Source organism: Lytechinus pictus, chromosome 4, assembly GCF_037042905.1.
Source record: "Lytechinus pictus isolate F3 Inbred chromosome 4, Lp3.0, whole genome shotgun sequence".
NCBI lineage: Eukaryota > Metazoa > Echinodermata > Echinoidea > Temnopleuroida > Toxopneustidae > Lytechinus > Lytechinus pictus.
The window spans coordinates 24,349,706-24,493,884 of NC_087248.1; the positions used below are offsets into that span (position 1 = coordinate 24,349,706).

The window sequence follows — 144,179 nt, forward strand, 5'->3', positions numbered from 1 at the left end:
TAGGTAAGGCGTATTTTTTTTATTACATCATGTGCTTTTGTTCTTGGAATGGCCCTTCAGTCCAAACAAAAAAATATACCTCTATATATAGCCAAGAACTGAAAGAAAGTAAGAAATCAAGTTGAGGAAAAAAAGGATAGCACTTAAAATCGCAACACAAGCTTATATTTACATCTTTAAAAAAAAATGGGAGGCTCTTGATTCCGAATTTATTTATTTAGGCCTATATAAATGCTTGGGAGTTTATGGGGCTTGATATGTAAATGAAGTTCACCAATTATGTTTGTATTTCACTGCTGTTTTTAAATGTCACCGAAAGAATCAATAGAAATGATTTAAAACAAACAAACAAAATTTATTGGCCTGCCCATGGCCTATAATCTAGAGATTTTAGGTCATTCTCTTCATGATTAAAATGGGTGCGTGGCGATATTTCCCCCCCCCCCGAATGTTTTGATGGACCATCCCCCCAAAAAAGAGAAAAGAAAAAGAAGAGGGCGCAATATCGGAATCCGCAAATTATGATTATGCATGGCGCACGTTTGAAGAGTAGTCGGAGCTGAGGCGGCATTAGCTGGAACTTGGAGTCGGTAAGCCCTGTAAGTTTATTAAAATGTCATAGATATAGTATAACATTGACTTGATGAATAATGAGATATGGTTATATAAGGAATCATTTCCATTTTGAGGTAGAGGACATGCTTTATAATATAGTAATCCTGTCCTGTATCTGTAATCAAGATGAAAATGCGTGTGAAATGGCACTGAGACTGATACCCTTTTTACACACGCTAAAATTTCCTTAACCCCGTACTATAGGTGGGGCTAAATGGCAATTTAGCCCCACCTATAGTACGGGGTTAAGCTTAGCCCACTTTCTTTTTACACAGCATTTTCGCAAAGTGGGCTAACCCCACCTTTAGTACGGGATTATTCGGCCCTGCAAAAAAGCAGGGTTATCCCAGCAATTGCGGTGCTAAGAGCGATAGTACGGGGTTAAGATCGCTAGTGTAAAACGAAAGTGGGCTAGGCTTAACCCCGTACTATAGGTGGGGCTAAATGGAAATTTGGCCCCACCTATAGTACGGGGTTAAGGAAATTGTAGCGTGTGTAAAAAGGTACGAGTGAAGTACTTGTACTACGAATGATCGACAAAAACCACTAGTCCGGGGTTAGCGAGTTTCGTGTGTGAAAAGCAAGCATTCCTTATCCGGGGTTAGCAATAACAATTTGGCATGTGTAAAAAGGAAAAAAAAATAGTACGGGGTTAAGGATAGTACGGGGTTAGCGATAGTCCGGGGCTAAGAAAATCCTGTGTAAAAAGGGTATGAGTGACACTCTACTCCAGTGCAGTGACACAGACAGCATCGCGCATCACCCATCCGAGCCTGCACCCGGCCCAGTCCATTTGAGCAGGTTGAGTAGGCTGGTAGGATGGGGGGTCGGGTGTCCGGACACTTTATATTTTTGAAGCCTTCTTTTTGTCTTTGGATTACACTAAAAATATGAATTCAATAGTTGTAATCATCTTCTATTTTGTTCTCTATAATATTTCCTAACATTTTGTACTAAAAATTGATAAAACTTCGCTTGTAAATTTTTCCAAATGACTTTCTAAAATTGATCGTCCGGACACACAACCTGTCCGGACACACAACAACTGGGTATACTGTAGCGCTATATGCCCGGCGGGATAGCCAGGAGGCTAGTCCTAGAGAGTAAAAATAATTAACTAATGTATGATTTTAGTTACCTTGGAAGTAGGGCCTAGGCATAAAGTTATACACAACCATGACAACTAACGTATGCTTACCCTCCACGGAGCCAGGGATTCCATCCCATTCATCAATCATGTTCATCTGCGTCAGCTCAGCCTCAGTGCGTGTACCACCAAAAAACCTGAAACTTTCGCCCCCGAGATTTCTACTTCTAAAAGATCTAGCCCTAAATTATGTATGATGGGGTGTCCAAATTTTGTGGACTTTTCAAAAGTATATATCAGACTTAAATTTGTTCACAAAATATTCACAATTTATACAAAACCAATTCAAGAAATAGTTACCAAATTGACAGGAAGATCGTAAACTACAAAATCATTGACGAAAATGTGAAGTAGGCCAAGGGGTTTCGCCAGCGCCAGTATCACGATCTCAAAATTCTATTCCGATCCACGAATGCGCGCTGTGCTGGAAAAGCTTTCTGAAAAAGTGTGACCTAACTTTGTGGACCAAACTTTTTGTGGAGATTTAAACAAAAACTCAAGCTCAAAAGGTGAGATATTGATATCAGATTGACAACCAAATGCTATAGAATGAACCAGTACCACATTGAACTCACATTTTTGATGATGTCGTGATGCTTGTTGAGAACATCAGATTTCTTCGGAACGGCGCTAACGGTGACAAATTTGCAGATCTTTTGTCAATATTTTCATGAATACTGAACTCATCCTAAAGAAACTTACGTCTAAGGGTAATTTTAGGTCGCTTTTCATGTTGATGATGTCAGATTTTAAGGATATTGGCACTCATTCAAATGAACAAGGTTATGATATAACCTTGTTCTCAGTTATATCTCCATGTGTGGCAAAATAAGGGTGGCAATGTTTGGCTTATTTTCTCTTTTCCTTTGGGACAAATGCTTAATTTTTTTACACTGACAGTTTCCATTACACCTATTCGTCATACAACTTGGCTTTTAAGTAAATTTGATTCTTTAAATTATTTTTTTCTTAATTAAAAATAGAGATAAAAAAATGAAAATTTTCTTGCCATATTACTTTCCACCAATAGAGGGCGTACACAAAAATATGCCCAAAATTCAAGTTTTTGAGCGCTCTAGTGAATACAAAAATTATTCCCAAGTCACTAATGAAAAATAAATTACAACTGTATGGAAATTAGTAATTTTTGTCTCAAAAGTGATATTTTAATGATTTTTTAAAGTGTGTGCTCTGTACAACATTTGCATGCCATAGTCCCCCACAGGCAGGATGGTTACAGTCAATACAGTGAGCTAGTGGATATTGGCTATTTTTTTAAAATAATGACCGTCCGCGAAGTATGGACACGCGAAGTTTGGACTCACTGCCATAATGGGATACCATGGATACAACTTCATTTCCGACATTTCTACGCTATCAATTTCATTTTTAAACAAGAATTCATAAAAAAATGAGAAAAATATTATGAAAAGACGGGGGTGACTTGCCTGATGTTTACGCTGCCATCTTGTTTCTCTTTGTTCTTCGCCAACGTTACGGACATGTGCCTTTGATAAACTTGACTCTTTTAGAATTACCCTCCCCCTGCCCCCAAAAGAAAAGAAATTGGTATAGCATGAATCTTGAATCTGTACCAGAAAATCTGAACTGCTAAGTCCCACCTGTGTCTGTGATATGTTATAAAAGTGAAGCCCAGGAGAAAAAAATGTGCCTGAAAAATCTTTTTTTAAGTGCTTCAAAATTTGATAAAGTGACTGGAAATATGAAGCTTAAATTAATGTCATCACATACAGTACACTATGTAATCTCAGTAAATTGAGTAAATGTTAATATTTTTTAGTCAAAGATATCTTGAAAAGTGCATGAATTTTTTTTCCTAGGTTGTATCTTTCATCCATATGAACAGTATTAAATTCAACATGAATCAAAGTCCAGTAATTTTTTTAATAAGATCTTTGTAATATAAGCCTATGCCTTTAAAGGGATGGTCCGGGCTGAAAATATTTATATCTAAATAAATTAAATAGAGTAAAATTCACTGAGCAAAATGCTAAAAAATTTCATCAAAATCGGACTACAAATACTGAAGTTATTGAATTTTAAAGTTTATCAATATTTTGTGAAAACAGATATGCACATCATCATGAATATTCATTAGATGGGCCGATGATGTCATATCCCCACTTTCCCTTTTCTTTTGTTATTACATGAAATCATATTTGATTCATTTTTTCATACATGTGGAAATGATGTGTCTCCATTATGATGAAATAAGTTGCGGCAATAAATAACTGATCCACTTTTATAATCAGTTGTCAACCAAATTGTTTTAATTCTTGGTAGAAAATTTTGAATAAACCTAATTTCATATAATAAAATACAAAAGAAAAAGTGGGGATATGGCATCATCAGCTCACCTAATGAATATTAATGAAAACATGCTTAGAACGGTTTCACCGGAATATTGCAAATCTTTATTAAAATTTCAATAACTTTGTTATTCGTTATCCGATTTTGATCAAATTTTCAGCATTTTGCTTTGTGAATTTTACTCTATTTATTGAAATATAAACATCTCCAGCCTGGACCATGAAGCCTATCTACATGTATTCTAACTGCAACATGTATCACTTGTTCTTGTAGTTTCACTACAGATGCGCACCCAGCCGTGTCATGATATTTTGAGTCTTACAGAGCTTTGGAAGAGATCACAATGTGGCCTGTTAACCAATGGCAAGGCCATGGGCAATGGGGCATGCAAGCCCAGCAGCAATACCAAGCAAATGCGGGTAAGTTTTTTTTCAGAGGATTATTTTTCATTTTATGTTTTACTCAAGGGTAGTGGTTCATGAAAAAAATGATTGATTTTCAGAATTTCAGTTTTTACTGACTAAAATGTTAAAAGTAGGGACATTTGTTTCTGTTTACCGGTAATTCAAAACAGAAAATAAATTTTTAAATCTTTACTTTTACTTGTGAAAAATTCATCGTGAGTTTACCTTTGCGATATAGAATCCATATTTTATTGCTGTGTATACTTTCTAAGACATTCGTGCGTTATCATCAGGGGTGTGAGAGTTCAGATTTTTAGCTGATTTCAGATTTTTTGTTTTGATTTTCAGCTTATTTTTTGGCTTTTTTCTATACAAAAAGTATGGGAGCTCTCTATTTCAGACTTTTTCAACACTCTTCAGCTTTTTTCAGATATTTTTATTTGCGACCACTCATACCCCTTTTCTTATTCAGGTGGGCTTAGATGTAAGCCTGGGTTCGATTCCCAGCCACTGCATCTATGCCGCAAGTAAGGCATGTACCGATAAATTAATCGTCCTCTTTTATCCTACATTCAAATACATTATGGTAAAGCAATCTTGGTAACAGTGTGTTTTATATTTGTAAAAAAAAAAGTTTAAGAGAATAAAAAACGAAATTGCTGTATTTTAATGTCCATTGTCTCTTTCAGTTCTAGTATACATTGTTTCGCTCTAGTCATTCATGCGATTTTACTCCGATGAGTGCATGTCGATAAGCTTCACTATGTCAGTTTTGAAGGCTATTTTATGATTTTGTGGTAGCAAACACTTATTTATTTTTTGTTTGTTCAATCCATGTGACCAGCCACTGACTGGGCAGCTTTGGCACAAGAATGGATCCGACAGAAAGAATCATCAGGACCTCCAACATCTCATCCCCCTGCTGAAGTGGAGCACCCTCCCTTACCCACGCAGGTGTGTACCAAAACATAATGATGATCATGATGGTGATGGTGATGATAGTAGTGATGCTGATGATGTTTGCGATGATGGGTATGATGATGGTGATGATGATGATGAAGATGATGATAATGATGGTTGTGATTATGATGATGATGGTGATAATGATGGTAATTATGATGACGATGGTGATGATGATGACAACGGTGATGGTGATGACGGTGATGGTGATGATGATGGTGGTGATGATGAAGATGATGATGGTGATGATGGTGATGATGGTGATGTTGATGATGAAGATGATGGTGATGATGATGATTGTGATTATGATGATGATGGTGATGGCAATAATGATAATGATGGTGATGATGATGAAAGTCATGATGATGATGATGATGATGGTTGTGATTATGATGATGATGACGACAGTGATGGTGATGATGATGGTGACGGTGATGATGATGATGGTGGTGATGATGGTGATGATGAAGATGATGATGGTGATGATGGTGATGATGGTGATGTTGATGAAGATGATGGTGATGATGATGATTGTGATTATGATGATGATGGTAATGGCAATAATGATAATGATGGTGATGATGATGAAAGTCATGATGATGATGATGATGATGGTTGTGATTATGATGATGATGACGACGGTGATGGTGATGATGATGGTGATGGTGATGATGATGGTGATGATGAAGATGATGATGGTGATGATATTGATGATGAAGATGATGGTGATGATGATTGTGATTATGATGATGATGATGGTGATGGCGATGATGATGATGGTGATGATGATTATGTTGATGATGGTCATGAAGATGATGATTATGAGGATGATAATGATGATGATAATGATAATAATAATGATTATAATAATAATGATACTACTACTATTATTAGTAATTCCAGGACATTGCTCCTGCGACATTTGCTTTGCTATAACTTCCACGCACTATAAATCAAATAGGGGGTCTTGAGTTTGAATCCCAGTTATGATGTAATTTCCTTCAGCAAGAAATTAATCCATATTATGCTGCACTTAAGTGAATGGGTACCAGGCAAGATGAAATAAATAAATAAATAAATAAATAAATGATTCCTTCCTTGCACCAAGCACCTTTATGTAACTTCAGCTGGGGTCAAATATAGTGCGCCATTGAATGAGCAACTACATGTAGATAACCAAACATGATGTGAATCACCTTGTAGTGTAGAAGGTATTATTTTTGTATATCAACCAGGGCCCCATCTTACAAAGAGTTATGATTGATCCAATCAATCGTAACTCTTTTGAAAATCCATCATTGTCATAATTTTTTATACAGGAAATTTGCAAAATGTCCTTTGTAAACAAAGGAGAACACACCAAATTGTCAAGAAATCAATGAATTAATATGGATATACATTCATATCTAGAATTTTTTTGAACAAACATTTTATATATGTAGACTTTGCTGTAAGATGGGCCCCAGATACCCAACCCTAGAATCTCAATGCAGTGTAAACTATTAAACAAGGTATTATTTTTTCTATACTAACCAGGTCCCTCCATCATTACCAGCCCCACCTCCTCTGGATGATGTCGGCAACAAAGAAGGTAAGACTTTTAATCTGAGGATATCAACTAAATCCTCCCAACATCTTCCCTAAAAGTTCTTGGCCTTGTCAGAATATGACCTTCTCTCACATGCTCTCTTTGATCTGAGTAGTCAAACATCAACTAATCTTTCCAGAAAACAGTACGAGGGAGACATTTCGTGGATAAGTATGTGAAATGTGAATTTTCTGTAAGTTTTGGAGGAGGTTCCACCTCCCTGGTTAACTATAACCACCCATTAAAAAAAAAAATTTCAACTTTTTTTTTTCTTAAAATGTTTTACTCAGACCTTGTGTAAAGTTGGGTGGTCAGATTTATATAAATCTTTGGAACAAACGACTTCCTCAGTTTTTGCCCAATGCTTTCAAGCCTTACCTCGCACATTGGTCTTTTATTGAATATGTGCAAGGCACCTTTTGTTTTTTAATATGTTGGGTACTCCATTGTCATGGTGACAGCATAATCTTGTAGAGGAAACTACTTCCTCCATTTTTGCCCAATGCTCATGAGACTTGCTGTGCGCATTGATCCCTTTGAATGAAAACTAGCAACATACATTGTTGATATGGTAACGATATGTTAACAAAATGGTATTATATGTTCCTCACTTAAAATCGTTTTGATAGATATGGGTATTAAACACCTCTAGTGATATAGAGTATCTAGTTTGATTAGAACTTTTCAGTTTCTTTCAGTTATTTTCTCACTTTCTCATAAAACATTGAGCAATATATCTCAAATTGTGATACTGAATTTCACCTTTGTTTGTTTGTTTGTTTCAGGTGGAGATGGCATGATGCACCTGCTACCACCCCCACCCCCACCACCACCCCCAAAGTGCGTGGCAGCGGACCAACAACACCCCCCACACTTACCCCCTACAAGTGCACCTATGGCCTGGGACTGGAATCACCAAAAACCTAGCACACAGTGGCATCAGCAACAGCAGCAGCAGCAGGAGCAGCAGCAGCAGCAGCAGCAGAATTTCTCCACACCACCGCCGCCACCACCCCCTGGCCCACCCCTGGGTCCTCCCCAGGGTCAACCCCCGCCGATGGTCGCCCCTCAGAGGTTTGACTACGCCCACGGTGCGGGTAACAGTAGCTCGTTAAAGAGGTTTGATCACCATGGTGATGAAGGGAGAGGTTTAGCCCCTCCTCCTTTCCACCACCATTCCTCTATTCCTGCCGAGAGATTTGACTATAATCATGGTGGGCAAAGCAATGAGTACCAACCTCAGGTATGTATTAGACCCGAGTCGTTATTTTCATTTGAAATTAAAAAAAAATATATTTAATGCTATTCCATGGGACAAAAAAAAGTAGGGAAAGGAAAATATTTTTTTTACCTCCCAATACATGACATCCATGAAATTTATATCAACAGTTCATTATTCATTACGTTTTTAAAATTTAGTTTGGATTCTATCAACAAATGAGGAATAATTCCCTTTCTTGACTCCGAAACATTTATTTAATACGGGAAATTTTCATTGATGTTACAGACTACAAACACCAATATGTACATATGGGACTTGAATGGGACTAGGTCACATTCTGGCGAAGCCAACCAAACAAATATTGTCATTGTGGGTATAAAATACATTTTAGGCCAATAGATATCCAAGTATTCTCGAATCTTTGATTTTGAACTTATTAATAATTTTGGGACTTTACTTTTGACTTGAATTAAAAAATGTATCAGCTGTAAAACAGATCCATAGGGCTGGCCAATGAAAATCTTCTTTACCCATAATGCTGTTGGAAAATAGACCAGGGTCCCGTAACACAAAGGTTAGCGATTGATCGTACGCTTGATTTTCACGATTGATTGTACATTGTAATCAACAGAATCAGTCGTAGAAAAATGTTCTACGATCATTGCTAAGCTTTGTGTTATAGGCCCCAGGGATGTCCCCTTTGTAAAATCACAAAGACCACCGTAAGGGAAACTCCTAATGACAAGGGCAATGAAATTTAGGATGATAATAATTGAAGAACCTTGTTTTTTCACTTTCCCATGGAGAATTATCAGCAGGGATACGCCCCGAGCCAACAGCACTGGCACCCCCCGGGAGGCCCTCGTGACGATTTCTACCAGCATGACATGAACATGGGCGGTCGGGAGCAGCACCCTCACACCGACCACCACCATCCCGAGCGCTACCACGGTAGGGGCAGGGATGCTGGTAAAGGGTACTCGGACTATCGTAACATGGACTATACCTCCCAGCCTCAATTCTCACACTACCCACCTGATGTAGAGGAGGAGGAGCCGACGCCCACCCTCGGTATGTTTGGATATATGTAACAGAGGGCTTTCTCTATACGGGGGCTGTTTCACGAAGAGATGAGTGCGACTATAATAGAGTGTTGCAAGAAACTTGCAATCAATTGCAAGTCTGTTTTCAGTCCCGAAATCAATCATAAGTCTTGAAATTAATTGTGAATTTGTGATTAATTGCAAATCAGCTTCTGGAAACAAGGAGAATAATCAGATTTGCTACAGTTCAATTTTAAATTGGAACAGAATATTTGCAATTGATTGCAAATATTTTCTTGCAACACCTGCTGAGTCACGCTTAAATTCATGGTTGCGTGCGGTATAAAAGGCGTCACCGCATTGGTCAAATCGTGCTATGAGGACGCGCGCTGCTGCGTGTTAATCAGTAAGATTGCGCGCAAAATTTCATGTGCGCGTCAGCATTCAAGCATGACTCAAAGTCATAATTAACTCTTTGTGAACGACTCTATGGTGGTGATTTTTTACCTGATTGTAAGAAAGTAATGAGGACTAATGCCTTGCCAAAGGGCACCAGCGCACCAGGTGGGAATCGAACCCCGGGTGACCGGAATCTGAAAACCCTGCTGTACCGACTGAGCTATCGTGCCTCCAAGAAAAATGTGAACATTTGCACATCTGAAAGAGTAATTCTAATTCTTCATGCTGTCAGAATTCGAAGTTGTTAAGTTGAATAACACAACTGTATATATGTTTATAAGATAATTCTTTACTCTGGCTGTAATCTTGAACAGATGAGCAGAAAATCAAGCTTTTGCCTGCTTGGATAAGAGAAGGCCTGGAGAAGATGGATAAAGAAAAACAGAAGAAGTTGGAGAAAGAAAAAAAGGAAACAGAAAGACGAGAACGATTGGAAGCTAACAAGAAGGCCGAGAACGACATCATCAATGAAGCGAGAATCGCAGCCGGTCTTCCACCAAAGTCCAAATACGATGTGAGTATGATGATGATGATGAGCAACATTTGTATAGTGCCATTTATCTGTAAATTATCCACAAAGTTGCTAGAAAAGATGGGTTTTTAGTTCAGATTTGAAGGTGTCAAATTTGTTACAATCCTGAAGTTGGATTGGTAGAGAATTCCAATGCCGAGGAGCAACAGACGAAAAAGCCCAATCCCTGTAAATTTTCAGACGGGTACTGGGCACTTTAAGAATTAGTCTAGCTGAGGGAAGTCCTGGCTGCAGCTGACATACACTGATCAGACAAGTTACATAGCTTGGAGTATGAGTTAAATGATTTTTGTCTCACCTGCATAGCAGAGTGAGACATAGGTTCCGCTTTTCCGTAACCCTAACCCGCTTTCTAACACCAAATCTTAACCGAAGGTTAAGTTTTTGAAATGACAGCATAACTTAGAAAGTATATGGACCTAGTTCATGAAACTTGGCCATAAGGTTAATCAAGTATTACTGAACATCCTGCCTGAGTTTCATGTCACATGACCAAGGTCAAAGGTCATTTAGGGTCAATGAACTTAGACCATGTTGGGGGAATCAACATCAAAATCTTAACCTAAGGTTAAGTTTTTGAAATGTCATCATAACTTAGAAAATATATGGACCTAGTTCATGAATCTCGTACATAAGGTTAATCAAGTATTACTGAACATCCTGCATGAGTTTCACGTCACATGACCAAGGTCAAAGGTCATTTAGGGTCAATGAACTTTGGCCAAATTGGGGGTATCTGTTGAATTACCATCATAACTTTGAAAGTTTATGGATCTGATTCATGAAACTTGGACATAATAGTAATCAAGAATCACTGAACATCCTGTACAAGTTTCAGGTCACATGGTCAAGGTCAAAGGTCATGTAAGGTCAATGAACTTAGGCCATGTTTTTTGTTGTTGAATTACCATCATATCTCTGTAAGTGTATCGGTCTAGATCATAAAACGTGGACATAAGAGTAACCAAGTATCACTGAACATCTTGTGCGAGTTCGAGGTCACATGACCAAGGTCAATGGATATTGGCCATGTTGGGGGTATTTGTTGAAGTACCATCATAAATCTGTAAGTATATTGGTCTAGTTCATAAAACTTGGACATAAGAGTTGTCAAGTATCACTGAACATCTCATGCGAGTTTCAGGTCACATGACCAAAGTCAAAGGTCATTTAAGGTCATTGAACTTTGGCCATTTTCGAGGTAATTATTAGATTGCTGTCATAACTTTCAAAGTTTATAGATACAGTCTATAAAATGTGGATATAGGGGTAATCAAGTATCACTGACAAGTTTTAGGTCACATTATCAAGGTCAAATGTCAATGAACGTAGTATTGTATCATATGAATGGTGTTTTTTGTGAATAATTATTAAAAGGTTGTTTTTCAAAGTCAGCACTGGTGCTATATTGAATCGCGTGATGCAGGTGAGATCGCCAGAGGCATTCCACTTGTTAAAGACAATTTATGACATATTTGTCATGCAAGACAAGGGTAGACATTATTATTCCATTCATATGTAAATGATGATATAATAATAATAGGGTAGATTTGTAGAACACACACACCGTTGGAAGCCAAAAATGTCAGAATTGCATTTACATTATGTTTCATATCGTCATGAGACCCTTTCTGTCCTCATGCTTTAATGATGAAGAAAACTATTTCAGTTGTTATTCCATTACGGTTGTGACTGATTTTAGTGTCAAATGTACTGATGAATTGAACCTGTTCTGTTAAAGATACAGTATGCTTCACAATTGGCTCTGTATAGTTAAACTACAACTTTAACCCGATTTCAGAATATGGACCGTTGGATTCTACTTGAACAGCTTCAACTTTATATGAAACAATGTACTGTGCCTGAGTTTTGCAAACACTGAATCTGGAGCGTTGTGGCTCAGTGGATTGGTCTCCAGACTTCGAAACAGAGGGTCGTGGGTTCAAATCCCAGCCATGGCAGATTTTCCTTCCGCAGGAAATTGATCTTCAGTGTTCTGCACTTGACCCAGATGAGGTGAATGGGTACCCAGTAGGATTTTTCCTTGAACGCTTCAGTGCCTATATGGTGCCTCTGCTACAGCCGGGGTAAAAATCGTATACCTATCATCAAGCACAATAGAGTATCTGCGCTATGTAAATAGACAATTTTTTGCCTGTAACACAAAGCTTTAATAGCAATCATTGTAGAAGAATATCTCTACAATCGATTGCATTGACTACAATGTACAATCGATTGTGAAAATCAAGCGTATATGTACGATCAATCGCTAACATTTGTGTTACAGCACAAATACTATTATTATTGTTATGTCAATTTGATTCACACAACAGGATAGTGATGAGGAAGGAAGAGGGGATGAGAAAGATGAGGATGGATTGAAAAGCAAAAGAATGGAAAAGGAGGAGGCATCCACTAAGGGACTCCAGCCTCAAGTCGTTGAGGAGGAAGAGGAGGAAGAAGAGCCTTACATGACCGAGGAAGAAAAACAACAGCAGCTGGTGAGTCTATAAAGGGCTGTCACACCTCGACGATCTCTAAAGGCGACCGAACACCTTACAAATGTTCGCGATCCGATTTTGGAACAAATCGCATTTTGCTCATTTTCTGAAAATGTGAATGGAACATATCAATTTATTTGAGGTTAAAATTGATTGAAAGAATACTAATATAACCATTTTGAAAGATTGCAAGCCTTTATTTTGGAGTAAAGGCCAAATTAGTTTCATATCGTAACCAATCGTACGACTGCTATGACGTCATTACGACCAGATATTAAATTCGCTTTTATTCTAAGAAGGATGATAGCATAGTCACAGATTTGAACATGTAGCTATTCGTACAATGATTTAGAACATTACACAGTAAGATATTTCAAGTCTCAATATTAGCATCAAATTCTACTACATTTTATTCTGAAATCGGGTTGCAGACCAATCGCAAGGTCTGCGGTCGCCTTTAAACAGCATACATGTATATAAGGTAAGCCATTTTTTGTCTCGCCTGAACAAAGCTCGACAGAGACCTAGTAATTACTTTTTTCCGGTTTGTCTGTAAGTTTGCTGGTCTGTTACAAATTTGTTTTGGTTCAACTTGCTCTCATTTCTTTATTTCTGCATTAATTGTGTTCACACGTGGTACAAATGATCCTTCAGTAATACCACTTGTGTCTTGATGAGGATGATGGGGTCAAAGGTCATCTAGGGGTCATATTATATGAGGCCTTTTTAATTGTCCAAGTTGTGTGCCGAATAAAAGGCATTGGCGCATTGGTTAGTGTTAGACCAGGCGGATATTAGATGAGATTGGAAGAGCCCGACTGGAAATAAGACCAAATGGTAAATGGGCACAATGACGATTACACTTAATGGTTAGCAGCAAACTTGGCCCCGTAACACAAAGGTTAGCTATCAATCGCCAAATGAAACGGCCTATCAAAATCATTATTGCATGGGCATTTGTCTCAGGAGACCTATGAGGTAGGGATCAGAATATTGTTCCTATTGTTACGGGCCCTGGTTGTAGGAGAACTAGTATTAGGTCATGCGGGATGAGACCAAATAGAAAATAGAGCAAGCAGGTGTGGACAATCAAGGATTAGAACAGATGGGATTAGACCAAATGGAAAGTAGAGCAAGCGGGTGGAGACAATCAAGGATTAGCCCAAATGGGATGAGACCAAATGGAAAGTAGTGCAAGCAGGTGTAGACCAATTGGCAATTTGCCAAATTTGTCTTCATCTTTTTCTTTCTTTTACAACCAGATGATGAAGATCAGGAAATGGATGACAGAGGTCCTGCTGGAGGTGACGTGTAATGAGATCAAAGTTATTGCTTCCGAAGTTCATAGAAAAGCTAAGCTAAGAGCAGCCAAAGGTAGGAATGGAACCAGATTTATTACATTGGTTTCCCCGACATAACACATTTTTCACAAAAAAACACTTGCTGAGTATATTATTGTAGCATTCTGATTTGGTGGTGAGTTCTTTACTTGTCAAAATGATTAATTATTCTTCCTGGTTAATCCAAATGGGTCTACAAAATTGTAATTTAGAAATCAGCATTTTCATGAATTGTTCACATTGCATGTGAATTATGATAGAGGTGTTCATTTTTATTCAAAACTCTATTGTATTTGAATGAGTAATTGCTAGGGCCAGTATCACAAAGCTTTTCAAGAATTTGTGATTAATTATAGAGGGCTTGGGCTGTTTCATGAAGCTATCCATGAGCTATTATTGGGGGATGTTCTGTCTTTCAATGATACATGTATTTTTGGAATCGTTTAACAGATCGAATTCATATTTAGAACATGTACACATTTCAGAGCTTTCATTTGGCTCTGCGAGGTCAAAGGTTGAAGGTTTCATAGAATGGTTTATTTCCAATTGGTCTAATGCCAATTCATCCTATTGCCAGCTCGTCTACTGTCATTTGTCTATCATCTGTTCGTCCATTCACCGTTTGGTCTAATAACCAGTTGGTCCAATAGCCATTTAGTCCATATACCAGTTGGTCTAATTGGACTAAGTGCTCATTGTGCAAAACGAATGAAATGGAAATGGTTATTAGACCGACTAGTTGTGAGATGAAGTGGTGATTAGACGGATTGGCAATTGGACCAAATGGTTGTTTGACGAAATGTTGATGGACGAAATGACATTAGACTAAATGAAAGACCATGTGGTTAGTGGACGAGTTGGCAGTAGACGAATTGGCAATGTACCCATAGAACTTGGTTTTTGTGATCTTGTCCTTGGAATAATTTTTAAAAAATGTGAGAGTGATCAATTTCAAAGCATGTGTGCATATGAAATTGAAGGGAATCTAAAAAGAGCCCGTTTCAGAAAGATTTGCGTTCAAATGTAAGTAATAAAAATCAAGTCCTGAATGACTGTATTTGATTGGTTGAAAAATCAAATTGCGTGTGAATGTAACCCTTTCTGCAACCGCCCCTTTATCTAAGGGTCAAAAGGGGAAAGGTTATAGAGGTCATGGCTAAATGTTGCATTAATCTGTAGATCGATTGAGTTATTAGTATGTATTTTCGTTGGTGTATTCATACACACGATGATGTATGAAGGTTTTTGAGAATTTAGTCTGATTTGGTAAAGGTCGGGACAGGAATTTCAACAGCATGCAGTCATGAATCCATATAATTCAAAGTGACAATCGTGGTCTAAATGGCCATTTAATTCCAAGCTCTTGAAATATCACTTTGTTCATTTCAAATTCCATCCCTCCTATCGTTTCTACTCGAATGAAATGACATACTTCCTCTGGGATGGGGATTTTATGTTGTATAACCCAAGTTTCTCCTTCATTTGTAGCTTTCTAATGATCTCACGTTCACCTGTGTGACGTGTATTATTTCTTAGCACCAGCTCGCCAGCTTTCTAATTCCACTGCTTTGGCTTCCATAACTGGCCTGTCTGGTAAGTACCAACTGGATATAAATCCCTATTCGATCCAATTGTTTCAATCTTGATATAAGAATGGAACTTTATTTGCCTTTAATCTGTGGGAGACTGAATGATTCTGCTATAACTTTCATTTTCCATCTAGAATCCAGCCCGTTTAAAGTATATGACGGCTGAATCTCCAATAGCTTTTAAAGTCTGTTGAATTTGATAATTTCTCATGAACTTACTCACTTATACTAAAAAGAAAGATATCAGTAAACACACCATCGACATGTTCATTCAGTCTCACGATGTGCATACTGTAGCTCCAAAGTTTGTATTATTTGAGTCCTTGGCCCCATTGCACAAAAATTACCATTATGGTTAACTTTTTTAAACTAATCCTTAATTCTGATTGACTGTTGATTATCGTTGCCATGGCAGTTACCATTTGATGGTAGAATTACCATGATAGTCAAACACGTTTATGCAATGGGCCCCAGCACTTCAAAATTCCAAAATGTGCAGAAAATTATTTTCATGCAAATTTTGTTCGTTGTTTGGGATTACCATGGTCCCTGTGCAGAGACATTTCGTCGTATTCTGAATGCAGGTTTAAACTAAACCCGGGTTTAAAATTCTGCTTGAACTATGGAGAGCCAATTGGGGCCTAAATCCCTAACAGTACACATGCAATTTGTTGACTCATTTGACACTCAAATTGTTCATAATTATCTGGGAATGATAACTGAAGTATTTTTTTTTCATTATGAAAGCAACATGAAATCAAATAGTAAATTTAAGAGATTTTCGATATAAACGGAATTTTAGAATTGTTGGCTCCCCATAATTTAAGCACCGAGTTAGACCATGGTGTAAGTTAAACCTGACTTCAGAATAGGGCCATAGGGTGCAAATGCAGAGCTGCCAAGTAGTACGATTTTTCCGTATTTAGTACGTTTTTGCAACCAAAATACGGCAGTACGTTTTTTCTTTAAAAAATACGTTTTTTGTATTAAAAAAAAAAATACAAAATCGAAATTTATTGAGAAAAATCATCTCTATATATCTCTATTTCATAAAACGTACACAAATATGGTTATAAGATCAATGTAATTTCAGGTAACTTGTTTTTTTTTCAATCATTTTGTAAAAACCAGGGTGAGATATACACAAGTTTCAATGTTTTTTTTTTTTCATCTGCAAGAGCAGTGCACATTTTAGCTGGCATGCAGCTTGAGTGCCGTGATGGGCGAGTGCGCCAAGCATTTTATTATGAAATACACTTTTTTGGGGAAAAATACAAAATATTTATCTCACACGGTAAAAATACTGATTTTTTGGTCAAAATACTGATTTTTTGGTCAAAATACTGATTTTGGGGGATAAGAATACTGAAAATTCAAAATACAACTTGGCAGCTCTGCAGATGGGTGTTGCATAAAGGTGTCCGTAAAATTATGCACACCAGGAACATGTTTATTGGTGCTAAAAGTCATCTTCATAGGGATACATGTATATTGTTGCACGGCTGGCAGAAGGGCGCAAATTTCTCGCCAAGCAGAAGGGTGCACTCAGTAAATCCCATCTAACCTATAAAGTATCAACTTACTTCTGACCAAACTTGAATTAATTAATGAAGGTATGGACTCCAACATGCATAGTAAATTTGGTCTGAACTGAGTTTATATTTTATAGGTTGGATGGGATATAGTGTGTGTGCCCTTCTGCTTGGCGAGAAATTTATGTCCTTTTGCCAGCCGTGTGATGACAAGGAAGGGTCACTAGCCATTCGTAACTTACAAACTGTTTCATGAAATACCCACCAGGGAGTCGTTTCATAAAGCCGTTAGTAAGTAATAAGAGTGACTTTGAGAACGACTGGTGAACCTTTCTTGTGGTAAATGATATTCACCACTAAATGTTCATTGGTGATTGTAATAAGCACGTAAGAAAGATTCACCAGTTGCTCTTAACTTACAGACAGCTTTATGAAACACCAACCAGGATTGTTTACATGTCCCCAAACAGATTTCCGTCATCCTAATAGGAACTACACTGAAACAAACCTATATGGTGCTCAATAGATAGCAATGTTTATCATACCAAACTTTAAATCAACACTAAAGACATTGTACTGGAGTAGGGCATTTAAAATCAGTGATTCAAAATTTCAAATAGAAGGAAATAACAAGTCTGAAATAATGCTTCAAGTTACAAAGTGAATTTATTCAGAGTCTTCCCACCCAATATCAGCTCAAAATTATGAATTTTCAGTTGCTGGATTTCTAACACATGCCTTTAACCCTAAATAGGCTGGGCTATTTGTTGCCTAAGAAGACTGGGAGGGGGGGGGGGCTGATCTTGACTGTCGATCGCACGATCACAACCAAAATTGGCATGCGCTTCACCCATGCCATCATCTTCAAAACTATAACATCAAATTCTGTGCAAAATCTCATTGCTAATTTATTATGCTAATTTATTGAAATCAAGGTTTGCTCTAATTAAGTAGATATGCCCCTAAAATGCATATTTTTGCTTCAGACTCTTTATAGGAATCTGAACAAATGTACTTAAAGAAAATCTCAACGTCACATTTATTTGCTTATATTTTTTATTTTATAAATTTCTTATGTATTTCTTTGTTTTCGACTTTTTTTAATCAGCCCCCCCCCCCCGTCTTCTTGGGCGTCGAAATAGCCCAGTCTATTTAGAGTTAAAGGTTGACAACTCTGTGAGGTGAAACCTATGCCTTAATGGATGAGAATTGTCTTTTCAGGTCTGACATCATACGCCTCCGACAGCGAGAACGAATCTGAGAGTGGGAACGAGGGAGAAACCAAGGAGGAAGAATCGGACAGCGAGGATAGCGATCTTGAGTTACAGAGGAGCATACAGACGAAAAAAGAACAATGGAGACGGAAAAAACATGAAAATAGTGAGTAAAGTTGACCTAAATTCCCCAGTTGATGCCATACAGAAAACAAGAAATTTTCACAGAATTTGAGAAGAATACTGAATTCATTTGAATTTCAGGGATTACAAGGTTTTAGGACAAAAGGATTGAATCACCCCCAAAATACATTGGAAATCATGATAGACGAAATCAAATGCAAGGCCGTGTATGGCGCGCCGTTTGACCAATAATTCAGATAAACACTGTTTATCAAGCGATAAACACTGTTTATCGAGAGAAACTATGTTTATCGACTGAAAAACACAGTTTCTCTCGATAAACAGTGTTTATCGCCGAAAAACACTGTTTATCGGCGATAAACAATGTTTATCAAGCGATAAACACTGTTTATCGAGAGAAACTATGTTTATCGACTGAAAAACACAGTTTCTCTCGATAAACAGTGTTTATCGCCGAAAAACACTGTTTATCGGCGATAAACAATGTTTATCAAGCGATAAACACTGTTTATCGAGAGAAACTATGTTTATCGACTGAAAAACACAGTTTCTCTCGATAAACAGTGTTTATCGCTTGATAAACATTGTTTATCGCCGAAAAACAGTGTTTATCGGCGATAAACAGTGTTTATCAAGAGAAACTATGTTTTTCGACTGATAAACACAGTTTCTCTCGATAAACAGTGTTTATCGGCGATAAACAGTGTTTTTCGGCGATAAACACTGTTTATCGAGAGAAACTGTGTTTTTCAGTCGATAAACATAGTTTCTCTCGATAAACAGTGTTTATCGCTTGATAAACAGTGTTTATCTGAATTATTGGTCAAACGGCGCGCCATAGCCGTGTATCTGCATCTGTTTATCTGCATACTGCAGTACTTGTTTTCATGATGACTTTATCATGTAGGTTGCACATGTCATCAAAGAGCATGGAATTAAACGATAGAATTCCCAAGAACATAGAATTTGCGATTAGCTTGATCGCGATCTATCGGTATAGTGGCATTTCTTCAGTGGAGTAATTAAAAGTGCAAACAATTCAAAGAGAACAAAATAGATGCACCCATGACCCATGCAACTTTGGTTATAAGGTTTTGAGTTGATACAGTAAATTCAAGCGAGAAAATTGAGAAATAATGCACAGAACTATTATTTTCATAGCTCTTCTTGGTTGATGGTTCGTAAATATAGTTTTGATATATGCAGATCTAGATAAGGAAATAAAGGTCTGAAAAGTGGTTGATATTCATATTCTTTTTTTGACACTGACATTTTTGGTCAACCCCCCCCCCAAAAAAAACCGGAATGACTCCCGATCTACAATGTAGTTTGATCCAAGTTTGGGGAAACTTTGGGGCTAAACCCATACCTTAATTTGTCCTTATTGCATGATTTAAAACCAACCATAATTAAGATTCTTATCATCCCTTTAATACTGAACTTTATCTCTTCGTGGGCCATTTTTTTAATCATGAATTCTGTCATCTGATTGGTCAATTTGTTTGTGAGACAAACCCGTATTAACCTAATTTACTTTGTCAAAAAGATCAATCATATACATGTAACATGAGCCTGTCTCACCTGTTTGATGTTCAGATGACATTGTTTTAATGTTGTTTCAATGTTATGCGCATGCCCAGTGCTGATTTCAACCATGTAATATTAGACCGTATTACGTGGTATTGTAAGCGTATTGAAGCATCCTGTTGTGCACTACTATTCATGCATCAATATCAATGGCAAAATGCTTATTCTTTTTCCTTTGATCATTTTGATGCCTTGAGAATGATTTCCTTTCAAGGTGTACTCACAAAAATGCAGGGATTTGGAGTTTTGGAGTTCTGTTGTCTTGATTTCGCCTTATTCTGCAATAATATAGGGGTACACTGAAAGAGAAAACTGTTGCACCCTGCTTGTTCTTACAGAATATGTGAAATATCTACATTCTGGTTCCATATTTCTCCTACGACGGCATGAAATATGGAACCAGGACGTCGATATTCCCTGTATTACGTGAAGAAGCAGGGTGTAACTAAGTTTATCTCTGCATTTTATTTGATGATAAGTAGATTTCCTCTTAGTTCAATCATTTCATTTTCATTTCATCTATTGATTTCTGCAACTTTTTCATAAACAAAGAAAATACAATAGATAGAGAATGCAACAACAACATTGACAAACAAACAATGAACCAAGTTGTATTTTGTATAATATGTTGATTAAAGAAGGTTACAGGGGTTGCCACTATGAGCAGAGGTAATACTAAATTATATTAAAAGTATAGGAATATTAAAGCAGTGGAACAGTGTTTGATTTTGCGTAAATTCAAAATGGCTGCCATTTTTCTTTCTCTTCTAGTGTTTGCGACGTCTGATGCTGAAAGTGATCAGGAACATGGAGACGACAGACAAACATCAAAGGAGGATTCTGCCGACCAGAAACCCGTCTTCAAACGACCCGACAGCGACGATAAAGGGGATGATCAATTAGAAAATGACAGGAAGTCGGGCAGTGGGAAGGGGGTGAAAGACGAGAGTAAAAAAGAAACTACCGGAGAAAAGAAAAGAACTGGGAGGTGGGATCAGAAAGTGAAGGCAGCGGTTAAACCCGAAGCGGAAAGCTCGAGCTCAGAGAACAGCGATAGTAGTAGTAGTGACAGTAGCAGTAGTAGCGGCAGTGAAGAGAGCAGCGAGGACTCGTCTGAGGATGAGAAGGAGAGGGTTAAGAGGAAGAAGAGCGGTAAGAGCAGAAGCAGAGAGGGAAAGACTGCCGAGAGGAAGAAAGAGAAGGAAGAAGATAGAGAGGGTGATGGGGAATCAAGAAGGGAGAAGGAGAGGAGAAAGAAAACGGATAGAGAAAGGGGTAAGAACCGTAGTAGGGACAAGGAGAAGGATAGGGATCGGGATAGGGACAGGGAGAGTAGAAGACATAGAAGCCAGGAAAGGAGTAAGAATCATGATGATACGAAAGATAGGAGGAAAAGTAGAAAGGACAAAGATCCAGAAAAGAGCAAAGAAAAACGTAAGAAAAGTAGAGAAAGGGATGAGGGGAAAAGTAGAGAGAATCGGAATAGTCAGGAGAGGAAAAGGGAGAGGAGTGCTGATAGGGATAGAAAGAAGAGGCGTGACAGGGACGATGACTCTAAGCACGGTCGAGAAAGGAAACATAGCCATAGTTCTAGGGATAGGGAGGATAGAGAACATGGGAAGAGGAGGCATAGAGATAGGGACAGGTCTAGGAGTTCCGAAAGTGAATACTCCAGCTCAAGGGATTCGAAACGCAGGAGATCTAGGACTCCCGAGGATTCCAAATCAAAACGGGACTCGTCACGTCACAAAGATCGCTCTTCCAGTAAACGGCACAAGGACAAACACTCACGGGATTCATCAGAAGATGAGGGAAGCGACCACTCACGGGATCGTCATAGCAGTACGCGGAAGAAATCCTCAAGGCGCCGTTCAAGGTCAACATCGGAAGAATCCCAGCATAGGCGATCAAGGAAGAAGCGTCGTAGAGAGGCAAGTGAGGATTCGTCTGATTCGAGAGCCGACTCTTTAGAGCGGTCTCACGGAAGCAGGTCCGGTAAGGTGTCGAGTCGCAAACGAAGGTCTAGATCAACGTCAAGGTAGCTATAAAATGTCCTTGCCTCTATACACTACTGCCATTCTCTTTTTTTTAATTTTTTTTTGGACAATGTTGATTATGTTTAGCCCTATTCTCCTAGATACCAAGTCAGCAGTTAAATGAAAAGAAACCACAGCCCAAGAAAAAATTCAGTTCTAGCGATTTTTAGTACATGGAAGTCCTGTTTTTGGAAATCGGTACTGGCATCCACTAGAATGCTGACAAGAATCTCGGATGAAGATTATGGAATTTGAGTACAAAACTCTGGCATTCTTTCTTTGCCAGACGCAGAAAAGTTCTATTTGTATTTATCCTGAGAAAATCAGTGGGCGTGATTAGGAATGACAACTTCATACATGCAACAGAGTCTTTGAAGAGTATGCAGATTCTCAAAGACTCTGTTGTCTTGGCAGGACCCTGGTGGATGCTCGGTCTTAATCTACAATATATCCCAGTGTTACGAATGACAAACTGATTGACATTTTGACCTACATGTACATGAAGCTAGTAGATAATCATTTCCACCTCTTGAACAAGCTATGCATGTACACCAATAATTATTGCTTTGTTTCGAGTCTACACTGAATCATTTCTTGCCTGTCTTCATGAACATCCAAATTGTTGCCATCTGACGATCATGTTCTTTGATGATATTTCACGGTTTTTTTCCCGTCAGAGACAGAGAATACATCCTGTTTTCTTTCCCTCATTATGCCCGGTCATTCATTGGGCCGAGGTTTTTAATTATGAAGTGTCCAACAAAACATAATAAAAAAGTTGATTTGAATAAAAGAGAAAATTTCACACAAGCTGAACACTGAAAATTTCATCAAAATAGAATGTTAAATGATAAAGTTATGGCATTTTCAAGTCTTGCTACATTTCACAAAACGGTGTATATGCACATCATTGTTAGTTTGCAAATGACTGAACCAATGATGCCACCATTGTAAGTTTCACAAAATTATGCTAAACTATTGACAATGGTTTTCTTGATTGTCCAGTCTTGTCTGACTCATGTACTTCACTTTTACATTGCCTGAACATACATGTATATACAGTAGCTTCAGAAAGTTTTGAAATTGATAGAGATCTATGATTTTTTTTGTTTTGTTTCTATCTTTCTCTTTATACTCAGGTCTTCAAGACGTTGATCGAAATCATGAAATAGACATTAACTTCCAAGTAAGTACATCAGGGGGGTGTTTCACAAAGACATAAGTGTGTCTTAAAAGTCATGCTTAAATGCTGACACGTACATGAAGTGTAACATGCAATCTTATTGGATAATATGTAGTATCGCGCGTCCCCTTAGCATGATTGGACCAATGATGTAATGCGGTTTAGACTGCATTTCACCAATATTTCAGTGCGACACTTTCATCTTTGTGAAACACTTCCCAGGATGTAAAGTTGATGATGTAGTGATGTACCGATAAAGTTATTTTTTAAAGTTAAGTTTAAGGGCAACTGGTATGATCTGTCCTGTAAATTTCAACACAATTTAGTACTCTCTGTATCAGAATGGCATAAGGATTCCCTGGTTTTGACAAAAAGGAGTGCAAAAATGTTTCTTTTTACGCTTTAACGCTTAATTTACCGCATAAAGCAAAAAATATGTCCAATGCTGATGTGCGCTTTTGTCACAGTGCACCAAATTGACGCCTGTTGCAATCGCTTTAATAGCACGCTGTTTTATTCACGAGTCCATTGTTTTGAAGAGTGGACTCATTAATTCAAAACAGTGTACTTAACCATGCGTGCGGCGCACTATCACCAAAGCATGCATCAGTATTGGACATTTTCCATTATACGTGGTATACATGTCGTTAATAAGCGTAATTTATACATGAAATCTTCAACAATTTTAAAACCACCTTTGTGAATTGGGCCTAAATGATTAGACGATTGAATAAACTGTTTATGAGCCAATCTGATGTAACAAAGTGCAAAAAGTTGATTTAGATAGAAATTAGACCATCTAGCGTTAGTCTAAAATACAATGGCCTGTATTAGGAGGCTCCACGACATTTACTCCAGCGACGATTCCTCTGCTGCAAATTCCACACATTAGTGGAATAACCAACTTCAACCCTGGATTTAGCATTATGCCCTATCCTAAACCTAACCCTGAAACCTAGCATAAGATCCTACATGTATTTCAACCCTAACCCTGTATCTTCAGACGTAATAAAGCCCGGAGCGATTGTCGCCAGAGCAAATGTTGTATCACCGCACTCTGAAGTCAGCTTTTGACTGAGGCCATGGTCCAACTCCATGCCAAAATTATGGGAAGCCAAACATTTAGACATTGCATTTACATGTACCCTGTACATGTATGTTTTCTGTCTTTACTTGGCTCTTCCTCATGTTTTAATGATGAAGAGAAGTATTTCATTTATGATTCCCATACAAATATGAATGATTTGAGTGTCAAACGAGCTGACAAAATTGAACTAGTGCTGTTAGAGATACCTTTCAAAATTGGCTATCCATAGTTAAACCGCAACTTTAGACCAGGGTTTGAATTAACCCCAAGTCCAGAATACCACCCTTTGGCCCGTATTCTGAAGTCGAGTTTAACTTAGACAGTGGTCTAACTCTGTGCTAAAATTATGGGGAGCCAAAAATTCAAAACTTCTGTTAATATTGCATATTTCTTAGGTTTACTATTTCGTTTCCTTTTGCTTTCATAAGGAAGAAAAATACTTCAGTTATCATTCCCAGACAATTATGAAGAATTTGGGTGGTATTTGAGTTAATAAATTGAATGTATACTGTTCAGGCTTTGTTCCCCAATTGGCTTTCCATAGTTAAACCGCAACTTTAGACCAGGGTTGAAGTTAACCCCAAGTCCAGAATACCACCCTTTGAGACTACATGGGAATGAGGCCAAGTATAGACCAAATCGATAGTAGACCAATTGGCCCGTATTCTGAACTTTAACTTAAACTCATGTTTAAAGTTGTGGTGTAAGTATGGATAGCCAATTGTTACATAAATCACTAACAGTAGAGATATCATATTTCAGCTCATTTGGCTCTCAAGTCATTCATAATTGTTTAATGTAAATAGATGATTGTCTTCACCATCGATGATTCAGGAAAGAGCACAGTAAACATAAGAAACATGCAGCTTAATACGAATTTTGACACTTCTGGCTTCCCATAATTTTAGCACAGAGTTAGACCATGGTCTAAGTTAAACCTGACTTAAGAATACGGGCCATTGAGTCTAGGGTATGTGGTATTAGACTACTTGAGAAGTACATACCAACTGCTAGAAGATCAAGTGAGTGACTAATCACTGTAAACTACAAGCAGTACCCGGTGCTGCCCAAACTAGCGCCTTTTGCTTGTAGGAATGCACACTAAAGCTATGCTGGAACTTTGCAATACATTACTTGTGGTCAAAATCTATAATTATGTGGGAATCATTTTAAGTGAATTGAATTTTAAAATATTTTCTCTTTAGTGTATGTCATTGATAACAACTTTGTTTAAATCCTTGTAATCAACATTGAAATTGTTCATATGGAACATGGCCGTACCAGACAGAAATTTTGATAACTTACATTTTTTTAACTAAATTTTTTAAAGAAAATTTATCAAAATTGTGAGCGAAATCCTTCAATTTCACTTCTCTTTAGAAAATACAAAATCGCTCCATGACAAGTTTGGTCAGTCGCTCCGCTCCCTCACTTTTGAGTTCCTTTGAAAATTTTTATGCATCTCGACACACCCCCCGCAAAAATTGCTGCGTACGGCCATGATACAGCATTAGGCTATATCCCTCTTTAGGTGGAATTCGACTTCGAAGAGACAAGCAACACATGCTTTGCTCAATGTGCTCTGAAAAGTTGTTTGAATTAGCGCAGCCTTTAATCATAGAGCTATCTGTAATAGCTCTATACTTTAATGCTACGGTCACAAATACCTTTGCGAACACTGTACAAATGATTTCATACCAGCTATGTGTAAAAATTGTTTATATGGTGCTTGTAAAGGTATACGTGGCTGTAGCATCACTTTTGAACCACTTGATCCCAATTTCACAAAACGTAAAATTAGTGTATATGTGAGCCTATCTTGGTTATTTCTTGAATATGAAAGAGTAAAATAGGTGAAAGACTACAAATTTCACTCAAAATTTACGTAACTCCACAGATTTAGACATACCTTTGCACCTACAGGTGTTTTATTTTCTGGTAAGTTTTTTTTACGAGACCATGAAAGTTGCAATACAATTCCCCATTAGTATCTTGCTTTGTAATTAGCTGACAATTTCAGCAAGTGTTTCGATCGTCAAGTTCTCACCCACAGCTAAACCGTAAAATTGCCATGACTAAGATTGGTTCCAGTGTTGATTTTATCCTCGTATTTATAAATTTTTGATTGATCAATACATGCTTTGTCTACATTGTTTTTAGTCTCATCCCATATGGTCTATTTCCAGTCTGTCAGCACTTGAACTTACCATTTTTCTTAATTACCATTTAGTCTAATTACCATTTAGTCTAATTACCATTAATACTACATCTGTATTTACCATTTTGTCTATTTTCCAGCAGGGCTATACCCATTTTGTCTTTTAAATCTCACTTGGTTTAACAGAACTTGGTTAGATGAATTGTTAATAAACCTAATTATTTTATTGAGAAAGTAAAAAGTAACAAGTAGGTGATATGGAAATTAGACTGAGTGGGTATTGGACTAAATTGATGGTAGACGAAATGGATTAAGACCTTGTATTAAACTTTCTGAGAGGCATGTATAGATGTAGATCAACTGCTCATAGACAATGTGAATGATAAATGCTTGTTTTATGTAGATGTTCAAAATCACAAGAGAAATGTTGGATGTTGAAAGAGAAAGGAAGGGGGGGGGGGCGTTATTTGTAGGTCACCAAAATAAATCTGCATTGTACAGTTAGGTATACTGCATGTATATTACTGTTTTATTCAAGGTATGATCCTCTTTAAAAAGGTAAAGTCCACCACCACAAAAAGTTTGTTTGAATAAATAGTGAAAACTGACGGAAGCCTAGCACTGAAAACTAATCAAAATCGGATGTAAACAATACAGTTATGGTATTTTGAAAAGTTGCCCTATTTTATTTTTGAACAGGTGGTGTGCAATTCAAGGAGCCAATGACTTCATAACTATTTCTTATATTATCATTTCTGACTTAATGAAATATTTCAATTTTCATATGTTTAATTATTTTAACTTATTAAGATCCAATATAGAGATTCTTTATCATCGAATCTAGAATGAAATGCATGTACATGTAGATCTGAATACATTTATTTCATATTTCAAACACTAAAGAAATAGCAAGTATGTGACATCATCGGCTCTCGTTAATATGGGCACACAAATGTGAATAAAACCGATTTCTGAAATTAAAGGTGGTCGTTCTTGGGTTCAAGAGGGCACTGTTTGTACGTATTGCGGACAGCGCCAGCGGCCCATTGACACCAATGTTATACAACGCTTACACAGATGACAATTTTTGAACGCCCAAACTCGACGATTCTCCGCTCTTGTACGCTTCGGCTGCTGTTTGAAGATCTTGGCAGGTTGGCTCCGCCCCCTGCTGCTGTAGCCAAAAGCAGTACAGTGTATGTGTTCTGTGTATGTATACATTTTCTGTGCGACTGGCAGATGATTGACAGCTGCATGCAAATTACATTGATGATCCTTGAGATGAAGATGCCGGCGAGTACAGCACCGACCGTCCAACAAAACCCTCTTGAACCCTGGCAAAGTGCCTCTTTAAAGTGACTCAAAAATATCAGAACTTTCGTAATTTACATCTGATCTTGGTGAAATATCCTTCCATGAAGGCTTCGTTGATTTTTTCCTTCTTATTCAAATACATGTAAATTTGTTGTTCGGGTGGACTTTCTCTTTAACAGAATTTGTAAATTGGGTCCTTGATGCCCTTGTATAGATCGTGAAATCTGACCATCAATATGCAGGTGGAAATGTATTGATATTGTAATAAGTTTATATTAAAACAAATGAAAATATGAATAAGACTGCCGTTTTTTTTGTTTGTGTATAGTAACCCATCCCACACTCTGTTTTGCCCTTTCCTCTGTCATGTGCACTCAAGACGTGTGTACTGGAACTCGAAAGTTGTTTATTCAATATTCGGCTTGGGCGTACGGTTGCTTCTAAGTGTAATTTCGAACAGGGTTTCAAGTACAGTCAACTCTGCATAAGTCGATCTTCTACAAGTCAAATAATTGTATTGTTAACATTCTCTTAGCCAGTTTTTACTATAAAAGCTGAACGGATTCCTGGGGCGCGTTTCATGAAAGAACTTGTCGGACGTTTTATCTGACAGTTACTATGGTAACGGTGCTTCTCAGCCGATCAAAATCGAGGAAATTTGTCAGACCAGACGACTTGTTGGACAAAAAATATTGATGAAATTGCCCTTTGTAGTCCCGAGAGATTCAACTTATGCAGAGTTTCCTGTATTTATAAGAAAGGTGATTCAGACACTGAAGCAATCAATGCACCTTGCTTATTGCATATGCTATTCTATTGCCTGCCTTCAGACCTCGCCTCCCAGTTATCACAGCCATAGATTACATTTACTTGGAGTCGGATTCATCCACTTGATTGAACAAGTAAAACTTACTTTTTGTCTCTCTTGCATAGCAGAAGCGAAACGTAGGTGCTGCTTTTCCCACGGCAGTGTTGCCGACATTGAAATCATAATTGAGCTTAAATTTTGAACTGGAGAATTGATATTTTGTCAGTTTCCTTTTTAATGTTCTTTGAAGCTGATATATAGAATGATGAATGAATAACACATTTCAATGTCAAAGGTCATTTGGGACTGTTCTAAATGTTTTTTTTTAATTGCTTTCTGCTGTATTCAACTGTGAAATGCAGGGGAGACTACCAAGGAGTTCCACTTGTTCATTCTTGATCACATTGTTCTTCCAAGGTTATATCCCTTTTAAAAAGAACAAAGCACACATAAGATGCGTTTATTGTGTGGTGCTAGAAAGCAAGTTTTATTACACATATCTCGATCTAATCACTTGTGTGCCAAGTCCCTTACAATCTAGTGCACTTTTCAAGCAGAAACTGATCACCAAAGTATCCCACGGGTGCAAACGTCAAATAGTATACGTTGTTCCAAATACGAAACACAGTACTATAGTATTAGAATCGTTAATTGTAATTGGATAGAAAAATTATGACCAAGATTAAATTGACATAATTTCGTAAAAATTTCAAACATAAATTTTCTGTTCCCCCATTATGAAATCCTGGACCGGCCCTTGATAATGATGGCAAAACGATGAAGTTTTCTATTCTAAATAATTGTATATCAGGTAGAACATTCACAAAATATGTCATGTCCTACTGTGAGCGAAACATATATACATGTATATGTAACGTCAACGTAGTGCCACCTTTTCCTAATGACATGTAAGCCGAGTAAACACCATCTGATACATAAATCCTCAACTGCAAAAAACCCAATAATCTAAGATTTTTTTTTCTTAATATTTCGAGCAGATTGTGCAATACCATAGTGAATTCTCAAACATTAAATGTCTTGGTCATTTGGTGCAACACTGAGTAATTGAATCTAATGTCCCTCATATACAGGATGGTGTCATCGCACTAAGTAACATGCACAACATACATGTAATCAAGTACTATGCTCATGATCTGCACCAACATGGAATGCAAGAGTCTTTGACACGACACTTATCAAATGAGTTAAAAATATGGATGAAAGTCAAGAAAAGTGCAGACATTTCAATGCCTAAAACATCGCTAAAATATACACAAAACTCTCGGCTATCTATATATTGCAACAACTATTTTGCTCAAGGACGAATGGTGATCACCAATATGGTACCACAGAAAGGCTTTTCTTGCACACACAAAAATACTATTCAATATCAATAATTGGTGTATAAAATATTATATTGACTAGTTAATCACTTTTTCTCTACATATATCTATTGGTGAAAGACACTGATTAAGTACAACTGTTGATGGTAATAAATATAGAATGAATTATTCCTCTTTGGGAGTGATCTATGTGCTTCTGAATACAGTTTAACAGTACAACTATAGGCAATCATTCACACATGATTTTAAATACACTTTGCCTTTCAATATATAATATACCATGAGATGAACAATTTGAATTGTCATTGCAGCGAATATGCATGAAATTTGAATACAAATACAATCTATTTCTACTTCCAATACATATACTTTGTTCTATAGCAACTAACTCACAATTTAGTCTGATTTACTCAAGTAGTGACTGACAATTATAGATATCAAGGCCATAATTTGCAAAAACAAGAAAACAACCATATTAAAAAAAATACATAATGTGACATCTAGCTAAACCTAATGTTATAAATTGAAATTGATTTGTTAGATGGTGCCCAGATTGAAAATATGATTTTTACTGCTCGAATTCGCAAAAATAATCTCAAGCTTCTAGTTTGTATTTCGATTTCTGTTCTAGATGAAAACCTATTAGGTAGATGTATAAACATATTCTGATATTTCATTAATTGCTTTAATATTACCAAGAAACTTTCCATAAATTGTGCATCCTCATAAAGGCAAATTTTGTTAAAAGGCACACTACTTTAAACACAAGGATACCTTGCGACACTCCGCAATATGATGTCGAGTAAGAATGCACAGATTTCCAATCAAAATATTAAGCCAAGCCCATCACACATTAATACTTTTTACCAGAGTAAAAATTAATACACAGATTACAAAACTTTTGCTAGACTATACTTTCCAAACAAATATTAAATTAAATTCAGTGAAAAAAAAAATCCATCATTTTTAACATGTATTTTAGAGCAAGTAACATTTTTTGTTATCCATGTATGTTATTTCACTAACTTAGAATTGTTTTCCACACAAGTCAAATATCAATGTTATTACTGGATATTGTGTGCTATATTGTGTGGAGCGTTGTGGCCCAGTGGATTAGTCTTCGGACTTTGAAACAGAGGGTCGTGGGTTCGAATCCCAGCCATGGCGTAATTTCCTTCAGCAAGAAACTGATCCACAGTGTGCTGCACTCAACCCAGGTGAGGTAAATGGGTACCGGTAGGAAGTTATTCCTTAAAAAGCTGTGTGCGCTATGAACGCCTAGCTTAGCCGGGTAATATAGGAGCGCCTTGAGCACCTAACAAGGTGGATATGTGCGCAATATAAATACCCTATATTATTATATTTTCTTGACTACAAATATTTGTGGATTAGATTTTCTGCATGACAAATGTAATGAATCATAATTCATTTTCAAAAGTATGCAATATTTAGAATTGCATAACAGATCATTGCTCAATATCATGATTTCATAAACATAACTACATAAGACATACTCTAAACCACCTACAATTCAATAATGTATGGTAATTTTTCATGTAAATATTAAAATAAATTAATTTCATACTGTTTATCATCAGTAACTCTATTGTAATAATTATAAATATTTTATTATAGGAGGAAAACATCAAGTACATTGCTATGAACACTGTAAGGAAAATCTACATCAATGATACAATAGTTGGAGCTGTATTTACTGCTTATGAGCAAAAGTCTGATAACATTAACATGGTCAAATTATTCATAAATAATTAAATAGCTTGAATTTTGAAACAATTACATTGGCAACATGCCTTCTAACTACCATGTGGATTACACAGCTGACAGCCCAGTACATTGTCCAGAAAAGAAACGTTTAGCTACCGGTAATAATTATACAAAATACAAATTAATGAACCTTTTCACTTTACACTATTCTCTATGTTATAACATCAAAGTTAAAGCTGAAGCATTTCAAGTTTTGAAACAAAATAGTGCTTTATAAAGCTAATATTTATAAATATAGATTATAAAATATAATTATTTGAATTTATGAGAGAAACATTGGTGTTGCAGTCACATAAAACAATGTGTATTGGCAATGTTCTGTGTTCTCGGTCAATCAACTTGAATTTGAAAGACCCATAGACCAATGAGACATCAATCACAGGCACATTATATATATATTATATAATTAAAGGCATCTTGACTGACTTCCGTGTCGTGTCTAGCTGGAACCTTGCTCTAAAGGCACTATGCATCTTTAACCCTGCATGCCCACCTTTTTGTCTATGATGAATATGAAAAGATGCAGGATATTCCTGCGGAAGGATGCTGCATTACTATCAAGGCACTATGCACCTTTCCTTGTATATCCCATTGTGTGGTTATGTTTGTGGGGAATCATGAGGAAAAGACGCGGAATTCCTGCGGTTAAAGACGCTGCGTTACTATAAAGGCACTATGCATCTTGGATTCCTGCATTCCCCATTGTGTGTCTATGAGAAATGTTAGGAATAGTGATGGAGAGATACAGAATTCCTGCGGTAAAAGACGCTGCGTTTCTATGAAGGCACTATGCATCTTGGTTTCCTGTATTTCCCATTTCGTGTCCACGATATATGTAAGGAATGGTGAGGAAACGACGCATCTTTCATCATTCCTTACATTACAAAGCAGCGTCTTTTACTGCGGGTAGAATTCAAGCATTATGTGTTACTATGCATTTACATGTATATAAGGGCAATATGCAATTCCCCATTGTGTAACTATGATGAATGTAAGGAATAGTGATGAAAAGACGCTTGCAGAATTCTTGCAGTAAAAGACGCTGCGTTACTATAAAGGCACTATGCATCTTGCTACCCTTGTATTTCCCATTGCGTGTTGATGACTGTGAGGATTCATAATGAAAAGACCCTTGCAGTTGCAGAATTCCAGCAGTAAAAGACGCTGAATTGCTATAAAGGCACTATGCATCTTGCTATCTTGCATTCTTCATTGTGTTGTCTATGACGGATGCTTGAAGGATTCTTGCAGGAAAAGATGCTTGCAAGATTCCTTTGAAAAGGACACGACTCAGAATTTCACTAAGATGCCTTATAAAATACATGTATTTCTGGATTACAAATCTAAAACAGAGAATACATTTCCGACAGATATTTGGTTTGAGGCAGTACCGATAAAAAAACAACAACAAAAAACCCCTGACCAACTTGGTTACATAACTGCACTTAAATGACACAATCAGACATGAAATTAGTGCACCAAAATATTGCATCCCCTGTAAGGGCATACTCGACAGAGATCCTGTGGAAATCATATAAAATAGATATATATATAAATATATTAATGTAATTGTCAGAGACGTAAACAAAGCAATTAAGTTTATGAATTTATTTGATTTGAGTAGTCAGGGAGCTTTATGAGCTGGAGTCCCAACTACCATCAAATAAATTCAAGAAGCTATCCCGACCATTCTGAGTATATAATTTCCATATTTATGTTCTATATAATAACACCCAATATTTTTAACATAATTTCCCAAAGGTCCAAATCACTCTTTATCTACTGTTGGAGGGGAGGGAGAATAAGTGTACTTTGTTTATTATTAGCATTTTTTACTTTTCATTTAAGAAAACAATTGGAAAGTGATCAGAAGAATAAATATGTTGATATCAACGCCCGACTGTGGTATTAAACTACATCATATAATAGCACTTTGAACTTGTGTAAGAACATAAATTTCATGATTAAGATTTGCATGATCAAATTTCATGATTCTTAAAGCCCTCGTTTGGCAATTTTCCAAATACCTGTGACAACAAAAAAGGGAATCGAGAGTAAATTATTGTTGAAAAATAGTTAGTTTTTGGATAATGGAATGCAGTACTTTCGTGGCAAACTTACCAACATCATTTCATTTCATCTTGATAAAAATGAAAAAAGAATTGTATATCATACTTCCTCTGTGGCCAATGTGGCCAACGTTTGGGCAATGATGTATAGAAATAAAAAAAAAAAATTTGTGAATAATACTACATTCTTGCACTCCTGATAAAATACTGGTCCGTAGCATTCATTACAATAGTAAAAAAATAAGTTTGTAAGGAATGCACCGTTTGTTTGGAATGCACTGTGAATACAGAACAGGTGTCCATTGCAAAACGAGCTGCGATCAAACGCAACGGCTGTCAACCAATGGAATGCATATATTAGGAACTTGCGCTTCATTTTCCCAGCATTCTACAATGCTTGCCCCAACGACATCAATTTTTTGGGATATATATCTTTGAGACCCCTTTTCAAAGATAAAGTAGGGTACATAATTCCTTGTGACTTGAATACCATCTTGTCTACGTTTTGGGTATATCGTCATGGAACCCCCCCCCCATTTTTCAAAATGTATGCCAATACAAAGGAGAATGAAGCCCTTCAAGCAAGTTAGGCTGTGACATAGGAGTCACAGCCAGCCAAATCAACCATTTTTTATCAGGGCCCTATACTGTGGAACAATCTCTCTGTTAAACTTCAGACAGCAAAGACATGTCAACTTTTCAATTTTAATTACAAACGACATTTACTTTACACTCAGCAACCCCTTTCTCTTGACAAATAATGTTAGCCTCACCGTTTCTTTCCTTTTTCTTTCCTGTCCTGTCTTATGCCATGTGGATGTATTTTTATGATTACGTATGTATTCTGTTTTATGTATTACATGTATGTATTACGTACTATGTGCGCTTATGAATGTTATTTTGGGCCATCCAAACAAGCCTGATAAGCTTTCATTTGGTCCACCACTATTTCAAAATGTATATTTATATTGCTTTGTATATATTTTAATTTTGTGGATATAAATGAAATGAGTGAGGAGGAGATGTGGGAGTGATGGAAGGAGATTCAGGGGGATGAGCAAGAGTTCCAAAGGAGCGAGTCTCGCCCCTAAAGCATGGGATTTGGGAGTGTCCGACAACATATCTGGATTCACGAATTTCTCCTGGAATGTTAGCATTCATCTAATTTTTGCTTTCGGTGAATATCAAGGTGCAATAGTTCATTACAAATCAAGCCTTGCATATGAATCAATGAATAGATTACAATGCCCTTCTTGCACAAACTTCGATTGGAGTTTAACTATAAATTGTTCTTATTTATACATAATTCATTCATGTTACTACACACATTCACTGCATAAAACCCCCCCAAATAATGATATGGATACTTGAAAGTATGCACCATTAAAATTCATGCCTCTGCCATCGCTATTTCTGAAATTTTTCATGTCATAATCTTATCAGATCCTCAAGTCCAATTGGATCTATAAGTCTGAACTGACCTGTCATATGGCTTTATAAGTATTTCTAGTTCATTAATATACCATTTTTATTCAACAATAAGTTAACCAGTGCACCTCAAAACTGGAATAAAGTCCTAAAATGAAGAAACTAATTTTGATTCACAACATTTGATTTCAATACACAAAAAAAGGAGAAAGAATGAGAGTGCAGATTCTACTTCAAAGCTTAAGAAAGTTGGTAAGCGTTAACGTGTTTTCAAGCTCTGCGTTGCCCAGTTTGGCCTTGCTTGCTTGTTGCGGACCGCGGTCAGGTGGTACTCGTGACCGCCGCTCTGCTTCCACGGCTCCTCAAACTCGCGCTCGACGATCTCTGCGTTTGGGCGCCGTGTAAGCCCCGTCTCTTCGAGACTCATCTCGCACATGTTCTCATCGTCTTTACCTGTCAAAGATGAATGAAATCAAATGAGTTTCAAAATTCTGTGTAGGAAGGTTTGAATCCCCACCAATGTTTTAATCATAAAGCAAACATAATTGAATCGGACATGAAATGAATAGACAAAGTATTTTGAAATTGAGAACTGACGCCATAGCATTATTTAGCCCATCTTGATGAGCTGACAATCTTTCCTCCATGTATCTTCATAGCATTAAGCTCCAAGCACACAGCTTTACAGCAAATTTAGACTTTTATAATACATGGATGTTCAAAAGTTAAAATGAACCCATGCCCCTCCTTAAAATATGAGTGTTAAAAGAGTATAAAATCCATTTTACATCACAACTGGAGTACAACCCCCCTTTTAATAGTTACAAGTAACAAATATAAAAAAAAAAACCCAAAACATGTTGCCTCATGACATTAAAAATAAAATGGCTCAGAAACATATTAATCACAGTAAATTACTCATAAATCTGGGGAGCCTTTCATGAAGAAAACACACAGTAATTTTCACTGACATACATGTTATAAGCTACCGAAATCCTTGCATCTGATTGGCTTAGAGCAAACTTGCTACTTAAAAAATCACTATTTGTTTCATGAAACCCTCCCTTGGCGTACATAAAAGTAACGCTACCTGCAACAAGAAGAACGGGGACCTTGGTTGGATGTAGTTCCATTTGACGAGCAATCCACTGCCCGTCAAAATGAGCGTACCACCAGCCCCTCTCGGGCATCTGCCCCGGGGCCACCGATTCTGTCACGGTGAACGGTACCCTGAAGAAACGCTGGATATTCTGATTGGTCGGGGGTGCCTTCGTAGTCTTAGGGGGAGGGGCAAGCCGGTTATACTGCTGCGCTGTATGTAGAAACAACAATATATAGATATTATACCTGTGTCAAATATTTCATACAATCAAAAGCACATTTTCAAGAAGTTCATGTGCATTTTTTTGTATGAAGTGTATTTTTATAAGTATATTTTACGATTTTGATGTCAGGATTTTAATATCAATTTGCCATTTAATTTTTATGTTCAATACTGATATACTATTTTAATGTAACTGTTTTTTATTGATTATGTGGAAATGTGCATGACCAAAGACATTGTACATTAAAAGTGCATGACTGAAACTGCATGTACATGTATCTAATGATTAGTGTATGAATAGTACATGGCGGCCATTGTGTCTATGAAGTGTACATGACTGAAAACTAAGAATGAGTATATGTACATGTACATATACATATAATGTGCATATAATTGCACTTTAATACATTATACGACTGGAAACTGTGTGTGAATAGTGTACGATTGAAAACTATGTGTATGAATAGTGTATGATTGAAAACTATGGCCCGTATTCTGAAGTCGGGTTTAACTTAAACTCGGGTTTAAAGTTGTGGTTTAAGTATGGATAGCCAATTGTTAGATAAGCCACTAACAGTAGAGATATAACATAATCATTCATAATTGTCTAGGAAGTATAAATAGATGATTGCCTTCACCCTCGATGAATCAGGAAAGAGCACAGTAAACATGAGAAACATACAACTTTATAACAATTTTGACACTTTGGGCTTCCCATAATTTTAGCACAGAGTTAGACCATGGTCCAAGTTTAACCTGACTTCAGGATACGGGCCTATGAGTATGAATAGTGTACAGTATGATTGACAACTATCTGTATGAATGTACATGTATGATTGAAAACTATGTGTATGAATAGCGTATGATTGAAAACAGAAGTACGAACCACTATCAAAGATAGATTGCGGAGCTCTTTCAGGGCCATCCTTGTTGCCAGGGGCAACCTTCTTGTTCTTCATCTTCCAGGCATGGTAGACCTTCAGACGACGATGAAACTCCTCCTTGCAGGCAGACAGCAGTACGATGTCTAGCATTGAAAAGTACATTTGTAGAGCAGATTTTAGAAAGGAAATATGAGGTGATCACAGGCAAATTTGACAATGCAAAGCATTTTCTATGCTAAAAAAGCAAATTTACAAAAAGAAAAATCATACATTGTTTTCTTGGTACGCCAGATTTCCCCAAGTCTAGTCTATCTCAAATATATTTTATTAAGAAAATAGGGAACTTTCTTTTTTATTATTCATAGTACTGGGTACATGAAATATCATATCATATTTTCGCACACTTGTATTAAAACATGTCTTCCTTGTTACAAAATAAGTTTCGGTAATGATTTTCTTAGAGTAAATCAAACGTTCATATCTTGTTACATTCTTGGAGTACAAAATTTGTAAAAACATAATATCAGATAACAAAATATAAAATAATTGAGGAGATGACATCGCCAGCTAGCTCATTGCATATTCATACGGATATGCATAAAGCTGTTAAATAATGAAAAACTTTGAAATGTCAACTTTATTATTCCTCATCAAATTTTGATGGAATTTTCAGCATTTTGTTTGCCCGATTTTACTCTTCCAAGTATCTTGTTTAAATTACATAATTTTCAGCCTGGGTATACCCCCCGGGTTCACGAAAATCTGTCTGAAAGAAGAAACAATCTATTTTTTTTTTTACTGTTTTCAATTTATTACATTACATGCAATGCGAGCAGCTACAATGTAACTCATATTGCCATATGATATACTGTACGTTCCATAAAATGGCCCCTTTTTCAGAAAATTGAGAATGGATTTACATGCAATATGCACACAAGCAGACCTGCCAACCTCTGGGAATGAAAAATTGTATTCTGTGATAAAAAAAATGTATTTTTCCCCCAAAAAGTGTATTTCATAATAAAATGCTTGGCGCACACGCTCATCGCGGCGCTCAAGCTGCATGCAAGCTAACATGCGCACTGCTCTTGCAGATGAAAAAAAAACAAAATTGAAACATGTGTATATATCTCACCCTGGTTTTAACAAAATAATTGAAAAAAAAAAGTTACCTGAAATTACATTGATCTAATAACCATGTGTGTAAGTTTAATGAAATAGAGACATATAGAGATGATTTTTCTCAATAAATTACGATTTTGTAAATAAAAAAAATTTTTTACATATTTGTATGAGAAGAATATATTCAGTCATCAAGAATCATTAAAACTTATTGACTTTATATACATGAAACACGATACAAAGCCACTGCTTGCATATGTTGTCACAAAATCAAAACTTAACTGTTTTACGATTTGTGTTGAACTATGACCAACATGTTTCACTAATCATTTATTTTGTTGTTGCTTTTTATCAAAGCCAACCTATCATTAGGATAAATATGAATTATATCAGAACATTGACAAATCCAGGTAGGGGCACATGTGGGCCCCATCTTACAAAGAGTTCAATCGTAACTCTATGGATATCCATCAGTGTCGTAATTTTTTCTACAGGAAATTTGCAAAATGTCCTTGTAAACAAAGGAACACACCAAATTGTCAATAAATCAATGAATTTATGGATATACATTCATACCCAGAATTGATTTTGAACAAACATGCATTTTATATGTTGACTTTGCTGGCTTTCCATAGTTGCGATTGATTGGATCAATCGCAACTCTTTGTAAGATCGGCCCCTGGCCTGTGCCCCCCCCCCTTTATGAGAGCCAAAACAAATATTTGTTACGGGAATAGATGTCGTGCATACGAAAGTGAGGATCTTTTTTTTATTTTGCTGGTCAATTTCTTTGTGGCATAAATTACCATTAAATTGGAATTGAAGACCTTTATTGATGGACTTATATTTTTCTCTACAAAAGCCCCCCCCCCCCCCCCCCCCGCGTGGAAAATCCTGGATCCACCCCTGTATGAGAAAATGACTCAATTATAATATGAAATGACTTTATAATAATATTCACCAGTTGATGTGTTGATAGTATCTCTCAGATCAGCATACTTCCACGTTGTTAGGTCAAGTGACTTGGTCGGTGCTGCAGCCTGAACCACAGTCGCTTCAGCGCTGCAATGATAGGACGGTGTTAGTGTGAATGAACCCTGGATACCATTGTTAGTATAATACACAATGGGTGATTTCAAGTTCAGTGTTGGCCTTTCGGTGTTGGTGTTAGGTCAATTTTTACAGGAGTATACATGTATAAAACCAAACATGAAATGAACTTGATCCTGACAAGTCGCTCACTAGGTGTTGTTGGGCTGTCAATATTGTGATCCGGGGGGCGTTTCATGAAAGGACTTGTCGGACGTTTTATCAGACAAGTCCCATTTTATCCGACAGTTACCATAGTAACAGTACCTCTCAGCCAATCAACATCAGAGAAAGATGACAGATCTGACAACTTGTCGGATGAAAATGTTGATGAAACACCCCCCTGGTTACATTTAAAAATCGGAATAGGTTTTCAAGCTGGGAAATGCAATCCGTATTGCGCTTCCAACACCAACACCAACACCGCACTCGAGATCGCCCAGTTTGGCCATTTCATAATACATGCACGTAAGTTGAACCCTTATTGTGATGTCACTCCTTCGCGTTAATCCTGAGAGATTAGTCAACATCATGAGTTCAACTCTGTTTAAAATCCTCGTGTTTCTCTTCTAAGTGATTACAAACCTTATTTGAATGATGCAGTTTTCCTGGGATTCTCCTGATTAATTATTATTCATCCCTTCACTTTGGGATTAATCATTGGCTTAAACATTTCCTTCTTTAACTTTCAAAATCTCACTCACGGAGCGAGGTATGTATGAAAATGTTGGAAACCCGCAAAGAGAAAAAGGCCTCTCATGATAACGTTAAATGCGCATGTAGTATGAAATGTACAAATTATTTCTCATATTAAGATTATTATAATGAATATAATAAAAGTGGCTACTTCTATAGCGTACAGGTACACCTCTTGGAGCTCAAGCTTCAAGAAAATACAATATGCACATAGACTATAAAAAAATTATCCTGAACATACTGTAATGTATCATAAAAATTGTTTAATGACAGAGGAAGAAATGGATATTCAGTTGGGACATGAACGCTTCTGTTGATGAAAGATGGCATAATTGGATAAGTAGTTGATTACAGAGGTTCGGTCTTATAACTATAAAAAACATCATACCCTGGTCCTTGTTTTGCATGAGCCAAGTTTGAAATGGAAGAATCAAACCATTTTTTTTCCACTGGACATCCCAAAAATGAAAGCATTCAACCTACATGTAACACCTAATGCCTGATTTTGTTATTTAGGGGATATATAAGATTAAAAGTTTCTATAAAAGTGTCATGAACTTGGTTTATATTGAGAATAAATATGCATACAAAATGGCCTGGGATGGAGACTGAGTTGGAGGAGATACTCTTGGGGATGGTGGGTTCGATACTGGTCGTGATTTATTGTGAACAGGTGATGCAGTTACTGATGCCTCGACTCTTCACCGTTTCAAAATACATGCATGCAATTTGAGGAATTGAATAAAAGTTACATCAATCGTAGAAATGATATACCAAAGAAATGAAATATTCGTTAATAAAATTTAAAAAGTCCTTTACAAATTACAGGGGGCCAATTATAGGATAAATAGGAATATATCATAATGGTATAGAAAATGATGGTAACATGATAGGGGAGGGAATGAAGAATTAAACAAAGTAAAAGAACAAAAGAAAAAGCATATTCAAACATGAATAAATTTATTATCCAATAAAAAGAATGTCCTCAAAGAGCAGTACAGTCACTTAATAGTAAAACAAAGGCAAAGGGCCAATGCAATCCAAATTCAAGTTAATTCCTAATGTTGCACGGTGATATATCAACTTATGTATCGCTATTGAAGTATTCAGGTACATTTCATCGATTTTTGACTAATCTTTAAAAGAGTACTGTTCAACTTTATGAGCTCTAGTCTTTCAAACATAGAGTTAAAATTGATTTGATCAACCTCAACTACAGTGCGAGTCAGAAAAAATGTTGCACTTTTTAAATTCAATATTTTTCAAGGAAATGCGGGATTCAGAGAGAAATTCTAGCTTCCTGTCTCCAATCTTCCACACGTTGTCCCATTTCTCTCGATGCACTTCTGAGCTCGATGGAGCATTGCTGCCATGGCCCTGCGACGTGTCTAAATCAAAATCGGTTCATCAGAGCAACATGTGGAAGATTGAAGACGGAAGCTTTATCCAAGTTGTGGCCAAAATGACAATGAAAAGGAACTTTTCAGTGAAGATGATTTATTGATTTACTGGTTCTCTTGTTTATTTTTCTTGATTAATAAACATACGCATAAAATTTACGCTCATTGTTTGTGTGAATGCTTTTGTCTGTTTCAGAGGGTACAGGTACTCTCCTGACTTGGCGCAAATGGGTTTTTACACTTTTTCAAACAATGGCTGTCGTGCACTCAGCCATAACAACAACACTGAAACAAATTTTACCAAGTGACAAAGGAATATTTACTCTATCTGTACATGCTAGAAATTCTCTCTGAATCCCAAATTTTCTTGAAAAATACTTAATAAATTTTTTCTGACTCGCACTGTATATAGAAATCCATCAAAATCATAATCTATTCTACAGGAAATTTGAACAATGTCGCTGGAAACAAAGAGAAGCACAGTTAATATTCAAGAAACAGTGAATTTATGAATATACATCATATCTAGAAAATGTTTTGAACAAACATGCATTTTAGATGTTGATGTTGCTGGCTTTCCATACTTGTGGTTGATCGGATCAATTGCAACTTTTTAGACAGTGCCCATCTTACAAAGAGTTGCGTTTGATCCAATCAATTGTAACTATAGAAAGCCAGCAAAGTCAACATATAAAATGCATGTTTGTTCAAATTTTTTTTCTAGATATGAATGTACGTCAATAAATTCATTGATTTCTTGACAATTTGGTGTGTTCTCCTTCGTTTACAATTGACATTTTGCGAATATCCTGCAGAAAAAATATGACACTGATGGATTTCCAGAGTTACGATTGATTGGATCACTTGTAACTCTATGTAAGACGGGGCCCAGATCTCATCACCCCCTTTGACAACATCCGTCAATCAGAGTGACTTTGTATAAGCAACGGTATGTTACTGCCCACAGCACATACCGGTACTCCCAAGAGAATTCCACACTTTCATACATATTTACAATAATAGTTTTACACTGGCTTTCTTTTGTTGGTGATACTACATGATGTCACATATCGCACCTTTTATGTTAGAACACTAAATTCCACTGTCACTTGCTAGCTCACTAATAAAATGCTGGCTGATGACTGACAGATGTCACAGTGTGGATCAGATTATTGAAGATTGCACATTTTGAATCATGCATCAACATTGTCGTCTCCAAACGATTCATTGCATTTCATTTTCATGCCTTTGGTTTTATAAAAACACAAGGAATGAGAAAATGTGGTTACAGGTTCCATGACATTTGCTCCGGCGACAATTGCTCCGATGGAATATCTGCACGTTATTAAGCCAAACATAAAACCTAACCACCAAAACTAAATAAACCATAATCCCAATCTTTACATTATTCTGAACCACAAACTCTATCACAATCCTAACTCTAAACTCTATGCTCTTTGAAATATTAAGATCGGAGCAAATGTCACAGAGGAGCAAATGTCGTGTCACCGAAAATGTCGTGTCACCGAAAATGAGGTGTTTCTTACCGAGCTACAAGAGATTCCTCCGCAATCACCTGGGAGTTAGCCTCCTCAGAGAGACGCTGGGCTAATTCATAGTCCCGACGTTCCTGCTCCTCCCTATATAAATACAAAACGTGATTAAAATATTTGATTCTGTTTACTCTCGTAGGAACTCTGCAGGAAAGCTTTTTGCTGGTAAACGCCAAGCTGGTATATAACCAATTACTTAGGAAACATTTTACGTCTAGGTTGACCAGTCATAGTGGCTGACCTTATACACGACAGATATTACTCTCTGGTCTTTTTATCGAAGTGGAGAAAATGGCAGAATGGGGATTTGAACTTACAACCTTGCGATTATGAGTCCAATGCTCTAACCACTGGACCACATGACCCGTTGTTTATTTGATATAATTGTATAGAGCATATTTTCCACAAATTAGAGCTTTGATATTCCATCCCTGGTCAGTACAGGAAAAAAAGATATATACAAAAATTACCAGGCAGTGACCATAAGTCCAGTGCATACAGGATCGGGATATTATAATTATAGCTAACTTAAACGTTTCTAATTTTTGTTTGAATTGATCCAATATTGATGACGATCTAGAAGAGATTAGGAGATAAGCACTGACCACAGAGGAGAATGTCAAAACAATTACAATAATTTGGCAAATTAACACAGTCTTCTTTTAAGTGTGATCTATCTATCTATCTATCTATCTATACAAATCAAGTTGATGCTTTTGCCTATCTATCTACACAAATCAAGCTGATGCTTTTGCCAATCAAATGTTTATTTAAAGCCTGACATTTTTGACGATCCTTTGTCTTCTGGACGCAATGTATCGTGTAGTGTGCACTGGGCTTTATAATATCTTTGAAAATCGGATCGAAATGTATCGTGTAGGGTGTGCCGAGCCTTATACCTTCTACGTTGATCTTCTTCCGCTTGTCGCTGCATCTCCTCCAGCTTCTGTCTGTCCGCTTCTATTTGCCTTTTCTCTGCTTCCAATCTTTTCCTCTCTTCCTCTAGTTGGATACGAAGCTCCTCCTCTTCCTTGAGGCGCTTTGCTTCCATTTCTGCTTTCCTGCATGCAAGAGGTGAGTAAATATTGCAAGATTAATAAAGTCATCAAGCTTGCAAAGCTACCTGAAATAATGATGATGATGATAATCATAATAACAAAATAATAACATCCTAATGGCACTCTGTATCCTGATCAGGGCAGGACAATACAAGATCTTGTTCTTTACTGAAATGACAAAAACAAATCAAATTAATAATAATAAACAACATTTATATAGCACTTAATACAAATGTTTCTAAGCGCTGCAAATTATTACCATGGCGTTAGCACTGCTACGATAATCGAACACTTGAATATTCAAGGAATTCCTTCCAATGACCCATTTACTACACCTGGGTGGAGAGTGGCAAATGTAGATAAACGCAAGTGCCATGGTGGGATTCAAACCCCAGACTTTGTGGTTCAAAGTTCTGAGGCTTATCCACTTAGCCACAACACAACATGTAGCAGTATTTTGATGACAAACACAAGAATTGATATTGATGATGGCTCAGATGTCTGGCCATAATTATTGGCAGGGAAATAATTACACGGGCCTAGGACCGATTTCACCCTGAAATGCTCAAGAGCCCTGGAAAATCCCTATTCATTGCAATATCATATCTTATTTAACGGTCAAGTCCACCCCAGAAAAATGTTGATTTGAATAGAGAAAAATCAAACTAGCATAACGCTGAAAACTTCATCAAAATCAGATGTAAACTAAGAAAGTTAATGACATTTTAAAGTTCAGCTTATTTTTCATAAAACAGTGATACGCACAACTCAGTGACATGCAAACGATTATGTCCCTCAATTTTTTATTTTTTTATTGTTTGAATTATGCAATATTTAATTTTTTACAGATTTGACAATAAGGACCAACTTGACTGAACCATATTGTAATTAAACAATGCTTAAATCCACATGTTCCCAGAGGAATTAATAGCTGTTTCACTTGATAATGAGGAGAAAATTAGAATATTTCATATTTCATATAACAAAATACAAAAGAAATAGTAAGTGGATGATGTCATCAGTCTCCTCATTTGCATACCGACCAGGATGTGCATATAACTATTTTTTTTAATTAAGCGAAACTCTAAAATGTCATAACTTTCCTGTTTCACACCTGATTTTGATGAAATTGTCAGTGTTGTGCTTGTTGGATTTTTCTCTTTTCATTCAAATCAACTTTTTGTTGGGATGGACTTGTCCTTTAAAGTTGTAGATTCAGGCCGCAAGTTTTAAAAGTAGCCCCCGAATATAACACATTATTTTCTTTGCCTGTTATTGAGAAATGATGAGTTCGGGTGGCTCAATCTGGCAAATACATAAAACCAGCATGCTACACACACGGTCCCTGATTAGAAACAGCCACTCTACTTGTCCTTTTTCAGAAAAATTGTTGACTTTAATATTCATAATACTAAACAGGTTCATTATTGCGGACTGAAATAATCGCTAGAGGGTATTCATTTGTCTCGCAATCTACTATGGCCAACAATATTCATGCCATCAAAATTCATGAAAAGGACACCTGAATCAATGCAATTTCAGTTTACTCACAATCTCTTTTCTTCTTCCTCCTGCTTCTTCTTCCTTTCTCTCTCTTCTTTCTCGGCCTTCCTCTTTCTCTCTTCCTCTTCTCGTCTCTTCCGCTCCCTTTCCATCTCTTCTTGTATCTTGCGGAGTCTCTCCGCCTCGGCGTCCTCCGCTTTCTTCTTGTTGATCAGGTCGAGGAGTTGCTTCCTCATCTGATTGGACAGGTTTAGGTAGGCGTCCTCCATCTGTCTCCTGGTCATGACGGTCGTCTGGAGGGTGATCAAACAAAAGACAGCGAATGTTATTTGTTTACTTGTACTTAGTATTATCCGACAAAATGATAAAAAACGTGACAAAATACAATAGAAACATTACAAGAATAGCATAAAATTGTGCACCGGCTAATATGCCTGGGGATCACCTAAAAAAAATAAGATTTTTGTTGAGAGGTTATCCACATTAGCTGGTGCCAACATAGTATATTAAGTAAAATAGAGGATGACTCAAATGCATTGAATGCCAATTACAATGAAGTAATATAGACATAAATACAAACATGTAATATAATCAAATTTTGAAATAAATCGTCACTGTTACACAAGAGAAAAAAACAAAAACATTGGTATCAAATTGTCATGGTGATGCAAGAACTCCCTTAACACCACACTTTAGTGCATTCCATGCGCACAAATTTGCCCTTAGCAATAGGCATATTAAAAGGGCATTGCGTGGAGGTGTTTCTGCACTGACAGGGGGGGGGGGGCAAAAATGTTTTGCTACATGCGTTCTTGCACCGACACAGGAAAATTAAGGAGCAATGAAAGAAATGCAAATCGAATCAAATGTAAAATTGATGCAGTTATCGAAAAAGAAGAAAAAGAGAGTGAACTGAACAATACAGGAACTCGTTCTTCCCATCGACTATCATTGAGTGGAATCACCTGAGTGACGCTGTCATCAACCCAACATCGACAAGCTCATTCAAGAAGGCCATTGACAGAAACTTCTAATCCTCACTCCGCCCTCTCTCACCCAATGCGTTTATGCCCAGGAGGGCCCTGCATCGTACACATCCAGATCCAGAGTGGTACGTCAATTACATGTACCTTTTTAGTTGAATTTTGAGACATTCAAAGCAATATATCGGCTTCCATGGGGAGTGGATTATCATTTGCTGACCCAAGACTTTGTGAATCTTGCTGGAAATAACCAGTAATAGAGACTTTCTTTGGGGCTAGCAAATTCAATGAACCAGGGAGAAATTCTTGGGTCGAGCTTGGGTTAGCCTTGGGTAACTGTCGGGCCAGGGAAAGTGACATCATGACTTCACCACAAGCCAACTTCCAATCGCATTACATAACGTCTGATAGTCCTAAATCTCTTCCACACTGTGTCCGCTGTTTCATAAAGCTGTTCGTAAGTTAAGAGCAAATTTAAGAACGACTCGTGAACCTTTCTTATGCGCTAGATGATCACCAATGAACATTTAATTATGACGATCATTTACCACAAGAAAGGATCACCAGTTGTTTTTAAAGTAACCTTAACTTATGAACAGCTTTATGAAACAGCACCCTTATTATCATCTAAATGGCTGTAGTATGCCCATGAAATCTGATTCACTTATCACTATTCGATGTAATTCTTAAATCCATAAAACAGGCTGGCTTCAATTCTCTTCAATCCCTTGCCACATGTCTCTGCAACAAACTCCCCCCATTTTATGAATTGCTACCTAACTTGACCTATTCGAAAAGCTGTTCAAAACATGTTATAAGTATTTAGTCGTAACTTGCTTTATGCCTCAAACATCCCTTTGTATCCCCTTGAATAAGGAACTATATAAATCAAATTATCATCATCATCATTGTGGAGCGTCATGGCCCAGTGGATTAGTCTCCGGACTTTGAAACAGAGGGTCATGGGTTCAAATCCCAACCATGGCGTAGTTTCCTTCAGCAAGGAATTCATCCACAGTGTGCTGCACTCGACCCAGGTGAGGTAAATGGGTACCGGCAGGAAGTAATTCCTCAAAAAGCTGTGTACACCTGAATAGGTAGCCTAGCTTCGCCGGGGGAATAACAATTGGAGCAGGGCCCGCTGGGAGAATAGTTTTCGGAACTGAAGTGGCTACCCTGGGTAAATATACCGTTATCATTATCATCAGCATCATCATCATCATTATTATTATCATCATTTCAATTATCATTATTGTAATTATTATTACTATTATCATTATTATCATTATTGTCATGATTATTATTATAAAGAGATAACATACCTTTATCTTGATAATAAGATCTTCTAAAGCCTTGCTAGTCGCAGCGACTTGTTGTTGAGCTTGTTTGTCTTTAATTGTCTTTGCTGTTTAAAAAAAAACATACCAGAAGAAATATCAGACAGGTAGGCAGACAGAATGCACAGAAATTAATAATTATAACAGAAATCAACATTTCATGTTCATTTCATATCAAACAACTTGCTCCTCATCACAAGATGCACTCCTGCAAGCTGAGTGTTGAATGCTGAATGACATCAACACTACAATGTTGGGCGAGCCCAGAGAAACAAACTTTTTTTAATGCATCACCTGACTTCACATATAAATATCTGGGGTTCACTAACTTGTTCTTTTTGAAAGCAAAGTTCTCTAATAACCTACCAACTTGGGCCAGCTTGTTGAGTTCCTTGCTGAGTGTGTGGACTTGCATGAGGCTCTTGTACCTTGGTCTGTGTTTGCGCATCGCTAGAAACATCTTAATGGTACTCTGTATCTTGATCAGGGCAGCACGACGATACAAGATCTTGTTCTTCACTGAAATGACAAGAACAAATCAAATTAATAATAATATGATGCAACATTTATATAGCTTTAACCCTTATTAAACTGGGGGGGGGGGGGTCAATTTGACCCCCCCCTCGACAAATGTAATCACTACGCCATTGCGCAAAGTTTTTTGATCGCGCCGCTCACTGACTTTTTACTTTCAAGTCTTGTGCATCTTTTGAGACCAAAACTGCGACGCCCTGGGACACGGTTCTGAAATTACGCAACATTTTGTAAGTGCATGTCAGACCCAAAATTGCTCAAAAACGTGATTCCGTGTACAAAGTCAATGCAAATTGTGTTTTTCAACCAAAAATCATAGATGTATGATTATTTTTACATTTGTTGGTTTAAATGGATTTATTTTATGCTATTTATGATCGCAGAAGGGTCCCCAACAAAGTTCATTGGAAAAAACAATAAAAAACAAAGGTTTGAAAAAACAAAGAAATACATACGAATTTAAAAAACAATAAAATACATGAGAAATTAATTATATTTTTGCAATTTTTTTGTAGATATTTGTTAGAAATGTAATAATTGATACTCCAACCAAAAATTAGCATTCTACTAGCTATATAAATTGAGTTAAAGGCAAAAACAAAAAACAAAATTTAGGGCAAATTTCATACGCTTATTTGCATAATTAATTTTTTAAAAATTATACCATATAGTCTTGTATTTTACATCCTGCTCTACGCGCATGCAAATTTTCGCGGCCATCGCGCGATCAGCGGCCGAGATCTGAGGGGGGGGGGGGGGGTCAAATTGACCCCCCAGTATATACTGGTCTGAAATAGCCCAGTTAAGATAGGGTTAATACAATATTTCTATTACTATTACCCCGGCTTCAACACAGCTACCCTGATCGGGCGCACAAGCATTCAAGGAATTATCTACATTTTTATGTGCTGCACTCAACCCATGTGAGGTGAATGGGTACCCAGTAGGAAGAAATTCCTTGAATGCTTGAGCGCCTGTATGCAGCACGTCTAAAGCCGGGGGTAATGTTGATAACAGTATCGTAATGTGCAGTTCAAGAAGCTAAGTAAGGATGGAGAATACTCGGTGTCAGACATAATAAATGGCCGATGATTTAACCCTAAATAGACTGGGTAATTCAAAGCCTAAGAAGACTGGGGGGGGGGGGGGAGGATAGTTGATCGCGACGAAAAAACTGGCACGCGCATTACCCGTGGCATAATCTACAATAATGTGAGGTAAAATTCTGCAAAAAATCTCACTGCTAATCAATTATGCTAATTTATGCATAAAATCAAAAGTTTGCTCTAATTAAATAAATAATGCCCCTAAAATGCTAACTTCTGGTTCACAGACTCTTTATAGGAATATGATAAAAATGTACCTTAAGAAAATTTCAACATCACATTTATTTTCTCATGTATTTTATTATTTTCTAAATTTCTTATGTATTTCCACGTTTTTTACTTTTTGTTTTTTATTGAGTTTTCAATTGAAATTGATGGGGACTTTATTTTGACCATAAACAAGATGAAATTAATTTATTTCAATCAGTAAAAGACAAAATTATACATTTATAGATTTTGGCTATAACGCTATTTGCATTGGATTTGTACACAAATTCACATTTTTTAGCAATTTTGGGTCTGCATGCACTTACAAAATGTTGTGTGATTTCGGAACCGCATACCCCGGGGGTTTCAATTTCAGTCTCAAAGGTTGAGCGAGACTTGAAGGTAAAAAGTCAGCTAGCAACATGTTAAGAAACTTTTGCGTGGCAGATTTACTGTGAAAAAATATCGAGGGGGGGGGGGGGCTGAATCAGTCTTTTTAGGGTTAAAGGTGTTGCCCAATAAACGTAACGAAATGAACCCTTACACTTGATGACCATCAATGTTCCCCACTGTCCTCTCTTCCAACGTGTACAGATGAGCCAGCGTCGAACCTTCTTGATCAGGACTTTGAGATGTTCTGGATCAGACTTCATCATCTGATCGAATTCTGCAAACTTGCCCGGTCTGAAGAACACCTTGGTGAGGCCGAATTGATAGTCATTCTCATCAAGGCCCAGGGCGTGAAAGAGAGCCTGTCCAAAAAATGAAGAAAATAAACATCGACTGGGCGATTCCATGCTAGAAAAATCAGCCATTTTCACAACATATTTCAACCTGCTGTCCAAACGAACGAAGAACTTCAATTTGCTTTGTGGTAATATCAAAGTACAACTGGGTAGACATGCAAAAAACTGACAACCAACAAAAATATGTTGTCCATAGGTGAATTGGAATTTAAAATGTTGCGTGTCGTATGGGACATTTCTGCGTCCCGTACACACACAACATTTTCACCTACAATTTACCTATAATAATTTTTTTGTGTTGGTTATTAGTTTTTCACATGGCAACCCACTGTATAGCTTTATCATTGACAAAAAAGAATATTTTTTTGCTCAAGCATTCGGCTAGAAAACTAGAAATTGTTGTCAAAATGTCCCGTACGACACGTATGGAATCGCCCGACTTCAATTGGGACATTCTGCCACAAACTCGGTCACGTAACACAAATGCTAGCGATTGACCATATGCTTGATTTTCATGATTAATTGTACATTGTCGTCAATGGAATCGATCGTTAAAAGATGTTCTACGATGATTGCTAAGCTTTTTGTTACAGGCCCCGGGTGGCATAATCCCTGCAGCAACCACTTAAGGTGGACAGAATTCAGAGACATCACCATTTTAAAGAACAGAAACTTGAAATATGGGGGGTGTTTTCCAAAGAGTAAAGTGTAAGGTAGACACATGATTAAATGCCGACACACACATGATTTTTCACACGCAATCTCACTGAGAGATGCACAGTAGCATGCGTCCTCTTAGCATGATTTGATCAATCCGGTGATGCATTTTATATTGCACACAACTGGGAATTCAAATGCGATTTTTAGTCCCATTTACATCTTTGTGAAATACCCCCTTGGGGCTTTATCAAGTGACTTTCTTGCTTTTTAATAACGATATATCCGTATGCAGCTGACTTAGCACTTAAGAACATGTTCCAGTGGTGCAAACAGTTGTGCAACTATATAAACAGCCTCATGAAACACCACAATGGTCTACAGCTTAACGTTATTTAATCAGTGGGTCGTGTGTTCAAATCCCACCGTGATCTAGCGTCCTTTGGCAAGGCGTTAATCAACACTTTGCCAATCTCGACCCAGGTGATAAATGGGTACCCGGTAGGATGCGACAGTTATTGTACCAGTATGTTTGAATTTGCCAGCGCCATAATGAGGCTGCGATGAATGCTCCCCAGGAAGTGGAAATTGTGCACTTTTCGCACAGGATTAAATTGAATCCAATGACCGGGGTAATAATATGCTGTAAAGTGCTTTGAGCCGTAATGGGAAAAGCACTACATAAAAACTAGCAATTATTATTAAATACATGTACATGTAAATACTAGAATATTATATTTACTCAAATAACAGTAAAAGAATTCATAATACTGTTAAAAAGTGGTAATTTAGTGAGACTGCAAGCAGACTGAAAAGAATCGTTTGGACACTGAATGCATGCCTACCTTGCAGAAGAGCCTCGGATCCAGACGAACCAACTCCGGTGGCATGTACTGCTTGTACATATTATACAGATCTGAGAACTGTGTGCGGGATGGGAAACCTCCCTGCATCAACTCGAGGACATTCACCATTCCTAGAACGAACAAAACAGTGTTTTCACAAATCACGTCCGTCCCAAATAATTCAGGGTTCAAAGGGTTAAACCGCCATTTCTAGACGTACAACATAGGAGGTTTGCAGATCGACAACTCTCTTACCTAAGACATATTACAAAATAGCACAGGCAGCAGGCGAGAGTTTCACTGAACAATGCACGTTAGAAATTGGTTTGATTAGTGGAACTATATAAAGAGAGGTACATGGAAAACGGTAGTGTTTACGGTAATACATGAGGATCATAATCACTCGAAAGAGAAACAGTACAACAAGCAAGGTGTTGAGAACACTGTTGTCGACCAAATCTCTCAGGTTTAACACGAATGAGTGACATCACGATAAGGGTGCAATTCATTCATTATTCAAATCCGCACTTCAAAAATTCAATTTACAAATATAGTATCAATATGATTGCATAGAAAATCTCACACACATGCAATATTTGGTAGCAGATCTCCCAGTGCATCAGTTCACGGCCAGGGAAAAGGAGAGGAAACAGAATCACTGTGAGTGACCTGGTGGTCCCTCCGCCCATTTGCGTGCACGTGTTAAGAAACGCACAAATTTCCTATTGAGTATACAACTAAATCAAATTTTAAATTTTGTAACACATATTAAGAAATGTGTTACAAAATGTTGCCTTCCTGAAGAGAATTACCTGAGCACTGCAGCTGACTTAGAATCTGACCTCCTTCAAACAGATTGTCCACCATCTTTCCATTTGGCTTGATACAACGTACGAAGGAAGACCCAGTACTCTGTAGTTTCTCCATTAACTGGTTGAGTTGTACCTGCAGGGTTATTTAAGGACGTTCCACAGTTAAAGTGAAATCCATGTCATTTTCACCAAACTTTGCACATAGATACTTTAGAACCTTAATATTCGAAATATGCTAAAATTAACACAGGTCCATGTGCTTGATGTTTTGCTATAGAGCTTCAAAGTTCACCCAAATTGATGTTCTTAAGAATTGCGCATTCAAAACAATTTGGCATTTTTAGACCGCCCAAGATTACTACAATGAGTTTAAACCTCTATTACTCAGTCAAAATACATGAAAAAGTCATCAAATTTCGCAAGAGAGTTAATAATTGTATCGTTAGAATGGAGAATCTATTTATAGTGCTATTTGTTTGCAATTTTAGTTTAACAGCACTGTCAGTTCTTAAAAATGGCGTAAAAGATAACAAAATCCCAATCTAAAAAAATGTAAAATTTCAGTAACAAACTACAAAAGTACAATAAATGCTGCACTTTATTCAAAATCCATGTCATCTTCACCAAAATGTGCAGAGTTGTAGTGGGAGGTATACCTAAGAGGTACAAACATTAAAAAATAGGGGTTCATGTGCTTGTTTTTAAACTATCAGCATTTTTATTAGAGCAAATGTGCTTTTTAAAACACCAAAAATGCGCCGAATGCTTTGTATCTATATGAAGAAAAAATCGAAACCACTCTACCATTTATTCAAACTTGGGGTAATATTTGTGATTCTTGGCAGCACTGCAGAGTAAAGTATTTTGAAATTGTAGAGAATTTTTTTTGAATGGTCCATGGAATAATTCCACTTTTAGCTTCATGAAATAACGCATCGAAAAATCAGCTCATACCCGCAGCTAATTAATCGCCTGTTCATCCATTATGACGTCAGCGCGCAGAGTGTAAACTATGCGCAGATCATAATGCGCACAAACATAACTGTGGAACGTGGAAGGGATAGAATAGTAGTGCGAATGGCAAATAAATACGGATGCATACTCAGCATGCATGAAAGTATGAAGGGGGGTAAACGTCTGCGAACCAAACAATTTAACTTAAGATTAATCATGATCTTTTATTTCACAAAAAATTCAATTGATAATGTTCCTTATATTCTCATGAGTAAAGGTGCCAAAAATCTCACAAAAAAATTGAGATAAATGTATGATTTTCTGTAAAAAAAAACATTGGCCAGTCATTTTCAGGTTGAACAAAAAGATGGTGCCCCATGTCTGCCCACCCATTCACTTTACACACGATTAATTTTGATGAGAAGGGCTGCATTATGAGACCATGAAATGCCTGAAATTCATTATTTTTCCACTATTTTGAGTTAGATTTTTTTAATGAATATCTTTCTACGTATTGCATGTACATGTATAGTTAGTGGTCCTCGTGGATCTTCTGTAACTAGAATCGCGCAGATACGCGTGTGCGCAGACAAGAGGCACTGCGCAGAATGAGAGGACCTTACCAAGAGGAATGCAATAGAATGGTCTACCTCGATTGCGTTTACCCTAACATGCTGAGGCAAGGATTTGATTATTTATCCAGGCAAATGGAATTCATGTTAAAGGTATGTTTATATTGTGCTGGTAATAGAATTCAAGGTTGCCACTTATGTCTCAACTCTAAAGATGCTTCTGAGCTGTCCTTAACAATTATGAAAATGTGTATCTATTAGCACACTGATGACCTACAGTACAACCCCCCTCCCACAAAGTGCAAAATTTCAGACAAACCCTACCTTGAACTTGTTTCCGACACTGTCAAAGGCCAGTTTCTGAACAGTCTGACCGCCACGTCCCTTGGGAGGCTCCTTGATCGGGAAGAGACTGGTCAAGAACGGATCTTTGCAATCTCTTATCACAACCTCCAACGAAGCATGCAAGGCATCGTTATTCTTCTCTATAAATTCACTCTGTACAGGAGAAGATCATAAAGTAACATTCATAATAACAACAACATCAACAATAAAAGAAATAATTGAATTGCTGATAATAGCACATAAAAATGTCAAGTGTGGATGCGATTTAGATAGTTTATTAAAAGAAGGAAAGAAAGAATGAAGGGTTTACAGAGCAGCAAATATAACAACAATAATAATAGAAAGTCAAAAAGGAGCCTAAGCTTTCGATCCTAGCAGAATCTTCGTCGGAGGCAAAATGACAAACATATAAAGTGGAACAACCATAATATAGACCAATAATAATAATAGCAATAATACTTTTCAGCTTCCCATGATTTTAGCACATTTAGACCATTGCCTATCACAGATAAATCCATCGACATCCAGCTGGATGGAGTTTGTCGCTCGCTGCTCACGCACGACCTCGGGGCAAAGGAAAAGAACTCCAGGTACACAACGTACCCAATATGAGTAAGTGTGTAACTTTGTGCACACTCGACCTTTCGAAGTACTTTTCGGGACACAAAAGAGTGCATTGTAGCACGATCCACCTACTGATGTCGATGGTGAAACAAGATTTCAGAATACGGGCCTTTACGAGACCTACATGTACGTGTCTAAAGAGAACTTACGGTCTGATAGCACACAGCTCCAGCAAAATGACGTATAAGGATACCTTCATCATCCCTCAGGTTACGATGAGCTGTCAACTTGGACTTACGAGGGATCTGCGAAATTGATCGTAAGAAATTAAAATTACCATGTGCAAATGCAACCGTTTTTATTTTATTTATTTATTTGTTTAAAAACAGGGAAGCCCATTCAACAATTTGTTGGTCTCCCATGGGGCCCTGTGACAATGTACATAGCATAACATAACAATCCCTAGTAGTTTTTTTGTTGTAGAAAATATATTTTCCCTCTATTTTCTTCCTATTTTTAAACTATTTTTAGGGAAAGTGGACTATTTTTTAACTATTTTTACATAAAAATAGAAGGAAAATAGTTTATTTTTTCTCTATTTTTAAATCGCAGACTATTTTTCCCCTATTTTCACAGGTAAAATAGAAAAAAATAAGTATATTTTTTCTCTATTTAAGAACCGCAGACTAATTTTTTGCTATTTTTTTCAATTGTCATCGTTTAGCCAGCCTATTCTTTATCTATTTTCTCAAAAAGATCAGCTTGTATCTATTTTCAAACTATTTTCTTATACTTACGTCATGATGTCATGCTATTTTTTATCTATTTTTTTTAAACTGAAGCGGTTTGTATCTATTTTCAAACTATTTTTCTTATTTTGTCATGATGTTATGCAATTTTTAATCTATTTTTTTTTAAACTGAAGCGGTTTGTATCTATTTTCAAACTATTTTTCTTACTTGGTTGTTAATGCTTTTTGTAGTTGCTTCCTGGTTGTTTGATGAATTTTGTGTGAGGTAGCTGTGTACAATTCCTAATTTAGTTAATTTCTGGTATAGTAAGGACAGCAAACTGAAAAAGGGAATTATTGAAATATACCGGTAAGTTTACATGGTCAATCTCTTGGGACACTAATCACCTTGTTTATTTACACTGTCGGATGACAGAGCTCTCTCCAGGGACGGGGGTATACGCTAACCCCCATACGGTGGTGGAGGCAAAGGCCAAAAAGAACGCCACTGGTACCGCACTCTTTTTGATGAGCGCTTTCTACACTCATGAGGAACTCCTTGAGGCCAATGGCCTTGATGACGTAACTATTTCAGCCATTGTCTGTAAGTATTTCATATCATGTAAGATAGACCGTGGCCAATTAAAATAATATTTCTCATAGATATATTCTCATAATATTTAGCAAATCCACTCACCTTCAACTTAAGTCCATTAGAAATAATTGTGATTTTGAGCATGTTTGCATGTATAGCAGCATGTTGAATATATGATAAAGAAGAATACTACTGGCTTTGTAATGAGCATGGCCTGTTACAGATAGTTATATTTTGTGTGCATCTTTACATGGTGAAGTATATCATTATGGTTTCTACAAGACAATTGCTTTGCATTTCCCCATAATAATATGACTCTGCAGCAGAGTTTTTGTGAAGATATTGGCGGTAGAGTTGTGATTCAGGATTTGTGGTAAGGATTAGGATACGTTTTAAATTGCATGATATGGAACTATATAGGAAAACTGATTGAATCCTGAAATTACCTTTCACTCTCAGCTAAAAATTATATAATTATAATATTTATAATTATTGAGCTTGAATTTGTTTCTATTAAAGCAATGGCTATTCTTTTACTGGTATATACTCACAATTTCAAAGGGGTGGAAATTACCCACAATGTGTAAGTTCTTCATAACAAGATAATTGGGTTAATTTGTCTGTTTACCTATTACAATTATTACTTGCAGATGAAAATGTCTCAGTTATTATAGAGTATGTCAATATGTGACTAAAATGAGAAAACATCTTTGCTATTTTTTTTCCCCCAGCATTTGTTACAAGGATCAGAGACCAGCCACCACCTCCGTCCTCACTACGACAGGCTATGAGGGTGAAAATAGAAGGAATAAAGTTTAGGAATAAGAAAAATAAGATTTTGGATTCGCACTGTGCAAACAAGTGTCCTTGAATGAAAAAAAATTATGAATTTCATGACAGGAAATTTCTGTTAGAATTATCATTATTATTAAGTAGTTGTTCTTTATGTCTTTTTTTCAAGTGCATGCATGTTCATGTAAATAAAGTATTTTCAAAATTATGAAGAGGCTTTATCAGTTTACTGACAAAACAATCAGAGTAACAAGGTATTTCAGTGCAACCTGCACACAAGACACAGCAATTTTTAAGAGAGTTTTTCAAAGTTTTTGTAGGTATTACTTAATTGCGCAAGACTTCGACTGATTTAGTTCAGTATATACTTTTTAAAAAATAAACAGGTATACATATGTGTACACTGATACTTGTATATGGTTCTTAAGAGGTTAATTTATATATATATTACTTTATTGCCAAAGACTTAAGCTGATATCAGTACATATGCTGTTGTAAAATAAACGGGTATTGTGTATTACAACTTTTACATGTATTCATGATAAAGAAAGAAAAATTATATTTGAGAGTTTAATTGACATGTGTTAATTGCCAAAGACACTGGGTGAATGTGGGCATGATACATGTATGTACTACTACAACTTATGGCTGATACCTAAATATGTTTTACAGCTACTTGCAATACAATATTTGTATTAAAACTTTAATACATGCGTAAATATGTACATGTATGTGTATACATGTATGTATATGTATACACATACATGTAGACTGGCCAGCCTTCCTGCCTTTTTTATATCTTTCTACATGTTGTGATTAATGGTGAAATGCAACTTGTATACCTGACACAGGGTAATAAAATGTGTGTGAAAGTTTGAAGAGGTATTTTTTTTATGTACATCATTATAGCTAAGAAACCAGTTCATCGATATATATTCCTCACATAGATTTAGAAAGTTGATTGATTTATATGCCTCCATCATGTATATTATAATTTAGTTTGAAAATTATCCCTGAAAGGTTTGATGTGCAACTTGCCAGCTGATATTTATGTTTATTTCCATATTCAGTACAACTCAAAATACGTCATAATATAAGTTGTATATTATATATACCTCAGATGCATGTATCTGTGGTGTAACATATCTCTTTCAGAACACAAAATGGATATTCATGTACATGTCAAAGTTTACATACAGATTTTATTTTTTGCTACAATGACTATTGCAGACTCCTGCATGTCATAACTTCATGATACACTTTGTCTTTTTTCAATGTGTCATCAACAAAAGTGTGTTTAGAACAACTCTGAACCAATAAAAGAAAATTACATTATCAATTTCACTTTGGCCTACATATAAATGTTGAAATGTCTGATAGGTAATAAAAAGGTGATTTATAAGGGTGTGTTAATGTTACGATAAAGAATGTGTTGTACATTTTGTTTTTATTAAATCCCTGTTTTTAATCCATCTTTTTGTCATTCTATCCATCAAGATGTTTATTTCTTAATTGTATAGATATCGGTGATCCAGAGACCGAGTGCTTGACCGGAGCATGTTTGCAGTCGGTTCCTGTACGTGCATGCAGTGTCAAGAAGAGTTCATTCTCACCGTTTCTCCCAGTCCTATATGTGCAAATTTATTTTGAATTCAACCTGCTACACATACATGAGGTTCAGAACGTCCTTTATACCTTGGGCATCAAAGTGCTATAATGCAAAATTTGTGAGATAATAGACAATACTATTCTAATCTAATTTATTCACTTAATGTATTCATGTATCCACTTAATAGCTCCTGGTACCTGTCTGCATGCTTGAGTACCCACCTTAGATCGCATTGTTCCACTGTGGTGACACTTTGTTTCATACAGTGGGTCAGTGGTTGGTGTCGTGTCGTGGGTGCTCAAGCATGCAGACAGGGTATATTTATTTTATTGATATATTTATACTACATGTATGTACATGTATTATTTTGATGTATTGTATTTATAGTTTGTGAATGATTATTATTATTATTATTTTTTTTTTATGCACTTTTTGTTAAGAAAGGAGTGCGAGGACAATTTTTGTGTTTTTTATACATGACAAAAAATGAATTGAATTGAATTGAATTGAATGAGTGGACTGTAGACTGCGTGTGCATTAGATATATAGGATATTGACAATTAGGGGATCTCTATTTCAGCAACTTGCATCAGCCAGGTTATGAAAGCTAGCTAGCTTCAATCCCTGATGATCCACATGTTTTAGCCCAAGAATACGAGTGCAAGTAAACTGAAAGAGGAATAATAATAATAATAATAATAATAATACTCAACATTTATAACACGCTTTTCCCACACGGCCCAAAGCGCTCACAATTTCATTTAACTTATTCATACAAACAAAAATCAGAATGACATATTAAATGAAGGCAGTTGCCTAGAACAAAAGGGTTTTAAGGGACTTCTTGAAGGACTCAATTGTTGGGGATTGTCTTATTGTGAGAGGGAGTTTGTTCCATTCCATTGAGGATGCAACGGTGAATGTTCTATCTCCGGTCTGTTTTCTTTTTGTTGGATATGTTAATTTAAGTGGGTCTTCAGAGGACCTAGTTTTTCTACCTGGGACATAAATTTCTAAACAATCAGACAAGTAATTTGGGGCTAGGTTATAGAGAGATTTGTATACAAAGAGAAGTAACTTAAAAATAATACGTTGTCTAATAGGGAGCCAGTGTAAATTGTTTAAAAGGGGTTCAGGAGGTGTGTCACGGCGGACTTCAAAAATAAGACGGGCAGCCCAATTCTGGAGGTGCTGGAGACGATTGATGTGAGTCACTGGTATTGAAGAAAGAAGGCCATTACAGAAATCAAGACGAGAAAGGATAAGGGAGCGTATGGCATGGTTAGCAGTTGACTGATCATTAAACCTACGAATTCTAGTTATGTTCTTCAAATGATATGTGACAGTACAACAAACAGTGGAAATATGATCATTCATAGTCATATGTTTATCAAAATATACTCCTAGGTTCTTAATTTTTTCTGAAGGATTAATACGAAGATCACCAATTTCAATTTGAAATTTATGGCGTTAAAGCAAATACGAACCAGTAGCCTTTGTAGCACCACATCAAGTCCTAAACTACTCAAATCCAGCCATGTTGACCCATAATGCAACATTCTGAGCAGTGTAGTCTAAAAAATAGGCCCCCTTGAATGATAACACGCTAATCCGCTACTCAGTACATTTTTTAAGTCGTATATACCAAACATAATTATGTTACAAAGGAGCAAAATATATACTTCCCTCTCATTAACATTTGTGTCTCTATTTCTATAAAATTAGTGGCAATTAATTCTCTGTATTACCTCAAAAATCAAGACGAGAAAGGATAAGGGATGGGTGAAGAGAAAGCTGTATGGTTGTGAAAATCAGGGATAGGGGTGCAAGCTTAAGGAAATCTCCATCCCATATTCAACATTCAACAAAAATAGAAAGAAAATAGATTTGCATTGTGAAAATAGCAAAAAAAAAATACATTTTTAGATGATCGATATACGTAAAGATATTGAAAAAATAGTAAATAGATGTGCAACTGGAAAATCTATTTTTTCAAACACAAAAAATATATTTTTTATCTATTTTTTCTTTGTTCCAAATTGAATAACCAAAAAATACATTTTTTTCCTATTCTTGTTCTATTTTCTTTCTATTTCCAATGTATTTTTTTTCTAATTCCAGAAGAGAAAAATAGTTGGAAAATATATTTTTCACCTATTTTTATTATAATTTCTTTGTAGTTTTAGAATAATTTTTTTCTTCACTATTTTCTGTGAGGAAAAAGATATCATAAAAATATATTTTTTATATATTTTCCACACAGCCTCTATTTTTTTCTTTGTTCCAAATTGAATAACCAAAAAATATTTTTTTTTTCTATTTTTGTCCTAATTTCCTCCTATTTTCTATGTATTTTTTTTCTAATTTCAGAAGAGAAAAATAGCTGTAAAATATATTTTTTTCCTATTTTTGTTGTAATTTTTATGTATTTTTAGAATATTTTTACACTATTTTCTGTAAGGGAAAAATAGTATAAAAATATATTTTTTCTTATATTTTTTGTCTATTTTTTGGTCTATTTTTTGACTATTTTATTTCCACTAGGGATTATAAGAATTCATTTACATTGCAACATCATAAGAGAGGCATAAATCAATTAGTAAGTACATGTGAAGGAAATAAGGAAACACATAATTAACAATAAAAGTACAATGACTAAAAAAGAAGATGACCTGAAAGTAATAAGACGTGTGTTGTTACAATTACAATTAGCCAAAATCTGCAAAATCAAGAAAGTAAGCTGAAGTTGTGTGTCGAACAAAAACATCAAAATAGAGGGCCGAATGTTAATCATGTACCCGGTAAGTGAATGAGGTACAGCTTGAAAAGAGAAATGCTTACGGGTCATGATTAGATAATGCTAAATGCTTCTTCAAATGAAATTTAAATGATGTAAGGCTAATTTGAGATCTTATTTCAGTTGGTAGGTTGTTAAAGGACAAGTCCACCCCAACAAAAAAATGATTTGAATTAAAAGAGAAAAATCCAACAAACATAACACTGAAAATTTCATCAAGATCGGATGATGACATTTTAAAGTTTTGCTTAATTTCACAAAACAGTTATATGCACATACTGTTGGGTATGCAAATGAGGAGACTGATGATGTCATCCACTCACTATTTCTTTTGTATTTTATTATATAAAATAGGGAATATCCTATTTTTCTACTCCTTGTCAAGTGAAACAACGATTAATTCCTCCCTGAACATGTGGAATGGGCATTACTATATGATTCAGTCAAGTTGGTCCTTATTGTCAAATCTATAAAAAAATGTATAATTCAAACAATAAAAAACAAAAGAAATAGTGAGTGAGGGACATCATAGATTGTCTCATTTGAGTTGTGCATATCACTGTTTTGTGAAAAATAAGCGAAACTTTAAAATGTCATAACTTTCTTATTTTACGTCCGATTTTGATGAAATTTTCAGCATTTTGCTAGTTTGATTTTTGTCTATTTATTCAGATCAACATTTTTGTGGGGTGGACTTGACCTTTAAAAGTTAAATTTTATGTGAACCCTGCAATCCCTTTTATTATTTAGATTGTTCTTTTGGGATGATGTTGCCATCATAAAATGATGAAAGGTGGACTATAACTACCACGTAACAAACCATAATTAAATCAAACAGTAGAAAGTTTCACATTAATATAATTCCTTTTTTCCTCCTTCATTCCTTTTTCCCCTCTTTCCTTTATTTTTTGCTACATCTCCCTCTCTATTCTCACCTTTCCACATGCTTACTTTTGCCATTCTTGCTCCCCTTTCTTGCTCCTCACATGCTTTTTTTAATATATATATAAATTTAATCTGTCTTATTACATGCATCTGCTCATTCTATTTCTTTTTATACTATTATTGCATTTTAAACATAATGTATATCTTTTTTCTTCTTTAATGGTCACTGCATGTTATGTATTTATTTATTTCTTTGTTATGTATTTAAAAAAATGTAAACTCACATTGTTAGTCTTCGGACTTTTTGATGAGTATTGTTTAATAAAACCGAATTGAATTTGAATTTGAATAAATATGAATTAACACTATTCTTAAATCAGTCCATGGTAAGAGCTAAAGGGAATGTGTTGGCAGGAATGAATTCCATCGCTAAGCTGCCCTTGCAAGTATTTCTGGAAAATTGAATTTTCTACTACCATAAAGATTATTATCATTGTTTTCATTCACTGAAACAAAGAAAGACATAAAATGTATAAATCGTAATTTATACAGGAAATCTGCATAAACTATGGATTAATCAATGGTTTTCAAAAAACAACCTTATGTGAATTTGGGTTTGGGCGATTAATGCTGTAATATGGGTTGAAAAGTAAATTGATTTTGTGTACTTACAGCCAACCTGAAGTGCGATTTATGTTTCTGATGTACATTGTGAGTGAAGTTGTTTGCACTTGCTTTGGGTAATTTACTCTCTTCATCTAGCAGGTCTAAAATACCATTGGGTTTCAGTTCAATCAGATCTGCAGGAAAATTAAACCATGAAGATTAAAGGTAAATGCTAGTTTTGGTAACGATATCAAAATGAGTTCGCACAGAATCCAATGAAATGACCACCAAAGTGTCGATCTGTTTGTATAAATAAAACGTATGTGCCAAAGGATTCAGGAAGAAATTGTGTAATTGCTGAGAAATCAGCAAATAAGCACAGGATTCGGGTAGAGCGTCGGGCACGACATTCAAAGAAATAATAATACACTGTCCCACGTGCGCTTATCTGTGTTGGGGATCTTCAGTCTGAACATTTTTCAGCGTAGATTTCAAGATTTCACGAAGTTCAGTTTATGTAACTGTACCAGATCTAGATCCTCGATGATATACTGACAATTAAGCCTGGTTTTACAGACTTTCTCATGAAATCAGTGTTTACTGCAACTACTGGAATTTCTCTTTAAAAGCAATTTAAATATCAATCGAGATTTGAATTTACAATACAAACAATATAGAAGTTTCAAAAGAGTTCATGTGAATTTTGCAACATAAGTAAATTTGCAAAGAATAAAGCGGATATTGTTTCAAAATCTGTTCTTGGAATTTTCTTTCAGAATATTCATTTTTGAAAAATTAGTTTGATAAACAACAACATCTAAATTTGTTACAAAAGTCTCCTATCTCTTCTCCCTTCTTTCGTTTCTTATTTTCTTTTTTTTATTGCAAATCAAAATAATCAACAAAATAAATAACAAAGGATATACTTCACTTGTGAAGGCATACTTGAAAAGGGGCATTCAACGCACCCCAAAAGATGTTTTTGGTTTATGCTTGCTGATGTGCGATGGTACTAATACTACCATATTATTAGTGGATACTGGTTAATATGAACAGGGCCTACTTACCTATACAGTCTTGGTTATCCACATATGTAACTGTGTTCACACCAAGACTTTCCCTTTCATACAATTCTTGCTCCTACAAAAAAAAATCAAATCAATACATATAATCAAAAAGCAATTATATAAATCAGATGTTTAAATCAGAACTCAGCCACATAGTGGCTGTAGAACGCAGGCAGGCCAGGATGACCGGGGAGGGGGGAGGTGTTTAACAAAGAATTAAGTATGACTTAAATTTCCAGTTGCGTGTTGTATAAAAGGCATCATTGCATTGGCCAAATCACACTAAGATTATGGATTAAATATCACAAACACATAAGTACTAAGCATGACTTTAAGTCATGCTTAAATGCTGACGTGCACAAGATAAGTAACACACAATCTTATGAATTTGACAAGCAGTAGTGCGCGTCCTTTCAGAATAATTTTGGCCATTGCGGTGATGCCTTAACAAAGAATTAAGTATGACTTAAGGACGTTCCACAGTTAAAATGAAGTCCATGTCATTTTCACCAAATTTTGCAGAGAGTTACTTTGGTATCTATGCATTATGAAAATGCAAAAAATAATATAGGTTCATGTGCTTATTTTTTTTCTACGGGTCTTCAAAGTCGCCGTATTTGAATGATATGCAATCTTGCGCAATCAAGAGAATTGTGCCTCTCTTAGACCTCACGAATTCACCAAAGGAGTTTAAATCATTTTTACTCAGTGGATACCGCATCAAACTTCATCAAATTTTCAAGATATATAACAAAGTGTATACCAAAGTAAGAGAAAGTCTTTTAATAGGTAAAACTATATCTATTTGGAGTCAGCAGCGCCCTCATTTGGCAAGAATGGTGCAAAAACTCGGAAAAAGCAAATCTTCAAAGACGTGAATCTACTCAAAAATTAAAAAAAGTATTTTGTAAGCTGCACTTTTTTCAAAATCCATGTCATTTTCATCAAATTCTGCTTAATTGTAGAGGAATGCATATCAAAGGTGTAGGGAAGTTAAAAATATGGGGTCCATGTGCTTATTTTTTAACTATGGGTGTCCAAAGTGATGCGAGTTGGCATGAAAATCGCCGAAAATGCGCCCAAAACGTGCAAAAGTCTAATAATACCGTCTAAAATGCGTATGGTTCCGTAGTTTTGCCCCCGAACATCAAAATCCATGTCATTTTCATCATACTGTCTAGATTTGTAGAAGAATATATTCTAAAGACATTAAAATATTAAAAATATGGGGTCCGTGCGCTCGTTTTTAAATTATTGGTGTCCCAAGTGTTGCGAGTTGGCTTGAAAATATTGAAATCCACCTAAAATGCGCCGAAAACGTGCAAAAGTATATATACCGTCTAAAATGCGGATGGTTCCGCAGTTTTGCTCCCTAACATTCAAAATCCATGTCATTTTCATCACACTCTCTAGATTTGTAGAGGAATATATTCTGAAGGCATTAAAATATTAAAAATATGGGGTCCATGTGCTCGTTTTTAAACTATTGGTGTCCAAAGTGTTGCAAGTTGGCTTGAAAATCGCCTAAAGTGCGCCGAAAACATGCAAAAGTCTAATAATATGTCTAAAATACGAATGGTTCTTTAGTTCTGCTCCCAAACATTCAAAATCCATGTCATTTTCATCCTACTCTCTAGATTTGTAGAGGATTTTATTTTGAAAACGTTAAAATATCAAAAACATTGGGTCCATGTTCTCGTTTTTAAACTATCAGTGTCTAAACGGTTGCGAGTTGGCTTGAAACAGCCCAAAATGCGCCGAAAACAAGCACAAGTTTTATAATACCGTTCAAAATGTCTAAAATACGAATGATTCCTTAGTTCTGCTCCCAAAAAACTCAAAATCCATGTCATTTTCATCATACTCTCTACATTTGCAGAGGTATATATTCTGATGACGTTAAAATATTAACAAGTGGAATGCCTCTGGCCGTCTCACCTGCATCACGCGATTCAATATAGCAGCAGTGCTGATTTTGAAAACTACTATAACTCGCACAAGATGTTCAGTGATACTTGGTTACTCTTATTTCCACGTTTTATGAACTAGACCAATACACTTATAGAGATATGATGGCAATTCAACAAATACCCCCAACGTGGCCAAAGTTCTTTGACCTTACATGACCTTTGACCTTGATCATGTGACCTGAAACTCGCACAGGATGTTCAGTGATACTTGATTACTATTATGTCCAAGTTTTATGAACTAGACCAACACACTTTCAAATTTATGGCTGTAATTCAACAAATACCCCAATTTGGCCAAAGTTCATTGACCCTAAATGACCTTTGACCTTGATCATGTGACCTGAAACTTGCACAGGATGTTCAGTAATACTTGATTACTATTATGTCCAAGTTTCATGAATCAGATCCATAAACTTTCAAAGTTATGATGGTAATTCAACAGATACCCCCAATTCGGCCAAAGTTCATTGACCCTAAATGACCTTTGACCTTGGTCATGTGACGTGAAACTCATGCAGGATGTTCAGTGATACTTGATTAACCTTATGTATAAGTTTCATGAACTAGGTCCATATATTTTCTAAGTTATGATGACATTTCAAAAACTTAACCTTAGGTTAAGATTTTGATGTTGATTCCCCCAACATGGTCTAAGTTCATTGACCCTAAATGACCTTTGACCTTGGTCATGTGACATGAAACTCAGGCAGGATGTTCAGTAATACTTGATTAACCTTATGGCCAAGTTTCATGAACTAGGTCCATATACTTTCTAAGTTATGCTGTCATTTCAAAAACTTAACCTCAGGTTAAGATTTGGTGTTGACGCCGCCGCCGCCGTCGCCGTCGGAAAAGCGGCGCCTATAGTCTCACTCTGCTATGCAGGTGAGACAAAAACATGGGGTCCATGTGCTCATTTTTAAACTATCAGTGTCTAAACTGTAGCGAGTTGGCTTGAAACAGCCCAAAATGCGCCTAAAACAAGTTAAAGTCAGATAATACCGTCCAAAATGTCTAAAATACGAATGGTTCCGTAGTTCTGGCTCCCAAACATTCAAAATCCATGTAATTTTTATCATATACTATCTAGATTTGTAAAGGAATATATTCTGAAGACGTTAAAATATTTGAACTATGGGGTCCATGTGCTCGTTTTCAAATTATCAGTGTCTAAAATGTTGCGAGTTGGCTTGAAATAGTCTATAATGCGCCTAAAACCGTTCGGGCAAAAGTCTAATACCGTCCAAAATGTCTAAAATACGAATGGTTCCTTAGTCCTGCTCCCAAACACTCAAAATCCATGTCATTTTTATCATACCCTCTACATTTGCAGAGGAATATATTCTAATGACGTTAAAATATTAAAAACATGGGGTCCATGTGCTCGTTTTTAAACTATCAGTGTCTAAACTGTAGCGAGTTGGCTTGAAACAGCCCAAAATGCGCAGAAAACACGCTAAAGTCAGATAATACCGTCCAAAATGTTTAAAATACGAATGGTTCCGTAGTTCTGGCTCCCAAACATTCAAAATCCATGTCATTTTCATCATACTCTCTAGATTTGTAGAGGAATGTATTCTGAAGACGTTAAAATATTTAAAATATGGGGTCCATGTGCTCGTTTTCAAATTATCAGTGTCTAAAATGTTGCGAGTTGGCTTGAAACAGTCTATAATGCGCCTAAAATCGTTCGGGCAAAGGTCTAATACCGTCCAAAATGTCTAAAATACGAATGGTTCCTTAGTCCTGCTCCCAAACATTCAAAATCAGTGTCATTTTCATCATACTCTATAGATTTGTAGAGGAATATATTCTGAAGACGTTAGAATGTTTAAAGTATGGGCTCCATGTGCTCATTTTCAAATTATCAGAGTCCAAAGTATTGCGGGTCGGCTTGAAACCGCCCAAATGGCGCCGAAAACAAGCAAAAGTCTGTTAATACCGTCTAAAATGCGAATGGTTCCGTAGTCTTCTCCCAAACATTGAAAAATCCATGTCATTTTCATCATACTTTGCACATTGATACTTTAGCACCTGAATATTCCAAATATACAAAAATTAACATGGGTCCATGTGCTTGATTTTTTGCTGTAGAGCTTCAAAGTTAACCATAAATGGATGATGTTCTTAAGAATTGCGCATCCAAAAGAATTTGGCATTTTTAGACCTCACGAGATCACAACAATGAGTTTAAAGCTCTATTACTCAGTCAAAATCCATGAAGATTTCATCAAATTTTGCAATATGATTAATAATGGTATCCGTAAGATGAATAATTTATTTATATTGCTGTCAATTGTTTGCTCATAGAAGTCTAACAACACTCTCAGTTCTTAGAAATTGCGGGAAAGAACCTCCAAAAATGTTTAATTTCAATAACAATCTTGAGAAGTAAAAGAAATGCTGCACTTTAGTCAAAACCCATGTCATTTTCACCAAACTTTGCAAAGTTGTAGAGGAAGGTATACTTAAGAGGTGAAAACATTAAAAAAATATGGGTTCATGTGCTTGTTTTCAAACTATCAGCACTCTTATTAGAGCAAATTTGCTTCTTAAAACACCCGAAAACACGCCAAAAGCTTTGTATCTATGTGAGGAAAAGTTCCGAACCACTTTTCCATTTATTCAAACTCGGGGCCATATTCATCATACTTTGCAGCACTACAGAGAAACTATTTTGAAATTGTAGAGGAATAAAAAAAATGGTCCATGGAATAATTCCAGTTTGTTAGCTTCATAAAATAACACATCGGATGTGCAGAGTGCAGATAAGGAGAAAAATCAGCTCACATTAATTACCTACAGCTGATTAATCACCAGTTCATCCATTGTGACGTCAGCGCGCAGAGTGTAAAATATGCGCAGATCATGATGCGCACAAACATAACTGTGGAACGTCCTTAAATTTCCAGTTGCGTGTTGTATAAAAGGCATCATTGCATTGGCCAAATCACACTAAGATTATGGATTAAATATCACAAACACATAAGTACATTTGTACTAAGCATGACTTTAAGTCATGCTTAAATGCTGACGTGCACAAGATAAGTAACACACAATCTTATGAATTTGACAAGCAGTAGTGCGCGTCCTTTCAGAATAATTTTGGCCATTGCGGTGATGCCTTTTAAGACACATGCAACTAGAGTGAAATAGCCCCGGGACTACCAACCCTGTCGCAGGTGATCCCCTGTCCACACAGCCAGAGACTCTTCATGGTGCAGATTTGCCCGACGCGGCATCAGCGGACCAACCATGCCCAACTACTCCAAAAATAGGATTGCAGTGTCCTTGTCGCTTTGATGGACGGACAGTCACATACATAGCCACCCTATGCCATGCCTCAGGCACGTTAGAGCAAGGTCCCGTCTTACAAAGACTTACGATCGATCTAAAATCCATCAACGTCATAATTTTTTCTTCAGGAAATTTGCACAATGTCCTTTGTATTAAAAACTATGAATGTATGAATAGACATCATATCTGGAAAATGTTTTGAACAAATATGCATTTTCGATGTTGACGTTGCTGGCTCTCCATAGTTATGGTTGATTGGATCAATCACAATTCTTTGTAAGATGGGGCCCTGGGGCCGCTTCATAAAGCTGATTGTAAGATAAGAGTGACTTAACATAAGTAATTCCTTAAAAAGCTGTGTGCGCTATGAACGCCTAGCTTAGCCGGGTAATATAGGAGCGCCTTGAGCACCTAACAAGGTGGATATGTGCGCAATATAAATACCCTATATTATTATTATTATTATTATTAACCATCGCCAATGAATATACCATTCACCACAAGAAAGGATCACCAGCCGTTCTTAAAGTCGCTCTTCACTTACGAACAGCTTTATGAAACACCCACCTGATCAACCTCAACTATATGGAAATCCATCAGTGTCATAATTTTACACTACAGGAAATTTGCATAATGTCCTTTTTGTACACAAAGAGTAGCACACTGAATTTTTAGTAAGACGATGAATGCATGTATAAAAATCATATCTAGAAAATATCTTGAACAAACATGCATTGCATATGTTGACATTGCTGGCTTTCCATAGTTGTGGTTGATCGGATCAATTGCAAGTCTTTGTAAGATGGGGGCTCTGCTCTATAGGTATCTCGTGCATATACTTCTTACTAACGCCCTCAATGATGTGTACTATTTGTATACTATACCTCTTTGAGTACTCTACGATTAAAGAACTGCTGGAGCTTCTCATTGCAGTAGTTGATGCAGAACTGCTCGTAGCTATTGAGAGTGAAGAACTCGAACCCGGCGATGTCGAGGACGCCGATGAAGTTAGCGGAGGACTTGAAGGGGAAGCAATCGTTGATGCGGGATACGATATGATCAAAGAGATGGGAGTAGATTGCTTTAGCCAAGGCATCACGGGCATTGGAGGCTTGAGCCTTCTTCAGTGGTACTCTAACAATAATAACAATAATAATAATGATGATGATGATAACAATTATGACAATAAATATAATTATAACAATAGTAATACCTTGGTCACATTTGTTCTACGGCGGCCGTACGGCGAGTCGAAAACAGCCGTTTGAACATTTTTTTTTGTACCAGCTACATATCGGTGGTTTGAATAAAAATGAATAAAACGACTGTTTCCGTCTCGCCGTAGAGGAAATGTGACCAAGGTATAATGATGATAACAATAATAATGATAATAATAGTAACAAAACAAAACAAAACAACAATGATAATAGGCATTTGGATAGTGCCATCAATCTAGAAGCGCAAAACAAACAGCACTCGTCAGGCCCCTGTGAAGTATGCAAATTTTCCAAACTATTGAACATTTTGTTTTGGTCAAAATATGAAAAAGAATATTCTGATAATGAAATTGAATAATCCAAACCTGAAGCAATTGTTAACTATCAAATCCTGATTATATATATGAATTATGTTTTATATGCAACTGGCTCTTTTGGTTAGCTTGCCTTTTCCACAAACTCGACCCTTATTCAATTTGTCAAGGAGATTATTCTGATTCACTGTGATAAAGATACTTACCTGATGACGGTACCCCTAGCCTGCATGGTACGATATAGAAGAGATTATTCTGATTCACTGTGATAAAGATACTTACTTGATGACGGTACCCCTAGCCTGCAAGGTACGATATAGAAGAGATTATTCTGATTCACTGAGATAAAGATACTTACTTGATGACGGTACCCCTAGCCTGCACGGTACGATATAGAAGAGATTATTCTGATTCACTGTGATAAAGATACTTACTTGATGACGGTACCCCTAGCCTGCACGGTACGATATAGAAGAGATTATTCTGATTCACTGAGATAAAGATACTTACTTGATGACGGTACCCCTAGCCTGCACGGTACGATATAGAAGAGATTATTCTGATTCACTGTGATAAAGATACTTACTTGATGACGGTACCCCTAGCCTGCATGGTACGATATAGAAGAGATTATTCTGATTCACTGTGATAAAGATACTTACTTGATGACGGTACCCCAGCCTGCACGGTATGATATAGAAGAGATTATTCTGATTCACTGTGATAAAGATACTTACTTGATGACGGTACCCCTAGCCTGCACGGTACGATATAGAAGAGATTATTCTGATTCACTGTGATAAAGATACTTACTTGATGACGGTACCCCTAGCCTGCATGGTACGATATAGAAGAGATTATTCTGATTCACTGTGATAAAGATACTTACCTGATGACGGTACCCCTAGCCTGCATGGTACGATATAGAAGAGATTATTCTGATTCACTGTGATAAAGATACTTACCTGATGACGGTACCCCTAGCCTGCATGGTACGATATAGAAGAGATTATTCTGATTCACTGTGATAAAGATACTTACCTGATGACGGTACCCCTAGCCTGCACGGTACGATATAGAAGAGATTATTCTGATTCACTGTGATAAAGATACTTACTTGATGACGGTACCCCTAGTCTGCACGGTACGATATAGAAGAGATTATTCTGATTCACTGTGATAAAGATACTTACTTGATGACGGTACCCCTAGTCTGCACGGTACGATATAGAAGAGATTATTCTGATTCACTGTGATAAAGATACTTACTTGATGACGGTACCCCTAGCCTGCACGGTACGATATAGAAGAGATTATTCTGATTCACTGTGATAAAGATACTTACCTGATGACGGTACCCCTAGCCTGCATGGTACGATATAGAAGAGATTATTCTGATTCACTGTGATAAAGATACTTACTTGATGACGGTACCCCTAGCCTGCATGGTACGAGATGTAAGAGATTATTCTGATTCACTGTGATAAAGATACTTACTTGATGACGGTACCCCTAGCCTGCACGGTACGATATAGAAGAGATTATTCTGATTCACTGTGATAAAGATACTTACTTGATGACGGTACCCCTAGTCTGCACGGTACGAGATGTAAGAGATTATTCTGATTCACTGTGATAAAGATACTTACTTGATGACGGTACCCCTAGCCTGCACGGTACGATATAGAAGAGATTATTCTGATTCACTGTGATAAAGATACTTACTTGATGACGGTACCCCTAGCCTGCATGGTACGAGATGTAAGAGATTATTCTGATTCACTGTGATAAAGATACTTACTTGATGACGGTACCCCTAGCCTGCACGGTACGATATAGAAGAGATTATTCTGATTCACTGTGATAAAGATACTTACTTGATGACGGTACCCCTAGCCTGCACGGTACGATATAGAAGAGATTATTCTGATTCACTGTGATAAAGATACTTACCTGATGACGGTACCCCTAGCCTGCATGGTACGATATAGAAGAGATTATTCTGATTCACTGTGATAAAGATACTTACTTGATGACGGTACCCCTAGCCTGCATGGTACGATATAGAAGAGATTATTCTGATTCACTGTGATAAAGATACTTACCTGATGACGGTACCCCTAGCCTGCACGGTACGATATAGAACTTAGAAGAGATTATTCTGATTCACTGTGATAAAGATACTTACCTGATGACGGTACCCCTAGCCTGCACGGTACGATATAGAAGAGATTATTCTGATTCACTGTGATAAAGATACTTACTTGATGACGGTACCCCTAGCCTGCACGGTACGATATAGAAGAGATTATTCTGATTCACTGTGATAAAGATACTTACTTGATGACGGTACCCCTAGCCTGCATGGTACGATATAGAAGAGATTATTCTGATTCCCTGTGATAAAGATACTTACTTGATGACGGTACCCCTAGTCTGCACGGTACGATATAGAAGAGATTATTCTGATTCACTGTGATAAAGATACTTACTTGATGACGGTACCCCTAGCCTGCATGGTACGATATAGAAGAGATTATTCTGATTCACTGTGATAAAGATACTTACTTGATGACGGTACCCCTAGCCTGCATGGTACGATATAGAAGAGATTATTCTGATTCACTGTGATAAAGATACTTACTTGATGACGGTACCCCTAGCCTGCACGGTACGATATAGAAGAGATTATTCTGATTCACTGTGATAAAGATACTTACTTGATGACGGTACCCGTAGCCTGCACGGTACGATATAGAAGAGATTATTCTGATTCACTGTGATAAAGATACTTACTTGATGACGGTACCCCTAGCCTGCACGGTACGCTATAGAAGAGATTATTCTGATTCACTGTGATAAAGATACTTACTTGATGACGGTACCCCTAGCCTGCATGGTACGATATAGAAGAGATTATTCTGATTCACTGTGATAAAGATACTTACCTGATGACGGTACCCCTAGCCTGCATGGTACGATATAGAAGAGATTATTCTGATTCACTGTGATAAAGATACTTACCTGATGACGGTACCCCTAGCCTGCATGGTACGATATAGAAGAGATTATTCTGATTCACTGTGATAAAGATACTTACTTGATGACGGTACCCCTAGCCTGCACGGTACGCTATAGAAGAGATTATTCTGATTCACTGTGATAAAGATACTTACTTGATGACGGTACCCCTAGCCTGCATGGTACGATATAGAAGAGATTATTCTGATTCACTGTGATAAAGATACTTACTTGATGACGGTACCCCTAGCCTGCACGGTACGATATAGAAGAGATTATTCTGATTCACTGTGATAAAGATACTTACTTGATGACGGTACCCCTAGCCTGCATGGTACGATATAGAAGAGATTATTCTGATTCACTGTGATAAAGATACTTACTTGATGACGGTACACCTAGCCTGCATGGTACGATATAGAAGAGATTATTCTGATTCACTGTGATAAAGATACTTACTTGATGACGGTACCCCTAGCCTGCATGGTACGATATAGAAGAGATTATTCTGATTCACTGTGATAAAGATACTTACTTGATGACGGTACCCCTAGCCTGCATGGTACGATATAGAAGAGATTATTCTGATTCACTGTGATAAAGATACTTACTTGATGACGGTACCCCTAGCCTGCATGGTACGATATAGAAGAGATTATTCTGATTCACTGTGATAAAGATACTTACTTGATGACGGTACCCCTAGCCTGCACGGTACGATATAGAAGAGATTATTCTGATTCACTGTGATAAAGATACTTACTTGATGACGGTACCCCTAGCCTGCATGGTACGATATAGAAGAGATTATTCTGATTCACTGTGATAAAGATACTTACTTGATGACGGTACCCCTAGCCTGCATGGTACGATATAGAAGAGATTATTCTGATTCACTGTGATAAAGATACTTACTTGATGACGGTACACCTAGCCTGCACGGTACGATATAGAAGAGATTATTCTGATTCACTGTGATAAAGATACTTACTTGATGACGGTACCCCTAGCCTGCATGGTACGATATAGAAGAGATTATTCTGATTCACTGTGATAAAGATACTTACTTGATGACAGTACCCCTAGCCTGCACGGTACGATTTAGAAGAGATTATTCTGATTCACTGTGATAAAGATACTAACTTGATGACGGTACCCCTAGCCTGCACGGTACGCTATAGAAGAGATTATTCTGATTCACTGTGATAAAGATACTTACTTGATGACGGTACCCCTAGCCTGCATGGTACGATATAGAAGAGATTATTCTGATTCACTGTGATAAAGATACTTACCTGATGACGGTACCCCTAGCCTGCATGGTACGATATAGAAGAGATTATTCTGATTCACTGTGATAAAGATACTTACCTGATGACGGTAACCCTAGCCTGCATGGTACGATATAGAAGAGATTATTCTGATTCACTGTGATAAAGATACTTACCTGATGACGGTACCCCTAGCCTGCACGGTACGATATAGAAGAGATTATTCTGATTCACTGTGATAAAGATACTTACTTGATGACGGTACCCCTAGCCTGCATGGTACGATATAGAAGAGATTATTCTGATTCACTGTGATAAAGATACTTACTTGATGACGGTACCCCTAGCCTGCATGGTACGAGATGTAAGAGATTATTCTGATTCACTGTGATAAAGATACTTACTTGATGACGGTACCCCTAGCCTGCACGGTACGATATAGAAGAGATTATTCTGATTCACTGTGATAAAGATACTTACTTGATGACGGTACCCCTAGTCTGCACGGTACGAGATGTAAGAGATTATTCTGATTCACTGTGATAAAGATACTTACTTGATGACGGTACCCCTAGCCTGCACGGTACGATATAGAAGAGATTATTCTGATTCACTGTGATAAAGATACTTACTTGATGACGGTACCCCTAGCCTGCACGGTACGAGATGTAAGAGATTATTCTGATTCACTGTGATAAAGATACTTACTTGATGACGGTACCCCTAGCCTGCACGGTACGATATAGAAGAGATTATTCTGATTCACTGTGATAAAGATACTTACTTGATGACGGTACCCCTAGCCTGCACGGTACGATATAGAAGAGATTATTCTGATTCACTGTGATAAAGATACTTACCTGATGACGGTACCCCTAGCCTGCATGGTACGATATAGAAGAGATTATTCTGATTCACTGTGATAAAGATACTTACCTGATGACGGTACCCCTAGCCTGCATGGTACGATATAGAAGAGATTATTCTGATTCACTGTGATAAAGATACTTACCTGATGACGGTACCCCTAGCCTGCACGGTACGATATAGAAGAGATTATTCTGATTCACTGTGATAAAGATACTTACCTGATGACGGTACCCCTAGCCTGCACGGTACGATATAGAAGAGATTATTCTGATTCACTGTGATAAAGATACTTACTTGATGACGGTACCCCTAGCCTGCACGGTACGATATAGAAGAGATTATTCTGATTCACTGTGATAAAGATACTTACTTGATGACGGTACCCCTAGCCTGCATGGTACGATATAGAAGAGATTATTCTGATTCCCTGTGATAAAGATACTTACTTGATGATGGTACCCCTAGTCTGCACGGTACGATATAGAAGAGATTATTCTGATTCACTGTGATAAAGATACTTACTTGATGACGGTACCCCTAGCCTGCATGGTACGATATAGAAGAGATTATTCTGATTCACTGTGATAAAGATACTTACTTGATGACGGTACCCCTAGCCTGCATGGTACGATATAGAAGAGATTATTCTGATTCACTGTGATAAAGATACTTACTTGATGACGGTACCCCTAGCCTGCACGGTACGATATAGAAGAGATTATTCTGATTCACTGTGATAAAGATACTTACTTGATGACGGTACCCCTAGTCTGCACGGTACGATATAGAAGAGATTATTCTGATTCACTGCGATAAAGATACTTACTTAATGACGGTACCCCTAGTCTGCACGGTACGATATAGAAGAGATTATTCTGATTCACAGCGATAAAGATACTTACTTGATGACGGTACCCCTAGCCTGCATGGTACAATATAGAAGAGATTATTCTGATTCACTGTGATAAAGATACTTACCTGATGACAGTACCCCTAGCCTGCATGGTACGATATAGAAGAGATTATTCTGATTCACTGTGATAAAGATACTTACCTGATGACGGTACCCCTAGCCTGCATGGTACGATATAGAAGAGATTATTCTGATTCACTGTGATAAAGATACTAACTTGATGACGGTACCCCTAGCCTGCACGGTACGATATAGAAGAGATTATTCTGATTCACTGCGATAAAGATACTTACTTGATGACGGTACCCCTAGCCTGCACGGTACGATATAGAAGAGATTATTCTGATTCACTGTGATAAAGATACTTACTTGATGACGGTACCCCTAGCCTGCATGGTACGATATAGAAGAGATTATTCTGATTCACTGTGATAAAGATACTTACTTGATGACGGTACCCCTAGCCTGCATGGTACGATATAGAAGAGATTATTCTGATTCACTGCGATAAAGATACTTACTTGATGACGGTACCCTTAGCCTGCATGGTACGATATAGAAGAGAATATTCTGATTCACTGTGATAAAGATACTTACTTGATGACGGTACCCCTAGCCTGCATGGTACGATATAGAAGAGATTATTCTGATTCACTGTGATAAAGATACTTACTTGATGACGGTACCCCTAGCCTGTACGGTACGATATAGAAGAGATTATTCTGATTCACTGTGATAAAGATACTTACTTGATGACGGTACCCCTAGCCTGCATGGTACGATATAGAAGAGATTATTCTGATTCACTGTGATAAAGATACTTACTTGATGACGGTACCCCTAGCCTGCACGGTACGATATAGAAGAGATTATTCTGATTCACTGTGATAAAGATACTTACTTGATGACGGTACCCCTAGCCTGCATGGTACGATATAGAAGAGATTATTCTGATTCACTGTGATAAAGATACTTACTTGATGACGGTACACCTAGCCTGCATGGTACGATATAGAAGAGATTATTCTGATTCACTGTGATAAAGATACTTACTTGATGACGGTACCCCTAGCCTGCATGGTACGATATAGAAGAGATTATTCTGATTCACTGTGATAAAGATACTTACTTGATGACGGTACCCCTAGCCTGCATGGTACGATATAGAAGAGATTATTCTGATTCACTGTGATAAAGATACTTACTTGATGACGGTACCCCTAGCCTGCATGGTACGATATAGAAGAGATTATTCTGATTCACTGTGATAAAGATACTTACTTGATGACGGTACCCCTAGCCTGCACGGTACGATATAGAAGAGATTATTCTGATTCACTGTGATAAAGATACTTACTTGATGACGGTACCCCTAGCCTGCATGGTACGATATAGAAGAGATTATTCTGATTCACTGTGATAAAGATACTTACTTGATGACGGTACCCCTAGCCTGCATGGTACGATATAGAAGAGATTATTCTGATTCACTGTGATAAAGATACTTACTTGATGACGGTACACCTAGCCTGCACGGTACGATATAGAAGAGATTATTCTGATTCACTGTGATAAAGATACTTACTTGATGACGGTACCCCTAGCCTGCATGGTACGATATAGAAGAGATTATTCTGATTCACTGTGATAAAGATACTTACTTGATGACAGTACCCCTAGCCTGCACGGTACGATTTAGAAGAGATTATTCTGATTCACTGTGATAAAGATACTTACTTGATGACGGTACCCCTAGCCTGCATGGTACGATATAGAAGAGATTATTCTGATTGACTGTGATAAAGATACTTACTTGATGACAGTACCCCTAGCCTGCACGGTACGATATAGAAGAGATTATTCTGATTCACTGTGATAAAGATACTTACTTGATGACGGTACCCCTAGCCTGCATGGTACGAGATGTAAGAGATTGTTCCAATTCATTCCCATCCACTTTGATGAGCCCGGCTACAAACTTCAATGACTCCTTGGCATCTGGTGAGACATTACATCCACCTATTAAAAACAATCATATCACCCTGATGTTATTAATATTGATATCATTGTTAATGCTCCTTTTATCAAGACAAATTTTTTTTTATGTTGCACTCACAAGTCCCTAATCGGAAAGTTGGGTCGATTAGTTGATTTTTATTTTTCTTTCTTTCCTTACATATACATGTATCTTTGCTGCTGCGCTGCACTAAGAAAATCATGCATGGGATGAATCAGTAATGCAGTCAAAATGCATGCTTCAACACCTTTTTAAAACCTTTGACCAAATGGAATGAAGATGATCTAAGATGAGATGAGATCACACAGGAATTCGGTGGATTCACAATATGGTGCACCATCCATCAGTTAGCAGCGAACAGGCCAAATTCCTAACTTTGGGGTTGACATCGCGCGCAGGCAGCGCACAGTGCTCGTGCTTCAAAAATGAAATCCATATAGCGAGAATTCACCAAAAACAGGCTAAATTTCACAAAGAAATATGCAGGCAAATTTCTCTCCTACCTCCTGGACCCTACTAAAAAGCATATCCGGTCGAGCTGCATCGGCCAGCACTGATTAATCGCATGCATGCATTCACTTTAGTACTAGCACGCGCAACAGATGTTGACTTTTTCCCATGATGCATTGCGAATATTGGCCTCTCTGCTGCAACCAATGGTGGTGCACCGTATAGTGAATGCACCGAAGTAGAGGAAGCGGATGCAGACCAACCAGCAATGTACCTGCAAACAAAAGGGTCTTTTACCTTCCTGACTGTCGTTTCCTGTGAAAGAGATGTTACCAAGGTGCAAGACGCAGGCTACGATCCTCAGGATGTCAAACTCCTCCTGGGCCTTGAGGCCGATCTTCTTGAGCGCGTCTACGACTCTCTGGTATCCGCGGTAATCGTCCACCTGGATGTCATGCAGCGCTCCCTTCTTCTTGTACTGATTTCCGGTCAAACAGATTTAGAGACAGGAAAAAGGGAGAATAAATTCACAATTGTATATATCTATAAATTTTTGGGGAACCATAGGCCTCATCCACAGGGCCCGTTGCATTACAAATTTGCCTTAAAGGAGAATGAAACTCTTGGAGCAAGTTAGCTTTTGTGAAAGCAGAAAAATCAAAGAATAAGATCAACAAAAGTTTGAGTAAAATAGGACTAGCAAATGAAGAGTTATGAGCATTTGAATGTTGAGATCACTAATGCTATGGAGATCCTCCCATTGGCAATGCGACCAAGATCTATGATGTCACAGATGAACAACTCTCCCCTTTTGGACACTGAAAATATACCCCAAAACATCTCTTTTTTCTCATTCTAATCATATGACAAACAATTCATCAATGATATAATGTTGTGAAACCTCTGTACTTGTCCTCTCATAAAGAGAACACCTCACCTTGTGATAGACTCTATAAAAGTGAGAATAGAAGTGAAATAAGTACTAAAGTAATGAGAGAGTTGTACGTGTGTGACATCACAGATCTTGGTCGCATTGCCAATGGGAGGATCTACATGGCATTAGTGATCTCAATATTCAAATGCTCATAACTTTCTTATTATTCATTCAATCTTCCTCAAACTTTCAACAATATGTTTCTTTGATTTTTCTCTTTGATATGGATTCAGCTGGTTTCAAGGGTTTCATTCTCCTTTAAATGCCATTAATGTGTAATTTTCAATGGCATAATTTCATTTGCCAGAGTTTTTCTATGGCAAAAGTTTTATGCAACAGGCCCCTGGATGTCATGTAGCACGTCCTTCTTCTTGTACTGATTTTGGATCAAACAAATAGAGGGAACAAAAAAAGGAAGAATAAATTCACAATTGTATACATCTATAAATTTTGGGGTACCATACTGTAGGTCTCATCCACAGGGCCCGTTGCATAAAACTATTGCCTTAAATGCCTTTAATGTTATGGCACAAGTTTTATGCAACGTGCCCCTGGATGTAATGTACATGTAGCACTCCCTTGTTCTTGTACTGATTTCAGGTCAAACTAATCAAAAAGGAGAAAAGAATAAATTTACAATTGTATTTTGGATTAAATTTAATTAATCATAGCATCTAGGAACTATTACCGGATTCTTCTTAGTCTCTTAGTTTCTGTTTTAGCAAGCAAACAAGATCATTAATCAACTATTTAGGCACATCTGTACCCATAAATGAATACCAGGAAATGAAAATAGTAATAGAAGTGAGGGCTGTGCTGAAAATTGATTTTGAATAATCCAAATATTATCAAACAATATTTATTGTTATGCATCTAATCAACAAAAATGCTTACCGGTACCAAATAACAATGTTCCACAATACGGAAGATGCAAGTTACCATCACATTTTTCAAGCAAAAATATCATCTCCCATAATATTTTGTGGCCCATCATGTTCAATTTTAAACTCATCATTACTAGACTCTGTATTTCAAATAGACTTTATAAAGGAAATACCAAGTTATGGTTTGCATTAGGTTAGGTTAAAAAGCTTCTGCACATAAATCTATACAGTTGATTGATTCTAGATAACCTTTTTACTCAATAAGATATCATATTCTAAAACGAGGAAAGAAAAAAAAACACACATGCTACACTGAAACACAATCGAGTACTACTTGCAGAATTGCTACAATACAGGCAAATAAAAAAAAATCCATAACAAGCATTTAACTTAAATGCAAGCAATCAGCTAGTACAATAAGAGCAACGAAAATAGTTTAGTGGATATCTTAGTGGCCTGAGAGTTGATGGTGACTCTGACCGCAGAGATATCCTAGGCTCTTAAAGTCTAGATCTTCAAAACGTGTGTTTTATTGGATAAATTTACAGATCTACATAAATAATGATTTCTTTTTATTAGGCACCCGATCAAAACCTACATATTTTTGTACTTTTTATTTAAACTCATTCTCCTAAGTATTTAGAGGGCTAAAGTAAAAGTTTCAGGAAATAATCTTGTTTGTAGCTTTCTAATATCCAATCCTTATTTTTTTTAGGTGTTCAAAGGCCTATTTTTAAATAAAATAAAAACATTACAGAGAGGGGGCGCGAGGTGCCAAATTTAAATCCTAATGGGTGCAAAAATGCTGATTTTGAATTCTAATGGCTGAAAAAGATCCAATGAATATTACACTTTTTGTAATGTTAGAATAGATGATACTCCAGTATAATTCACATTACAGGCCTTCTAGCAAAGCTTTACAGACTAGCAGGGGAAAGAGATAAAAAAAAATCTGTGATGCATCACTCGTCTCGTCTATTGCTCTGGCATTGGAATTTGGGAGTGAAAAGTATATTTGCTGGTCTCTCCTGTCAACCAAGTTGCTGCACAAATCATTTACGGCAACCACACAACCAACAAGAAAATTTCTTTATATATTTGGACTTGATTCTAGCAAAATCAATACAAAAATAACAATAAAAATAAATCAATACAAAAATAACAATCAATAAATCAATACAAAAATAACAATCAACAAATCAATACAAAAATGACAAAAAATATAAAGTGAGATAAACATGTAACATGCTCAAAATCAATGTACCGGTATTCATTTTTTTATTAACTCACCATAAGTAGACAGTTGAAGAGAAAAGGCAACAATGAAGAAAAATGTAAAATACATGAATAGAGAGCATTTGGTAGATGTACATGCATATTCACTTTGAGATCAAAATAAAGGAGGGAAATTCACAAAGTTCAGAAATATACAAAACAACAATATTACATATATAATATATATATATATATATATATATAAACCCAGGTTGTAACTCAATACTGTCAGTGCGTGGTAGTAGTATATTAAATGTACAGTGCTGATGGGAGTGACAGGTACATACATGTACTTAATGGTTCTATGACAATTGCTCCACTATAAATTCCACACACTAATCGAAAGCCTACCCTCACCCCTGGACTTTACCCTAAACCTAACTCTAAACCTATCAACATAAACCCTATTGCAGCCCTTACCCTAACATATGACATCTTTGACGAAATAAAAGCCAGAGCAAACGTCGCAGGCGCATATGTCGTTTCACCACATATTAATGTGTAATGACAAGTAATTAGCCATAGGCCCCATATGGTTTTAATTAAGTTACAGTAAACATTAAAAGTATGATTTTGTTTTGGATTACCTAGAGGGGGGGGGGGGGGCACTCAGAATATAATGTGTGGCGGGTAAGTGCTGCGGATAGAACCTCCATTTTTAAACTCAAATCTCCATTCCAAGCATAAGCATTTTTATCTTATTGAGAAAAAGAACAAATCAAGCAGCTCCAAAGCATAGCATTTTCTTAAATCGAGAAAAAAGAAAGAAATTTGTTCCAAAGCTTCGCATATTTTTTTTACACCATTCCGGCCGTATTAACCCGCTACAATAAGCTGCATTAGAGGCGACCATCGTCTCTGCGCGAGCTCACCTGGAGCCTGTGCCGCCGGGCTAGCTGCATGCACGTACGCGTGTTCTATAGGGATGCATATGTACTAGGGACAATGATTTTCTGTTTCTAAAAATTTGTCTTTTCCATTTCAGAAAATCTTAAATTCCGTTTCAGCATGTCTAAAAACGGAAATTCCGTTTTCCCATAGACTTTGTGTACCTGTACATGAAAAAGTGACAATTCCGTTTACATGGAAAATCATTATGCAACGAGTAGCAATGTCAAAATGCTCACGCTGGTCAAAATTTGTATCTGCCACTGTAGTACTAACAACACTTTAAAATCAATTTAATCAATCTACTTTGCTGTTGCATTTCTTTTTCCAAAGTGATTTTGTCTTGCCTGCCATGACCAAAATTAGGGTCAATATACATGTATCGACCCTAATTTTGGTCATTCTACTGTGAGAATTTTGCTTGCCTAATTCGGGCAAGTAGTTTTGGACTTTACTTCAGAACACTTGCCCGACTCTTAACCTTTGCTTGCCCCGGGCAATTGGGCAAGTGCTTATGTAGCACCCTACAATGTATCATTTACATACTAACCATCCAGCAACAGTGTTAGTATAACAAAATAAATAATATAGGATTTGTATAGCGCATATATCCACCTTGTTACATGTAGGTGCTCAAGGCGCAGAGCTGCCAACATTGGGATGATAGAATCCAGTAGATTTCGCGGAGGTATGATTTTGTGAGGGAGCGGCGGAATGTTGTCCCACGGATGGGAGTTTTGGGTAGCAAAACACATTAAGAAACAACATTTGATAGTAACCGACAGCTGTCTAAACCATCAAAAAAAATTCCGATAGATGAAATGCACATTAGAGAGAATTCATGAATTGTCATTGACTAAATATACACTTCAGGCAATACAGTAGATTTTTTAAATAATTCATAAAAGAATGCATTCAACATGAAAATACCTTTAATTGGCCAGAGGGGGAAGGGGCTGCAGTAGTGGTAAACATGGTAAATGAGCGTTAGGCCTATATGTGGACTGTTTAAAGTCTCTGAGGGATTCCTGTGAAAACTGTCACACAGTCCCATTCTGCTTGAAAAGTATCTTTATACTTCGACAAGTATTTTGTCGTCTTGGTCTTGGATGACTCGATCTCCATGATCTCCATGGTCACTGGCGATGCGATTGTAGTGTGGATAAATCGGGACGGGGCGTGCTTCGCACAGCTCAGCCAGCCACTGAGCCAGCGCCAGGCTAGCTCACTCACGAAAGAGAAAATGTTCGAATCCGATCAACCCAAGTGAAAGTAGGCGAAAAAATCTCCACTTTGGTTCTAATTTTTCAGGATTGTCAATAAAATTATTCCTGAAACTGAAAGTCGAGGTGTAAAAGTAATCCACTTGTTAATCCCATCGTTGATCCACAGTTTCAGCTCGAATAAGGCGCAAGCAAGCTTACGAGAAATGCCTCGCAGTGCTCGTGAACTTTCCTTCTCGGAGCTTCCTGGCGCAGCGCGGCCGGCTGGAGCCCCGCCGGGGCGCATCGGGGGCCATGTGCATAGAGTACCGCTTAAGAGTTTTCATCACACATTGCAGAACCCGGAAATAAAATGGCTTGTTAGACTACTTCACCAGTCGTTCAGTAAAATTATCTTCATTTACATGGGAAATCAATGTACGATTATACAAAAACTGGTAGAAGTTACTGGGTAAAATGAAGGAGGTTCCACGTGGGTGTTAGGGAATTGAACATGCTAGACTCGTTAAACAGTCGTTTGTACGAATTTTACAATTTAACAGCTAAAAATCCTGATTATCCGGGAGATTTTGGCATGGGGTCGGGAGAACGGGAGATTGGATCGCAATCCAGTATTCTCCCGCAGGATCCGGGAGACTTGGAAGCTCTGAAGGCGCTCCTGTATTACCCCGGCTAAGCTAGTCTACCCATTCCGGTGTGCACAGCTTTTGGAGGAATTACCTCCTACTGGTACCCATTTACCTCGCCTGGGTTGAGTGCAGCACAATGTGGGTAAATGAGTGGAAGATTAAAAGAATGTTTGCCTCACCACTTTACTCTGTCTGTCTGCTTTCTGATCCAGCTGCTTCTGAGACTCTTTGCCTGCAAAGTACTGAGTGATTCCGTTCCGTAAGTACTGTCAAGAAAAGAAACACAGATAACACTGTAACATCAAATGGAACCAGTCATCCCAACACTGTATGTATATATTAAATCCCAGGGGAAAGTTCTCTGTAAATCGCCTAAACTATGATTTGGTTTTCACAAAATAAGAATCTTCCTCATACTGTCAAAATCATAATATATAAATAATAAGAAACTATCATTCTTCGAAGCTCTCAATGGAATTTGTCTACATTCAATCAAGTACTTGTGTGGATTAATGTAGATCACAAATTTATTGATCATCTAAAGCGTACAGTGTGCCTTTTCAAGCTCAGAGAAAATCTTCAAATTCATCTTTCCCCCTGGTAATATCCGTTCATGTTCTTCAGTACGAGTCTTCAAAAACAAGCTAAACACCTGTTTGTTTTCTCAGTAATATTTCCTAATATTGTAAGCACTTGGAGAGTAGAATTTACTGTTATATATATATATATTGTCAATCGAAAAGTGTTATTTTAATGCTTACTGTATGTATGCATATACTGTAATACTAAGGTAAGGGTGTATTTGTGTATGTACGCATGTATGTATTTATGCATACTATTATATTACTGTTGGTATTGGGGTGGCATTTTACAGAAAAAATTTGGCTTTCGCTATTTTGTTTGAGAAACCTTAAAGAAACAAAGATGAGATCTGGAGAATATTAAAATCTGAAGTGAAATCGGATGTAAATAACGCTTTTCATCAATAAATTGGTATATTCTATTCATCATAAAGAAATAATTCTTGAAAGAATTCTTACATACTGGCTTGTAGTTTACGTGTATGTGTTAAAGAATGTACGAGACCAATTTTGGAGAGATCGCGTAAACGGCGGCCGAGATCAGAAGGAAGGGGGCATCATGGTCCCCCCCAGTCCTAAATACATCTCAAATAGCCCAGTCCTTTCGGGGCTAATGCTTTTTTGTGCAAATATGACAAGTTACCTGCACTAATACCAAATCATGAAGGGAGACAGGTATTTTTGAATTCTTGCCGTTTGCTGTGAAAAGGTTATTATAGGAAAGTTGAATGGTCATTGAGTTGAGAATAGTTTGCGATGAATGACATCAAATGCAGCCGTACTGCAGGATGCGCAAATTGCTGTCAGTAGGAATCGCATAGCAGTTTAATATGAAAGTGTGAGGGTAATGGGGGGGGGGGGTGGTGTGGGAAGGCTGTAGCCCCTGGTCAGTCTGGATTATCTTAATCTTTGTAGAGTGGAAAACGAATCTTGGGTCTGACGGTCAGCTGTAAAGCAACTTTAAGGCAAGGTCACATATAGACTCTCACACCAACCTTACAAGTAAAAACAGACATTTTGATAATTTTCGGCCAGTGATGGGATATCATATACTAGTCATGAGGGGCAACGTGGTGATAAAATCTGTCGGCTCCAAATTATCCAGACATTTATTAAAACCAACTGCCAGCCCCCCAGGCCTAGTTAGGGTTTCAGCATGAACTTACACACACTATTGGATACATCCTTAAAGCCGTTCATAAAGTTCAATATTTGTTGCGTTTCACTACGAATGATTATGCTAGGAAACAAACCTGATAATCGTCTGGGGTTTTGATGCACAGCTTGGCGCGCAGATCGTCGGGGGCGCCGGCGCAGAGATAGTAGAATATATGATAGTTCCTCTCCTCGACGTTCTGCCAACAAACACGCGGCTTCTCGAGCAGGTAGTGGGATACATAGCCCCCGACGACATTATGCTGAAAGAAAAACGAAAAAGGGTCTTCATTGGTAGCATGCAATAGGTGAGAACATCCAAGAACAGACCAGAGGAGACGAAAGAGAACATAGAAGCAAGCGAGACATAAAGACAATGAGACAAAGAGATCAAAGGTCATGACCTTAAAAATCGATCCAATACATTATTTGATGCATGTTTTGGATTCCTCTCTGAATTTTCTTTTGAATGGTACCAGTTTCGTGAAAATTGGTCAATACATTACGATGCAATGGCCATTAAAAGTTGAAAGTCACGCCCATTTTTGTCAAAACAAGGAGAAAAGGGCGGGCCGTAGCACGAGAACCGACAGACCAATTGGACTAATTTTGTTTGTTATATGCGTGGGCCATGGTAAATTTTATGTATACCAAATTACAACAAATTCTGAGAGGGTCGGGTGCAAAATTGCTCATTCATCGGGTGAATTGGCATGGAATGACCCAAAGAGACAGAGAGTGAGAGAGAAAAAAAAAAAAAATTAAGTCAGTGAGAGGGAGTTGATCGGTAGGTAGGGATACAAGAGAAAGATAATCTTGAGAGAGGGAGGGAAGGAATGAGAGCAAGGGAGAGGAAGGGACAGGGAGAGAGGAAGTGGAGATGGAGAGGGCAGAAGAAAAAGAGAGAAAGAAAAGAAACAACTTTTAATAATAACAAACAAAACAAAGTTATTTACCATACCTTGGCCAAAGGAATTCTGGCATGAAGAAATAACAATTTCTCTCTCAAATATACAAAGAGTACACTTTACAATGCAAAGCATCCACTTTGAAGAATGCACAAGGCCAAAAAAAAATAAATTAGTAAAAAATTTGAAACCAACCTTATCACCAAAGTGCATTTCCATGAACTTTCCGAAGCGACTACTGTTGTTGTTCCTGACTGTCTTGGCGTTGCCGAAGGCTTCCAGGAGTGGGTTAGCTTCGATGATTCTTTGCTCTATGATCCCTGCACTTTGCCCGTGAGATTCTGTTAGATACCTGACGGTGGAGAAAGAACGAGCATTATCAACCGAACGAGGCATTTCGGAGACAAGGCATGAATGCGTATTTTGCCTGTGTAAATCATGAAATATTATACAGATATTGCCTACCTAGAGTTTGAATATAACATTTCCTCTCCCCGACGGGGAGCGCTGAGGGAAAATATAATCCCTTGGGGAAAATGTAGCTTCAGAGGGGAGTTGAAATTTCATTTATTAAACGATAGACCAGGCAATATCTGTTATATTATATAGTCTATGTGGATTCGCCATCAGAGATTACATTCGTCATCTGGCTTCAACCCGAAATTCTTGCTACAGCTCTGATCCATCTACGTCATAATAGCATATATTTTTTGTGTGAAAATACATCAAGCGCGTTCTTCGTGCAATCGACGCGTTAACAGTAGCGCGTACATGTATAAACTACCTGATTACGCAACTTGTAAGCAGCGAGTGACGTCACCTTACTGAATATAACGCCGCAATTGACAATACAACACAGTTATATTCACTGAGGTGACATCAAAACCTAGAATATAACAAATGCGATCCTTGCAGTTATGGTCACGTGATGGTGTATTGACCTATCACTGATTTGAATCTACATAACCTAGATGTACAGTAATATATAACAATGGCCCACCAGAGTGAACGTGTATAGATAGATAGATAAATTTTATTTTCACACGGTAAAAAGCCCAAACAGATACAGAGCCTGATTTGCGTTGGGGCCGTACCATGAAAAAAATGTACAAAGTAAAAGGCACCAGATCTTAAATAACACATAAAACATAAGAATTGTAATTTTTTTTACCAGGTGATGACACAGAGATAAGTTAATACAAATAATTGAGTTATAATCAAATGATCAGTTGAAAATATACAGAATATCTTCAGTATGAATGCATAGTATAGAAAATATAACATTATTATAGGGATGACTACAGATCATAATAATTATACACCACTCCTCCTCAAATTTGTCATTTTCCAAATTTTGCGCCTCTATATAATGGTTCGTTACATCCATATGCCTATTCATCAAACCAAAGTGCAAGTGTCTCGTATGTTAACGATGTGCACCACTCTGTACACACTTTGCGTCTCAAATACTTGGCCAGGATTAGTTCATTAAAGTTCGCAAATAACTTGAAATCATGCGCACTGCATTGTATACACTTTACATCTCAAATACTTAGCAAGGATTAGTTCATTAAAGTTCACAAATAACTTGAAATCATGCGCACTGTGTTGTATACACCTTACATCTTAAATCTTAGCCAGGATTGGTTAAAATTCTTGAATAACTTGAAATCAGAAGTACCAACAGAAGTATTTGCTACAAACAAGAGCTTGAATTCCACATCATACAGAGCTTTGTGGGCCTAACGGTGGAAATAATAAAAATATTGACTGGCTTTACTTTTTGGGAGATGCATTATATTTCCCTCCGTAAACCCATATTACTTGTTATCCCTCCGGGCAATATAAAACTACTTCAGGAGGTTTATTTTCAATTGGTCCAATTACCAACTCGTCCACTATCACTTGGTCTATCGTCAGTTCGTCCACTATCCACATGGTGCAATTCCGTCAACTCACCACTTCGTCTAATAACCAGTTGGTCCAATAGCCATTAAAGGGATGGTCCAGGCTGAAAATATTTATATCTTAATACATAGAGTAGAATTCACTGAGCAAAATGCCGAAAATTTCATCAAAATCGGATAACAAATAATAAAGTAATTGAAGTTTAAAGTTTAGCAATATTTCGTGAAAACAGTCGTCATGAATATTCATTTAGGTGGGTTGATGATGTCACATCTCCACTTTCCGTTTTCTTATGTTATTACATAAAATCATGATTTTTTCATTATTTCATACTTGTGTGAATAATATGTCACTCTTATAATGAAATAAGTTGCAGCAATAAATATCTAAAGCACTATTCAATTGTCAATCTAATTTTTCTAGTTCTTGGAGGAAAAAATTTGAATAAACCTAATTTCATATAATAAAATACAAAAGAACAAGTGGAGATGTGACATCATCAGTCCACCTAATGAATATTCATGACGACTGTTTTCACAAAATATTGCTAAACTTTAAAATTCAATAACTTTGTTATCTGTTATCCGATTTTGATGAAATTTTCGGCGTTTTGCTCAGTGAATTCTACTCTATTTATTAAGCTATACATACTTTCAGCCCGGACCATCCCTTTAAGTACATACACCAATTTGTCTAATTGGACTAAGTGTTTCCTGATCTAGATCTATGATGATATAATGACAAGTCTTGATTTTATGGACTTTCTCATGAAATCACTGTTTGCTACAAGGCCCAAATTCACAAAGGTGGTTTTGAAAACCCACGGTTGAGTCCATGGTATATGCAGATTTCCTGTATAAATTACACTTATTTTACCGCGTATCGGGCACGTGTATTAAACATGTCCAATGCTGATGCGCGCTTTTGTCACAGTGCGCCAAAATGACGCCTGTTACCATGGTTAGATACGCTATTTTATTCATGAGTCCACTGTTTGAAGAGTGGACTCATGAATAAAATAGCGTTGATAACCACGGCAACAGGCGTCAATTTGGCACACTGTGACAAAAGCGCGCATCAGGATTGGACATTTTTCATACGCGCTAAATTAAGCGTAATTTATATAGGAAATCTGCATAAACCGTGGATTCAACCGTGGGTTTTCAAAACCACCTTTGTGAATTCGGGCCTAAAGGTTCAATGAAAAGAAAGATCACCTGAGTATATACTTGGTCGATTCTGTCTTGCCTGCACCGGATTCACCACTCACTATGATAGATTGACTTTGTTTAGAAGTTATCATCTCACGGTATGCTTTATCAGCTGCAAGAAAATATTAAATTTAATTATTTTAATAGTTTGTAACTACGACGTGTATATGCATCATTTGCAAATAAATACTCTTGTTATAAATGATAGGACTAAATCTCATATTCAATTTTGGGACAGTGATTTTCTATTTCAAAAAGTGGCCTTTCCATTTTTGAAACCTATAATCTTATTTTTAACTTGCTCTAAAGAGGAAATATTGTTTCATCATAGAAAATGTACATAACAATTAAAGATAAATACCACTTGTGGTAATGATCTCAAAATGAGTTTGGAATAAAATCCAGTTATCTGTTATTTTCTTGCTATTTCATTTATTGATTTGTTGTTTATACATGTATGATTGACATAATTACCTCTTAAAATTGTACACTTATTATCTTATTTTAAACTTGCTCTAAAGAGGAAATTTTGTTTCGTCATAGAAAATGTACTAACAATTAAAGATAAATACCACTTGTGGTAATGATCTCAAAATGAGTTGGAATAAAATCCAGTTATCTGTTATTTTCTTGCTATTTCATTTATTGATTTGTTGTTTATATGATTGACATAATTACCTCATAAAATTGTACACTTATATTCATACTTTGTTCTATTTAAATTGATTATATTGTACTTGTTTTATTTACATTCTGTTTAAATTTTAAAGCGCTTAGAAACTGTATTATAAGCGCAATATAAAAGCTCCATATTATTATCATCAAATTACCACTTAAGTGTTTGTATGTATAAATAAAAAATATGTGCCAAGTGACTCTGGAAGAAAATGCGTAATTGCTGAAAAATGAGCAAAATAAGCACAGAATTCCATCACATGTCGGGCATTTCTCGAAGCAATATTAATGCACTGTCCCACATAAGCTTTGCTGTGTGAGTGATCATCAGAATTATCGATTTGAGCAAAGATTTCATGATTTAACAAAGATAAGTTTACATTAATGTACCAGATCTAGATGTATGATAACATTTTGACAATTAACCTTGATTTAAAAGTCTTTCTCATGAAATAATTGTTTGGAGCAACTACTAACTTTAACCTTTTAACAAAAACATGAATTCTGTTCTGCAAAGATAAATTCACCTATAAGGAAATATAAAAAGTGTTACTGTACCCAAATGGCCTTTTTCTTGCTATTTTCAGGGGAAAAAATACGAAAATTAATACGTTCCTGCATGTAGCTTTGTATGAAGTAGCTTGGAACTAGATATGGGATACCATAAAATGGCACACTATTCTTGCTTCAAATCACCAGGGGGCCGTTTCATAAAGCTGTTCGTAAGTTAAGAGCGACTTTAAGAACAACTGGTGATCCTTTCTTAGGTGCTAAACCATCGCCAATGAATATACCATTTACCACAACTAGGATCACCAGTCGTTCTTAAAGTCGCTCTTATCTTACGAACAGCTTTATGAAACACCCACCTGCTCTTGTAATACTATGGCTACTGTTAGAAAAACCACATGCAGGGTGAATATAGTTATCATCTTAAATGATCTTTATTGATTATAAGGCCATGCAGTAACAGCTACATGTAGATACTGGAAAATGTCTGTGTTATAAAGCCTACGGGAATTCCTCCATTTTGGCACAGTATGCTACAATACACTGATACTGCACCTGTGGCCGACCAGGCAGACAAAAATATACATGTATGTTGCCAATACACCTGTAAAATGCCCTAGATTGATGAAAATATATTCTACAGAGTTTAGAGAATGGGGTTTTAAGATAATATGAACAGAGTTTGACTTTTTTTCACAATCACTATCAGACTCTTCAAGTACAGTCACCGTGAGACCTGCACTCATTATTTATCACCGAGTTACGTGTACATGGATCTGATCTTATATTTCAATATTTTATGAATTACTTTATCTTGTGCCTTCATTAATGCTTGTAGAAATATGCAATAAGATCCAACACTTAAATGTTAGATATATGGTAACGTACATAATACTGCATGAATGGGAGTGAACGTATGGTCCATCGTTCAAGTGCATACCCATATTGACATAGCAAACAAGTTTAACATAAAATAAATCATCATTTCCCATCCATCTGTTCATTCTGAATTACACATTGTAATTTGCCCTATAGAACGTACAGTACATGAGGCTGTCGTGCATATTTTCTGGGCAAGCACCCTTGTCCCGATTTATCTCCATGACACTGATATCCATCCATAATGTCAATAGACATTAACTGTTTATTACTTCCACAGCGGAAATCATGGGGGGCCTTTTCACACGTGAATCTTAAATCATCTTGTAATGATGATTGCTATTCGTATCGTGACTGTGATTAGCGTTTGTGATTCTAATCATGTTCTACATGTAGTTTGGTTTCACACGTGGTAAATATTCGTCATTAGCCGTATTTTTCACTGGAATCATCATTCAAATTACGATTTTTTTTCACCGTGTGAAAGGGGCAGTAGGGCAATCCAGAGTCACATTTTGTTCATTCATTTCATTCAATTCATTTATCTTCCCCTTTTAATCTTTTCATATTTACAATGATGGTTCAATTAAATAACATTTCAATCAATTTTTACCATAAAATAACAGCATGAAATCGAAAGGGAAGGAGACTGAAAAAAAAAGCAGACCTTGTTTGGTGAAGGCCCCTTTTTCTAAGAACATTATATAAATTACGGTAAACATTAAAATTGAAATAATACAAAATCAATAGAATTATTTAATGAATAATAAAATAAATCTATAGATATAAAATTGCTTGCTCCAACCTACCTATAGCAAATACATGCGGTGGTAACGTGCCCAGCGATTTTCCCTGATATTTTTTTATGTTGCCAGATGAATACAGGTCTCCCATCTCCTTGTATGGGTTGACAGCAATGAGGATGTTTGCCACATACGTCTGCAAAAAAGTCCCCCAAAATATTCTTAAAGGTCAAGTCCACCCAAGGAAAATGCTGACTTGAATAAATAGAGAAAAATCAAACTAACATAGTGCTGAAAATTTCATCAAAATCGGAAGTAAAATAAGAAAGTTATGACATTTTAAAGTTTCACTTATTTTTCACAAAACAGTGATATGCACAACTAGGTGAGTCAGTCGATGATGTCCATCACTCACTATTTCTTTTGTTTTTTATTGTTTGAATTATACAATATTTCATTTTTTATAGATTTGACAATAAGGACCAACTTGAATGAACCATATAGTATCAAACAATGCTAATTCCACATGTTCAGGGAGGAATTAATCGTTGTATCACTTGACAATGAGGAGAAAATTATAATATTTCACATTTCATATAATAAAATACAAAAGAAATAGTGAGTGGATGACGTCATAGTCTCCTCATTTGCATACCAGCCAGGATAACTGTTTTGTGAAATTAAGCGAAACTTTAAAATGTCATAACTTTCTTATTTTACATCCGATTTTGATGAAATTTTCAGTGTTATGTTTGTTGGATTTTTTTCTTTTTATTCAAATCAACTTTTTGTTGGGGTGGACTTGTCCTTTAAGGTAAAGCATGAATGTTGGCATGATAACAAATTAAGTCAACATTTATAAGACAGTTAAAATAATGCTAGAACCATTATTAAATAATGAAAGACAAAGCTTGGCAAACTTGCTAAGCAACTGCAAACAGATTTGATGTGTAGATTTTTCATCGTTTTCAGTTTTGCTTATATTGGATTTTGCTTTGCTTTTTTTTTTTTTTTTTACTTTTTCAAAAAATTTATATGTATTCTTTGTTATTTTGCTATTGCCTGCAAATACGGTTTTCCAAGAAATTCTGTTAAATCTGTATTCTTTCTCAAGTTAATAAAATATGACTGTTTACATTTATTTTGGGGTCTAATTTACACTGTACATTCATATTAAAATTCATCAAAAGAAGCTTTAGGAACTTAATGTATTAAACAAACACATGTTTACAATAATCAATAGAATAGAAGAAATTAAAGATTTTTTCAGACTCACTTTATTTTATGTTTTCGGTTTTCTCAACAATTATTTGTATTATTTTGCCCTTTCTTGGTGGCAGCACCAATAATGCTCATTTGCCTCCTAAGCTGCAGATTTTGCAAATTCATGAATTCCTTCTCTTTTTATACTGATATAAAATTTAATTTTAACGTACATATATGGACAAAATAAAAAAAATTTACGTACATAGATCCCATTTTTCTTGTAACGCAGCCGTAGGTTATTGAGCAATGTGGCCTCATTAAGGTACATCAAGGAACCTAGAAAAACAAGAGTTGATAGAAAGTTTCAGCAAAATAATATCCGGTAAAGACAAAAGTAAAGACGGAGAAAGAGAGAGAGGGATGGATGAAGGGAGGGGAAAGATAGAGGGATAGTGGGAGAGTTACAGTGACAGATGGAGAAATTGGTGGAGGAAAATATAGATGGATGGGGGTGGAGCATTGGAGGGAAACAGGGATGGAGGGAAAAGAGAGAGGAATGGAGAGGGGAAAAACAGGGTGATGGAGGGGAAAATAACAGAACAGAGGGAAAGATGGAAGGAAGGAGCAAAGAGGGGGATGGAGGGGAAAATAAGAGAACAGAGGGAAAGATAGAGGAATGGAGGGAATGTAAGAGTCATGGGGGGGGGAGACTGAATGATGTGTGATGGAGGGGAAAGAGAGTCTGGCGGAGGGAAAGAGGGGAAAAGAGCGATGGAGAGAAGAGGGGCATGGAGGGGGGAAAATAACAGAAAGGAGGCAAAGAGAGAGGAACGGAGGAAAAAAAAATAACAGAATGGATTCAGGTAGAGGGATGGAAGAAGAGAACGAAGGGGGGGGAGGGGAGATAGACGGAATAAGAGACAGATCTTTCTGATCTTATACACTTATTTCTCTGTTTCACACAAGCCAATCTGCTCCCACGGTTTCATTCTCTTTTGAAAAAAATTGGTAGAATGTGCTCCTCTCATTTGCCAAAGATATTATACTCTCCTGGAGAATGCCATAGGTTTTTTTTTCATAGACCAAACCTTTGTCAATTTTACTTGCAAATGGGAATTAGAATTTATACCAAATGGCTAGTACTTAGTAGACAAACTGGCTGAAGATAAACTAAGATTAGACCAAGAGGGATGAGACCAAACGGAAAGTAGACGAAGTGGGGGTAGACCAAGTGGCAATTTAGTGTAAAGACATTCTTGACCAATGGGACACCGTTTCTAGACAGTTCTTTATAGACAAACTGGTTGAAGATAAACTAGGATTAGACCATGTGGGATGAGACCAAACGGAAAGTAGACGAAGTGGGGGTAGACCAAGTGGCAATTTATCATCACACGATATCAACTTACAATTATCGTCCACTGATTTAGCTTCATCGTCTTCTGCAGGGAACACTCGATCATACGATGCACTCACAGCCTGCATGAAACAAAAAAAGAGACTGTTTATTATTATACTTGCTGACATAGCATAACATCTCTTTATCAGTTGGTCTTCAACCCTGGCTTGAGCTAGTCTGCTATGTAGACTCTGAATGGCTCGTGAGGTGGGATCTCAGCCCGCGAAGCGCGCTGCTGCTTATTTGCGAAGCAAACCAGCCTATTAGCTGTGGTAGACACACTGCAGATGTGGGTCTACATTTGTAGACTAGGCTTGAGCAGAGCTGCTGTCAAGCACTTCAAGGAGTGTTTCAAGGAATACATTCCGGCCAGCTACATGTAGATACCCATTTACATGTACCTCAGCTGGGTTGCTGTCAATGAGGAGAAATATTTCAAAAGGTTAGCAATTTCAAATATTATCATCTTTTGTTGTGGCTCAGCAGATAAGTCACCATCAGATTTCAGACTTCAGTAAATACATGTACTGTAGGTACTCATGCTTGAGCACCTGTACGTTTCCTTGTTGAAACCCTACATGTATTTGCAAATATAATTAATTGATTAATTAATTTATTGATTATCTAAACTAACCATTTTCACCAGTCTTGGCTTTAAAAGTGGTTGTGCATGGTGGCAATTAAAAAAAGTTTGCATGGAATTCAATAAAATGACCACCCAAGTGTCTGTACATGTATGCATGAATAAAAAGTATGCATGCGCCAAAGGATCCTGCGAGATATTGTGTAATTGCTGAGAAATATTAGCGAAATAAGCATGGCATTTCATAAAAATGTCTGGACTTTTTCTATTAAAGCAATAATAATGCACTGCCTCACTGTGTTGGCAAACTGCAGCATGATCATTTTATCAGCTATTTATGACTTCACAAAGTTCAGTTTAGGTACATGTAGTTATGCTTTTCACACTGCATTTTCTTAACCCCATGCTATCTTTTTTTAATTCACACTGTCATTCTTAACCCCATACTATCTGCTTAGCCAGGGTTAACGCCTTAACCCCGGACTATCCCACAGCTCATGAGTATTGATAATTTTACCATACAGAGCGTGATTAACATGCAATTTCGACTTCTGTGATTGACTATTAAATGCTTAGCCACAATAAGCCAGCTAGCCCTCTTTGCTAAAAGGTACTGTGTAAGAAATGGGCTAAGCTTGACCCCCAGAAATTTGGTGGGGCTAAGGCCCCACCAATTTTCCGGGGTTAAGGAAAAAAAAGTAGTGTGAAAAGCATATAATTGTACCAGAATGAGATATACAGATCTGCCTCTTCAATTATAGGGCTCTGTAAAATGAAACTGAAATCAAATCTTTTCTTATCAAGTTGCATGTAACATGTACTTCTACACGTATGTGAACCATTAATCCTATAAAACTACATGGGCCCTCCTCATTTTTCATTGTATTTCACAGAACAAAATGTCACAGATTCATATTAATTTGAGCTCATATATATGTACGTGTAACATTTACAGTATCAAATATGAAAGCACTTCTAATGACACGTTTACATTTCCTTGTATTCAGGACAATACCTTTCATTAATAATAGACATTGTTCTCTGAATATTTTTTTCTCCATTTCAATCCTAGATGTTTAATTTTCAAAGGTACACGCATTTCTCTAGTAATTCTCACTAATGATAAAATATGAAATACACTGCAAAAACTCTGGTGTTGATTTAACACCAGCCCGGAATCTATATACATGTACATGTATGTCCACACCAGAGAAGTGTTAAACAACACCAGTTATTAGTATTAAAACAGCATTGGTTTGATTCCAAACTGGTATTGTTTCAATACTTCTCTGGTGTGGACATATATAGATGTAGATTCCGGGCTGGTTTTAAATCAACACCAGAGTTTTTTGCAGTGTACAGTACATTGATCAGCATCAAGTTGGGTCTCAATCATGACATCACCCTTTCATGATTATCCTGAAACAATGGTTGACAAAAGTGTACAGTACTTGGCACATTGTACATGTAATGTTTGTCTTTCAACGCAAAATTTAACGAATCAAACACTTTTATAGTTCCCATGGGATCTCAATGACCAATCCCATATCTCCTCTGCTTGTAGTTGTAGGTCATGGTTAATTTGATACTATCATTATACAGGCAGCTTTAAAACATCAGCCTGGCCAATTAAGCCGGGTTCCAGCGGAGTGACACCAGGATTTTCAAAAAGAAAGGGGGCGGGCACATTTTCCTGATGAAAATTTGACAAGCAAAAAATAGGTCCTCAGTTTCAAAGGGGGGGGGGGGCACACTTGGATAAAAAGGCATATTTACAGTACAATTTTTTATTATGGCTCTTAAAAGGGCGGGGGGGGGGGGGGGGGGCACAAGTCAGATGTGCCCCCTGAATCTGCCTATTTCAAATGTCATTTCTTCATTTTGCCATTAACCTTGATATCTGCAAATAATTTGGGGTGAGGGTCACAACCAATCCCAACTAGACGTCAGGGTTCAAAGGATTAAATATTTCTGTAAGTTTAAAATTCTCACTCGTGGCACTTGCCAAAAAAAAAAAAAAGGCGCAAACCAACAGGGGAAAATAATGAGGTCACTCTCATCGTTGGGCATGGAGTTTATCCATGTTCATTTTCCACACAGGTGTACTGTATAAAATGGGTACCCAGTAGGATTACCTAATGTACTCGGAAGCCCAATGGGTAGCATTGCTTAGGTTGGGGTAATAGCAAACAGCAGTTTGAGACATCATTCTTTCATTATTATCATATTATTGTTATCATTATCAAAAATAATAGTAATGATAATAATAATAACAATGATGATAAAATAATAGTCAGACTACGAATTATCATCATTGGTATTATTTTTATCACAACTAAATTATCATATATTTTAATTTATCATTATTTATATCAATTGATGATAATAACAGTAATAATAATGATCAAATAATCATTGTAATAATTTGTATTATTATTATTGTCATTTCCATTATTGTTATTATTGAATTATCATTGCTATGCTGCACGTGAAAATTTTCAGCAACTAAAATGTACATTGTGTATGTACATGTACCGGTACATGTATGTATCCTCTGACCTTTGCTCAAACTCATTGCAGGAAAAAAATAAAGTACTCTGCAAGTCACTTTAATACACTACTGTCTTCTGAACAGGGAAAGATCATTAGACTGCAGACTACACTGTACATATACATGTACACATGTGCATGGAGGGAATTGTATTATAATTTTATAATAGTTGCCATGGAAACCTGAGAGTCTGCATCTTGAGTCCTTCATGTATCACCAATGATGACTGAGAGCACTGCATTGCATTTATTCATTCATTCATCTCCACACAATGAAAAATGTACATTGTTTGTATCGCAAGTAGGTATGCCCCTGGTAGTCCCCTCAGAGTGCTGGCTTTTGTCTGAATCAAAATTGAAATTATTTTCTCTTTAGCAGAGCTGCCAACCTCGGTTGACCAAGAAACATACTGATCCATAATTAAAATCATATTTTGAAGGAAAAAATATATTTTGGTACAAAAATTGATAAATTACACATATGAATCATGCCAAGTTAACAAAATACATATTTTGCAATAATAAAACATATTTTGTCACTTTTGATTATGAAAAAAACATACATCGTTAAAACATTTATTAGTTGGCAGCTTTGCTTTAGATAGTCATAGTTTTATCATTTAACGCAATTGATACAGTGTACCTTGTTTGTTGGCTTGCTCATATTGGTACCATACTGGATTTAATCATTTAATTTAATGTTAAGACTGATTTGAAAACTCAAATTTCTCTAGTTTGCCAGATGAAAATAATAACTTCACTTTCATGAAATGAAGAAGTACATGTATGGAGGTGTTTATTTTGGAGATGACAAGTTTCCAGACAATAAACTTGTAAAGCAAAGTGACATTTTTTTAAAGTCTGTGACTACAGGCTTCTGTGATAGAGGTCAATATGCATAAAGTGGTACTCTTTTTTGTTGTACATACATGCATGTAAAAAGAAATCAAGGAATGATATCATCCAACACCAATACAACATATGCACATACATGTATACTAGTAGCAAAAAACCCTTATTCCATGGGGATATGGGCGAGTTTGGGAAAATGCTGATTGCAATGTTCACAGCGAAATGCACACGCAGGCATTGGAAACGACTATAGTTGCTGAGGACACCCGGCCTTTATCCAGCACAGCCCATTAATATTCCTTAATAGGTTTCAGTTTTAATACCTTTCTAGATAATCTACAGATACCTTGAATATTTTTAGGACTTTCGGGGCCGCCGACTGGCCTAAACCACAACATCTAGCAACTATTAAAAACAACATGAAAATAAAAAGCAGTTACTACTAGTAGTAATACATTTCTATGTAGGCTGAAATATTTAATGAAAATATGCATTTTCAGACTCAAAAAGGCAAAAAAATATACTTTCAGATAATAATAATAAGAATAACAATAATAATAATACTAATAATAGTTGGTTTATAGTGCTTTTTGCCTGAGAAAACAAACCGCTGCTATTACTACACTAGCTTTAGCTCGAGCTAAATGTACCATTTTCATCGGCGTTCAGTGCATTCAAGGAATTAATCCTGCTGGGTACCCATTCATCACTTCCACCTGGGTTGAGAGCACCACATTGTACATAAATTTCTTACTGAACAAGTAGGTTTTACATTGAAGCTATCGTATGCCATGAAAAAAGTTGGGTAGTGTAGATTGTCCTTTCAATAAAGAATTTCATTAAATAGTAAGATGCATCGATATAAATCACAGTTTGGTATGCTACATTAAAGCTTTAATCTAGGGACAGTGGTTTTCCGTTTTACTGGTAAATAAAACAGAAATTTCGGTTTGGTTCTTATACTTTTCATGTAAAAATTTATGGAATTCACCTTTGCAAAAAAGAATTCAGAATTTCCTATTTAGATCAAGTTGAAACGGAATTACAGATTTTCAGAAACGGAAAAGACAGTTTTATCAAACGGAAAATCACCGTCTCTAATAATCAGTAACACTAACAAAGCCAACCTAATCAAAGCTATTAGTATTATCAACAATTTGAATGACATTGATAATGAACCCCGATATAAACGGCATGGTCACACAACATTTGCTCAGACTGCGACAATTGCTCAGGCCTTAATTTCGTCTAAGATGTAGAATTAGGGTTATGGTGGCAATAGGGTTTTAATAGTGTTTAAAAACCAGGGTTGAAGTTGGTCATTCGATTAGTGTGTGGACGATTAAAGTGCAGAGCAAGTTTTGCTGAAGCAAATGTCATGGAACCCAATGGTACAGCAGGGCGGGGCGAAGGAACAATTCAGGAGTGAGAGACATTTCGTACCTTCTCGGACTGGAAAGGCTGAATGGGGACAGCATCAAACCTATAGTTAACCCCGATATCATTATCAATGGAGAAGGGGGAGAGGCAGGGATAGAACAATTCTGGTGGGTGTTTCATAAAGCTGTTCGTCAAGAGCCACTTTAAAGAGAAATACCAGTAGTTGCAGTAAACACTGATTTCATGAGAAAGTCTGTAAAACAAGGCTTAATTGTCAGTATATCATAGAGGATCTAGATCTGGTACAGTACATAAACTGAACTTTGTGAAATCTTGAAATCTACGCTGAAAAATGTTCACACTGAAGATCACCAACACAGATAAGCGCACGTGGGACAGTGTATAATAATTGCCTTGAATGTCGGGCCCGACGCTTGACCCGAATCCTGTGCTTATTTGCTGATTTCTCAGCAATTACACAATTTCTTCCAGAATCCTTTGGCACATACATGTATGTTTTATTGATATACAAACAGACACGTTGGTGGTCATTTAATTCGATTCTGTACGAACTCATTTTGATATCGTTACCAAAACTGGCATTTACCTTTAAGAATGACTGGTGATCCTTTCTTGTGGTAAATGGTATTGGCGATGATTTAGCGCAGAAGAAAGGTTCACCAGTCGTTATCAAAGTCGCTCTTAACTTACAAACAGCATTATGAAATGGCCCCCAGGAATGAGAGACATTTCCAACCTTCCTGGAGTCGACAGGCTCAATGGGGACCGCATCAAACCGTGGACCTATGAAGAGATGGACTATCAACGCGAGCATTTCTTTGGTCCAATGATAGTCACCGTCGCTTGGTTATGCACATCTTAATGAGAACATACAGGTGTTGTAACAATAGCAATTACCATGACTACCAAGGCGTATCTGATTACCTAAAGACGGAACAGTTATCCGGTCTTGATTTTTGTTGGCTGATACCCTGTTTTAGCATGAGCCTTTCAGTCAACATGCTTCATATTTGGAGCGGCAAACTTGAGAAGCAGACGATCTTTATGATATAAAATATGATATCATTCGATCCGCTAACTACCGCTCACACTTAAGGACCTCAATAACATTGAGAGATACACGATGTACACAATCTATATATGTTATGTACCACGTATATCTGGAATATTATGGAGAAACTTGGGAAAATTAAATTTTAAATGGTAAACAATCAATCACAATATTGCCTCTATATTAAAATATGCAGACATTTCTCCCAAATAAAACACATGGAACTAAGATTACCAAAGGTAAAAAAGAACTGCACATCGATATGCCATGATTTAAGTGATTTGTTGTCTATTGCGCATATAATTTGTGAAATATAAATGTCCAGTCACGAACTGCTTCCGTCCCTTCTCACGGTGACGATCATGGAACCAAAGAAGACTAGTATGAAGAGAATGTTATTCAGAGGACAATTACAGTCACCTGTTAGTGAATTCATTAAGTAAGCGATGAATGTCCATCTCTTCATAGGTCCATGATCAAACCTATAGTTAACCCCAATATTATTATCAATGGCGCAGGGGGAGGGGATGGGAGGGAACTGTTCAAGAATGAGAGATATTTCTTACCTTCCCTGAGTCGACAGGCTGAACGGTGATACCATCAACCCCAATATCAATCACTCTACCGAGCTGGAATCCATGCTCTAGATGGGGCACCCATACTTTACGATTCTCATCAAACATGGCTGATGTCTACAGCATTCTTCACTTCGTGAAATCTGAAAGACAAAAAAAAAAAAAATGGGAATTGTAATGCATTATTTACCACACCATGGCCAGTATTCAATTCAAAGTATCGATTGACAACTGAAGTAAATTACTAAGTATTTTACTGGCTAAGCCAACTGCTTTTACATGTACATATCATTGCATTCAACTCACTTTTTTTTTTTTTTACTTCATCAACACCAATACGTCGGTGGTACGGGGAAATTACTGCTTTGATTACTCCCTTTTTCAAACCTTGCTTTACATATCTGTAGATACTCTGAATGACAACAGTTCAAAAGCTCCCCCTTCCCACTCACAAGACCCCTGTTACAAGTAACTCTGACTGTTCCTCACGCCTGCGAAATTGTCCCGCTGGAGTACCGGTATCACAAAGTTAGTGGCATGCACAACTTACAGGTGTCAAATTCCATCACTCCATACCACGCCTCTAGCGCCATGCATGGCTAGCGTCCACATACACGCACAGCACTCGGCCGCTCCCACACACCATACCTATAGTAACGCAATCCTGTTCTGTAGACATCTTTTTCACTGCTTCCACCCTGCCTGTGGTGAATCTGCATGTAGATTTATGCAACATACAACACACATTTTAAAAATTCTTTCATGGGTCACTTTTGTAACGAAAAATACTCAGTTCCAGGCAGTAGCCTATGATTTTTTTTTTGGCCATATGTATTGAGAAATTTGTCACCTCTCTACTCATGTGTATATGCACTCGTCGTGTACAAAGTCAACGGGGATGGAAAGAAGTCACCAGCTGACAAAATAAACGGCAGTGAATGGATTTTTCCCTGACAAAGTTTAAAAATTGATAAAAAACCCTTCCCAGTTTTGCATGTTTTTGCAGTGAATCACATGTATATTCTCTGTATAAAAACAATAAACAATGTACAACCAATTCGTACCAACTACCACCATAACCAGTCATTAAATAGATTTTGTTTTGATATAGCAAGTAGCAACAATTGAACAAAGTCACTCTGACTACGGTAGTGCTTTCAAATTTTGGGCTGATCAAAATTACCTTATTTTCCCCTCATTTGACATATTTGCAGCATTTCCCCCTGAGTTGAGGTGTTTAAAAAAAATCAAATTCCCTGATCATGCTGATTTTTCCCCGACTGGAAAAAAGTAACATAATTTTCCCTGAATGGGCTGGGAACCTGTATTTGTCTTTAATGAAAGATACATGTAAGTAATAACGCATATACAGTGCGTCCCACAAAAAAACGAAACCGAGATTTATTGATGATTTATCATAACTTAATCACAAATACAATAGACAAATGACCTACCATTTTAAAGCTTAGAATCTCCTCTTTCATCTGAAATTACTTAGATTATTCCTCATTCACGCATGAGTGAGCAAAAACAATTTGAAAAGGGGATACTAAAAAGTCACTTGGCGGGCCGTATCTGGGTTTTAAAAAGAAAACCACATTTTTAAAAAGTTCAATATCTGCTCTTTAATTTGATACCTCAATTACAGAAAATGGTCAAGAAATAACAAAGTTCTGGTTATTTGAAATAAGGCTTGAATTTCAATAATTTCATAAAATGAAGAGGTTTTACAGGCTAGCGTTTAAACTCACTCGACACTCCGTTTTGTTGACGATCAGCCATGCATTTAGTCTTTTGTTAACGTGCGATAGCTTCTGTGGGAAACCGGTGAAAACACGATTATTTAATGAAATTGTGGAAATACAAGCATTGTTTCGAGGGATCATAACTTCTTTACTTCGTGACCAATTTCTGTGATTAAGGTATCAAAGAAAAGAGCAGATATTGAACTTTTTAGTCATGTGATTTTCTTTTTGAAATTCAGATACCCCCTGCCAAATGAGTTTTTGGCATCCTTTCTTCGAATTGTTTTTGCTCACTCATGCGTGAATGAGGAATAAGTAATACCAGATGAAAGAGGAGATTCTAAGCTTTACATTGGTAGGTCATTTGTATATTTTATTTATGATTAAGTTATGATAAATCATCGCTAAATCTCGGTTTCGTTTTTTCTGGGACGCACTGTATATTAAGCTTGAGTCATATCGATTATTTTGAAAACCAGTGTTCGACAGCTTTAATTCGATCGAACATCGATGCATCGAATATTGGAGGCGGGGAAAATTCAGTCTTTTTAGCGTCGACGCATTACGCACTACTGACGGTATGCGCTGGCGTTGGCCGGGTGAGCGTTGCACAAGCAGATGACTGAGCAAAGTTTGTTAGTATTTTCCATGATCACAAAACACAAACAAGGCCGGGGACCAATGCAGAATTCTTCCCAAAATATCTTCAACAATGATATTTGCCGATGACCACATACAAGTTTAAAATGAAACAATAATAAAGACATGAATCACGCAGAGTCAATCCGAATGATTTTTGGTCAACTAGCATTCGCAGTCCAGACTCGCATTCACCAGTCCCGTCCGCAGCCCCGTACACTCACTCTCCCGAAACGACAGGCGTGCTTGTCAGCGCCAGCAAACAAGTGCAACCAACGGAGAGCGCTGTAACTTGCCTGAAATTGTGTAGTTGGATCCAAAATGAGTTCCAAATAAATTTATGAGAATAAATACGTAATTTTCTCTGGATGGTCATTTGAATTGCTATTCAATGCTGATATGACGATTGTGAGGAAAGATTGTGGAATATGAGTTCTGACGATGTTCGAGAATTAATCGTGATACTGACAACCCATTTTTTTTTGGACACAATTGAGCGTGCGATCAAAATAAATACGAATGTTTCGAATCGAGCCCTAAATTCATATAAATTATTACGATTTAACAAGATTTTATGATCATACTAAGAATATTGACGATGTCAGCAAAGTATGTTATGTTCATATGGAAGAATTAATACTGGCAATATTTCAATTGTTATTCCATCTCTGGACGCCTCCCCGACGTCTCCTCCGAGCTCCGAGAAAAGAAGCACAATGCGCATGCGTGTTTATTTGATGACGTGTGACATATTTTCCATTCATGAAATCAGAGCCAAAAGTTGGGCACAAACTAGCTTCAAATTGATGGGAAAAAATATCAAACGCAATTTTCTCTGTTTTGTCATGTAAAATGTTATTATATGGTGATTTTACGATTTTGAAAAGAGTTTTTGCATGTAGACAATGTTCGAGAATCAATCCTGACCTGATAATTCTTTTTTTTAGACAAGTGCACTCACTCGACTCAAGTCGATCGTCATGAGATGTCCGCCATTGAAAATTGAAAGAAATACTTGAACGTTTCACATCAAGCTCTGAATTCATATTAATGATTATCATATGCAAATTATTGTTAAATATTACGATTAAATAATGTTCTGTGGTCATGATATTAATATTGTTCATGAAAGCAAGATTTATTTTACGTTGATTGCGTCAATTTCCGGCCATTTTCTGGTTTGATTAAAGAACAGTACTGCGCATGCACAATCGATGGCCATGACTGCCATTCATGAATTCACCGTGCATAAATTATCTCGGCACGAGCAGACGAGTAAGACTCGAACTATGATCGAAATAAACTTCAAATTAATGGTGAATACTAGGCATCATAAATTACACAATCGGTTTCATTTTGGGGGCAATAGAAATCAAGTAAGTAGTAATCAAGTTGGACATTACTGATATTTTGATGACTGATTGTGTGAAACACACGAATCCGCGGCCGGCCGACGTATTTTTTTTTCTTCGATGCACCGATTTTGCAAAATCTGCACCGGTGTTCGATGACATCGATCGAACACCGATGTTAAAATCGATTCGACTCAGGCTTAATATATATCATAACTTTGTTCATTGAATGAGTGAGTTAACGTTAGATCTAACACAGTATAAGTACATGTAAACAGGACACTGACAGTGTACAAAAAAAATCAGGCATATATATCCACAGGCATAGGGACAAGAAAAAAATTCCTACTCTGGAATATTGCAACTCTGCATGGGCTCCTGTATATAAACGAGATGAAGATCTACTTGAAAAAGTACAACAGAGAGTAACCAGACTAAATTTTAATTGCCTCATCTCCGTCATCTAGACTATCCTGGAATGCTGAAGGCTTTAAATCTACCTACTCTATCACATAGAAGACAAAGAGCTGAACTGATCCAAATATACAAAATTTCAAAAGGACTTGATCAAATTGACCTAAACAACTTCTTTGAAATTGATGTTCATAGCAGAACCAGAGGTCACAGTCACACAGCATGAAATCAAGGAAAACAGATGCAAATTGCAAAAATGGCAAAATGCATTTTCAATTAGGAGTAAAAATAACTGGAATGCTTTACCAGAGGAAGCAGTTTCTGCATTAAGTGTCAATATGTTCAAATCAGCTATTGAGAGGCACTGGAAAAACCATCCACTAATTGTTTTTACCCTACCAGAGACTATCCAACGTGACGAGGGGCAAATAAGCTACTACAAGTACAACTACAAGCTTTCCTTTAGTTACATCTCTACATCCAAGGAAATCCAAGTAAGTAAGTAAAAATGGGCCACACATTGCCAACCAGAACGTAGTACTAGTAGTAGTAACCAGGATGAACACCAACAGGGTACCCTTGTTCAATGACTGAAAGAGTAGGCCTATTATTAACGTTATTAGACAGTAGAGGCGCACGGCCAATATTGGAGACTGTCTCCAATGTGGGAGATTATCTCCAATATCAGAGACTTTTGTAAAGAATTTGGGTATCCAATTTCAGAGAGTCTCCAGTTTTGGAGTCCAATTTCCTTTGTTTACATTTGCTGAAAAAGGATTACCGGTACCTTGGCGGCAAATAAAAATGTGATAAGCAGATTCCTCATGAAAAATTGCCCCTTTTCACTGTCTACTTTAAAAATTCACCGTCTACTTTTGTTTTGATAAGGATTTTTGTTGTCAATCACACACAAAACAAATGGGCTTCTGACCTCAGTGAGACAAAATTTTGGGTGGAAACATCATGCTTTTGTTGGTGTTGTTTCTTTTGTCCTTTTGCAAAGCAAGTCTCCAATGTGGGAGATTGTCTCCCCTATTGGCCGTGCGCCTCTACTGTTAGAAGGGGGTGTTGCAAGAAAATATTTGCTATCGATCGCCATGATCGCAATATTCTGTTGCAATTATAGATCAGTTATAACAAATAAGATTAGATTTCGTGTTTCAAGGAGCAGATTAGCAATCAATCACTAATTTGCAATTAACTGCTTGACCGCAAGTTTCTTGCAACACCCCATTCGATCTTATAGATGATTAACGTTGTTAGTGGTGCATTTGAGCCACCACCTGTTGTTCCGATATAGCCTATACCGGTACTAACAGTTACAGCGCCACACGAAGTGGTCAGACTGAGTCAGACTGGACTATTTACCCGCCCCGATTTACCTACCTGCAAAAAACATTGAGTTTGTTAAGGTGTCAGGACTGCAACAATATTGTCCCTTTCTTATTGGAAGAAATAACTTGTGAACTTGTCCTCTGAATCAACGTGACAACGATGACAATGTAGTTTTAGTAATTTACCATAGACAGCTAGTAGTACACACGCATGTTAGCATAGCCCAGTACTACACAGCTGACGAAGAAAAGAACTTGCTAAGGGAGTTCCGGTATACCAATACGATGACGTCATTTTCGCTTCGTCCAAAAACTCAAAAGGCAAGTGCAATGCATATAGGGCCATTTAATTTACCCCTATACAGTCATAATTCAACCTATTATTCACATCATGATGATCCATGCCTGTCTATATCCTGAAATTCATGACCCAAACTTTAATTAATGTGTTTGTTTTTATCATCATGAAAGTGAAATACCTACATATCTTTCTTTTCCGTGATGGATTGCGTAGGTCCACATGTTTTTTGACCGGGGTGTTTGGACGGCATCATATTAATGGGCGTGGTCGTTCCTTATTCATGCAAGACAACGCCAAATAGAGACAAGCAAAGCAGGGCTGTTTAAAAATTGTATACAATGACGTTAATACCATATTATGGACTTTACAGTTGTTCTATTAAAGGTCAAGTCCATCGATCCCAGCAAAATGTTGATTTGAATAAATAGAGAAGAATCAAACTAGCAAAACACTGAAAATTTCATCAAAATCGGATGAAATAAGAAAGTTATGGCTGTTCAAAGTTTCGCTTATTTATGAAAAAACAGTGATACGTACAGCTCAGTGACATGAAAATGAGTCAGTCGATGATGTCTTCCACTCACTATTTCTTTTGTGTTTTATTATTTGAACTATACAATATTTCATTTTTTTATACAGATTTGACCACAGGGACGGCCGACCGAATTATATAGTATTAAACAATGCTAACTCCACACATGTTCAGGGAGAAAATAGTCACTGTTTCACTTGACAATTGGAGAAAATTAGAATATTTCATATTTCAATTTTCATATGATGAAATATAAAAGAACTAGTGAGTGGATGACTATCACTCTCCTCATTTGCATACCAACCTTATGTGCATAGGTTATATAGGCCTAACTGTTTTGTGAAATCAAGCGAAACTAGGGAGCCTTTAAAGTGCCATCAACTTGGCGAGATCTTGCCATGTCGACATAATAACCTTTCAATTTATTTTTCATTCTTCAATATTATTCATTATTTCTTCAACATTCTTCAACATTCTTCATTATTATTTCATTCTTCAACATTATCATTCTTCAACCTTATTATGTCGACATGGAAAGCAACTACCTACCGGCCTGCATGCCCCCTCCACCCTCCACTCCACACGATCTTCAACAACTTATATAGTTTGACTTTGGTGCTATAAATATCAGGATTTAATGTTCACTATAGAATCAAAGGTCAATTAAATCCACCCGCAGAAGTGGATTTGATTCAGCTTTAGAGAAAAATGACACATGCATAACGCTAAACAATTAATCAAAATCAGATGTAAAATAAGAAAGTTATGAAATTTTGATTTTGCTTATTCTTCACAAAACAGTTATTTATGCACAACCCAGTGACATGCAAATGATCTGAAAGAGTCGATGATGTCAATCACTAATAGGCCTACTGTTTTTTTAAATGTTTGAATTATGTATAGGCCTACATTAATGACCAAGTATACTGATCCATAATGGTATAGGCCCACACGTGTTGGAAGAATAAAACTTTGTTTCACTCGACAATGAGGAAAAAAAATCATAGCGTATAAAATGTAAAATAAATAGCGAGATGATGACGTCATCAGCGCCCTTAATTGCATTCCGGCAAAGATGTGCATAACAATCGTTTTGTGAAATTATGATCTAAAAAAAATCGTAACTTTCTTATTTTTACATCCGATTTTGTGTTTAGCTTGTTGGATTTTCTCTTTTTATTGAAACCAACTTCTTGTTTGCGTGTACTGTCTTGTCTTTTAAGCATGGCTCTTTGTTAATATGTTAAATATACTAGCTGCGTGTTTTAACTCTTTTAACAAACTTGTAAAGTTCATATAGGAAGACGCACTGGTTACACTTCGTAATTCCGAAGGTTCGTAATTCCGAAGGTTCTTTATTCCGAAGGTTCGTAATTCCGAAACACGCAAATTACCTATACCTCGATGTTCGTTAATCCGAAAACGTAAAAGCCGGTTCGTTAATCCGAACATTTGTGGCGTTATTCCGAAGATTCGTTATTCCGAAGGTTCGTTAATCCGAAAACGAAATAAGGTTCGTTGTTCCGAAGGTTCGTTAGTCCGAAAACGAAATATGGTTAGTTAATCATTTAGTTTTCGGACTTACGAACCTTCGGAATTACGAACCTCATTTCTTTTTCGGATTAACGAACCTTCGGAATTACGAACCTCATTTCTTTTTCGGACTAACGAACCTTCGGAATTACGAACCTCATTTCGTTTTTGGACTAACGAACCTTCGGAATTACGAACCTTCGGAAATACGAACCTTCGGAATAACGAACCTTTGGAATATCCGAACCTTCGGAATAACGAAGTTTCGGAATTACGAATGTATGCGTAGGAGGACTGCCCCGGCCCCCATCCTGTCTCATGTAATGGGAACGCGAAGCATGAGCTGAGGTTATATCCTGATATGAAAAAGGATTTTTAAGAACTGTTATCAGTGTGTAATGATGCGATAAAATACTGGAACTCTTTCCCTATCACATTAAAGCAATAAGAAATTTTGCACATTTTAAGATTACTTATATAGCTACTCTAACAAGTTAGGTACTATCTGTTTATTTTCTTCTTCCCCTCCTTGATATTTTCCTTCATCTTCTTTTTCTAAATTTTCTTCTTTTCCTCCTCCTAATTGATCTTATACTTTCAGCCCTCTTCTTCTCCTCCTCCTTCCTCTTCTTCTTATTTTATTATTCCCTTCTCCATATTTTCCTTTTATTTCTTTTTCTTTTATTTTTGAAATTCTTTATTCTCCCCTCTCTTAGTTTATTTATTCTACTTCTTTTTATTTTGTCTTTTATCTTTCTTACCCCCTTCCCCTCCTCCGAATTAAGTTCCTTTTCTTTTTCATTTCTCCTTCTTCCCTTTCCACTCCTCCTCATTGACATCTTCTCTTCTTTCTCTCTCTCTTCTACTTCATGAATATGCATATTCTTTTTATCCATTTGATTATTTTTGCCATTTTAATGAGATTTATTGTAATGTTTCGATTTTTATGTGCTTTTTGGTATACATTTCTACAAAATGTGCTTTTCTATTCAGGACCCTATTGGAAACAAAATTATGCATCGCAAGACTGATTCAGCTGTTCCGCTTCCACATCATTCCCTTAATTGATGTTGAGTTCGCTGCCCGGGGGGGGGGGCACGTCCATTCACGAGTGGATACCATGCGCGACCATGGGGTCTCGAAAAGCACCCTAAACACATAATTTCCATATTCTGAAAATTCACCCCTTAACAAGTATTGGCGTGTGAAACCCTACCCTTATCAAGTATTGGAAACAAAACGATACCCTTGGCAAATATTCACTGAAATGAACCCCTAAACAAGTACAGGAATGTTTTATTGTTACGGGTCTTTCGGTCGTCGGCTTTACCTTATTTGGTTTAGTACGACCCCACCTTCTACGCCTCGTGCGAATCGGACTCTAAACACGAAGTGTTGGGGCAAAAAGGACATCCTTTATAAAACATTTTAATTTTGTTTTATCATCCCCGCAAATTCGACCCTAAACACGTAATTTTCCTAGCGAAATAGATACCATTTTTTCATTATTTTTGTGTTTTTGACACCCTTATCACGTTACGTACGTAACGTGCCCTATCGTGAAAAAGACATCCTTTTTACGTGTTTTTTTGGTCGCGCATGGTATCCACTCGTCAATGTAAGTGGCCCCCCCGGGGTTCGCTGGTGAATTCCCAAGGTATTTCACTGAAAATATTGAGTCTATCCAGCTATCAGATGTAACTTACTGTTAAAGGGATGGTCCGGGCTGAAAATATCTATATCTTAATACATAGAGTAGAATTTACTGAACAAAATGCCGAAAATTTCATCAAAATCGGATAACAAATAACAAAGTTTTTGAATTTTTAAATTTCGCAATATTTTGTGGAAACAGTCGTCATGAATATTCAGTAGGTGGGCTGATGATGTCACAACCCCACTTGTTCTTTTGTATTTTATTATATGAAATTAGGTTTATTCATTTTTTTTCTCGAAGAACTAGAAAAATTGGATTAACAACTGATTTAGTGCATTAGATATTTATTGCTGCAAATTATTTCAATAGAAGGGAGATATATTATTCACACACGTATATATGAAATAATGAAAAAAAATATGATTTTATGTAATAACATAAGAAAACGGAAAGTGGAGATGTGACATCATCAGCCCACCTAATGAATACTCATGACGACTGTTTATTAAAAATTGGTAAACTTTAAACTTCAATAACTTTATTATTTGTTATCCGATTTTGATGAAATTTTCGGCATTTTGCTCAGTGAATTCTACTCTATGTATTAAAATATAACTATTTTTAGCCCGGACCATCCCTTTAAACACATCCACACAACGACGTTAAAGCGGAGTCAGAATTAAGAGAGCAGGACAGAAATAAACATTCCTAAAGTGATGATCATCTAACTCCATTAGTGCCATCATCTCCTTTTGAAAATCATAGAATCATACAAGGCTCCTTCGAAGCCATGCTCCCTAGATCATATTCAAACTAAAGTTATGAGGAAAAATTATGAATGGATGGCTATGCTGTCCTCGAGGATTGTAAATGCCTCTCTGCACCGAAACTTGCACATGTTACTCCAGTGCTGAAGAATTCGAAGGAGCCGTCACCATGGTCACTTGATCGGGAAGAAATGAGCAGTTACCGTCCTATATCAAACCTACTTTGCCAAAGCTGTTGAGAAAGTTGTTACAAATGAAGAGACCGACGACACATCTGCAGGACCATAACCTTCATTCAGGAGACATGCAGTCTGCCTATAAACAGCTCCGCAGTGCCGAGACAGCTCTTTTTAGGATATCTGTCAAATTGAGAGCAGTTGACAACACGAGAGTGGTCATAATCGTCCTCTCAGTTCTGTCAGCAGCATTTGACACGATCTATAGACCATAAGCCCTTTCTCCAGACATGCATGCCAGTAAGTTTAAGGTTGATGCCACTGCCCTAGCATTCATGGTTCCGGTCGTATCTCCACTGCAGACGGCGTAAATGGTCAATATCAATGGGACTTTGTGAGACTGGAGGCTCTCTTGAAGTACGGTGTTCCGCAAGGTTCCGTCCTCGGACCGCTACTCCGTCTCTTTGTATACTGCACCTCTTATGATGATTTGCGATTGTACGCGACCTTCGACTCAAGGTTGAGAGATGATAATGCTGATGGTGCGTCTGACTACCTGCCTGGCAGAAATCCGGCAATGCATGGATGGTAATTTTTTTCATCAAGCTGAATGATGACAAGACTGGACTTTTATATTCTAGTCTTTTCTCCACCACATAGGCGAAACAAGATTGTCCCACGAAATCTTCAAGTTGGCAGTGTGTCTGTCTCTCCTTCAGAGAATTCTCGTATTATGGGTGTTTTCCTCGACCAGTGTATAAAGATGGACATGCATATTTCCAAGGTATGCAAAGCGACCTACCAGTTACGAAATATGTCAGCTGTAAGATCACTATTCACTATAAGTTCTGCACCAGAATGCCTAATTCATTTCTTAATCACCTTTAGGATTGAGTTCTGTAACAGTCTGCTAGCTGGTCCTCCTTCTGCTATGCTAAACAGACCCCATTTTGGTAGTTCATCCAATATCCTTCAAACGCTAAAGATATGAAAAGGTGTTTTCAACATTTTTTCGCGCTACAGGGGCTCAAACCAAGACTACATGCAAACTTGGTTGAAGTCACAGTGCTCACACGGTTTCTTGGGCAAGTAATTAAGTTCCCATAAAACCCAGCATTGACAATTACTGCTCTCTTATGGGACTGAACGGATCCATTAGTAATCACTCTCTATGCCCATATGAAAAAAATTGTTCAGATATGCACCGTTGATTTTATATGAATATTTTTCCAACCATTACGTCATTTTAGGTACGGGTCTAAAGGGGATTCCCGAAATTGCCGGATCCTATTAGTGGTGTGCGCCCATCTGGTATTGGTATCACTCTCCATACCCGTCACACACCTAATGGGATAATGGAGACCGTGCCGTTTCATCTATTGGTCCAAGCCTTTGGATCCCTTCATCGCTCCGGGAAATTGATAACATTGAAATCCGTCTTCAAATCGTCCCTCAAAACTTACCTATTTCAGCAGATATGTACGGCTTATTATATTCACTCGCGTTGGTAATCACTCGCGTCGCGTTGGTAATCACACGCGTTTTTTATTTTTGGCGATTTTTTTTTCATTTCGGTGCGATTTTTTTTCAAACGGTGTCTTCAATGGGACAAACACGCTGGGAAAATAAAATGAAATTGAAATGCGAGTTTCGTTTTAAGCCGGCCAGTGCCTTAAATAAGATCTACTCGACTACTGTATTAACATAACAAACAAGCAAATCAGCCATGTGGCTCAACTAACTTAGAATAGATCCGGACTTCTACTGTGTCTTATACGAGGACTCCGAGTCGGAACTTGCCATATCTGCCACATCGATATTACATCGTATCATTCCCATATGCGGACATGCCTGCATGCAATGGCCCCAAGGCGGCCGGACCCGGCCGCGGTCGGACACGACGTGCATCGGTAGCATGGAGCAAGCTAACGTGAGTCGAGCTGAGTTAGATCCCATGTTACATATGAGTTAGATCCTATGTTACTATGTTATTATCAGAATATTTGAAGTAAAATTTCTGTGTCATATCCTTTTTATCGTGAATTTATTCCTCCTTCGATTTAGTCATTACCAATATCTTCATCATGACCACCATCATCTCCATGGCCTTCATCATCATCATCATCATCATCATATCACCGTCACCCTCAGCTTTATCATCTTCATACTATAATATTGCATGAATTCATGTTTCGTATTTGAAAATGTATGCCCATTCTGCTTTATAAATGTATTAATTAATTCAATTAGTATAAGTTTGGGATTGTCATTTTTTTCAAGCAATCTGCTTATGATGACAATCCTTCTCCTGCAAATTGTGAATATCATGTAGTTAATCATTTTTGTCTGAAATTATCTTTTTAATACTCTTTATTTATGATTCATGCCAAAAATGCTAGCATATTATGTTTATTATGTTATGAAAAATGTATTATACGAATGTTATGGATGCAGAAGAAAACAATAAATCAAATCAAATCAAATATGAGGCGCCGATTGTACCAATATTATATAGAACAATTATTTGTTACATAATCATTATTCATTAAATAATAACTATTATTTATATATAATTTACATTCTATTTGTAAATAATTACTATTATATAAAATAACATTTCTAATTATTTATATATAATTCCAAGTAATACTTCATTATTTGTAAATAATAATAGTTCGACATTCTATTATTTATAAATAATGATTATTTGTTTTTCATTATTTATAAATACTGATTATTTGTGTTTCATTATTTATAAATAATGATTATTTGTTTTTCATTATTTATAAATACTGATTGTTTGTTTTTCATTATTTATAAATGATTATTTCTTTTTAATTATTTGTAAATAATGATTTTTTTTTCATTATTTATGAATAATGATAATTTGTTTTTCATTATTTATAAATAATGATTATTTGTTTGTCATTATTTATAAATAATGATTATTTGTTTTTCATTATTTATAAATAATGGTTATTTGTATATAAATAACGATTATTTTTATATAATGGCAAACTGTAAAAATCGTTTATAAATAATGACTATTTATAAATAATGGGATATTCAAACAAAAATGTTATTTATAAATAATGAAACACGATGAATTTTCATTATTTATAAATAATGGGAAACTCAACAAATTATTTATAAATAAAGAAATGTGCACTGGCATTGTTAATAGATAATTATCATTTACAAATAATAGAAAACTCGACAAACTTATTTATAAATGATAAAAAAACGAATTGCAATTATTCATAAATAATGAAGTATGCAGTGTCATTTTTTATAAATAATGAAACACAAAAATTATTATTTATAGATAATGAAAAACAAATAATCATTATTTATAAATAATGGAATGTCGAACTATTATTATTTACAAGTAATGAAGTATTACTTGGAATTATATATGTCACTGCAGCAGTATGCAGTGAAGGTTTATAATTTTATATTTACATGTTTTCGATTAATTCAGTTTTTCATTCTTTAAATAATATTAATTCAGTGGTTATCTATAATGATATCTTCTAACTTGCTTTCAGTCTACTGATTTTGATCATGTTTAGATATTGAATTTAGTCTTATTGGTATATATCTAGTAGGCATATACAATATTTTCTTGTACATAAAGCTTGTCATTTAGTATTCAATATGCTTGCATGTAGTAGATATATACTTGTACATATTTCAGTGTTATAAGATCGAGACACCCTGATTAAAGAGAACTATGTTCTCTGTGAAGGTTCTATTCATTCCCAGAGGAGCAATTGTCTGGACCTTCAGACCTTTAGTACACAAACTTGGCCACAGTAATTGTAGAACAATGACCCCCTTTCAGTTTGTGTAGCCCCCTTTTCTATAGTTTCAACTTGTACTGGTAGAGCTTGGCTTGGGTTTTAGCTTTTTGAGAAAGCCAAGTCATTACATTTCGGAAAGCCAGCGAGTTAACATCATATTTTAGACACCTCAAGTATTAAGTTCGATCTTTCGATACCTTCGATTCAGTTTCAACAGTTCAAAGCCTCCAATTGGTAAGAATAGTTTTATACTTCACTAAATAAATATCTCTATATTAATTTATTTAAAGCAGTAGCAATATAGTAAATTTATATGCATTTTTAGAACTCAGTTTAGGATATCTCTTATTGCAAAGTTGTAGCTTTATTTCGAGATCATCTTTATGATTAATAACTACATTACCTATATTTATCTTCACTTTAAATGTTTTGATTCGCAAATTGTTAAGTGAGTTTATTAATGTCTTCATTAATTTCTGTGTTGTTTTAACTAGTTTATGAGACATATTTGTTAGTAATACTTTCTTGAATATTTTGTTATTCATATTATAAGGAAATTCCATTTAGTTACATTAATTAGTCTGTACCTATGTAATTGATGAACTTATTATCTTAACTTATTAACTTATTTCTCCTTTTAATGCTAGTTACATAATCCAGTTGTTTTATGTAGTTTGTTTACTTTATTCATATTTGTTTCACTTATAGCTGTTAGAATAGTAATTTACCATACCTTTTCTAGTATTTAGTCATAGCATAAAGTCGCATTATTTGTTTCTTTCGTAATATCATTTGTGAATTTGAATACTAAATGTTCGTTCTATTTGTTTTCTTTTTCTCGCAGTATTCTATCTACTTACAACTACTTACTACTTACTACATCTACTTAACTTGATGTTACACGAGAGTTTTGCAATTAAAATCGAATCGTCATCGGTAATTCTCTCTGTTCGGAATAAGTTTCTTTTGGAGTGCATTGTTCTTCGAACCCCCTTCGAACTCGACCGAAACTCCTTACTTAGCATCTCGTGTTAAGTGAGGCAGCCACAATAGAATACAAGGGACTGAAAATTCGTCGATGAAACTGGATTTCGTGATTTCGCTATGGAGAATCAAACAGATGCTGTGAGTGTTGTTAGTCATAAGTCAGCGCGGAGCAGAGCAAGTAGATCTTCTCGAGCAAGCAGTAGGAGTGATCACCTTATTCTACGTCGCCAGGAAGCTGCCATTAAAGCAAGTTCGGCATTCGATGAAGAAGAGGCTAAGCTGGAGTTGACACTTCGAAATTTAAGGACACAAAGAAAGCTAGCTTGTCTTCAAGCCGAACAAGCTGTTCTGGAGGAGAACGCCGAGTCTGAGTTTTCTCATGGACCCGAAGACAACCACGATCTCAAAGACATTAAAGAGGAAAACGAAGCAGAAAGGATTTCACGTTTTCTTAATCGCCAGGGAGAGGAGGAAACTCCAGTCGTTACACACCTAGAATTGGGACAGTCGTCCACAACCGTGAGTAATTCACCTGATGATATTCACAAGATTGTCTCCTCACTTGAGAAACTAGCACAGTCATCTCTCGAGCAAGGTGTGTTAAATCGACATATGTTGATTCAAGCCCAGCTACCAAAAGTCGATATCCCTTTGTTTTCTGGTGACCCACTATGCTACCCTCTGTGGAAAAACTCGTTCGACTCAACTGTACATATAAAACCACTCGACGATGGAGCCAAATTGAATCTGCTTCACAGCTGCGTCGCTGGGAAGCCGAAAGAAATTGTGCAGCACTTTGTTTTGATTGGCTCCCCGGATGCGTATGAACAAGCTCGGGAGACTCTTTCCAGACGGTACGGCGACCCGACGGTGGTAAGCTCAGCCTTTACTTCTAAGCTAAATTCGTGGGGACGCATCAACAGCCGTGACGCAACCGGACTTCAAGATTTCTCAGACTGCTTGGCAAAGGTCGTTGCTGCAAAGAAGTCAATAAAGAGCCTGGGGATTTTGGATTTTCCTCAAGAGAATTCAAAACTCGTCGAAAAGCTCCCCTCATACCTCGAAAGCAAGTGGAGGGATGAAATCGATCGCTACAAGGAAAGACATGGGAGACAAGAATACCCTCCTTTCATCGCCTTCGCTGATTTTGTGAGGAGAGCGGCGGACAAGGCCAATATCCCAGAGCTCAGTGCTTCTGTGCGGGAGCAGATAAAGCCAGTCAACCCGAAGTCAAACGGAAAACACGCTCGTACTTTCGCAACTGAAGGAAAACCTTTCAAACCTTCAGGCAAGCCGTCCAAGGACAAGACCTGTCCATATTGTCAAGATAATCATCTCATCGAAGAATGCTCCAAGTTTAAAAATATCACCCTCGAAGAGCGGCGGGCATTCTTCTTTGAGAAGAAGTTGTGCTTTGGATGCGGGCTGCACAGCAACCACAGGAGCAAGCAGTGTAAGGCCAGGCGCTCTTGTGCAGTTTGCGAAGGAAGGCATCTATCCTGCTTCCACTCGTGGCAGAAACAGCCAGTCAAGCAGGAAGAAGCAACCGCAAATTGCACCTCGGTCTGCAGTCTCCAAGAAATTCAAGGAAAAGACCACTCGATGATTGTTCCTGTGTGGGTGAGGAGTGTCAATAACCCATCAAAATCATTCTTAGAGTACGCGATATTGGACGAACAATCCAATGTTAGCTTTATATCATGCAAACTGTACAATAAGCTAAACCTCCAAGGCCAAAAAACCAGCCTCAAGCTGACGACGCTGCATGATACTTCGATGATTGATACTTTCAAGGTGCAGGACTTGGAGTTGCAAGACCACAAAAGGCAAAACATCGTTCGCCTACCAGCTGCCTTTACCAGGGATGACATTCCTGCCACAAGGTCTCAAATCCCAAAGGCTAAGATCGCTGAAAGATGGCCTCACCTCATCCGCGTGGCAGAAGAGATGATGCCATATGACCAGACTGTCGAAGTTTCTCTTCTCATCGGAACAGACTGCCCAAGTGCGATTCGACCTCGAGAAATCGTCGCTGGAGGAGAAGCGGAACCTTATGGGCAGAAATCTCTACTTGGTTGGGGAGTTGTCGGACGAATCTGCAAGGATCCAATCGAATCAAGTTCAGCTAGCTGTCACAAAATAGCTGCTGAATTGTACCAGAACCTCGCATTCCCAACCAAGGCCAAGGAACTTCTCATCGAAGACAAGGTGATAAAAGCTCTGGAAACTGACTTCAAACATGACAACTCGAAAGAACCAATGTCCATTGAAGACCATAGATTTCTTCATCTCCTTGAGGAGGGAATAGTGAAGAGACAGGATGGGCATTATGAAATGCCACTTCCACTAAAGACAGATAATGTAAGCCTTCCATCAAACCGACAAGTAGCTGAAAAACGATGGAGACAGCTTACAGCTCGTTTCAAGAAAAATCCTCAGTTCCTGAACGACTATCGAGCCTTCATGGATGAAGTTATCAAGACATGTGCAGAGAGGGCACCAGTTCACAGTGTGGAAGGGATGGTCAACTATGTTCCCCACACAGGAGTGTACCATCCTCGAAAACCGGGCAAGATTCGTGTCGTTTTCGATTGCTCGGCAAAATGTAATGGCATCTCCCTCAATGACCATCTCCTTCAAGGCCCGGACCTTACTAATGGACTCCTCGGTGTCCTATGTCGCTTCAGGCAAGATGATGTCGCATTCATGGCCGACATAAAAAGCATGTTCCACCAATTCTACGTTACTGAGAAGCATCGAGATCTTCTTCGCTTTCTCTGGTGGGAAGACAGCAATCCAAATTCCAATGTGATCGAATATCGGATGAAGGTGCATCTCTTCGGAGCGACAAGCTCACCAGGCTGTGCCAACTTCGGTCTCAAGAGGGCAGCAGATGACGGCGAAGAGGAATTTGGGAGTGAAGCTGCCAACTACATTCGTAAGGAGTTCTACGTAGATGATGGACTGAAGTCGGTATCGACATCGGAAGAAGCTATTGTACTCCTGAAATCAGCACAAGGGATCTGTGAAAAAGCAGGGCTTCGACTTCACAAAATCATGTCGAACAAGAAGGAAGTTCTGCAAAAATTTGCAACAGACGACATGTCCAACGGCCTGGCTGATCTGAACCTCGATGTCGACCCTCTACCTCTGGAGCGTGCTCTTGGTGTAGTCTGGTGTGTTGAGAGCGACAGTCTCCAATTTCGCATAGAGCTCCATGATCGACCCCTTACCAGGAGAGGTGTCTTGTCAACTGTCTGCTCTATATATGACCCTAATGGCTTCGCTAGTCCAGTGACTCTACGTGGCAAGCAGATCTTGCAGAGTTTATGTCGAAGCAAGATCGACTGGGATAGCCCAATTCCAGAAGACATCAGACCACAGTGGGAGAAATGGAGAATGGAAATAAGCGAACTGGAAAACTTAAAGATTCCACGCTGCTACAAGCCCCAGAACTTCGGTTCAGTGAAGCATGCTGAATTACACCATTTCTCTGACGCCAGTCAAAATGGATATGGTCAGTGCTCATACCTTCGACTTGTAAATGAAGAGGGTGAAGTATCGTGTTCTCTTGTCATCGCTAAGTCTAGAGTGACCCCTCTCAAGCACCAAACCATTCCAAGACTCGAATTAGCTGCTGCTGTTATCTCGGCCAAGATGAGTGCATTTCTTCGCAAAGAACTGACATATCATGAGATTCGTGAATACTTCTGGACTGACAGCAAAATCGTGTTGGGGTACATCAGCAACGAGTCCAGAAGGTTTCATGTCTATGTAGCCAATCGAGTGCAACAAATACGCAATGTATCTGACCCTGCATCTTGGTACTACGTAGACACTTCAACCAATCCAGCAGATGATGCTTCTCGATGACTCACGGCAAAAGAGTTGTTGGAGAGCAGCACTTGGCAAGCAGGTCCAAACTTCCTGCATGAGAAAGGACTGTTTCATCCCCCTGAACCCATTCGAATTAAAGTGGAAGAAACCGACCCAGAAGTGAAGAAATCAACAACGCTCTCATCTAGAGTTGAACTTCACAACACCTTCAACACCAGCCGGTTATCGCATCTCTCTAGCTGGAACCAAGCCAAGAGAGTAATAGCCTTGTGCGCGAGACTCAAGCAGCGTCTAAAGATGAGAGGGATCAAGCTTAAAAAATCGCCATCTTTGAAGAAACCAATACCTAGAATATCTCTATGCGTTGCTAACCTCCAGGAAGCTGAGTTGGAAATTCTTGGCTTAATCCAGAAAAGGCACCTTGGTCGCGAGCGAGAAGTACTCACCAACCTGGATGTGTCAGATGACAACAATCGACAGATTGCTAAACGGAGAAATGATGACATTAAGCCAACAAGCACATTGTATCGATTAGACCCATTTCTGGATAGCAAAGGTCTAATTAGAGTCGGAGGTCGAATTCAGAGGGCAAATATCCCAGACGATGTGAAACACCCGGTTATCGTCCCCAAAGATGCTCATCTGACAGCACTTCTAATTCGGCATCACCATGAAGAAGTAAATCATATGGGCAGAGGATCGACTCACAATCAACTTCGTCAGGCTGGTTACTGGGTGATAGGTGGTTCGTCAGCTGTCTCATCCATCATCACCAAATGTGTGACCTGCAAGCGACTTCGTGGACCTCTTGAGAAGCAGAAGATGGCAGACCTCCCGAAAGACAGACTGGAACAGGCTCCTCCATTCTCTTACTGTGCTGTCGACTACTTTGGGCCATTCTCGATCACTGAGAAACGAAGCACAGTGAAGCGATATGTAGCACTGTTCACCTGCATGGCATCCAGAGCTGTCCATCTGGAATCAGCCAACAGCCTCGACACCAGTTCCTTCATCAACTGTCTTCGAAGATTCGTTAATCGCCGTGGACCTGTTCGACAAATTCGCTCCGACAGAGGAACTGCTTTCGTGGGTGCTAGGAATGAGCTCCGAGACGCCTTGAAACAGATGGACCAAGACAAGATCCAGCAGTATCTTGTTGAAAATAACACCGACTGGATTCCCTTCGTAATGAATCCACCTCATGCATCACACATGGGCGGAGTTTGGGAGCGCCAGATTCAGACAGTTCGTCGTGCTCTAGAACCCCTCATGATGTCTGCGGGAAAACAACTAGATGATGAGGCATTTAGAACATTTCTTTCTGAAGCAGAGTCGATCGTCAACTCAAGGCCTCTTACAACACAGAACCTGAGCTCGTCTGATGCTCCAGAACCATTGACACCTAACCATCTCCTGACTATGAAGGCCAAAGTAGTCCTCCCACCGCCAGGCAAGTTCCAGAAAGCAGACATGTATGCTAGAAAATGGTGGCGTAGAGTCCAACATCTTACCAACGAGTTCTGGACGAGGTGGAGGAAAGAATATCTAACCGACCTGCAAACTCGGAAGAAGTGGGCTCGACCAAGGAAAAGTCTTAAAGTCGGCGATATAGTCATCTCCAAAGAAGCAGATGATAACCGTGCTCAGTGGCCCCTTGGAAGAGTGTCGAAAGTGTATCCTAGCAACGATGGGCTTGTGCGCAAGGTCCAACTCGTCATGGCAGATTCATCGTTAGATAGCCAGGGCAAGCGTAAGAAACAACCCACCATGCTGGAAAGACCTGTACACAAATTGGTGCTTCTCTTGTCTCCAGAAGAGACCTCGGAAACTAGTGACACAGAAGACCAAGGGATTCCCCATCAAGGAGCCAGCACAACACAATGAACATTTAATTTAATTTAATTATTTGTCTCTTTGTTTTCCACCTTTTTGTTCTTGTCCTTCCTCTTTGCCATTTCTTTTTCCAATCTTTTCTTGATAGTTCGCTCAAGTAGACTTGTCGAAATTCAATTGTTTTGATTCTTTGTTTCTGTATTTCTACTTTTCTTGTTCTCAACTACTTTAACCTTTTATCTCCTTTCTATTTCTCTCCTAATTTAATTTCGTATTTTCGCTCAAGTTAGTCGATTTTAACTATTGTATCGTTGCTTTTTGTTTTAAAAGCGCCAGCTGTTTTATTATTTTGATATTGGTGAATAATTTGCTTCGAAATTTATGTAAAATTGTTTTCGTTTAGCTTTCGATTGGTAACTGCCTATAATTAAGCAGTTAAAGGAGCCATGTCACTGCAGCAGTATGCAGTGAAGGTTTATAATTTTATATTTACATGTTTTCGATTAATTCAGTTTTTCATTCTTTAAATAATATTAATTCAGTGGTTATCTATAATGATATCTTCTAACTTGCTTTCAGTCTACTGATTTTGATCATGTTTAGATATTGAATTTAGTCTTATTGGTATATATCTAGTAGGCATATACAATATTTTCTTGTACATAAAGCTTGTCATTTAGTATTAAATATGCTTGCATGTAGTAGATATATACTTGTACATATTTCAGTGTTATAAGATCGAGACACCCTGATTAAAGAGAACTATGTTCTCTGTGAAGGTTCTATTCATTCCCAGAGGAGCAATTGTCTGGACCTTCAGACCTTTAGTACACAAACTTGGCCACAGTAATTGTAGAACAATGACCCCCTTTCAGTTTGTGTAGCCCCCTTTTCTATAGTTTCAACTTGTACTGGTAGAGCTTGGCTTGGGTTTTAGCTTTTTGAGAAAGCCAAGTCATTACATTTCGGAAAGCCAGCGAGTTAACATCATATTTTAGACACCTCAAGTATTAAGTTCGATCTTTCGATACCTTCGATTCAGTTTCAACAGTTCAAAGCCTCCAATTGGTAAGAATAGTTTTATACTTCACTAAATAAATATCTCTATATTAATTAATTTAAAGCAGTAGCAATATAGTAAATTTATATGCATTTTTAGAACTCAGTTTAGGATATCTCTTATTGCAAAGTTGTAGCTTTATTTCGAGATCATCTTTATGATTAATAACTACATTACCTATATTTATCTTCACTTTAAATGTTTTGATTCGCAAATTGTTAAGTGAGTTTATTAATGTCTTCATTAATTTCTGTGTTGTTTTAACTAGTTTATGAGACATATTTGTTAGTAATACTTTCTTGAATATTTTGTTATTCATATTATAAGGAAATTCCATTTAGTTACATTAATTAGTCTGTACCTATGTAATTGATGAACTTATTATCTTAACTTATTAACTTATTTCTCCTTTTAATGCTAGTTACATAATCCAGTTGTTTTATGTAGTTTGTTTACTTTATTCATATTTGTTTCACTTATAGCTGTTAGAATAGTAATTTACCATACCTTTTCTAGTATTTAGTCATAGCATAAAGTCGCATTATTTGTTTCTTTCGTAATATCATTTGTGAATTTGAATACTAAATGTTCGTTCTATTTGTTTTCTTTTTCTCGCAGTATTCTATCTACTTACAACTACTTACTACTTACTACATCTACTTAACTTGATGTTACACGAGAGTTTTGCAATTAAAATCGAATCGTCATCGGTAATTCTCTCTGTTCGGAATAAGTTTCTTTTGGAGTGCATAGTTCTTCGAACCCCCTTCGAACTCGACCGAAACTCCTTACTTAGCATCTCGTGTTAAGTGAGGCAGCCACAATATATAAATAATTAGAAATGTTATTTTATATTATAGTAATTTTTTACAAATAGAATGTAAATTATATATAAATAATAGTTATTATTTAATGAATGATGATTATATAACAAATAATTGTTCTATATAATATTGGTACAATCGGCGTCTCATATATAACGTGGGATCTAACTCAGCTCGACTCACGTTAGCTTGCTCCATGCTACCAATGCACGTCGTGTCCGACCGCGGCCGGGTCCGGCCGCCTTGGGGCCATTGCATGCAGGCATGTCCGCATATGGGAATGATACGATGTAATATCGATGTGGCAGATATGGCAAGTTCCGACTCGGAGTCCTCGTATAAGACACAGTAGAAGTCCGGATCTATTCTAAGTTAGTTGAGCCACATGGCTGATTTGCTTGTTTGTTATGTTAAAACAGTAGTCGAGTACATTTTATTTTAAGGCACTTAATTGCCGGCTTAAAACGAAACTCGAATTTCAATTTCATTTTATTTTCCCTGCATGTCTGTCCCATTGAAGACACCGTTAAAAAAAAATCGCACCGAAATAAAAAAAAATCGCCAAAAATTCTAAACGCGAGTGATTACGAACCCGCACGCGACGCGAGTGATTATAAACTGCCGATATGTACTGGCCTAATTAGCTTTATGAGCCTTGCTCCTATGAATGTGTGTTTTTTTTTTAACGGAAATATAATGGCGCAACATCATGAATGCCGTGGAACATATTATGATCATGTGTTATCTTGTCAAGATGTGTGGATCACTAACCGTATTGACTGATTATACACTTGTAAATAAAGAATATCAAATAAAAAAAATAAAGAAATGGAATGATGGGCGGGGGGGGGGTCCACTTAATGCAATGTTTTTTTTTAATATAAAAATACAAAAAATTGGGTACTTAATATTATAAGCATGCATATATCTTAAGAAATTAAATTAAAAGGAAGGAATGAAAAAAAAGGTGAAGCTCTATCAGACCGAGGTTGATTATAATTATGGATCAGTTCAGTTCTTTTTATACTACAGTGCGTATATAAAAGTTTACACTTTGAAAAATCCCTGGGAATTAAAAAGTATAAAACATGTGGGTATTTTTCACATATATTCTTGGGTTTGGGTCTCATCTATCCAATGAAACTAAAAGTTATGACAGAATTTTACACTTGAGTGAGCACTGTCCAGGGGAAAGGTCGAAATCAAACTTACCCTGCGTAACATTTCTCAAACATTTCCCTTACACTTTTAGTCAATTGAAATAAAACGGATACATTCAAGCATTTTGTAACAATTTTGCCACCCAAATTGAAATATAATAAACACTTAGTAAGCACAAACTTTACCTTTTTGTGCCAGCTGAATCTGAAGACATAACTGAATCTGAACAAAAGTTTATATCAGACATCTCCAGCATTTTTTTCACCAAGTTTTTATCATTTTAAGTGGGTTTATACATTTCATTTTTCATTTAATACTTGTTTCTCCACACTTTTTCCAAACTTGACAATGATTAACAAAACGAAAATCAAGCCTAGGCCATTTCATGTAAATCACAGCTCAATGTAAAGCAAATAACGTAACGTGGCCTCGGTGTGTGGGGGAGTGGATGGGGCGCAATGCACTCTTCGAAGTGTTTTGGGCAAGGAAACAAGTAAAAAAAGGTAAAAGATATCTTCAAATCAAGTTTACTAGCTAAATTCCATGTGTTCTTCATGATTAAGGGTCTACTTTTATTATTTCAAAGTTCTACGCAAATCATTTTTCACTAACTTTTCAAAAGTAAGTGGTAATCACTCAAGCGGAAATATTTTACTACCTTTATATCGCCAGTTGCGTTAATGGATCTGTACCAATGTTAAAATGTGGAAAAATCTTCAGGATATTACAAATGTATAATTTTACAGGATTTTTTCTAAGTGTAAGCTTTTTTGATAAGCATCCGTATATCTTTCTTCACCTTATTTTGCCCTTCTCTTTCTTCTCCCCGTTACTTGAAAAAAAAAATCGTGTGTGTGTGTGTGTGGGAGGGGGGGGGGTGCTCGCTGGTCGCAAGCATGCGCCACTTAATTTTAATTAATTCAATTCTTAATACATGTGCTTCCAAAGTATATTCGCTATATTATTATGCATGCGCTCAAGCTCTCAGTAGATGTAAACGTATAAAGCGCCCATTGTCACTCGGTAGTAAAATATAGCGCCTGAATGAGTCCACTGAATTGAACATGAACTTCCTTTACATGTACATGTACAATTCACAAGTCTTTCTAAACTCTGTCCAGTACGTGTGTACGGTTGCAGGTTGTGTGTGAATCGCAGGTAATATTGGCAGACATTTTCTTTCTCTGTTTCGTTAATTGTAGTGATACCGAGTCTGAATTAACATTTTGTGAGAGAAATAATATATGAGTGATAGGACATTATAAACCCATATCAGGGATATTTGGCTGAAAGTTAGTCTATCTTCTTAACGTACAATCACAAACCTCTCGATCAATTTTACTTCTCATAAAAATTCTACATAATTTGTAGTTATTATACGTTTAAATGAAAGTATAGGTTGTTTATGACAATTAATCGGTATGCCTTCCAGAGACTGCCATATGCAGGCATAGCAACGAGTAATGTAGGCTTCAACAGGCTATAAGGAATGGGTGCGTTGTACATGTTGTAGAGAGTTTCCTTGGAGGAAATGCGAAAAGTCCGGTAACCTCTCCCTGGGAACGCGTTTTTAATAGGAGGTGCTGCTATACTGTATGTAGTCAGGGGCGGATCTTGATTTTCAAAGGGAGGGGGGGGGGCGAACATTTTTGTTCAGAAATAAATGCAAAATTCGTCTAGTTTCCGAATAAATGAGCGATTCCTCCCGTCGGGATGATGCTCTTTGGATATTTCGGGAGTAATGGGAGATTAGGAAAAATACATAACAAAATGAGACGTGTTCTCTGCCTCAACCCCACTCAATTAATGAAATGCTGGTCCAGCTCCCTGAAGCACTTATTGATGACATAGGAAGAATTCACCTCCAATGAGAGAGTCGTTTCGAGTTGCTCATACGTACGCCTACCTTGATCTGTTTTGACCATGTAGTAAAACTGTTTAAAATTTGAATACAATGCTGTGGGGCTGTTGTATGAACAAGTTTTCAAAGTCTTAAACAACAAAGTTTGATTTTTGATAACTAAATCATCAGTGAATTTATTATCTAAGAATTGTTATTTAAACTGGAAAGTAAACAGCGTTGTGTAAAATTTTGAACAACGTTTCATTACAGTGTACGCCAAATATTAATGATACAGTAATCGCAGCTCCAGGAAAAGGGTTACAAAATACGTGTAATTCATTGTGAAATAATCATATTTATATCTGTTGTGATTGCATTACATGGGATGTGTCACATCTCACCCTCTCTCTCTTTTTCTCCATGTCTTCTCAATCCTCAAATAAGCCAGTTCGTAGTTTCATTCTGTGCATGATCAGAAGATTATGCGCATGGTCAGAGGAAGGTAATTGGTACTAAAGTGACCTTGAACCTTGAAGAAGTACTCTCCCAAAAGGCGTACACACTGTCCCGGAGAGTGTTGTGCTGTGTCAGGTGCTGCCAGTGCTTCAGGTGATGTGGTGATCCTGTGGTGGTTTTTTTGGTGCACTGTATACTTTGTGCTAGGTGCAGTGTGCTTGTGGTGTGTGTGTGTCCCTCTTACAGCATCTTAAGGGGAGGGGGAGGCAACATTTGCTAAATGATAGGCAATGTTTCTCCTCAGAAGCCAGCTATAGAGGTCGAAGTTACAGCAGCGTTTGGGAGAGTATTCCAAATACAGATGGTTCTTGGGAACATACTGTCCATGTAGCAGTTCACTCTACAAAATGGCTGGGTGTACTTGAGGTGATGTCCAGTGTGTTGTGAACGTTGTGGACAAGAATTGCTGCTTAGCTTAATCTCATGTGGCATGTTGATGTAAAGAAAATTGTGATGAATTTTGTAAAACATCCCACATTGGCTAAGAAGGCATCTGTGATGGATAGTATCCCAGTGAAGAGTTGTCAACATCGATGGTGAGGATGTTCCATCAACATGAACTGACTGATCATGAGATCTGCCTGATAGAAAAACTTTGATCCATCTTTGCATTTGACCAGTAATGCCATAATACTCCAATTTGTAGAGCAGCTTCCTGTGTGATACCTTATCGAAGGCCTAACTTAAGTCAAGGAAGAAGGCGTCTGACATTGCTGGTCGATGTTGTATGCCCAGTCATTGATGGCCTCAGCAAGTTTCGTTTCGCATGACAGTACCTTCCTAAATCCGTGTTGGTTTGGGTTGATGATATTATTCTTTTCCAAGTTCTTTGACATGTGGCTCAATACAATATGCTCTAGGATCTTGCAGCAGATGCATGTGAGTGACAGCGGTCTATAATTGGCTGGGTTGCTAATCTCATCTGCATAATCTCTTAAAATTCTAGCAGGTATTTCATCTGGACCACTGGCTTTGTTGGTGTGAAGTTCTTTCAGTTGTTTATTCACTCCTCGTAAGCTGATGAAGAGATCTTCAATTGGTGTGTACGATGAGGGACCCTTGTCTGGCTGTACCGATGAAGTATTATCATGTGTAAAAAACTGAAGAGAACTGAGCATTTAGAGCATTTGCTTTCCCCTCATTAGATACATAGGAAACATTTCCTACTTTCAAAGTTGGGATTCCTACCGACTTTCTCCGCTGAACTTTGACGTACCTCCAGAATTTCTTTGGACTTCCTCCAACAACATTTTGAAGATATTCACTGTGAGCTGATTCCTTTGCTCTTTGAACAGAATTTCTTTTTTTTATGTTTCCCAATCTGAATGTGACCGTGAACGTCTTGCCTTCTTGTATAGCCTGTCCCTCTTTTTCTTCTCCCGTATGATCGTCGGGGTGATGTACGGGTTGCTTGTCTTGGGCCTCGAGTTCCTGTGGGGAATGTGAGACATGATTGACAAACATGAAGTCTTGAAGAACATCCAATTATCTTCTACAGAGATGTCTTCAGTATAACTTTCAAAGTAGTCATATGACATCTGAGAGCAGCCCCCTTAATGTCTTGTTTGTCAGCTTTGTCGTACTGGTAAATTCTCCGCACTGGTTTTCTTTGAACTTTGGGTCGCATATTGATGTCAAACAGGGTGATGTCATGGTCACTGATCCCAGGTTTTGTTTGTGTATTATTCACAGCATCAGGTGTGAGTATAAGATCTAAGATATTTCCAGAGGCCGGTCTTGTAGACTCCCTAGCCATCTGGGTTAAACTACATCCATTCAAAAAAATTGATGAAGTAAGAATGAATTGCATGAGTTCTAGGGTTCGATGTTACAACTTTACACCAGTCAATATCCGGTAGATTAAAAATCTCCCGCTAGGACTAAAGCAGGCAATTTCCTGTGCTTTCGAAAGATAGTACTGTTGCTACCTTGTAATCCGTCAATCACCTCATCCTTAGAACCAGATGGTCTGTAGAAGCTACCAAGATAGAGCAGCCTTCCTTTGACAAAGTCTTTGGAAGCCCAGCATACTTCTACAGAGCAATCAAACTCAGAACGCCTGATTGAAGCCAAGTCCCTCTTCACTGCAACAAACACACCACCTTCAAATGCATTGCGATCCTTTTTGTACACTTCATAGTTTTCTGTAAAGATAGAATAAGTCGGCACGTCAGCATTCAGTTTTGATTCGCATCCAAGTATTATGTCTGGATCATGTTGGGCAAGAGCAGCCTGGAAATCCATTTTACTCTTCTCAGACTATCGCAGTCTATCGCAGTTAACTTGCATCCCACGACGAGATCTGGACTTCTTCTGAGGTCTTGGGGCGTTTCTCAATGGCGTTGATGTCAGCCGAGGAGAAAAAGAAGACCTATATACGCTTGAAATATCAGGGCTTGATGGTCTAGAGGACTCGTCAGCCATGAGAGGGGTAAAGGAATTCGATGTGTCAACATAGATGAAGGTTCTGAATAACCCATCCGAAAAATTTGGAAGTCCACAACTGCAGATCCGGGAAATGTTAGAGTCATTACAGTGCTTCATAATGACTTCAGTAATTCCCACACATTGGCAATGAAACCAGACATTACAGTGGTCACATGCTAAACCAGCATCATCATTTTTAACTTCATGCCCACATTCATTTGGAAATAAAACCGATTTGGGTCCGGGATTAAGCTCAAGTCTACCACTCAGGAGTAGAGAGGGGATTATCATTTTTCTACTCCTCAAGCATTTGCCATCAGACTCTAAGATATGACCTACTTCTGGTACATGTAATCTGTTGAAATTCTTTCTTTGGTAGTTTTTTCTCAATTCAATGGAGTTGTTTGAAGGATGCTGTTGATATGCTGCTCTGCTGAATTCGAGCACAATGAATCATAGATATGAAGAGTTAAGAGCATTAGAAATGATAGCCTCAGTAACAGTGGCTCCATCATAGAGAAAACAATGTGTAAGGGCAGAACGTACAAATTCCACTATGATTCTCTCAGTAATTATTCCAAAGAATTGGAAAAAGAAAATACCAACCTACTCATTGGTGCATACATGTACACGTACAAGTCTTAACTAAATGGCAAATTTTTTAAAGTCCACAAAATAAATGAAGAACAGTATAAAACAATCATAAAAAGCTCACAAATACTGTATCTCTCCACTGGCCACAAAGAGTAATCATAGCTTAACTGAAGTAAGGGTGTACTTTTCAGCTCTCAATTATGATAAAAATAAGTTCTCACCTAAATATTTTGCTGTCAAAACATGTCACAAAACACAGTTACTGGGACTACACCAAGATGGTTGACCTCAGTATCTCAGTATGTCCCAAATAAATCGCTGGATATAACTCTTCATCAACATCAGAATATCCCTAAAAAAAGGTACTTCTAGGTCCTTAAATGAGAATGAATACTGGCCACAAGTAAAAACTGTGAATATAAAAACAAAAAAAAAGTGAACTTTTAGGAAAGTGTAGGACACGCAACCACTGCCCTGCACACACAGCACACAGCACGAATGAAATGGTGGTGTGATAAGCACCAACTTTGATGTCTTGATTATTCATATATTATTTTGAATTGTGTTTTTCATTTACATCCACAAAGAACAAAAATGCGCCCACGAACGACTGGTATTTCACAGTTTGCCATGTACATTGTACAGCATGCTATAATATGCATTCAAAGTACAAATGCAATAAATAACTTCATGGAGTATTCATTGGTGTGTTATTCTAGTCACCTGGTATAATTCAATTTCTTCATCCTGCTATGTAAGGCATACATATGTTATACCTTGCTTTAAAATTCGCCCATGCCATAATGAAAGGAATGAAAGTTCATTTGACCAAAATTGTCCATGATGTAACTACTAACTGGTCTATCAATTTTTTTTTCCTAAAAACTCAAATGATTTAATGCTCTTTCTCTCATCCATGATCATATCATTGAGGCTTTCACAGTTTCGTAATACCGTTTGAATTCAATCATGTCACCACCACGCACCACTGCCATCGGTAGCTGTCCCAAACCTGACTACATTAAGGTCCCTTCATCATGTTCATGGTTCAATAACCCTAACCTCATTGCCACAGACTATTAATCAGCAAGTTTAGTCAAGAAGTTAAAATTTCACCCATGTCCCCACCGTCACTTCAGTCCATATTGTATTGGTGTCTGATTCGTTCAGCCTATATGGTTTCAGTTAAATTTGTTCCCCAGCTACTATCTCAATAGGTTTTACAGTTTTGTGTAAAGTCGCACACGTGAATCGATCGTTAACATGCCGTTGGAGACAACTGTGATCGGGAGTTATCCTCAACCCACCCATTGCAAAATCCGAACATGGTTCACCAGCAAGTCAGATTCGCGGATTTCAACAAATTTCATGATAGTGTCCACCTCCTGGAGGTTGGAAAACAGTCGCCCCGAATGCTGAGCGTTCCATGAAAGGACCTGTCGCATAATTTATCTGACAAAGTCTGTTTTATCCGATAGTTGCCATAGTAACCTGTACTTCTCAGCCAATGAAAGTAAAGGAAATAAGATCTGACAACTTGTCAGACGATGATGTTGGAAATATGCTCTCCTTGTGACCGATCTTTATTGTCCGTTTCATTACAAAATCTATGCAAACCTTGAATAAATAATCGCAGCGTGGTTAGAAAAAAAGTATTTTAAAGGATTCTTCCAAATTTATCCCCTATTTTTTTCCCATGAAAGGTTTGCCAGTCACAAACAACGGAAGTGAGGATTATTGTTCATCATGCCTCTGAGAACAACAGTGATTGGTAGTTACCCTAAACCATCCAACTGCCCTATTCCAAACTGGTTTAGCAAGCAGGCCGATTATAGCCCAGCAGAATTCAATAAGTTTGTGGAGAGTTTATCACCAGAAGGGAGGACAATCTGTCGTTCCCCTTGGCAGTTGTTCACTGCTTTAGGGACACCAACACATTGATTGGTTAACTTTTGGGTAACCATTCATAAGATGAATGCGCTCAGGATCTAGGACTGCTTTCCCTTATAGACAACTCCCAGATAACCATCCATAGGATAGCCAAACTCAGGCTGCAGTACACACATCCCACTCCTGAGTAACGCTCATTAGGATAACAACCCTTAGTTTCTCGGACTGGGAACTTCATTTCATACTACTCCCTATGATAGACCCCAGGCTGTTGTACCCCCATCACATTCCCTGGTAACCCCCATAGGACGACCACTCTCAGGTTCTGGGACACCATTACCTAAACTCCTTCCGGATAATCAATCATAAGATAACCGACCTCAGGTCCTAGCTAGAACACCCGCATACTCGAGACACTCATCCCATAGACTTCTTCTGTAGGTTACATAGTTTGCTTGGTTGTCCTAGATAGTCATAACATACCTCAGGCTGTAGTCCCGGGGGGGGGGGGGGAGAGTCAAATTTATTGCTATACACATGAGTGACCAAATTATTTCCAAACGCCACCTAAACGAGTTTTTCTCTGTGTGAAAAATAACCCCCTAAACAATTTTTCGCGGGCTTTATACACAATTTGGCCCCTAAACAAGTTGTCGCCAGAATATGACCTCGGGGAAAAAAACAAACCCTAAACACGTTAGGCTAGTCTAAAAAAATCTTTGGAAAAAACACCATACCCTAAATACGTTTGACGGCGCTATTGACCATTGACCAGTCCTTCAAAGCCACCATTTTTCTTGAAAAATCGGTGTTTTTGATACCCTTAGGCCCCCACTTCACAGAGGGGAGACCTTTGAAGGACCTTTCAAAGACCAAAAATTGGCAAGGTCCTACAGCAGTCTCCAAGATCACTGAAATTTTCATCTCTGTGGAATGGCTCAGAAAGACCCCTCAAAGAGCTCTGAAAGGCTGATGGATATTTCTTGTCTTACCGGTCTTAGACTTGTCCTATATAGAGATATTTCCAATGGTCTTTCAGAGATCTTTTATGCAACAAGTGATCTTTCAGAATTTCTTTCCATGGGCTTTGCCTGGTCTTTCAATGATCTTTTGATGATCTTTCAATGATCTCTCATGAGTCGTACAGTAATATCCGCAATAATTTTGAGAGACTGCCTAAAGATCATGGAAAGAAAAATAAGAACTTTGAAAATTCATTGAAAGACCACTGAAAGACTGCTGAAAGACCATCAAAAGGCAATTTTCCTGTAAGACCGCTGAAAGACTGTTTTAAACCGTTTCAAAAAGTTTTTTGACTCACGAGGACCACGAAGACCATTGAAAGATCCATCAAGAATCTTAAAAGACCTCGGAGATCTTTGAAAGTTCGTTGAAAGGCCCTTGAAATATCAAGCAAGTTGCATGGTCTTCCAGCTGTCTTTCAGGGGTCCTGTTCTCTGTGGAATGGGGGTTTAAAACGAGTGCACGCGCGGCCCGCGTCCAACTGAACTGAAAAAACCCCACCCGTTTAAACGCGTTTTTTTTTTTTTTTTTTTTTTTTTTTTTTTTTTGGGGGGGGGGGGTCATGCATGTGTACAGGAATATATTTCACTGCCCCCCGGGGTTTAGTACTGCCATCCAATTTTCTGGTATTAAATCCCCAGAAGATGACCACTCTCACCATATAACAGGGGTACATACTTACCCCAACTGGTAGACTGCTTTCCGAAATTTAGCTCATCCAAGGGGGTAGTCTGTTTGTTTTTTGCTTGTTCCAGAGGTTACAAAGTTGCCTCGGGGATAGTCAGGCAGGGTATTTGTTTTGGGTCGTTCCCTGGGGTTAGCTATCCTGGGTTCCTGCTCCAGTGCCTCGGTTTTAGTTAGCTGGGATATGTCCCAATTGCCTCTTGCTATCCTGGGGGAGATTTTCTGGGGACGCATGCATTTATTCATGACTCAAGAAATAATGTACGAAATGTGACGTCAGTTGCCATGGTGTCATGGCGGGCTAGTTCTTTAACAGAGTCGCAGCTGACGATCGTCTGTACACATTTGTATTTGCAAATGACTTTCAGCGGCGGTTTCATTTTTTTAGAACCAGGATGCCATAACACCATGGCAACTGACGTCATTGCTTCGATACTCTATTACTATTATTATACAAATAATGCACGTAAACGCGCGCACGTAGTGCCAAAACGCGGGGGAGTGGGCACTTCCATTCACGAGTGGATACCATGCGCGACCAAGGGGTCTTGAAAAGCACCCAAATCACGTATTTTCCATATTCTGAAAATGCACCCCTTAACAAGTATTGGCGTGTGAAACCCTACCCTTAACAAGTATTGGAAACAAATACTATTGGCAAGTATTCCCAGAACTGAGCCCCTAAACAAGTACAGCGATGTATTTTCCATATTCTGAAAATGCACCCCTTAACAAGTATTGGAAACAAAACGATACTCTTAGCAAGTATTCCCTGAAATGAACCCTAAACAAATAGAGATATTTTATTGTTATGTCACGCGTCCGTCGGTCGTCGGTTTTACCTTTAGACACCATTATTTTGGTTTAGTGCGGCCCCACCTTCCACACCTCGCGCAAATCGGACTCTAAACACGTAGTGTTGGGGCAAACAGGACATCCTTTATTAAACATTTTGATTTTGTTTCATCATCCCCGCATATTTAACCCTAAATACGTATATTTTTCCGAGCGAAATAGATACCCTTTTTTCAATATTTTTGTGTTTTTTATACCCTTATCACGTTACGTACGTAACGTGCCCTAGACATCCCTTTTACGTGTTTTTTGGTCGCGCATGGTGTCCAATCGTCAATGTAAGTGCCCCCCCCCCCGGGTGCCAAAATAATGAACGATGTGCGATAAGAGCCAATGGATATACCGCATCGATGTCCGCAGGACCGAGTGCGGTATATCCATTTGGCGAGTCGAGCACAAAGTTAATTATTTAGGTCCTCTCTGCACAATAATGCGTGCATTGTTTGTTTTATACACTTTCCTCCCCCTTGCTCCGAGTTGCCCCGAATGCTATACTCGATCTAAATTCTAGATAACTAGATGATTCCAGACCTCGCACTATCCTGCACTCTGACATCAGAGTGCATTCAATCAATGTATTACATCATATCGTTGAGGTCGCCATGCAAGTCGGGTATTGATGCGCACAGTGAATCTGTATCGGGTCCTGTCATCCAAAGTGATCTCGCAGGTGACGCGCGGTCTGTCCGGTCTACTGTACCTCTTGAATGCACCCAAACAGACTTAATCCCAGATATGGGCTTATTATATTCACTCGCGTTCGTAATCACTCGCGTCGCGTTGGTAATCACACGCGTTTTTGATTTTTGGCGATTTTTTTTCATTTCGGTGCGATTTTTTTTCTAACGGTGTCTTCAATGGGACAAACACGCTGGGAAAATAAAATGAAATTGAAATTCGAGTTTCGTTTTAAGCCGGCAAGTGCCTTAAATAAGATGTACTCGATTACTGTTTTAACATAACAAACAAGCAAATCAGCCATGTGGCTCAACTAACTTAGAAAGATCCGGACTTCTACTGTGTCTTATATACGAGGACTCCGAGTCGGAACTTGCCATATCTGCCACATCGATATTACATCGTATCATTCCCATATGTGGACATGCCTGCATGCAATGGCCCCAAGGCGGCCGGACCCGGCCGCGGTTGGACACGACGTGCATCGGTAGCATGGAGCAAGCTTACGTGAGTCGAGCTGAGTTAGATCCCACGTTATGTATGAGACGCCGATTGTACCAATATTATATAGAACAATTATTTGTTATATAATCATTATTCATTAAATAATAACTATTATTTATATATAATTTACATTCTATTTATAAATAATTACTATTATATAAAATAACATTTCTAATTATTTATATATAATTCCAAGTAATACTTCATTATTTGTAAATAATAATAGTTCGACATTCTATTATTTAAAAATAATGATTATTTGTTTTTCATTATTTATAAATACTGATTATTTGTTTTTCATTATTTATAAATACTGATTGCTTGTTTTTCATTATTTATAAATAATGATTATTTCTTTTTAATTATTTGTAAATAATGATTTTTTTTTCATTATTTATGAATAATGATAATTTGTTTTTTTCATTATTTATAAATAATGATTATTTGTTTTTCATTATTTATAAATAATGATTATTTGTTTTTCATTATTTATAAATAATGGTTATTTGTATATGAATAACGATTATTTGTATATAATGGCAAACTGTAAAAATCGTTTATAAATAATGATTATTTATAAATAATTGGATATTCAAACAAAAATGTTATTTATAAATAATGAAACACGATGAATTTTCATTATTTATGAATAATGGGAAACTCAACAAATTATTTATAAATAAAGAAATGTGCACTGGCATTGTTAATAGATGATTATCATTTACAAATAATAGAAAACTCGACAAACTTATTTATAAATAATAAAAAAACGAATTGCAATTATTCATAAATAATGAAGTATGCAGTGTCATTATTTATAAATAATGAAACGCAAAAATTATTATTTATAGATAATGAAAAACAAATAATCATTGTTTATAAATAATGGAATGTCGAACTATTATTATTTACAAGTAATGAAGTAGTACTTGGAATTATATGTAAATAATTAGAAATGTTATTTTATATAATAGTAATTATTTACAAATAGAATGTAAATTATATATAAATAATAGTTATTATTTAATGAATAATGATTATATAACAAATAATTGTTCTATATAATATTGGTACAATCGGCGCCTCATATATAACGTGGGATCTAACTCAGCTCGACTCACGTTAGCTTGCTCCATGCTACCGATGCACGTCGTGTCCGACCGCGGCCGGGTCCGGCCGCCTTGGGGCCATTGCATGCAGGCATGTCCGCATATGGGAATGATACGATGTAATATCGATGTGGCAGATATGGCAAGTTCCGACTCGGAGTCCTCGTATATAAGACACAGTAGAAGTCCGGATCTATTGTAAGTTAGTTGAGCCACATGGCTGATTTGCTTGTTTGTTATGTTAAAACAGGAGTAGAGTACATTTTATTTTAAGGCACTTAATTGCCGGCTTAAAACGAAACTCGAATTTCAATTTCATTTTATTTTCCCTGCATGTCTGTCCCATTGAAGACACCGTAAAAAAAAAAAATCGCCAAAAATTCAAAACGCGAGTGATTACGAGCCCGCACACGACGCGAGTGATTATAAACTGCCCAGATATGTGCATATTTTGGAAACGGGATAAGAAACTTGCAATTATTGAACTTACGGTTCCTTTCGAAACAAATCTGATCAGGGCAAATGAACGAAAATCAAATAAATATGCACCTATGATTTCGGACATAGAAGCCGATGGTTTCGATGTGCTTTTCTTTCCTATAGAAATAGGTTCCAGGGGCTATATCAATAACGACAATTCACAAAAGCTGAAGAAATTTCTCTCGTTATGTGGGAAACCAGTGCCTTTCAAGACCTTTCGGGATAAACTTGCGTCACTTGCCATCACTTCTTCATTTGTAATATATTCGGCCAAGGAGGAACCCGTATGGGAATGTCATAACCCACTAATGTAATAATGTAATAATAACCAAATACCGTAAGACAAAAAAATAATTTTAACAAAAAAAATACTACGACTTATTGTGAGGATTTCCAAAATGTGACCCCCCCATAGCATACACTCTCGGGGATATTTTGTTCAATGTATTGCCGTTGGTGGGCGTATGGGCCTTCCGACTGTTGATTGATAAAATGCATTCGTTTCGTGTGCAATTTTCTTTGCCCAGCGGTTGGTGGATTCATGTGTTGACCAGCCCAATGCTTTTTCTTTCTTCTTTCTGAGAGTGTATGATGTGTGGAGGGAAACAAATATCCATTTATATGTATCCAATGAAGACAGAAACGTAATCTGGTCATTTGCCTGTGTCGGGGTATAATTATGTGCAATCATTTGAATTTATGTAATGCCCTGGAAGTCACATGTTGTTTTTCTTTCTCTTTCTCTCTCACACCCCCCTCTCTCTCTCCCACCAGCCCTCACCCTCTCTCTCTCTCTCCTCTCTCTTTTTATACTCTCCCCCTTTCTCATTCCTTCTCTTCTATTTTTTATTTCACCTTTGTATGTACCATCTCTCCCTTCTTTTATTTCTACCTCTCTTTTCTCAACTGCTTTAGTTCCCGTTTTTCTTCTACATACTGTACTTCTTTATAATAATTTCATGCTTATTTTAATACTTTTATTCGGGGTAATTATAGTAATGTATTGTATACGCTATTATATTAATATAATCTATGTTATTTATGTATGCCCTGCTTGTTCTGTTACTCAGATATGTCCTGGGCGTTCCTTTCTTTTATGTTTGTATATATTTTATTCCTTTGTTTGAACGATTTGAATGTTAATAAAGTGATGAATTACTACTATGGATGACGTCAGAGTGCTGGATAGTCCATTTTGGATGCAATAGTGCAAATCGCTGAATATTTTGTGATCTGATTTGGACCAATTAGATTACAGAATATTCTTGGGAGTTGTATAATATAGATAGGTCTATATAAACTGTTTTGAGAGGCATGGTTGTTAGAGGCTCAAGGGGACCGCAAGTTGTGGCGCAATGCGACTTTGCCTGAGGGCATGGTCTGGCCGTTGCGTTACCCGCGAGCCGAAAAAAGTTAAACAACCATGTCTCGAATATCAAAGCATTCCCTATATATTTTATGAGCCGAATTAAACGTTGGATCTAGGGTCTAGTCTAAACTTACGTTAGGCCTTGTCCTGACGTTAGGTCTCGAATATTAAATCAGTCCATACCTGTTAGATATAGGCCTACAGATCTAGATATTTTAGGAACCAATCGAGGCCAGGGTCTGATGATAATCAATAGATCTAACGTTATACACTTACAGTAGACTAGATCTCGCTCGTTGAAACTGTCGACCATTAGCATGTTAGCGTTCGACCAATAAGGAGAATAGCGACTGGAAAAATGAGTATTGAGTCTCCGAAAAGGTGCAGACAAAAGTGAAATTGTATTCTCCCCTCAGGATATAGATAGGATGTAGGATTGTACACAGCAAAAACTGTGGTGTTAACCGGTGTACATAGAGGGCCACACCAGTTATTTTACACCGGTGTTAAATTGGTGGTGTTAGTTTTACACATAGGTGTTATTACAACACCTATGGTTGTTACATTTATACTCTTTGGTGTCATGTTCAATCTCTAGGGTGTTATTTTAACACCTCAGGGTGTGGTCCTCTATTAACACCAATCGGTGTCAGTTTTAACACCACAGTTTTTACAGTGAGGATAGGATGTGATATAAGTTAGGGATAGAAGTGAAATAAAGTACGATCTCTTAACATTAATTAACTCCCCGAATTCTAAAAGTTAATCTTAAATGTTTTGGATGTGTAACTATGAGGAGGCTATGAAATGAAATGTGTTTAACGGGATCAAGTTTGGGAGGATTAAAGTAACATGACAAAGGGGGAGAGAGATCGAGAGGGGAGGATGAGCGTGCTTAGTTGACATCTCTATGGTTTGTCAACATTTCATTATTTTCTTTTGAGCCTAATCTTATGAATCAGCGAACTTCTCCACCTCTAGAGGTGGAGAAGCAAAACTGAAACTGCCAGTATGAAAGGTAACCGGAAAACTTCCCCTCTTTAATGACGTCCGGGGTCATTTTTTTGTTCTCCCCGAAATCCCCTGAACTGAGATTCCGCGCGCTAGCTAGCTATTATTTCCGTGGCTAAATGTAGAAGGCCACTCTTTATGAGCGATTCGATCATTCCATAGAGTTAAATACCCTCGAACATACAGTTTGTTTTTTCACTAACGATATTTATTATAAAAGCGTTATATTACATGCCTAAAAATGCTCTTAAAATATAAAAATACTTTGACTATTTTTTTTGTTTTGCTTCTAATATTTCTAGAATATGTTGTAATTTATTTTTTTACACCGTTTTGGAATCGGTAAGAAGCAATGTTTACAATTGTCTGTTCGTTCGTTCTAATTCTGGACGTGCTGAGCTGAGCAGCAGCAGCAGCAGCAGCTGAGAAGTGTTTACCTGCCGTCATCTCCAAAACTTTACTGTTGAAATTAATTAGGTATCTGCAATTCATGAGGAAATAGTACGATTAAAATTCAAATTAAAAAAAAGCGCGCGCTTTCATTGACACCGGGTCTGCACTTACTTTCGCCCGAGCAAATCATCCGTCGACTTTCGCTGGGGAAGAGATGTCAGTGCGAAAGGGTACATTTTTTTTTCGCCGGGATGTTGCAGGGGAAAAATGAAGAAGCCAGTCTGAAAGGGGTATTAGTTAGATTTGATTTCGACGCAAATGTATTGCACGATTTCCCTCTCTGGAACCAATAGTCCGGTAGCAAAATCTCATAGGGGCCCTATTTAAGGACTTCATACAACCACTGGCGGATCCAGGGAGGGGAAGGGGGGGGGGGGCACAGCCAGCACGTGCCCCCTTTTGAGAAGTAAAATTAAAATTTGTAATGTAAAAATGCTATCAAACCAGAGGTGTGCCCCCTCTTTTGAAATTGAAGACCTTTTTTTTTTGCTTGTCAAATTTTTCGGGTACGAAATATTTTTTATTTTGTGGTTGAAAACATTTTTTAGGCTTGTGCAAATTTTCCTTCGAAAAATTTGCCCCCCCCTTTTGGAAAATCCAGGATCCGCCCCTGCGTACAACCCACACCACATAAAAG

The 144,179-nt window shown here is 37.2% G+C and overlaps 4 protein-coding genes across 8 annotated transcripts; 3 read left to right on the forward strand and 1 right to left on the reverse strand.

Annotated features, from left to right (window-relative positions):
- Positions 1–495: 495 nt before the first annotated feature.
- LOC129258783 (arginine/serine-rich protein PNISR-like) lies at positions 496–28,279 on the forward strand. 2 transcript variants are annotated; one of them, XM_064098695.1, is made up of 13 exons: positions 496–590; positions 4,367–4,512; positions 5,342–5,451; positions 6,994–7,048; positions 7,831–8,288; positions 9,074–9,338; positions 10,084–10,283; positions 12,635–12,802; positions 14,065–14,176; positions 15,679–15,735; positions 18,485–18,643; positions 20,980–22,246; positions 23,384–28,279. In XM_064098695.1, exons 2-13 carry the CDS (start codon positions 4,437–4,439, stop codon positions 23,397–23,399), a joined length of 2,943 nt encoding a protein of 980 aa, XP_063954765.1. In that variant the 5' UTR covers positions 496–590; positions 4,367–4,436; the 3' UTR covers positions 23,400–28,279. The 2 variants fall into 2 exon arrangements, with proteins under 2 accessions (XP_063954765.1, XP_063954764.1); XM_064098694.1 differs by having other exon boundaries at positions 508–599.
- Positions 28,280–33,427: 5,148 nt separating this feature from the next.
- On the reverse strand, positions 33,428–110,195 carry LOC129259291 (unconventional myosin-VI-like). 4 transcript variants are annotated; one of them, XM_064098689.1, is made up of 29 exons: positions 109,688–109,956; positions 104,143–104,294; positions 97,150–97,219; positions 96,003–96,076; positions 94,601–94,730; positions 91,734–91,839; positions 88,804–88,960; positions 87,799–87,963; positions 86,144–86,230; positions 80,429–80,609; positions 79,554–79,683; positions 70,943–71,192; positions 64,792–64,864; positions 63,791–63,918; positions 55,920–56,015; positions 55,126–55,299; positions 53,276–53,408; positions 52,464–52,594; positions 50,760–50,967; positions 48,735–48,887; positions 48,354–48,436; positions 46,097–46,341; positions 44,387–44,548; positions 43,482–43,574; positions 41,123–41,233; positions 39,711–39,811; positions 37,630–37,770; positions 36,510–36,731; positions 33,428–35,872 (listed from the first exon to the last, which is right to left on the reverse strand). In XM_064098689.1, exons 2-29 carry the CDS (start codon positions 104,257–104,259, stop codon positions 35,679–35,681), a joined length of 3,915 nt encoding a protein of 1,304 aa, XP_063954759.1. In that variant the 5' UTR covers positions 104,260–104,294; positions 109,688–109,956; the 3' UTR covers positions 33,428–35,678. The 4 variants fall into 4 exon arrangements, with proteins under 4 accessions (XP_063954759.1, XP_063954760.1, XP_063954761.1 ...); XM_064098690.1 differs by having other exon boundaries at positions 80,429–80,600; positions 109,688–109,883; XM_064098691.1 differs by lacking the exon at positions 41,123–41,233 and having other exon boundaries at positions 109,688–110,195.
- Positions 110,196–118,023: 7,828 nt separating this feature from the next.
- Positions 118,024–123,283, forward strand: LOC135153900 (uncharacterized). Its single transcript, XM_064098687.1, has 2 exons — positions 118,024–118,638; positions 119,249–123,283. The coding sequence occupies exon 2, from the start codon at positions 119,509–119,511 to the stop codon at positions 123,262–123,264; it is 3,756 nt and encodes a 1,251-aa protein (XP_063954757.1). The 5' UTR covers positions 118,024–118,638; positions 119,249–119,508; the 3' UTR covers positions 123,265–123,283.
- On the forward strand, positions 123,283–126,899 carry LOC135153901 (uncharacterized). The gene is made up of 2 exons (XM_064098688.1): positions 123,283–126,129; positions 126,740–126,899. Exon 1 carries the CDS (start codon positions 123,526–123,528, stop codon positions 125,110–125,112), a length of 1,587 nt encoding a protein of 528 aa, XP_063954758.1. The 5' UTR covers positions 123,283–123,525; the 3' UTR covers positions 125,113–126,129; positions 126,740–126,899.
- Positions 126,900–144,179: the final 17,280 nt, after the last annotated feature.

Coding starts and splice junctions, on each gene's coding strand:
- LOC129258783 (XM_064098695.1), top strand. CDS start 4,437: ATGTGGCCTGTTAACCAATGGCAAGGCCATGGGCAATGGGGCATGCAA. Junction 9,339..10,083: donor GGAGCCGACGCCCACCCTCG/GTATGTTTGGAT, acceptor AATCTTGAACAG/ATGAGCAGAAAATCAAGCTT. Junction 15,736..18,484: donor TTCCATAACTGGCCTGTCTG/GTAAGTACCAAC, acceptor TTGTCTTTTCAG/GTCTGACATCATACGCCTCC.
- LOC129259291 (XM_064098689.1), bottom strand. CDS start 104,259: ATGTTTGATGAGAATCGTAAAGTATGGGTGCCCCATCTAGAGCATGGA. Junction 80,610..86,143: donor CAGACAGACAGAGTAAAGTG/GTGAGGCAAACA, acceptor ACCGGAAATCAG/TACAAGAAGAAGGGAGCGCT. Junction 55,300..55,919: donor GAGCTGTGTGCTATCAGACC/GTAAGTTCTCTT, acceptor TCTCCTGTACAG/AGTGAATTTATAGAGAAGAA.
- LOC135153900 (XM_064098687.1), top strand. CDS start 119,509: ATGGAGAATCAAACAGATGCTGTGAGTGTTGTTAGTCATAAGTCAGCG.
- LOC135153901 (XM_064098688.1), top strand. CDS start 123,526: ATGAGAGGGATCAAGCTTAAAAAATCGCCATCTTTGAAGAAACCAATA.